Source organism: Scyliorhinus torazame, chromosome 11, assembly GCF_047496885.1.
Source record: "Scyliorhinus torazame isolate Kashiwa2021f chromosome 11, sScyTor2.1, whole genome shotgun sequence".
Classification (NCBI taxonomy): domain Eukaryota; kingdom Metazoa; phylum Chordata; class Chondrichthyes; order Carcharhiniformes; family Scyliorhinidae; genus Scyliorhinus; species Scyliorhinus torazame.
The window spans coordinates 175,554,947-175,676,842 of record NC_092717.1 but is presented as its reverse complement, the minus strand read 5'-3'; the positions used below and the strand labels follow the sequence as shown (position 1 = coordinate 175,676,842).

At 51.1% G+C, this 121,896-nt stretch overlaps 2 long non-coding RNA genes across 2 annotated transcripts; both read right to left on the bottom strand.

The window, feature by feature from the left end:
* Positions 1 to 1,655: 1,655 nt before the first annotated feature.
* Positions 1,656 to 49,122, bottom strand: LOC140386029 (uncharacterized). The gene is made up of 3 exons (XR_011933542.1): positions 49,055 to 49,122; positions 17,674 to 17,789; positions 1,656 to 1,748 (listed from the first exon to the last, which is right to left on the bottom strand). It is a non-coding gene; the product is annotated as an uncharacterized lncRNA (long non-coding RNA).
* A 23,957-nt stretch (positions 49,123 to 73,079) lies between these two features.
* On the bottom strand, positions 73,080 to 115,002 carry LOC140386028 (uncharacterized). Its single transcript, XR_011933541.1, has 3 exons — positions 114,844 to 115,002; positions 79,613 to 79,783; positions 73,080 to 73,862 (listed from the first exon to the last, which is right to left on the bottom strand). It is a non-coding gene; the product is annotated as an uncharacterized lncRNA (long non-coding RNA).
* Between the last annotated feature and the right edge of the window lie 6,894 nt (positions 115,003 to 121,896).

The following is a 121,896-nucleotide window of genomic DNA, read 5'->3' as shown; positions in this document are numbered from 1 at the left end:
ACCGCCGCACCCCGTGACCGCCCCCTTCCCAGGAGGATCGGTTCCCCTCCCCTCAGGCCCGACCAAGAATAAAGCCCAAGCTGAAACCGTAAGGCTCCCGGAGACGACAACACCGGTACAAGCACCACCACCACCACCGGGGCCGAGGCGATCGACACGGACGACCAGACCGCCCGACCGACTCGTGGCGTCGATCTAAATCAATATATGGACTTTTCACAAGAACATTTTGCTTTTCTCCCGATACCTTCTGTAAATAGTGAAACAGGACAAAATTGTACAATACTGTATTGCCATGTGAATGTTTTCCTCCCAGGACCAGCCCTGTAAACCCTTACCACCATACGAAGCATCACCCTGCCGGGTTCATTTTTGACAAGGGGTGAATGTGGTAGTATGTATTAGGGGTCATGTGGGACTGGAAGCCCTAATGTCATTGGCTGACAGATCCCGGGTCCTGGTTGGCCGTTGACCTCTAGCTCCGCCCTGAAGGCGGAGTATAAGAAGCCGGAGTCCTCCCCCGCAGGCCATTCTACTATCGAGCTGCGGGGGAACAGACACACTTAATAAAGCCTCATCGACTTCACTCTATTCGTCTCACGGAGTCTTTGTGCGCTACACTTGGGTAGGGTGCTCTTTCCAAGAGCCGGTGCAGACTTGATGGGCCGAATGGCCTCCTTCTGCACTGTAAATTCTATGATTCTATGATTCTCTCCTATGGAGCAGCAAGTAGTCCTTCAACATTCAACCAGTTCTGCCAAATGGTCGTCTCTGTAGCCTTGCTACCGGTCTCAGTGCCCACCCCTAACATGGTAAGGCCCCATTTCCCAAGGCTTGTGACAGGATCATAACATTACGCTTAAAAACTTACATTGGCACCATCAGAATTTCCACCCTCCCACGACAAGGAAACCCCTCAGCACATTTATTTTAGAAATCATGCACCAGGCTTTCCACAACAATTTATATGATGGAACCGCAAAGCTGGCATTCCCGCAGCAGCAAAACTGAACCTAAGTATTGCGGGCCAGACTATGAAGTAAGCACGTCATCGCAACAGCTATTAGGAAAGTATCACTCTTTCCAAACTGGTGGAGGTTATACCGAATACGCTAAAATCATTTAAATATCTGCTGAAGTTCTGTTGGGCACTTTTCAAGGAAACACATGCACACATCCGGCCTAAGACAAATTTAAAGTTCATTTTCTAAGAAGACACCACATTAACCACATTCAACGTGTAATTTTCAAAACTTTGTTTTCAGCAGAAACAGAAAGAAAAATGGGTTTGTTCTTGTGTGGTAGTTTTATTTTGGAATGAAACTGGGAGTCAGTGATAAATAACTCCTTTCCAATTTTAAATGCTCACTTTCCAAATGATTGGTGCGTATAATGCAGATGCCATGTTGGCTGATTAATGGGGGATTTATATTTATACTTGTGCCCATTAAGAATGAGACTGAAATACCCCAAACTTAATTTCATTGAAAAAGAAAGTTCCAGCAACAAGAGATGGAATTATCATCCTCTGAGCTGGAATGGATTTGAACCCAGAGCAGAGTCAGTAAATTACATCAAAATGTGCATCACACCCAGACCTCAACCATTCAAACATTCTCCTTTTTGACTTCTTGACATTCAAACCTCTTACACTCGCAACTTGTCCAAAATTGTGCACTGCGCATCCTGTTCCACAGTAACTCCCACTTGCCTCTTGAAGGCGAGGTTTTACTTTCAATAGAGCTGAGCTGATGGCAAACCATTAAAGAAAACAGCAGTCAGAAAAATCTGGCTAGAGTCTGTAAATTATTCAACAGTGCAGAACGGAGCTGACCATTATTTATCCTCATTCAGAGTACGTTTATTCACATTTTTCAAAAGGGCCATTTTAAAAATAACCGGAAGCAGAATCTTTAGTTGATTTCTCAGAATGCTGAAGTTATTTACAACCCCACTAATACCAACCCAATAGAAAACTGCTCACTGAGGTTGATCTATTGTATTTGATCTATTGGGCTCAGTAACGAGGCAAATTTCCTTACTGAGCCTTCAGGCTGTTCCGAAATTACATTTGCTTCATTGCCAACTTGCTGGTGGTAATATTGCAGCATTACTGATTTCGCCACAATGATAATTCATAAAAATGGGAAGGAGAAAAATGACTCAACTCTTTTAATGAATGGTTAGAGATCGACTGCCAAACTTGTTATTCTGCAAAAAAAAACTGTTAAGGACTTTGAACCTGTCTGTCGATAAGTTTACCAACTGTAAATATGCTGGTTCAAAACTTGATACAAATCATATTGTTAATTTCCTGCCTGAGAAATAGGAAACTTTTCTTTCCTGAACACTAAAAAGAAAGAAAATGGAAAATATAGACAATTACATTAAAAACATAACTGTGGGTTCTACTTGGGCCTGATTCTAAAGAAGCTGTCATTCAACACCACTTTCCTGCCTGTTTGGGCATATCTTAATTCAGGGTTTTCAGGGGCAGCACAATGGTGCAGTGGTTAGCACTGCTGCCTCATGGCATCAAGAACCCAAGTTCGATCCCGGCCCCTGGTCACTGTCCGTGTGGAATTTGCACATTTTCTCCGTGTCTGCGTGGGTCTCACCCCCACAACCCAAAAAGATGTTACAGGGTAGGTGAATTGGCCACGCTAAGTTGCCCCTTAATTTAAAAAAAATTGAGTACTTACTCTAAAATTTTTTTTTTAAATTCAGGGTTTTCAAAGTGCGGGTTGCGACTCGTGGTGGGTCACGGGAAGGAGTCGGGAGGGTTGCAGAGCGATCGGTCATGGTATTCATGCAGTGGTTCCGATTGGGGAAAATGCACCCAACGGCCGCTACTGGCATTTGTGTTTTTTAAATAAATTTAGAGTACCCAATTTTTTTTTTCCAATTAAGGGGCAATTTAACATGGCCAATCCATCTAACCTGCATATCTTTGGGTTGTGGTGAAACCCACACAGACACAGGGAAAGTGTGCAAACTCCACCTGGACAGTGACCCGGGGCCGGGATCGAACCCAGGTCCTCAGTGCAGTAGGCAGCAGTGCTAATCACTGCGCCACCATGCCACCCCCCACCCCCCCCGCCAACCGGCATTTAAATTGAGAATGGTGGCTGCTACCGGCTTTTCATTGAGAACAAAATGAGGCTATGTGCAGTCTTCCGGCCATAGGCGGCAGCAGTGAGCAGGTCATGTGCCCTGCACATACATGTGATGTCAAGCGTCCTGCAAGTATGTGCTTTTGATGCCAAATCATAAAGGAGAACTTCTTCCATTTTCCAGCTGTTAGCAAGAAAGGCAAGAGGACTGTGCAGATGGATCATTTTGTTACAAGGAAGAGACAGCCAGAGAAACAAATAGGAAGTGCGCTGGCCAGGGTCTCACATCTGAATCTGCTGGAGAGAGCTGCTCAGGAGAATCCACAGTGGGACAGAGCAGTGCTAGAGTTAGCTCTGTACAGAGCTCCAGAGCCTCTAGTGAACAGCCTACAAAGAAGAAACTTAACTCTGTAACAAAGCAATATGAAGCTGATTTCTTGAGGTATGATTTTGTTAATTGTGCCAATGCAAATAAGGATAAAAAGCCCATGTGTGTCATATCCAGGGAAGCACTGGAAAATGAGAGGAGAAGTTTCAGATTTTAAAAGAGAAGTGGTGGGTAAAAAATTATTTTGAGGTTAAGACTCCAGAGTCAGTTATTAACTTACAGCTGACTCCAAATGAAAAGACTAAGCTGCTGTACCTGACCTGTGATAGCACATTAAAAACACATCAAAAGTCTATGAGGCTGTCAGCATTCTGGAGTAGCATCTCCCAGGAGTATCCAGCGCTGAGTAAAACAAGCATTTTGTTGCTATTGCCCTTCAGATGACTTATGGTGGGTTGGATTTAAAAAATAAATAAATTTAGAGTAACCAATTAATTTATCCAACTGAGGGGCAATTTAGCATGGCCAATCCACCTAGCCTGCACATCTTTTTGGGTTGTGGGGGCGAAACCCACGCAAACACAGGGAGAATGTGCAAACTCCACACGGACAGTGAGCTAGGGCCGGGATTGAACCTGGGACCTCGGCGCCATGAGGCAACAGGGCTAAACCACTGCGCCACCGTGCTGCCCATGGATTTTCCATTCTCGCAAGGATGAAGACGGCACAAAGAAACTGGCTGAGATCTGCAGCTGATATGCGCATTTCCCTCTCCTCCTGTGAACCTGATTGGAGTGAAATCACTGAGGAACAAGCAGGCTCCTCTTTCGCATTAAAGGTAAGTGAACATGACGTGTGTCACGAAAAGTTGACGACGTGGATCCCAAAAGTTGACTGGTTGACAAAAGTGGGTGCCGGGAAAAAAAGTTTGAAAAACACTGTCTTGATTAATACACTGTAGGCCGCATGATGACGCAGTGGTTAGCCCTGCTGCCTACGGTGCTGAGGACCCAGGTTCGATCCCGGCCCTGGGTCACTGTTCGTGGGGAGTTTGTACATTCTCCCCGTGTCTGTGTGGGTTTCACCCCCACAAACCAAAGGTGTGCAGGTTAGGTGAATTAGCCATGCTAAATTGCCCATTAACTGGGAAAAATAATTGGGTACTCTTAATATTAAAATAAATTTTTTTTTGATTAGTACACTGGTGTCTCCTGCAAACGCAAGATGGCTGTCTGGACTGGACTGCGCCTGCGCAGAAATCTACTGACGTCATTCCATTGTGCCAAGATTGCCAGTATCTTTTTAAAACAAATTAAAGTACCCAATTCTTTTTCTCCCAAATTAAGGGACATTTAGTGTGGCCAATCCACCTACCCTACACATGGTTGGGTTGTGGGGATGATACCCACACGTACATTGGTGGAGAATCTACAAACTCCACATGGACAGTGAGCCGGGGCCGGAATCGAACCTGAGTCCTTGGCACTGTGAGGCAGCAGTGCTAACCACTGCACCACCGTGCCGCACCAGATTGCCAATATTAGTCCATGCATGCGCAGGCCTCCGCAGAGATCTGCGCATATGCAATCAAGGCCAGGTCAGAGAGATTGCGCATGCACAGATTTTGAAATACTGCGGTTCCCAGGAGTTTGTCAATTGACGTGGGAAATCCATAGCGATTGCTGGGCAGTATTTGTGGGGGCCCCCATCTGATCCTCCTCACCTCCACCCTTCCCTCCTCTCCCTGGGTAAACACTCTCAGGGAATACTCTGTGATGCACTATCAATTACGGCGAGACGAGAGTGGAGTGTAATCAAGGCTTTATTAAGCAGAGATGTGTAGCCTCCTGCAGCTGCTGCCGAAATGGCTGCAGCTCGGTGAGCACACACATTTATACTCCGCCTACTGGACGGAGCCAGCAAGCAGGGATCTATCCCCATACCTGTAGTACAGTAGCCTTACCGTATTACCTCTCATGTATGTATTATACAAACAATGGTGACTACCACATTCACCCCCTGTTAAAAAAGAGTCCAGCGGGGGTGGTGGAAAAACTATTTACATGGTATGTGAGCATTTTTAAAGTGTACAGTTTGGTGAAAGTTCACAAATTTAGCCGGTCGGGTGCCTTGATACTCCGTTGTGAGCGCCGCAGTCCCGATGGTGATGCAGGCGCTGGCCTGTGACTCCGGGAGCATGTAGTCCTCATCTTCATCCCCGGGTGGAACCAATGGGAGGACGGATCATCCTGGAGCGGGGGCTGTGGTGAGGTTCGCTGTGGGGAGGATGGGTGGCGCCAGGGCAATTGGAGGGGGGGGTGGGGAACCAGCTGGTGCCAGGTCCCTGAGGGAGACTGTGTCTTGGCGGCCGTCGGGGTATCCTACGTAGGAGTACTGTGGGTTCACGTGCAGCAGCTGTACCCTTTCTTTTTAAAAAAAATATATTTTATTGAAATTGTTTTCCAAACAACAATCTTTCCCTCTTACAAAGCAAACGAAACAATAACAAAACAGAATTTTTTAACAATTTTAACAAAACCCCATTGTCTATTGACCTAAACTAAACCCCCCCCCCTCCCCCCCCCCCCCGGGTTGCTGCTGCTGGTCATCTGTCTTCCCTCTAACGTTCCCCACGGTAGTCGAGAAATGGCTGCCACCGCCTGGTGAACCCTTGAGCCGATCCTCTCAGGGCAAACTTTATCTGCTCCAGTTTAATGAACCCCGCCATATCATTTACCCAGGCCTCCAGTCCGGTGGGTTTCGCCTCCTTCCACATGAGTGGGATCCTGCGCCGGGGCTACTAGGGACGCAAAGGCCACGACATCGGCCTCTTTCGCCTCCTGCACTCCCGGCTCTTCCGCAACTCCAAATAGAGCTAACCCCCAGCCTGGTTTGACCCGGGCCTTCACCACCTGCGAAATCACTCCCGTCACTCCCTTCCAATACCCTTCCTGTGCCGGGCACGCCCAAAACATATGTGCGTGGTTTGCCGGGCTCCCGCCACACCTCCCACATTTGTCCTCCACTCCAAAGAACCTGCTCAATCTTGCCCCCGTTATGTGTGCTCTATGTTGTCATGATATTCAAACACACACATCATGATGGACACACCAACAGGCAAATCAGAGCACACAACACCACAACCAATCACACACAAGAACACCAACCACATAAAAAGCACGAGCACGACACCTGGTGGTCAGTAGGTCTGGGGACAAAGACACGGAGAAGAGCTGTTACAAAATCACAAACAGGGAATCCCCACGTGCAGAGTGTCAAGACAAAACTGTACATAGTAAGTTTAAATAAAATAGCGTTGTACCATATACAACCGTGTTGGCTCATCTGTGTGTCAGACCACCCAACACCACATGGTACAGGAGTGGATCGATACCTGCCAACTAACCTGCCATTCTGGACATGGACCGCACCGACAAACCGCAGCCGTTGCAAGTCGCGGGGAACCTAGGTACCAATTGGAAGCTCTTCAGGCAGCGATTTGACCTGTACATCCGAGCCACCGAAAAACAGAGTGCCTCGGATGAAACGAAGATTGCAATGCTCCTCTTCTACGCAGGTCAGCACGCCCTCGACGTCTTCAACTCACTGGTGTTCGAAGAAGGCGAAAACCAATCCAAATATGACACGGTCATCCTCAAACTGGACCAGCACTTTAAAGTTGAAGTAAATGAAAGTTTTGAAAGATACCTCTTTCAGCAACGCCTGCAAGGTAAGGAGGAGCTTTTTCAACCCTTTTTGACGCACCTCCGGATTCTAGCGCAGTCCTGCGGTTACGGCACCACCACAGAGTCCATGATCAGGGACCAGATTGTTTTTGGCGTTGCCTCTAGTGGCCTACGCCAGCAGCTTCTCAAAATAAAAAGCCTCACCTTAGCATCTGCTGTGGAAGCCTGTGTCCTCCACGAAAATGCTACCTGCCGTTTTGCCCGATTTCAGGCGTCCGAGTTGGCACGGAGGGGGTCCCCAGCCGTCGAATCAGCAAGCCAGGCCGCCCACGACGTCGAACGCATCCAGGCCGTCGATTACTTCCCGACCCACGGCCCGGACGACAGCGGCCGCTTCCCGCGCTTTTCGCGGTCTCCCGCGCTGGTGCGCGCCAAAAATAACGGCCACATCGAGGGACGCACTGCGCAGGCGCGCCCACCGCAAGATCACACTGCGCATGCGCAGTGGCGCAACGAACGCCGTGACGTCATGACGTGCGGCAATTGTGGAGCTCTACATTTAAAAGGGCAATGTCCTGCAAAAAACCGACAGTGCCTCAGATGTGGCAAGATGGGCCACTACGCTGCCCACTGTCGTTCGGCTCAACCCATGGATCCGGCACATCCCCGACAATCTCGCAGACAAGTCAGGACCGTCCAGCCCACGCATCAAGACTTCCAGTTAAGTGATGCAGATGACCAGGATGCCTTCCGCGTTTCCGTCATCGATGTCAACAAGGTCAATGCCATCAATCCAGCCGATGAGTGGTGTGCCACCCTGACGGTCAACCCGAACTCGTCACAAGCCCATTAGACTGGACTTATAATACCGTTCATACGTCTAACAAGTTGCACAATTTTACATGATAACCTGTTGTTGTTTATCGTTCCAGATATCGTCTGACTGGACAACTGTTCAAGTTTTTTTTCTCTCGTTCGCATTCATGTTATGTTATGGTACAACTTGGTTCATGTGACGCACCCGACATCGCCCCATGTAAATAGTTCCGTCATATGCACATGCTGTACACGACACACACACACTCTTAGATGCACTCACGACACGATCATATTTATTACCACGTAGGCACATATCTTTGTAAAAAGGGGGGATGTCATGATATTCAAACACACACATCATGATGGACACACCAACAGGCAAATCAGAGCACACAACACCACAACCAATCACACACAAGAACACCAACCACATAAAAAGCACGAGCACGACACCTGGTGGTCAGTAGGTCTGGGACAAAGACACGGAGAAGAGCTGTTACAAAATCACAAACAGGGAATCCCCACGTGCAGAGTGTCAAGACAAAACTGTACATAGTAAGTTTAAATAAAATAGCGTTGTACCATATACAACCGTGTTGGCTCATCTGTGTGTCAGAACACCCAACACCACATATGTAGCACCTTAAATTGCATCAGGCTAAGCCTGGCGCATGAGAAGAGGAATTTACCCTGCTTAGGGCATCAGCCCACATACCCTCCTCTATCTCCTCCCCTAATTCTTCTTCCCACTTTCCTTTTAGTTCGCCCACCGACTCCTCCCCCTCTGCCCTCATCTCTCTATAAATCTCTGACACCTTGCCCTCTCCGACCCACACCCCTGAAAGCACCCTGTCCTGTATCCCCTGTGTCGGGAGCAACGGAAATTCCCTCACCTGTTGTCTAGTAAACGCCCTCACCTGCATATATCGTAAGAAATTTCCCCGGGGCAACTTATACTTTTCCTCCAATGTTCCCAAGCTTGCAAAAGTCCCATCTATAAATAAATCTCCCACCTTCCTAATTCCCAACTGGTACTAGCTCTGAAATCCTCCATCCATTCTTCCTGGGGCGAACCTATGGTTGTTCCTGATAGGGGACCCCACCAGGGCTCCCCGCACCCCTCTCTGTCGCCTCCACTGTCCCCAGATATTCAGTGTTGCCGCCACCACCGGGTTCGTGGTAAACCTTTTAGGTGAGAACGGTCCCTTTACAGGACTTTATCTCCAGTCTTTTCCACGCCGCTCCCTCACCCTCCATCATCCATCTACGTATCATTGCCACATTGGCGGCCCAATAGTAATCACCCAAGTTCGGTAGTGCCAGTCCTCCTCTGTCCCTACTACGCTGAAGGAACCCCCTCCTTACTCTCGGAACTTTCCCTGCCCACACGAAGCTCGTGATGCTCCTGTCTATTTTATTAAAAAAGGTCCTGGTGATTAGTATAGGGAGACATTGAAATACAAATAAGAACCTCGGGAGGACCATCATCTTAATTGCTTGCACCCTGCCCGCCAGCGATAGAGGCTGCATGTCCCACCTCTTGAAGTCCTCCTCCATTTGTTCTACCAGCCGAGACAGATTAAGTCTGTGCAAGGTTCCCCAGCTCCTAGCGATCTGAATCCCCAGGTATCGGAAGTTTCTTTCCACTTTCCTTAGCGGTAAGCCTTCTATCTCTCTACTCTGGTCCCCTGGATGTATCACAAATAATTCACTCTTCCCCATGTTTAGCCTATACCCCGAGAATTCCCCGAACCCTCTCAAAATTCGCATAACCTCTATCATCCCCCCCCGCTGGGTCCGACACGTATAACAATAGGTCATCTGCGTATAACGAGACTCGGTGTTCTTCTCCCCCTCTAATCACCCCTCTCCATTTCCTGGAGTCTCTCAACGCCATGGCCAGAGGTTCAATTGCCAACGCGAACAACAATGGAGACAGCGGGCATCCCTGTCTTGTTCCCCTATATAATCGGAAATACTCCGATCTATGTCGACCTGTAACTACGCTTGCCGTTGGAGCCCCATAAAGAAGTCTAACCCAGCTAATAAACCCGTTACCAAACCCAAACCTCCTTAACACCTCCCATAAATTCTCCCACTCCACCCTATCAAATGCCTTCTCTGCGTCCATTGCCGCCACTATCTCTGCCTCCCCCTCCACTGGGGGCATCATTATCACCCCTAATAGTCGTCGCACGTTAACATTCAGTTGTCTCCCTTTTACGAACCCTGTCTGGTCTTCGTGCACCACCCCCGGGACACAGTCCTCTATCCTCGCTGCCAGTACCTTTGCCAGCAATTTGGCGTCCACGTTCAATAGTGAAATAGGTCTATAGGACCCGCACTGCAACGGATCTCTGTCCCTCTTCAAAATTAGCAATATTGTCGCCTCCGACATCGTCGGGGGTAGAGTCCCCCCTTCCCTGGCCTCATTGAACGTCCTCGCCATCAACGGGGCCAACAAGTCCACATATTTTCTGTAATATTCCACCGGGAACCCGTCTGGCCCCGGGGCCTTCCCTGCTTGCATGCTTCCCAGTCCCTTAATAACCTCGTCCACCTCAATCGGCGCCCCCAGGCCTGCCACCTCCTGCTCCTCCACTTTCGGGAACCTCAATTGGTCCAGGAACTGCCGCATCCCCTCCTCTCCCTCTGGGGGTTGAGACCTATACAGTTCCTCATAGAAGGTCTTGAACACCTCATTTATCTTTCCTGCCCTTCGCACCGTGTCTCCCCTTTCGTCTCTAATTCCTCCTATCTCCCTCGCTGCTGCCCTCTTTCGCAATTGATGCGCCAACAGGCGACTAGCCTTTTCCCCATATTCATACCTCCTCCCCTGTGCCTTCCTCCACAGTACCTCCGCCTTTCTGGTGGTCAGAAGGTCAAACTCCGTCTGGAGTCGTCTCCTCTCCCTGTACAATTCCTCCTCCGGGGTCTCTGCAAATTCCCTGTCCACCCTTAAAATCTCCCCCAGTAATCTTTTCCTTTCCTTGGCCTCTGTTTTCCTTTTGTGGGCCCCAATAGAGATCAGCTCTCCTCTGACCACCGCTTTTAATGCTTCCCAGACCACTCCCACAGGGACCTCGCCGTCGTCATTGACCTCCAGGTATCTCGCAATACACCCCCTCACTCTTGCACACACTCCCTCATCCGCCATCAGTCCCACATCTGATCGCCAGAGTGTTCTCTGCTCCCTGTCCTCTCCTACTTCCAGGTCCACCCAATGAGGGGCATGATCCGAAACCGCTATGGCTGAGTACTCGGCTTCTTCCACCCTAGAGATCAACGACCTTCCCAAAACAAAAAATCTATCCGGGAGTACACTTTATGGACATGGGAGAAGAAGGAAAACTCCCTAGCCCTAGGTCTAAGAAATCGCCATGGATCCACTCCCCCCATTTGGTCCATAAACCCCTTAAGTACCTTGGCCGCTGCCGGCCTTCTTCCGGTCCTTGAGCTGGATCTATCTAGCCCCGGGTCCAGCACCATATTAAAGTCCCCTCCTAAAATCAAGTTTCCTGCCTCCAGGTCCGGTATACGCCCCAGCATCCGTCTCATGAATCCCGCATCGTCCCAATTTGGGGCATACACATTAACCAACACGACCTCCATTCCCTCCAGTCTACCACTCACCATTACATATCTACCTCCGCTATCTGCTACGATGTTCTTTGCTTCAAATGCTACCCGTTTCCCCACCAAAATGGCCACCCCTCTGTTATTTGCGTCCAGTCCTGAGTGGAACACCTGTCCCACCCATCCTTTCCTTAGCCTAACTTGGTCCGCCACCTTTAGGTGCGTCTCTTGGAGCATAACCACGTCTGCCCTTAGTCCTTTCAAATGCGCGAGCACGCGGGCCCTTTTTATCGGTCCGTTCAGGCCTCTCACGTTCCACCCCGTGTGGGGGAACACCCATCCGCCTTGCGCCTGTCTTCCCGCCTTATTCTTTCTGGCGCGGGAACATCCCTTTACCTGACCCGCCTCTTATGGCACAGCTCCCTTTCCCCTCCCCCTCTCCTTCCCCGTTCTCCGACTATGTCCCGTCTTTCCCCCCTCACCGGCGCCCACATTTCCCCAATGTCTCCCCCCTTCCCTGTTTACTTCTCAATTAACTTCCACCGTAACATTAACAAAAACAATAACAATAACATTTCCTGCAGCATCAGTCCCTCAGTTCCGGTCCAATTTCTCTTCTTTGATGAAGGACCATGCTTCCTCCGCCGTCTCGAAATAATAATGTCTCTCCTGATACGTGACCCATAGTCTTGCCGGCTGCAGCATCCCAAACTTCACCTTCCTTTTATGCAACACCTCTTTGGCTCGGTTGAAGCTCGCCCTCCTTCTCGCCACCTCCGCACTCCAATCCTGGTATATCCGTACCACAGCATTCTCCCATCTGCTACTCTGCACCTTTTTAGCCCATCTCAGGACCTCTTCTCTGACCTTAAGGCGGTAAAATCGCACGATTATCGACCCCGCTTTTGGTCTTCTCGCCGGAATCCAATTTGCCCACTCCACCTCCATGTGGCCCGCAGGGGCCTCAGCACCCATCAGTGAGCTCAGCATCTTACTTGCATACTCTCCACAGTCCACTCCTTCCACACCCTCAGGGAGACCTAGTATCCGAAGGTTCTTCCTTCGCGCTCCGTTTTTTAGGGCCTCGATCCTTTCAGTACACTTTTTATGAAGTGCCTCATGCGTCTGAGTCTTAACCGCCAGGCCCAGGATCTCGTCCTCAATATCTGTCACCTTCTGCTCCACCACGCGGAGCTCAGTCTCCTGGGTCTTTAATGTCTCCTTGAGCCCCTCAATTGCCTGTAGCATCGGGGTCAGCACCTCCCTCTTCAGCAGCTCCACGCACCGTCTCACGATTTCATCCTGCTCAGGCCCCCATGTCGCCTGCGCTTTCTCCGCTGACATCTTGTACTTCTCTCTTTCTGACCATTTGGTCGACGATTCCTCGCGCTGCAGCCACCGCCGCCGGTTTTTTCCTCCTTCGTTTGGGGGGGACTCCCTTCTCACACACCCCACACCGGGTTGCGTCGTCAAAAAATTCCCCGTTGGGGCTCTTAAAAGAGCCCGAAGGTCCGTCGGAGCTGGAGCCGCCGAAGCGTGCGGCGAGCTAGGCATCACCGCAACCGGAAGTCGCAGCTGTACCCTTTCAACCAACGGGTCCGCCTTGTGGAGCCATACGTGCTTGCGGAGGAGGACGGGTCCTGGAGCTGCCAGCCATGTTGGGCGAAGCCCCGGAGGTGGACTTCATAGGGAAGGCAAGGAGACGTTCATGGGGGGTTTCATTGGTCGCAGTGCAAAGTAGCGATCGGATGGACTGGAGGGCGTCGTGGAGGACTTCCTGCCAGCAGGAGACCGGGGGACTTTTAGACCATAGGGCCAGCAGGACGGCCTTCCAGACCGTCCTGTTCTCCCTCTCCACCTGCCCGTTTCCCCGGGGGTTGTAGCTGGTCGTCCTGCTCGAGGCAATGCCCTTGCTAAGCAGGAACTGACGTAGCTCATCACTCATAAAGGAGGATCCCCGGTCGCTGTGGACGTAAGCGGGGAAAGCGAACAGGGTGATGATGCCATTGTGGGCTTTGATGATGGTGGCAGACGTCATATCAGGGCATGGGATGGCGAAGGGGAATCTGGAGTATTCATCGACCACGTTCAGGAAGTTCATGTTTCGGTCGGGGGGGGGGGGGAGGCCCTTTGAAGTCCATGCTGAGGCGTTCAAAGGAGGCCTTCACCAGGTGCGCTCGGTCTGGCCGGTAGAAGTGCGGTTTGCACTCCGCGCAGACCTGGCAGTCTTTGGTGACCGCCCTGACTTCCGCAATGGAGTAGGGTAGGTTGCGGGCCTTTATGAAGTGAAAGAACCGGGTGACCCCTGGGTGACAGAGACCATCGTGTAGGGCCCGGAGTCGCTTGTGCGCTGGCACATGTACCTCGGGATAGGGCATCGGGGGGGCTCGTTGAGCTTCCGGGGCGATACAAAATCTCGTAATTGTAGGTGGAGAGCTCAATCCTCCACCTCAAGATTTTATCGTTTTTGATCTTGCCCCGCTGTGTGTTATTAAACATGAAGGCAACCAACCGTTGGTCAGTGAGGAGAGTGAATCTCCCGCCGGCCAGGTAATGCCTCAAATGCCGCACAGCTTCTACAATTGCTTGGGCCTCCTTTTCGACGGAGGAGTGCCGAATTTCGGAGGCATGGAGGGTGCGGGAAAAGAATGCCACGGGTCTGCCTGCCTGGTTGAGGGTGGCGGCCAGAGCGACGTCTGATGCACGCTCTCGACTTGAAAAGGGAGGGTCTCGTCAACCGCGTGCATCCCGGCCTTGGCGATGTCGGCCTTGATACGGTTGAAGGCCTGGTGGGCCTCAGCCGTCAGGGGGAAAACTGTGGAGTGGATGAGTGGGCGGGCCTTGTCTGCATAGTTAAGGACCCACTGGGCATAGTATGAGAAGAACCCCAGGCATCGTTTGAGGGCCTTGGGGCAATGGGGGAGGGGTAGTTCCATGAGGGGGTGCATGCGGTCGGGATCGAGCCCTAGGACTCCATATTGCACAATATAGCCGAGGAAGGCTAAGCGGTTGGTGCTGAACACGCACTTCTCCTTGTTATACGTGAGGTTCAGGAGTTTGGCGGTGTGGAGAAATTTGAAAAGGTTAGTGCGTGGTCCTGCTGGTCGTGGCCGCAGATGGTGACGTTATCGAGGTACGGGAAGGTGGCCTGCAGCCCGTACCGGTCAACCATTCAGTCCATCTCCCGTTGGAAGATCGAGACCCCATTAGTGACGCCGAAGGGAACCCTAAGGAAGTGGTGAGCACACACATTTACACTCTGCCTACTGGGTGGAACCAGCAGGCAGGGATCTGCCCCTGTACCTGTAGTACAGGAGCCTTACCGTATTACCTCATATATGCATTATACAAACAGTGGTGACTACCACAATCTGTCAATGCTTGCTTATGGACTGGCTATTGTGATCAAGCATGTGCCGCCATATGCTTTCTCCAGGCTTTATGGATGGCAGACAGAGTACAGTTTTCCCAGTGAAACCTAATGATTTATTACCACTCCTTGACCTACAGGCAACTCTGCGATTATTTCTTGCAAAAATGCACTTTTCTTAAGCTAACTAGCTATATGAATTCCAGTTACAAGCCGCTGTGATTCATTCCGGTATGCTAGTATCCATGACTGAGAGGGAGCAGAGACTTGCCTTAAATCGGTGTCTTTTCTTTATGTGTGTTATAATTTAAATAATCTGCAATGGATGAATACAAATGACTACAATTACACATTTCTTTCCGAGTGCCCATTAAAAGGACACCGCCAGCCAGGTGTGATGATTTCAGCAGCGCCATCTTTGGTCCTGGTCGCTCCTGACTTGGGCGCTCGAACTGTACATGCTCAAAGCATGCACAGTCTTGACAGGAAACGCAACGGTTTAGTTCCATATCCCAAAACGCCCACTCCCCAACAAATGTTTGTGACAGTTTTGACATTCCACCTTGAATTACTAACCACACTTCCATCAACCTTCAGCAGTTAGGGACTTTTTGATCCCCCATATCTATTGCCTCCAAACTATGAAGCATTCATTCATGATATTGGCAATAGTTTCTTTCTTTATTTGACACAATTTCTGTTCTGGTTTCACTCATTACGATTTTCTATTTCAGTCACACACAGAAGCAAGAAATTACATAGTGAGTTTCCCAGAATAGTTTAGTTAGCCTGAAGTTTTAATGAATTTAATGGCACGGTCGCATACTGAGCACTGTTGCTTCACAGCGCCATGGCCATGGGTTCAATTCCTGCTTGGGTCACTGTCTGTGTGGAGTCTGCACATTCTCCCTGTGTCTGTGTGGGTTTCCACCGGGTGCACCGTTTTTTCCCCACAAGTCCCGAAAGACGTGCTGTTAGGTGAATTGGGCACTCTGAATTCTCCCTCTGTGTACCCGACCATCAAGGCGTCAGAATGTGACGACTAGGGGATTTTCACAGTAACTTCATTGCAGTGTTAATGTAAACCTACTTGTGACAATAAAGATTATTATTAATTAATCCTGCAGTTGAGACAACAAATGATGGCGGAATAAATTCTCTCGGAATCTTGGTCCCAGATTATTAAAGCAAAACGCACTTTTTGAAATGATCAACTTACCAGCACTTTAGAGTCACAGCCATATTACTTACAGCTTTAAGCTGAGTATTCCAGTGTGCATATTAATCATGTTTTGACTATAGATGGTACATGATACCAGGTATTCATTAAGGCTGACATCAGTATAATTTATAATTGGTTACTCATAAATATATACAGCATGCTGGTATATTTTCCAACCAAAAGAAAACAATCTCATATAAACCAAACTGAAGCACTAAGATAATTTGGGCTGTGCACTGGCCATTGTACATTACAGCCATGGTGACCAGGAGGTCCCAGGTTTAATCCATTGTTAACTCTTGGCTGGGATAGCACCAGGAACACTGAAATTATTCTCAACCAGGAAGCTGTCCATTCCTTTTTTATTTCTTTTTTGTTTAAATTTAGAGTGCCCAATTTTTTGTTCCCAATTAAGGGGCAATTTAGCGTGGCCAATTCACCTATCCTGCACATCTTTGGGTTGTGGGGGTGAAACCACGCAGACATGGGGAGAACGTGCAAACTCCGCATGGACAGTGACCCAGGGCCGGGATTCGAACCCGGGTCCTCAGCGCCGGCATCCCAGTGCTAACCACCGCGCCGCATGCCGCCCTGAAGCTGTCCATTCCTGATCACTAACTATTAACCCCTACTAAAATATGTGAATTTGCATGTTGTATGAGGATTCGAGTGGGGATGGCTGTGCCAACCTCTTAAGGTACAATGTTCATGCATTCAATTAATTGCTTTGCATTCAATGAAAAGCATAATTGATCAGGCCAATCCAATCCCATCAGTTTCTCAATGGGTGTGTTGGGTTAAAATTACTCATAACTTATTCATTGTTGGGGTGGCTCCAAAGTCCACAGTACAGTAATACACCTCTTTGTGGGCAGCATGGTAGCACAGTGGTTAACACAGTTTCTTCACAGCCCCAGAGTCCCAGGTTCAATTCCCGGCTTGGGTCCCTGTGTGTGCGTGGGTTTCCTCCGGGTGCTCCGGTTTCCTCCCACAGTCCAAAGATGTGCAGGTAAGGTGAATTGGCCATGATAAATTGCCCTTCATGTCCAAAAAGGTTAGGTGTGGTTACTGGGTTACGGGGATAGGGTGGAGGCGTGGCCTTAAGTGGGGTGCTCTTTCCCAGGGCCGGTGCAGACTCGATGGGCCGAATGGCCTCCTTCTGCACTGTAAATTCTATGAAATGATGCAAAGTGATGTCCATGTAAATCTGTGATAGGCTGCCATTCTTTACCCTGTACACAAGTAGACAAATCTAACCTGCCAATTACTGCCCCATCAGTCTGCTCTCAATCATCAGTAAAGTGATGGAAGGGGGTCCTCAACAGCGCTATCAAGTGGCACCTTCTGAGCAATAACCTACTCACTGATGCTCAGTTTGGGTGCCATCAGAGTCACTCAGCTCCGACATGGACAAAGGAGCTGAATGCCAGAGGTGAGGTGAGAGTGACATCAAGGCAGCATTTGATCAAATACGGCATCAAGGAGTCCTCATAAAACTGGAGTCAATGGGAATCGGGGAGGGGGAGAGGGGGGGAACTCTCCGCTGGTTGGAGTCATACCTGGCACAAAGGAAGATGTTTGTGGTTGTTGGAGGTCGGTCATCTCAGTACCAGGATATTACTGCAGGAGTTCCTCAGAGTAGTGTCCTCGGCCCAACCATCTTCAGCTGCTTCATCTATTTAAAAAAAAAAATTGAAGTGCTCAGTTCTTTTTTGTTCCAATTTAGCATCCACCTACCCTGCACATCTTTGTGGGGGTGAGACCCACGCAGACAAACGGAGAATGTGCAAACTCCACACAGACAGTGACCTGGGTCCAGGATCGAACCCAGGTCCTCGGCACCATGAGGCAGCAGCGCTAACCACTGCGCCACCATGCTGCCCCAGCTGCTTCATCAATGGTCTTCTTCCCAACATAAGGTCAGAAGTGGTGATGGTCGCTGATAGCTGCACAATGTTCAGCTCCATTTGTGACTCCTCATGAAGCAATCTAGGTGCAGATGCAGCAAGACCTGGACAATATCTAGCCTTGGGCTGACAAGTGGCAAGCAACATTCACACCACACAAGTGCCAGGCAATGACTATCTCCAATAAGAGAGAATCAAACCATTGCCCCTTGACATACAACGGCATTACCGTCACCCCACTATCAACACCCTGGGGGTTACAATTGACCAGAAACTGAACTGGACTAGCCATATAAATACTATGGCTACAAGAGCATGTCAGAGGCGAGTAACTCATATCCTGACTCCCAAGAGCCTTTCTGCCACCTACATGGCATAAGGCAGGGGTATGATGGCATACTCCCCACTGACCTGGATGACTGCAGCTCCAAACCCAAGAAGCTCAAAGCTCAACACTATTCAGGACAAAGCAGCCAATTTTGATTGGCAACCCTTCCACAAACATTCAAACCCTCTACCACCGACGCACAGTAGGAGCTGTGAAGCACTGTTTACAAGATGCACTGCAGGTTCCTTAGGTAGCACCTTCCAAACCCACAGCCACTACCATCTAGAAACATAAGGGCAGCACCTGGAAGATCCCCTCCAAGTCACATCCTGACTTGGAAATATATCGCTGTTCCTTCACTGCTGCTGGGTCAAAATCCTGGAACTCCCTGTCTAATAGCACAGTGGTTGTACCTACACTACATGTACTGGTTCACCTTCTCAAACATCTCCCCAGGGGCAATTAGGGATGAGCACCAAATGCTGACCTAACCAGTGAAGTCCACACCCCGTAAAAATGAATGAAGTGAATTAAATTAATAAATAACAACAGGTCAAGTATACAAGGGCTTGGATCAGAAGGGTGGCCGTCACCAGAAGTCCCCAAGGCCGCCTCCTCAACCTTGTCCCTCGCCTGAGGTGTGGGTGATCCTCAGGTTAAATCACCACCAGTCAGCTCTCCTCCTCAAAGAGGAAAGCAGCCAATGGTCATCTGGGACTATGGCGACTTTACTTTACCTATCATTACACTGCTGAACGGGCACAGTGGCGGACAACATTGTGCAGTGCCCTGTTGAGTAGCTCTGTGTTACAAAGCACGGACCCAATGGATTGATTTGTATTAGATTTTGCAACATTGTGTATAGTTACATTTCACTGGATGCCATGACGGATTGAATAGTACCACAGCATTGCCAGAGGCCCGCTCCGCCATTCCCCACCCCCGACCGGCCGAAGTTCCGACGGTATAGATCTAATGTGGTCCTGCCGGTCGGGAAACTAGCGTGGCGACAGCGGACTCAGTCCGTGGCCGCTCTGGTTGGGGGCGGGCCGATCGGAGGGCAGGGGGGTCCTTATACGCAGCCGGGAAATGTTTGGGCGGGCGGTCCGGGTTGGTCGCGCGGCCGATCGGGGGGCTTATTTTAAGGGTCCAGCTCCGCGGTCCGAGTCCACCGTGGAGAACAGCGCGGCTGCTGTAGGCCGCTGCCGTGCACATGCGTGGCCTCCGACCCGGAAGTGCGGGGACCCGTATCTGCAGCAAAAGCTGCTAGATTTACGCCGGGTCCCTGCTAGGCCCTGCAGGGCTAGGAATAAGTGGCCCGTTCACCCCAGTTTTTCTGGTGTGAAAGTCCACAGTTTTGATGCCGGTGTGTGGGCATTATCCCAATAATGGTTAATCCAGCCCCCTACACCTGGAACCATCCAACGCTCCGATTAAATTCAGACTTTGGATGGTTCTGATTCCATGAGCAGAATAGTTACCTAAGAAATGTTAGAAGGATTAAAAGCACTCCTAAAACCTGTGTAACTATACGCCTGACCCTTTGAATCCCCATTTTCTAAGTACCCGCCCAACAATTCTAACCAGGCCTGGGTCAGAGGTCTGGATGACAAATGTGCAGCTCCAGTCTAAGGTAAGCGAAAAGGAATGGAATGACAATCTGACGGTGATTGCCACTCCATGGAAGTTCGGGCCCATTATCTATAATGCCACTTCACAAAATGCACTATTATTTTGTTTTGTTGTGTTAGAAGCCAGAGAAGCCATACAATGCAGAAGGAGGCCATTTGGCCCATCGGGCCTTCACCGACCCTCTGAAAGAGCACCCTACCTAGGCTCACTCCCCTACTTTATCCCTGTAACCCCACTTAACCTGCACATCTTTGGACACTAAAGGGCAATTATTTCACGGCCAATCCAGCTAACCTGCACATCTTTGGACTGTGGGAGGAAGCTGGAGCACCCGGAAGAAACCCACCCAGACATGGGGAGAAAGTGCAAACTCCACACAGACAGTCATCCAAGGCCGGAATTGAACCCGAATTCCTGGAACTTTGAGGCGGCAGTGTGTGGTAAACTGTTACTGTACTGCATGTATTGTGGTAAACCACTGCCTGATGGCTCTGCCTCTCCTTGGGCTCAGTATAAAGGTGGCTGACCTCCGGCCCTCCCCAGTTCAGGATCAGTGGCCAGGAGGCTTTCTATTTAGCTTATTAAAGCCGCAGTTTCATTCACGACTCGTCTTGTGTTAATTGATGGCACATCAATTTAATAAGCTAAACTTTTAAGATGAATTCATCACTCAAGCCTGATTGCCTGGACCCACAAGCAGCCGATGCCACTGCGACATTCGAGTACTGGCTAAGCTGCTTCGAAGCTTACCTCGGATCCTCCACCGACCTCCAAAAGCTTCAAATACTCAATGCACGGGTGAGCCCACAAGTTTTCCTTCTTATCAGAGATGCCCCCTCGTATACGGAGGTGATAATGCTGCTGAAGGGACAGCACGTAAAGGCAGTAAACGAGATGTACGCCAGGCACCACCTTGCCATTATGCGACAACGCCCCGGAGAATCACAAGCCGAATTCCTGCGTGCCTTGTGCAGTTTTGTTCACTACTCGTCTTGTGTTAATTGATGGCACATCACAGTGCTAACCACTATGGCACTGTGCCACTACATCAAACTTTTGGAATGTTATTCCAGCTTGTGCTGCAACATGGGCTGTTATACTTTGTATAGTCCTACGTTGCTGACTGTAGTGCCACGTCTTTGAAGATTGTCACGGTTTATTTAAGGTACTATCATTTCAGATTTCCAGTATCGTCAGCATTTTGCTTTTGTACTGGTGATTGTATCCCACTAACATTTCCATTCCCGGCTGTGCTGCAGCACTGCGCCAGTTCATTCACCCAGATGTCTGGCCCTGCCGTGGCGGTTTTTCTCATGACGGATGCGGTGATCCATTTAAACCCCATTGACTTTGGCGCAACCAACTGGATGGGCTGGAAAATTCCACTCTTAGTGGCAGTACTGGAATGGGGGGTGAGTTATGGCAGGCTTTTTAACGTTATAAATTATTTTATATTAACACCTACAAGTGTAACAAGTACTGCGTGACTTGTAATATCACAAATTCCAATATGACATATCAGCATTTCCATTCATTTTTACCTGGTTTCCTTCCATCAAACTCCTGGGTTACGGAAGCTCCTTTGCCAGATTTTCTCACTCTCTTTTACCTCAAATGGTCTCCAGCAAACATTTACACCTCCTTTGGATCCACCTTTTGTTTATAATCGTATGTCATCATCATCTGCTTTTGTCTGACGTCAACGCCACTTTGTCATTTCATTACTTCTGCCCATTTTTGTCCTGTATTTGCTTGAAAACAATTCATTTTAAACATCTTCAAGTTCTGATGTCAAGGGCCAGCAATGTTTCTCTGTCTCCAAATGCTCTCTGACCTGCTGTTTGTTTTCAGCATTTTCCGATTTAAAAAATTTTAGAATCCAACATCCCCAATATTTTGCTTTAGCTTTATTGACTGGTAGCGGCTGCACGGTGGCACAGTGGTTAGCACTGCTGCCTCACAGCGGTGAGGACCCAGGGTCGAATCCCAGCCCTGGGTCACTATCCGTGTGGAGTTTGCACATTCTCCCTGTGTCTGCATGCGTTTCGCCCGCAGAACCCAAAGATGTGCAGGGTAGGTGGATTGGCGACGCTAAATTGCCCCTTAATTGGAAAAAAATAATGCGTACTCTAAATTTATTTAGAAAAAAGCTTTGTTGACTGATTCTTTTTTTTTAGAAATTTAGTGTACCCAATTCATTTTTTTTCATGACTCATCGATCGACAGTTCCAACGCGCCACAGCAAAAAACCGCACTGACCTCCTCTGAAGACAAACACGGGACACAACCGACAGAGTACCCTTCGTCGTCCAGTACTTCCCCGGAGCAGAGAAACTACGACATCTTCTTCGCAGCCTTCAGCACGACATAGATGAAGATGAATATCTTGCCAAGGTCATCCCCACACCCCCATTACTTGCCTTCAAACAACCGCGCAACCTCAAACAAACCATTGTTTGCAGCAAACTACCCAGCCTTCAGAACAGTGACCACGACACCACACACCCTGCCATGGCAATCTCTGCAAGACGTGCCAGATCATCGACATGGGTACCACCATTACACGTGAGAACACCACCCACCAGGTACGTGGTACATACTCATGCGACTCGGCCAACGTTGTCTACCTCATACGCTGCAGGAAAGGATGCCCGAAGCGTGGTACATTGGCGAGACCATGCAGACGCTGCGACAACGAATGAACGGACATCGTGCGACAATCACCAGGCAGGAATGTTCCCTTCCAGTCAGGGAACACTTCAGCAGTCAAGGGTCTTCAGCCTCTGATCTTCTGGTAAGCTTTCGCCAAGGCGGCCTTCAGGCCATGCGACAACGCAGAATCGCCGAGCAGAAATTTATAGCCAAGTTCTGCACACATTAGTACGGCCCCAACCAGGACCTTGGATTCATGTCGCATTACACTCACCCCCCACCATGTGGCCTGGGCTTGTGAAATCCTACCAACTGTCCTGGCTTGAAACAATTCACACCTCTTTAACCTGGGATTACTCCTCTCCCCAGTCGCTCCATCTGGGCCTGTAAAGACTTAATTACCTGCAAAGACTTGCATTCCAAGTATCGTCTTGCATCTTTGACTTTGTCTATATATATGTTTCTGGAACCCACCTCTTCATTCACCTGAGGAAGGAGCTGTGCTCCGAAAGCTAGTGATTTGAAACAAATCTGTTGGACTTTAACCTGGTGTTGTAAGACTTCTTACTGTGCTCAGCCCAGTCCAACGCCGGCATCTCCACATCAATGTTTTACAAGGACAAGAAAGTTTCCAATTCAAGATGTTGGGTGTGATTCAACGACCCTGCTGTGCCTGGCGTGGATCCGGGCGCAATGGGTGAATTGCGCACGAGCCCCAAATCATGCTCCAAGTCGGCCGCAAAACCTCGTATAAGTCACCAGGCCTGCCCTGCCGGCACGATCTGGATCTCGACCACGCTGGGCGAGATCCAGACCAGCATTTTTAAATGAGTCATTAAATATCTGGATGCCAGGGACTCACCAGCCACACCTGGGGGACCTCGCCAGAGTGTCGCTCAATACTGGTCCACACAAACGTGGGAAACTGGTAATGGCACCAGGGGAGGCATGTCTCAGGCCATTGGAGGCCTCTGGGTGGTCCGAGACAGGCCAGGTTGGCACCCTCGCTGTCCCCCTGGCTCCTGGACACCTTGGCACTGACAGCCTGGCATTGCCATGTGGGTACCCTGGCAGTACTACCCAGGCACCATCAGGGTACCCAAATAGCATTGCCAGGGTTCCAGGCTGGCAATGCCAGAGTGCCCAGCTGCCAGGTTGGCTGTGCCAGGGGCCTGGCTCATGTGGGGGGGTTGCCAGGTAGAGGTGGGTTGAAGAAGGGTTCCTGGACGCCTTCCCAAGGTTGGGGTGTGAGGGGGGGACAAAAGGTGAGGGAATGGGGTCTGGAAGTGTGGGGGGGAGGAAGATCGGACTTCCGGACACAATGGCACTCTGATCTGCGAGGAGCCTGTCCTGCTGGCGAGCTGCAGTTTGCCACCAGGAAATCCCTCTAAGTGTGACCTTGGCAGAGAGAAACTCCCCGAGGCCAAAAAAAGCAGTAAAATGCCGTTGGACAGCGGGATGTTTCTCCGCGCTGCAGCTGCCGATAAACACCCAGCTTAACGAGCCGATCAGCAGACTTTAACTGGAGTCCTCTGAATCACAGTCATTATGCTTGAACACTATAGAATTATATATATGGAAAAAAACACTGAAAATACTTAACAAGTCTAGCAGCTTCTTTGGAGAGAGACATAGTTAACATTTCAGGTAGAAGATTATTGAATCCTCTATTGTGTTCAACACATTACACCTTGTAAAATGTCCAACAGAATACCATACCTTCCAATGTAAATGTATGTTTAAAGTGGTATTATGAGCAATGTTCATTTTATATTCTTCTAGGACTCCAAGAGGAGGAGGTGTAAGAAGCAAATAGACAGCATTCCGATAGTTGCAAGCACCAGAGAAGTCAGGAAGAGGAGAAGGCCATTGAGCATGTACCAACTTTCAATAAGATCATTGCTGATTGACAATCTAACTCCACATTCCTGCTTTATCCCCATATCCCTCTATCAATCTCTGACTTAAAATTAACAACTGACCTAGTCTCTATTGCAGTTTGCTGAAGAGTTGCAAAACTTTATCACTCTTTGTATGTAAAAGTGTTTCCTAAATTCACTCTTTATAATATCATGGGATGGTTACAGGGGCAACACATCAAACTTCAATGAATCAAAGAGATGTTGCTTCTTTATTGTGGAATTGGTGGGAACCTGAGCTATGTAAGGAACACCCAAGGTGCCTGCCTACTGAAGTGGTTGGAAAGTCAAAAGTATCCTGTCAGGGGAAGGATGTTGGGTTCCGTCACTGATGCAAGTTAGACATCATGTGCAGAATTTAGTGCCCACTCCAGGATGAGTTTGATGGTGGGTGGAGCAATTTACCAGGCAGGAGAGTGGCAGATGGGGGCTCATCACCTTCCTGCTGCTGTCCCATTTAAATTCATGGTGAGAAGGCTGTCCACCCTGCTGCCAATTGAGGCTGTAAGTGGACTATTGCTGCCATGGTATGTTTGTTTATGCCCACCCAGTTTGGGGTGTGGGGCAGGGAGGGGGCTGGAGGTGTCCTTTGCTTTCAGGCACAGTGTCAGATTGAGGGATGTGGCATCAGGAAGGGTGGGGGGGGGGGGGGAGTGACCCACTGAGAACCATATCCTGCCCTCGCTGCTGACCATCTCTCCGCAACCATAGCACCCACCCTGAAACCTGCTCTTCTGCTATCATCCACTGTGCCTGGGTCCATCCCTAACCACCCCTCTCCCAGGATCTTTGATCAAAGGGGAAGGATTCCCATTTGAGTGCCTGATTGGCATTTAATGTGGCGGGTCTCCTAAAAAGAGGTGAATTGGTTCGCTCACTGGCTGTCTAGCTGGCCCGTGAGAACTCCATCGCCTCCATTAAATATTGCCCAATATCACAAATTCAGGTTTCCTGTGATGCTTCTCTGGAAACGCTGCACAGAGATAATCTCAAAACAGCACACAAAGACTACCCTTTGAAAACAGAGATACAAGGCAGATGCAATGCACCGCTAAGAGAAGCTGTCAATAAAACCACAGATATCTTGCAGCCTTCTTCTCTGCCAAGAAAGTAACATTGCCATTTTAATATCATCATTCTAATGGAATTCAGTGTACATAAAGAAAACGTCACTTCAGTGAAGAGATTGGAAAAGCTCTGATTGTTCTCTTTAGAGTTGAATGGGTTAAGGAGGGATTTAACAGAAATATTTTAAAATATGAATGGTTTTGATAGAATAAATAATGAGACACTGTTTCTATTGGCAGGATGGTCCGTGACCAGAAGACATGGATTTAGTGTAATTGGCATCAGAACCTGAGGGAGTTGAGGAGACATTTTTACCACATGGTGGGCTGAATTCTCCCGTGCCTCCGCCGGCGAGCTCTGTGGAGGACAGAGTGGGACAAAGCTAAAGTAAAGAGGTGAAGTTAATTCAGGGAGAGAGCAGTTCTAAAGAGACTAGATGAGACAATGGAAAGATCAAAGGGAAAGAATGTTTTTTTTAATAAACATTTTATTGAGGTATTTCTTTGGCATTATAACAGTAACAAAAGCAACAATATACATAACAAGGAAAATATAAACATAGTGCAAATTCCACCTCCCTCTCCCACAGATCTTGCCATTACTGACCACCCTAACCTACGCTAATCTAACCCTCTCCCTCACCCCCTTTCTGCTGACGATTAGTTCTCTGCGAGGAAGTCGACGAATGGTTGCCACCTCAGGCCAAACCCCAACAGAGACCCCCCTGTCATGATATGCACTCATGCACATAATGAGGTACAGACAGGCAGTGGCAGACACCCAGTACAGCAAATCAACACACAGGACAGAACACAACCAATCACCAGGCAGAACGCTGGAAGGCAGTCTGGCACTATAAAAAACACGAGGCATCAACACTCTGCCTCTTTCCACTGGTGACAACTGTAGTGACAGTCAGGGTGTATATATCAGCACCTTCTACACGTGGCTCAGAGCTAGTCTGGTCTAGTTAGTTATAGTAAGCAGGTTTAGATTAGTAGAGTGTCAAACTCACAGCGAACTGTGTGCACTGCTCAGCAAGTTCAATAAAGCATATTGAACTTACATCAAAGTTTGGTGTCTACTTTCAAGTACAACTGCATCCAGTTGCAGTCCGTGTTACCCCAGGGTGATTAACACGACACCTCTCATGGCGAACTTAATTTTCTCCAGGCAGAGGAAGCTAGTCATGCCTGAAAGCCAGGTCTCCGATTTCGGGGGCTTTGGGTCCCTCCATGCCAGCAATATGCGCCTCCGGGCTACCAGGGAAGCAATTCCAGAACGTCCGCCTCCTTCTCCTCCTGGATTCCCGGGTCCTGCAATCCCCCAAAAATCGCCACCACTGGACTCATTGCCACCCTCATATTTAATACTGTTGACATGGCGTCAGCAAACACCTGCCAAAATCCCCTCAGCTTTGGGCATGCCCAGAACATTTGGGACATGGTTCGCTGGCCCCCTCCCGCACACTTCGCACACCTGCCTCCACCCCAAAGAATCTGGTGGAAAGAATGTTTTTCAGGAGGTACTGAAACCAAGGGGGGTAGCTGTTTTAGATCTCAACTTACAGCAGGAATGGGTGGTCAAACTCTCAGCAAACAGTGTGACCGGAGCCAGATCTGAAAAGCTGTTAACCTCAGAGGGCACTCCAATGGAGAATTAAAGATTTCTATGTGGTAAAAGAAAGAAGTCTCACAACACCAGGTTAAAGTCCAACAGGTTTGTTTGAAATCACAAGCTATCGGAGCGCTGCCACATGTAAGGTAAAAGTTACTGAATTTTGGACTTCCGGGTGCGGCTATGCAGAGCTAGGTCGCATATTCGGTAGCTCCCGCTTGGAACGGACTTTTGGGCTCTTTTACAGGCATTTGTTTGACATTTCCCGGTGTGGGAAGAAGACGGCAACATTCCCCTGACAGGGTCCCTCAGAAATGTTATGTCGTTTGGTTACCAGACCCGGCAGAAACAGTAAAAGATTTGGCTTGAGCTGCAGGAATAGACAAAAGCCTCTTCCAGCATGCAGGCAGGTGAAGGGCAAGCTTAAAGCTGCAATCTGACTTGAGGGCCTCTATCGAAGGTGAATTCTAGCAGCAGAGGGGACAACTGTGAAAAGATCTACCAAGGCCATTGAAGAAGCGGGGACGAGGCTTCCGGTGGCGGCCATGGAGGAGTAGGTCGCGCATTCGGCAGCTCCCGTCTGGAACCGACTCTCAGACCTTTTTCAGGAGTTTCCATAGACTTTTTGGGGCAGACTGGTGAAGCGAACACTGCCAAAAGGATTCCCTCTCGAGACTTCCGGTTGCGGCTATGTGGAGCTAAGTCGCACAATTGGCGGCTCCCGCAAAAACGGACTTTTGGGCTCTTTTCAGGGCCCCCAAGGGCACTTCTTCGACGTTTCCCGATGTGGGAAGGAGTTAATAATAGCTCCCCGTCAGTATATGGCTTTAACTAGGAGCGGGGCGACAAAAAAGGTAGTGGTGGACCAGAAGAAGGGAGGGAAGAAGGACAAAATGGCGGCGGGCGGAGACCAGGCAGCGTGGAGGCAGTGGGCGGAGGAGCAACAGGAGGGTATCCAGCGCTGCCTCAGAGAGATTAAAACGGACCTGCTGGAGCCGATGAAGGCTTCTATTGATAAGCTGCTGGAGACACAGACGGCCCAGGGGGTGGCGATCCGAGAGGCTCGACAAAAGATCTCTGACAATGAGGACGAGATCTTAGGCCTGGCGGTAAAGGTGGAGGCGCACGAGGTGCTCCACAAGAAATGGCAGGAGTGGTTCGAGGAGATGGAGAATCGGTCGAGGCGGAAGAATCTGCGGATTCTGGGCCTCCCGGAGGGGCTGGAGGGGCCGGACGTGGGGGCCTATGTGGTCACCATGTTGAACTCGCTGATGGGAGCGGGGTCCTTCCAGGGCCCCTGGAGCTGGAAGGGGCCCATAGAGTGTTGGCGAGGAGGCCCAAGGCTAACGAGCCTCCGCGGGTGGTGCTGGTGTGGTTCCATCGGTTCGTCGATCAGGCGTGTGTGCTCAGGTGGGCCAAGAAGGAGAGGAGCAGCAGGTGGGAGAACGTGGAGGTTCGGATATATCAGGACTGGAGTGCGGAGGTGGCGAAGAGGAGGGCCGGCTACAATCGAGCGAAGGCAGTGCTGCACAGGAAGGGGGTGAAGTTTGGCATGTTGCAGCCGGCGTGACTGTGGGTTACCTACAAGGACCGGCACCATTATTTTGAGTCTCCAGAGGAGGCGTGGGCCTTTGTTCAGGCCGAGAAGCTGGACACAGACTGAGGATTGGGATGGGCGATTGGGGACAGCGGTGGATATGTTATGCCTATTTTTGGTTCGCGGGGGGGGGCGGGGATGCGGGCCTTTGCATTGTTTTGGGTTTCTTTTTCTCTGTGTTTTTCTCTTTCGGGTTGGGAGGGTGGATGGTGCGGGTTGGGCACTGTTTTGGTTGGTGGCGGGGCCTGGTAGGTGGAGAGCGCGGGCTTTTTTCCCGCGGCGAAGACTGGGGGGCGGGGCCAGGGCGGGGAAGCGAGGATTGTTTCCTGCGCTTAGAACGGAGGGTGGAGGGGGAGAGCCTGTGGATGGGGAGCGGGAGAGGAGGGTGTGCCACACAATGGGAGGAATCGAAGGGGAGGCGGGAGTGGCCGGGGTCAGCAGGAGTCAGCTGACTTGCGGAAGTGCAATGGGGGGAGTAAACCAGTTAGGATGGGTCCTAACCGGTGGGGGGGGGGGGGGGGGGGGTATGGGGGGAAATCGAGTTGCTGCTGCTAAGGTCAAGGTGGAGCTGGAGCGAGTGGGGGGGGGTCGAGACGGGGGTATGCCGCGATGGGGAACGGGCTGGGTGTGGGGTGCGGGTGCGTGGCTGGCTGAGGACGGGTCATGGCTAGTCGGCGGGGGAGGGGGGCGGGTAGCCCCCTGATCCGGCTCATAACCTGGAATGTAAGGGGACTGAATGGGCCGGTTAAGCGGGCCCGCGTGTTCGCGCACCTGAAGGGGCTCAAGGCGGATGTGGTTATGCTCCAGGAGACACACCTGAAGGTGGCAGACCAGGTAAGACTGAGGAAAGGGTGGGTAGGTCAGGTGTTTCACTCGGGGCTAGATGCCAAAAATCGAGGGGTGGCGATCTTGGAGGGAAAGAAGATGTCATTCGAGGCGTCGAGCATTGTGGCAGATAATGGTGGTAGGTACATAATGGTAAGTGGTAAGTTGCAGGGAGAAAGGGTGGTACTGGTCAATGTGTATGCTCCGAACTGGGACGATGCGGGTTTTATGCGGCGTATGTTGGGTTGGATCCCAGACTTGGAAGTGGGGGGCCTGATAATGGGGGGAGACTTTAACACGGTGTTGGATCCGGCACTGGATCGCTCCAGGTCTAGGACGGGTAGGAAGCCGGCGGCGGCTAGAGTGTTGAGGGGATTTACGGACCAAATGGGAGGGGTGGACCCTTGGAGGTTTGCAAGGCCGGGGGCGAGGGAATTTTCATTCTTCTCACATGTCCATAAGGCTTATTCTCGAATCGACTTTTTCATTTTGAGTAGGGCGCTGATAGAGAGAGTAGAGGATACCGAGTATTCGGCAATAGCCATTTCGGACCACGCCCCGCATTGGGTGGACTTGGACATGGGGGAGGAGAGGGACCAGCGCCCGCTGTGGCGCTTGGAGGTCGGGCTGTTGGCGGACGGGGAGGTGAGCGAGCGGGTCCGAGGAAGTAGAGAGGTACTTGGAGACCAACGACAACGGGGAGGTCCGGGTGGTGATGGTATGGGAGGCACTGAAGGTGGTGGTGAGGGGAGAGCTGATCTCCATTAGGGCCCACAAGGAGCGGAGGGAGCGGGGGGAGAGGGAGAGGCTGGTGGGGGAGATGGTGAGAGTAGACAGGAGGTATGCGGAAGAGCCTGAGGAAGGATTATTGAGGAAGAGGTGCAGCCTCCAGGCCGAATTCGACCTGGTGACCACCAGGAAGGCGGAGGTGCAGTGGAGGAAGGCCCAGGGGGCGGTCTACGAGTATGGGGAAAAGGCAAGCCGGATGCTGGCGCATCAGCTTCGGAAGCGGGACGCAGCTAGGGAGATCGGGGGAGTTAAGGACAGGGGAGGGAGCGTGGTGCGGAGTGGGGTTGGCATCAATGGGGTCTTCAGGGACTTCTACGAGGAATTGTACCGATCCGAGCCCCCACGGGAGGAGGGAGGGATGGGCCGTTTCCTGGACCAATTGAGGTTTCCAAAGGTGGAAGAGGGACTGGTGGCGGGACTGGGGGCCCCGATTGGGTTGGAGGAGCTGATCAAAGGGATAGGAAGCATGCAGGCGGGGAAGGCACCGGGCCGGACGGTTTCCCGGTCGAGTTCTATAAAAAATATGTGGACCTGTTGGGACGCTGTTAGTTAGGACCTTTAATGAGGCAAGGGAGGGGGGGCTTTACCCCCGACGATGTCCCGGGCACTGATCTCCTTGATCCTGAAGCGGGACAAGGATCCCCTGCAATGTGGGTCTTACAGACTGATTACCTTGCTAAATCTAGATGCCAAGGTGCTGGCGAAGGTCTTAGCCACGAGGATTGAGGATTGTGTGCCGCAGATCATCCATGAAGACCAGACGGGGTTTGTGAAGGGGAGACAGTTGAACGCGAATGTGCGGAGGCTTTTGAACGTTATCATGATGCCGGCGAGGGGGGGGGAGGCGGAGATAGTGGTGGCGATGGACGCTGAGAAAGCCTTCGATAGGGTAGAGTGGGGGTACCTGTGGGAGGTGCTGAAGAGGTTCGGGTTTGGGGAGGGGTTTGTCAGGTGGGTTAGGCTGTTGTATGAGGTCCCGATGGCGAGTGTGGCCACAAATAGGAGGCGGTCCGAGTACTTTCGGTTGCACCGAGGGACGAGACAGGGGTGTCCCCTGTCCCCCCTGCTCTCCGCACTGGCGATTGAACCCATGGCTATGGCACTGAGAGAGTCGAGGAACTGGAGGGGGTTGGTGTGGGGTGGGGAGGAGCATAGGGTGTCGCTTTATGCGGATGACCTGCTGCTGTATGTGGCGGACCCGGTGGGAGGAATGCCAGAGGTAATGAGGATCCTTAGGGAATTCGGGGACTTTTCGGGGTACAAGCTCAATATGGGGTAGAGTGAGCTGTTCATAGTTCAGCTAGGGGACCAGGAGAGGGGGATTGGCGAGCTCCCACTAAAAAGGGCAGAGAGGAGCTTCAGATATTTGGGGGTCCAGGTGGCCAGGAGCTGGGGGGCCCTGCATAGGCTTAACTTTACAAGGCTGGTGGAGCAAATGGAGGAGGAGTTCAAGAGGTGGGACGCGTTGCCGCTGTCCCTGGCGGGTAGGGTGCAGTCAATCAAAATGACGGTGCTCCCAAGGTTTTTGTTCCTGTTCCAGTGCCTCCCCGTGTTTATCCCGAAGGCTTTTTTCAGGCGGGTTAACAGGAGTATAATGGGGTTTGTGTGGGCGCGAGGGACTCCGAGAGTGAGAAGGGTGTTCCTGGAGCGGAGTAGAGATAGTGGGGGGCTGGCGCTGCCCAACCTCTGTGGGTACTACTGGGCCGCCAATGCGACGATGGTGCGCAAGTGGTTGATGGAGGGGGAGGGAGCTGCATGGAAGAGGCTGGAGATGGCGTCCTGTATGGGTACGAATCTGGGGGCGCTGGCAACGGCGCTGCTGCCGCTCCCTCCAAGGAGGTATACCACGAGCCTGGTGGTGGTGGCGGCCCTCAGAATTTGGGGGCAGTGGAGGCGGCATAGGGGGGAAGTTGGAGCCTCGGCGTGGACCCCATTACAGGGGAACCACCGACTCGCCCCAGGAAGAACAGGTGGAGGGTTTTCGGGGTGGCACAGGGCAGGGATATGAAAGTTGGGGGACCTGTTTGTGGACGGGAAGTTGGCGAGCTTAGGTGACCTGGAGGAGAAGTACAGGCTCCCCCCGGGGAACACCTTCAGGTACTTACAGGTAAGGGCGTTTGCCAGACGACAGGTGGTGGAATTCCCGCGGCTACTGCCACACACAGTACAGGACAGGGTGCTCTTGGGGAGGGTGGGTGGGAGTGGGGAAGATCTCGGAAACTTACCAGGTGATGCAGGAGGAGGAGGAGGCCTCGGTGGTCGAGTTGAAAGGTAAGTGGGAGGAGGAGTTGGGAGAGGAGATCGAAGAGGGGACGTGGGCAGATGCCCTAGGGAGGGTGAACTCTTCCTCATCGTGTGCGAGGCTCAGCCTCATACAGTTTAAGGTGCTGCACAGGGCACACATGACCGGGACAAGGATGTGTGCTCAGGGAGCCCAGCAAATCACACCCATATGTTCTGGGCATGCCCAGCGCTGGAGGAATTTTGGAAGGGCGTAGCGAGGACGGTGTCGAGGGTGGTAGGATCCAGGGTCAAGGCGGGCTGGGGGCTCGCAATATTTGGGGTGGCAGAGGAGCCGGGAGTGCAGGAGGCGAAAGAGGCCGGTATTCTGGCCTTTGCGTCCCTGGTAGCCCGGCGAAGGATTCTCCTTGAGTGGAAAGATACGAGGCCCCCAAGCGTGGAATCCTGGATCAGCGATATGGCGGGGTTTATTAAATTGGAGAGGGTGAAATTCGCCTTGAGAGGGTCGGTACAAGGGTTCTTTAGGCGGTGGCAACCGTTCTTAGACTTTCTGGCAGAACGATAGACATTGGTCAATGGCAGCAGTAGCTCGGGGTGGGGGGGGGGGTTATTTTTGTTTATGTTATTTACACTGGAGGGTCTGAGGGGGTGTATACACCTGTTGTGTTAAGTCGGGGTGTTAATGTTAATTTATTATTTATGTACGGGGGGAGGGGTTTGGGGGGTTGCTTTTTTAGATTGTGTTTTGTACTTAACCCTGTTGGGTTCTTTTTCTTTCTCATTTTGTTATTGATATTTTATGAAAACCTTTACTAAAAATTTTTTTTTTTAAATAGTTACTGAATTTTAAAATCTGTAAGGTATTGCTCAGCAGATGGGGAAGGTTAGCTGTAAGGTAGTTAAATTGAGATGGTTTGAAATTGTTTTAATGTATAATAATAATCACTTATTGTCACAAGTAGGCTACAATGAAGTTACTGTGAAAAGCCCCTAGTTGCCACATTCCAGTGCCTGTTCAGGGAGGCCAGTACAGGAATTGAACCCATGCTGCTGGCCTTGTTTTGCATTACAAGCCACCTGCTTAGCCCACTCTGCTAAAGCAGGCCCTATTGTATTGGTACTTTGTGAAGCCAGTGTCGAACGTAAGTGTGATTCCATTTTATTTTATTGTTTTTCTATTTCTTTTTTAAAAAAATATATTTTATTAAAGTTTTCAAACACAGTTTTTTCCCTCACAATTCAAAGAAATAAAAATAAAAGTAACATGATAACTGCAATATAACATTTTGTAACTAACATAGTAAACTAACCCAAATAACACAAAGTAATACTCCCCCCCGCCCCTCTCCCCCTCCAAAAAACCCAAACAATTTACCTCCCCCTTCCCCCCCCCCCCCCCCCCCCCCCCCCCCCCCCCCCCCACCCCCCCCCCCCCCCCCCCCCCCCGGGTTGCTGCTGCTGGTCATCTATCTTCCCTCTAACGTTCCGCTAGGTAGTCGAGGAACGGTTGCCACCGTCTGGTGAACCCTTGAGCCGATCCTCTCAGCGCAAAACTTCATCTGCTCCAGTTTTATGAACCCCGCCATATCGTTTATCCAGGCCTCCAGCCCGGGGGGTTTCGCTTCCTTCCACATGAGTAAAATCCTACGCCGGGCTACTAGGGACGCAAAGGCCACGACATCGGCCTCTTTCGCCTCCTGCACTCCCGGCTCATCCGCAACTCCAAATAAAGCTAACCCCCAGCCTGGCTTGACCCGGAGCTTCACCACCTTCGAGATCACTCCCGTCACTCCCTTCCAATACCCCTCCAGTGCCGGGCACAACCAAAACATATGTGTGTGGTTCGCCGGGCTTCCCCTGCACCTCCCACACTTGTCCTCCACTCCGAAGAATCTGCTGAACCTTGCTCCCGTTATGTGTGCTCTGTGCAGCACCTAAAATTGGATCAGGCTCAGCCTGGCACACGAGGAAGAGGAATTTACCCTGCTTAGGGCATCAGCCCACAAACCCTCCTCAATCTCCTCCCCGAGCTCTTCTTCCCATTTTCTCTTCAGTTCGTCCACCAGCTCCTCCCCCTCTTCTCTCATCTCCCGGTATATCTCGGACACTTTGCCCTCCCCGACCCACACCCCCGAAACCACCCTGTCCTGGATCCCTTGTGTCGGGAGCAGCGGAAATTCCCTCACCAGTTGTTTCGTGAACGCTCTCACCTGCATATATCTAAAGAAATTTCCCCGGGGCAGCTTATACTTTTCCTCAAGCGCTCCCAAGCTCGCAAACGTCCCATCTATAAATAAATCTCCCACTCTCCTGATTCCTACCCGGTGCCAGCTCTGGAATCCTCCGTCCAGCCTCCCTGGGGCAAAACTATGTTTGTTCCTGATCGGGGACCACACCGAGGCTCCCAGCACACCCCTCTGTCGCCTCCATTGCCCCCAGATACTTAATGTTGCCGCCACCACTGGGTTTGTGGTAAATTTTTTTGGTGAGAGCGGTAGTGGCGCCGTCACCAGCGCTTTTAAACTCGTCCCTTTACAGGACTTCATCTCCAATCTTTTCCACGCCGCTCCCTCTCCCTCTATCATCCATTTATGAATCATCGCCACATTGGCGGCCCAGTAGTAGTCGCCCAAATTCGGCAACGCCAGTCCCCCTCTGTCTCTACTACGTTGTAGGAACCCCCTCCTTACCCTCGGGACCTTCCCTGCCCACACGAAGCTCATGATGCTCCTATCTATTTTTTTAAAAAAGGCCTTAGTGATCAGTATAGGGAGACATTGGAACACAAATAGGAACCTCGGGAGGACCATCATCTTAATTGCCTGCACTCTGCCCGCCAGTGACAGCGGCTGCATGTCCCACCTTTTGAAATCCTCTTCCATTTGTTCCACCAGTCGTGTCAGATTAAGTCTGTGTAAGGTTCCCCAGCTCCTGGCTATCTGAATCCCCAGGTATCGGAAGTTTCTTTCCACTCTCCTTAGCAGTAGGCCATCTATCCCTCTACTCTGGTCCCCAGGGTGTATCACAAAAAGCTCACTCTTTCCCATGTTAAGCCTATATCCCGAGAAACCTCCAAACTCCCTCAATATCTGCATGACCTCTGTCATCCCCCCCACTGGGTCCGTCACATACAGCAGTAGGTCATCCGCGTAGAGTGACACTCGGTGTTCCTCTCCCCCTCTAATCACCCCTCTATGGCCAGTGGTTCAATTGCCAACGCGAACAGTAATAGGGACAACGGGCATCCCTGTCTTGTTCCCCTGTATAGTCGAAAATACTCCGACCTTTGCCGACCTGTGACCACACTTGCCGTTGGGGCCCCATAGAGGAGTTTAACCCAGCTGACAAACCCGTCCCCGAACCCGAACCTCCTCAGCACCTCCCATAGATACTCCCACTCCACCCTATCAAATGCCTTCTCTGCATCCATTGCCGCCACTATCTCTGCCTCCCCCTCAACTGGGGGCATCATTATCACCCCTTATAGCCGTCGCACGTTGACATTTAGTTGTCTCCCCTTTACGAACCCTGTCTGGTCTTCGTGCACCACCCCCGGGACACAATCCTCTATCCTCGTTGCCAGCACCTTTGCTAGCAACTTGGCATCCACATTTAGCAGTGAGATAGGCCTATAGGACCCGCACTGCAGCGGATCTTTATCCCGCTTCAAGATTAGCGATATCGTCGCCTCCGACATTGTCGGGGGTAGGGTCCCCCCTTCTCAGGCCTCGTTAAAGGTCCTTAGCAGTGGGGCCAACAAGTCCACATATTTTCTATAAAATTCCACCGGGAACCCATCTGGTCCCAGGGCCTTCCCTGCCTGCATGTTCCCCAGCCCCTTGGTAACCTCGTCCACCCCAATCGGCGCCCCCAGGTCTTCCACGTCCTGCTCCTCCACCCTCGGGAACCTTAATTGGTCCAAAAACTGCCGCATCTCCTCTTTTCCCTCCGGGGGTTGGGACCTATAAAGTCTCTCGTGAAAGGTCTTAAACACCTCATTTATCTTCCCTGCTCTCTGCACCGTAGCTCCCTTTTCATCCCTAATTCCCCCTATCTCCCTCGCCGCTGTCCTCTTTCGCAGCTGATGGGCCAACAGGCGACTCGCCTTTTCCCCATATTCATACCTCATCCCCTGTGCCTTCCTCCACTGTGCCTCCGCCCTCCTTGTGGTCAACAGGTCGAACTCCGTCTGGAGTCGTCGCCTCTCCCTGTTTAGTCCTTCCTCCGGGGCCTCCGCGTATTCTTTATCTACCCTCAAAATCTCCCCCAGTAGTCTTTCCCTTTCCTTGGCCTCTATTTTCCCCTTGTGGGCCCTGATGGAGATAGCTCTCCTCTGACCACCGCCTTTAGTGCTTCCCATACTACTCCCACTCGGACCTCCCCATCGTCATTGGCCTCCAGGAATCTTTCGATACATCCCCGCACCCTTCCGCAGACTCCCTCATCCGCCAGTAATCCCACATCCAGTCGCCAGAGTGAACGCTGCTCACTCTCCTCTCCTAGTTCCAGGTCCACCCAGTGTGGGGCATGATCTGAAACAGCTATGGCTGAGTACTCAGTTCCTTCCACCCTCGAGATCAGTGACCTTCCCAAAACAAAGAAATCTATCCGGGAATACACCTTGTGAACATGGGAGAAGAAGGAGAACTCTCTGGCCTTCGGCCTAACAAATCGCCACGGATCCACTCCCCCCATTTGGTCCATAAACCCCCTAAGCACCTTGGCCGCTGCCGGCCTTCTTCCGGTCCTGGATCTAGATCTATCTAACCCTGGGTCCAACACGGTGTTGAAGTCCCCCCCCCATTATCAGGTTTCCTACCTCCAGGTCCGGGATACGTCCCAGCATCCGCTTCATAAATCCCACGTCATCCCAATTCGGGGCATATACGTTAACCAACACGACCTCCATTCCCTCCAGTCTGCCACTCACCATCACATATCTGCCTCCGCTGTCTGCTACAATGTTCCTAGCTTCGAATGACCCCTATTTCCCCACCAGTATGGCCACCCCTCTATTCTTTGCATCCAGCCCTGAGTGGAACACCTGTCCCACCCATCCTTTCCTTAACCTAACTTGGTCCGCCACCTTCAGGTGCGTCTCCTGAAGCATGGCCACGTCTGCCCTCAGTCCTTTCAAGTGCGCGAACACTCGGGCCCTTTTAATCGGCCCATTTAGGCCTCTCACGTTCCACGTGATCAGCCGAACTGGGGGGCTGCCTGCCCCCCTCCCCTGTCGACTAGCCATCACCCTCTCTAGGCCAGTCCCACGTCCCGATTCCGCGCACCCACCCGTTCCCCAGGCGGCGCATTCCCGCCCCGACCACCCTTTCTTTTACCAGTTCCTCTTCGATCTCTGCAGCAGCAACCCAGTTATCCTCCCCCCCCCCCCCCCCCCCCCCCCCCCGCTTCCGAAAGTCAGCTGACTTCAACTGACCCCGGCTTCTCCCGCTCTCTCCTTGACCCCCCCGTGTGGGGAACTCCCATCTACCTTGCACCTATCTTCCCGCCATCATCTTTCTGGCGCGGGAACAAGAACAGTAAGCCCCGTGTTCTCTATAGCTGTCCCGCCCCTTGTGGCGCAGCTCCCTCTGCCGCCACACTCCCATTCCCCATCCCCCGCCTATGTCTCTTCTTCCCCCCCACCGGCGCCCACATTTCTTAGTGTCCCCTCCCCCCCAATCTACTCCCATCTACTACTTCGTACCTTTTTGGCCCATCTCAGAACCACCTCTCTGTCATTGAAGCGATGAAATCGCACGATCGTCGCCCTAGGTGGTTCTCCTGCCTTTGGTCTCCTCGCAGGGACCCGATGAGCCCCTTCCACTTCCAAGGGGCCCGAGGGGGCCTCAGCTCCCATTAGCGAGCGTAGCATCGTGCTCACGTAAGCCCCGCCGTCCGCTCCTTCCACTCCCTCGGGGAGACCCAGGATCCGAAGATTCTTTCTCCGTGATCTGTTTTCTAGGACTTCAATCCTTTCAATGCACTTTTTGTGGAGCGCCTCGTGCGTCTGCGTTTTGACCGCCAGGCCCAGGATCTCGTCTTCGTTGTCCGTCACCTTCTGCTCCACCACGCGGAGCTCCATCTCCTGGGTCTTTTGTGCCTCCTTAAGCCCCTCAATTGCTTGTAGCATCGGGGCCAGCACCTCCTTCTTAAGCAGCTCCACACACCGTCTCAAAAATTCGTATTGGTCCGGTCCCCATGTCGCCTGGGCTCCCTCCACCGCCATCTTGCTCCTTTTTCCTTCTGCCCCTGTCCTCGAGGATTCTTCGCGATCTGGCCGCCGCCGCCGATATTTTTCTTTTTCGTTGGGGGGGGGACTCCCTGTTGTCTCACCCCACACCGGGTTTCGTCCCGAAAAAATTCCCCATTGGGGCTCTTAAAAGAGCCCGAAGGTCCGTTCGAGCTGGAGCCGCCGAAACGTGCGGCTTAGCTGGGCATCGCCGCAACCGGAAACATCCGTTTTTCTATTTCTTAATAAACACCCAGTTTACTATAAAACCATCACACGTAGTTGGGGGCATAATTTCTGGATTGCAAAGCCTCTCCTCATACTATACAAATTGCAAATACAAACACGTGCGCCTTGTTTCAAGGTTCCCTTCTGTGATTTGGACAGCTTGACATTTAGAATCATAGAATTTACAGTGCAGAAGGAGGCCATTCGGCCCATCGAGTCTGCACTGGCCCTTGGAAAGAGCACCCTAATTAAGCCCACACCTCCACCCTATCCCCGTAACCCAGTAACCCCACCTAACCTTTTTGGACACTAAGGGCACTTTATCATGGCCAATCCACCTAAACTGCACATATTTGGACTGTGGGAGGAAACCGGAGCATCCAGAGGAAACCCACGCAAACACGGGGAGAACGTGCAGACTCCGCACAGACAGTGACCCAAGCTGGGAATCGAACCTGGGACCCTGGAGCTGTGAGGCAAGTTCTCACCATCAGCCATGCCCTTAACAGAAGGAAATTTAATAATTTTCAAAAGGTAGTTAGACATACACTTGAAAAGGAAAACTTGCAGAGGTATGGGGGAAGAACAGGAAGCAGAACAAATTGAAATGCTCTTTTAAAGGCCAATTGCCCACCTACTGTGTGGGAAAATGTTATGATTCTTTGAGTGCGCTTCATTTGTACCAACACTAGAGGTCAGTGGAGAGCTTCAGATGCAAAATCAAAATACTGTAGCTGCTGGAAATCTGGATAAAACAGATTTTCTGGGGCATTTATGGGATATGAGCATTGCTGCCATAGCTGGCATCTGTTAATTTCCTTTGAGAAGACGGTGGTGAGCCACTTTCTTGAATCATTGTAGTCTGGTAAGAAGTCTTACAACACCAGGTTAAAGTCCAACATGTTTGTTTCAAACACTAGCTTTCGGAGCGCTGCTCCTTCCTCAGGTGAATGAAGAGGTATGTTCCAGAAACGTATATATAGACAAATTCAAAGATGTAAGACAATGCTTTGAATGCGAGCATTTGCAGGTAATTAAGACTTTACAGATCCAGAGATAGGGGTAACCCCAGGTTAAAGAGGTGTGAATTGTCTCAAGCCAGGACAATTGGTACAACTCTATTTTATTTTATCTTCTATATACAGTTCGTTCTGTATATAAGCTTCTGCTCGGCGATTTTGCGTTGTCGTGGGTCCTGAAGGCCGCCTTGGAGAACGCTTACCCCGACTGGAAGGGAACATTCCTGCCTGGCGATTGTCACGCGATGTCTGTTCAGCAGCAACCAAGCCTCCCCGGTACACAGTAAAACTCGGCAACACCACCAGCAGCAACCAGCAGTAGAAGAGAAACTCCACATCATTGTGGTCTGGGTGTAGCGCTTCCACAGTGCTGTTAGAGAGGGAGTTCCAGCAGGTTATTCACTGCAATGAAGAATGGACACTGATATATTTCCAAGTAAGAATGGTGTGTGATTGGACACAAACTTGCAAGTGGTGGTCTTCCCATGGGTCTGCTGACTTTATCCTTCTAGCTGGTTGGGGCACGGTGGCACGGTGGTTAATAATAATAATAATAATAATCGCTTATTGTCACAAGTCGGCTTCAATGAAGTTACTGTGAAAAGCCCGTAGTCGCCACATTCTGGCACCTGTTCGGGGAGGCCGGTACGGGAATTGAACCCGCGTTTCTGGCCTTGTTCTGCATTACAAGTCAACTGTTTAGCCCACTGTGCTAAACCAGTCCCTAGCACTGCTGCCTCACAACTCCAGTGACCCGGGTTCAATTCTGGGCTCGGGTGACTGTCTGTGTGGAGTTTGCATTTCCTCCCCGTGTTTCTGTGGGTTTCCTCCGGGTGCTCCAGTTTCCTCCCACAGTCCAAAGACGTGCAGGTTAGGTGGATTGGCCGTGCTAAATTGCCCCTTAGTGTCCAAAAGGTTCGGTGGCGTTACTGGGTTACGGGGATACGGTGGAGGTGTGGGCTTAAGTAGGGTGCTCTTTCCAAGGGCCGGTGCAGACTTGATGGGTCGAATTGCCTCCTTCTGTACTGTTGATTCTACAAATTCTCCGTTCCTGAGACTAGGGGCGCGATTCTCCACTCCCACGCCGAAGTGGCCGCGCCGTCGTGAACACCATCTACTCACGCCAGGCCTTGTCGCCCGCGTAAAAGCGGCACCGCATAGATGACGCGGCCGGCAACGCATTACGGACGTCATCCGTGCATGCGTGGTTGCCGTCCTGTCCAAATCCGCCTCGCAAGAGGATGGGGCACCGATCGCGGGCCACCCCACATTCCAGGTGAAGCCCGGTGCAGGATCCCCCGTCGCCCCCCCACAGGCCGCCCCCCCCAGCGTTCATGCACCGCCCACGACTGCAGCGACCAGGTGTGGACGGCGCCGGGGGGAACCCGCCGTTTTGGCCTGGCCGCTCGGCCCATCCGGGGCTCAGAATAGCGGGGGTGCCGGAGAATCGCCATTTTCGGTGTCTCCGGCGATTCTCCGGCCTGCGGCCCGCAAAACTCTACCGTGCCGTTCCCGCCGCTTGGGAGAATCGCGGGAGGGCGTCGGACCGGCGTCCCCGGAAATTTCGGTGGCCCAGGCGATTCTCCCAACCGGCGTGAGAGTGGAGAATCGCACCCTAGGTCTTGACCCGGGACAGGATTCGCGGAGTTCGTTTTTTAAAAAAATATATTTATTCAAGTTTTTTAACACAATTTTTCTCCCTTATAGCACCGCCCCCCCCCCCCCCCCCCCACCGTAATAAAAAAAAATGAGAAATCGCGCAGAGCAAGATATATACATGGCAAAATGATATATTTACACAGCTTTGTACACTGGCCCTCACCCGTACGTGCCAGTTTCCCCAACCCTTCATGTTATCTCTTGCTCATCCACCCTCCCAGGTAGTCCCCCCTCTCCCCACCCCCCTCCCAGGACGTCCCCCCGCCCCATCCCCCGTCCCCAAGGTTGCTGCTGCTGACCGACCTTCATCTAACGCTCCGCGAGATAGTCTAGGAACGGTTGCCACCGCCTGTAGAACCCCTGCGCAGACCCTCTCAAGGCAAATTTAATCCTCTCCAACTTTATGAACCCAGCCATATCGTTTATCTAGGCCTCCACGCTGGGGGGCTTCGCCTCCTTCCACATTAGCAAGATCCTTCGCCGGGCTACTAGGGACGCAAAGGCCAGAATGCCGGCCTCTTTCGCCTCCTGCACTCCCAGCTCGTCCACTACTCCAAATAGTGCTAGCCCCCAGCTTGGCTTGACCCGGACTTTCACCACCTGAGATATTGCTCCCGCCACTCCTCTCCAGAACCCCTCCAGTGCCATTCGCGGAGTTCTTCAACAGCAAAACTGGTGCCACACCTGGACCGATTCAACGACCGTTAAGGGGCTAGCACTGGCGCACGTGAAACACAATCGATTCCAATGAGAAATGGTGCCGGACTCGCTATTGACACTCCCAGGCCGCCCAGGAGCGGGAGAAGTCTGGAGGGGGACTGCTGGACCTGCGGCCCCTCTCCACGGCAGAGGCGCGGCCCTGGACGTGGTCGGCGTGCCCGTGGAAAACGTGGAGATTGGCGTCGGTCGAGGAAGTGAGACACCACTGAAGCGTGGTTCACCATGACGTGTTTATCAACCCCCCCAACATCACCCTCACTCCACCCTCATCCCCACACCACCCTCACACCAGCCTCATATCACCCCCACACCAGCCCCGCACCCCCACTACCACCCCGACCCGTGGTCTAATCATGGGTCCTGTCTTACGTCATGCAGGACCTGCTGGTGATGGGGCGGGTCATTCTGGTGTCCCCTAGAATAAACATTGTTTTGTTTTAAAAGTACTTTAGATCTCTGTTGCATCACACCTGTAAAGTGGGCCCTTGTGTTCCCCATAACCAAAATCGATTAAAAATTGTGGGTCAGGTGAACTCCATGATACACTTTGGGGTTCTCTAAACCCTGGCCCATAACAGTACAGCAGGTGGAGGTAGGAACTCCCAAAGGGGCGGATGGTCAGACTGACCCCAGGGACTAGCTGCCATCCAGATGGGCTTCGGGCTTCTGGAACGGACAGTCCCATTGATTTTGTTTTTTAAATTTAGAATACCCAATTTAATTTTTTCCAGTTAAGGGGCAATTTAGCGTGGCCAATCCACCTACCCTGCACATCTTTGGGTTGCGGGGGCGAAACCCACGTAAACACGGGGATAACTCCACACGGACAGTGACCCAGAGCCGGGATCGAACCTGGGACCTCTGTGGTGTGAGGCTACAGTGCTAACCACTGTGCCACCGTGGACAGTCCCATCGATCATGGAGATGCAGTCACTGAGCCAGGGACTAATGAGGGACTAATGGCAGCATCGGTGAGCATCCAGCACCTGCAGGTGCAGGTGGAGGAGTCCAACCGAATGCAGGAGCAGGAGGTGTGCCGACCATGCATGCTACCCAGGCCAACACCACTTGGGTGGCGTCCGTGGTGGAGGCATTGGGGGTGAGGGTTTTGGCTATGAATCAGTATGTCCAAGGTCTGTGCAGGCGGAGGCCGAGGTCCAGGACAGGGTTGTCCTCCCATAGGCCGCCATGTGCCAGAGCCACCTGGACATTGCAGCGGCACTCCTGAGCTTGGCCTAGTCACAGCCGCCCATGGCTCAGAGCATCGGTGGCATTGTCCAGGCACTGGCCGACATGGCACAGAAGCAGTGGGAGGTCCAGTCCCAGAGGGAGATGACGCAGTGACTGGCTCATGTGGCACAGACCCAGAAGGTGATGGCACAGTCACAGCATGATATGACGCAGTCCCAGATGGAGGTGATCCACCTCATGTGCTCCATGGCCGCAAGCATGCAGACCCTGGTCAAGATGGCAGCGGGCCTCCAGGACTGGCAGCGCAAGGTGCTGGGGGTGCATCAAGGGATGGCTCAGCTCCCACCCCCTTCTCATGGAGTAGCAGCCCGGGGGCCATCGGGCACCCCGAGGGAGGAGGAGGTGATGGGGCCCATACCTGACGGGAGGTGCGTGGAACACCGCAGCACCTCAGGCTCTCCCCCCTCCTATCCCTGGCGCATCTGCTGGGCAGCGAGCAGAACAGGGCAGCACCACACCATCTGGGACACATTAGCCAGTCGGGCCCATCCAGGCCCAGTCACCCCAGAAGACCCCAAAGGGGACCCAGGTCACAGGCCGGAAATCACAGCAGGCCAACTCCACCCCTGATATACCCCCTGGGGATCCACCTAGACATAGCATTAGGGCCCATAAGGCCAGAAACGTAGACACCAAATTGGTACAAGTGCAGGGCACAGTTTAGTGATAGGGACTAGGGCACAAATCTGTATATGTGTTCTCACATTAAACACTTGTGCACAATGTTACAACCTGCCTCGGTGCTCTGTCAGAAGAGTGTGAGGGGTGGGCTGGTGGGGATGGGACCACAGTTCAGCCAGTGTTACCGCTCCAGTGTTGCCCCTTTGCGGCAACGTTATTATCTCTGGGTTGTTACCCGTGCCACGTGATAGCGAGACGAGGAATAGGGAGAGAGAGGAGTTGAACATGTGGCTACAGGGATGGTGCAGGAGGGAGGGTTTCAGATTTCTGGATAATTGGGGCTCATTCTGGGGTCAGTGGGACCTCTACAAACGGGATGGTCTACACCTGGACCAGAGGGGTACCAATATCCTGGGTGGGAAATTTGCTAATGCTCTTCAGGAGGGTTTAAACTAGTTCAGTAGGGGCTTGGGATCCTGAATTGTAGCTCCAGTATACAGGAGGTTGAGAGTAGTGAGGTCATGAGTAATGTTTCAAAGTTGCAGGAGTGTACCGGCAGGCAGGAAGGTGGTTTAAAGTGTGTCTTCTTCAATGCCAGGAGCATCCGGAATAAGGTGGGTGAACTTGCGGCATGGGTTTGTACCTGGGACTTCGATGTTGTGGCCATTTCAGGGACATGGATAGAGCAGGGACAGGAATGGTTGTTGCAGGTGCCGGGGTTTAGATATTTCAGTAAGCTCAGGGAAGGTGGTAAAAGAAGGAGAGGGGTGGCATTGTTAGTCAAGGACAGTATTACGGTGGCAGAAAGGACGTTTGATGAGGACTCGTCTACTGAGGTAGTATGGGCTGAGGTTAGAAACAGGAAAGGAGAGGTCACCCTGTTAGGGGTTTTCTATAGACCTCCGAAAAGTTCCAGAGATGTAGAGGAAAGGATTGCAAAGATGATTCTGGATAGGAGCAAAAGCAACAGGGTAGTTGTTATGGGGGACTTTAACTTTCCAAATATTGACTGGAAACGCTATAGTTCGAGTACTTTAGATGGGCCTGTTTTTGTCCAATGTGTGCAGGAGGGTTTCCTGACACAGTATGTAGATAGGCCAACGAGAGGCGAGGCCATATTGGATTTAGTACTGGGTAATGAACCAGGACAGGTGTTAGATTTGGATGGAGGTGAGCACTTTGGTGATAGTGACCACAATTCCATGAGGTTTACTTTAGTGATGGAAAGGGATAGGTATATACCACAGGGCAAGAGTTATATCTGGGGGAAAGGCAATTATGATGCGATGAGGCAAGACTTAGGATGCATCGGATGGAGAGGAAAACTGCAGGGGATGGGCACAATGGAAATGTGGAGCTTGTTCAAGGAACAGCTACTGCGTGTCCTTGATAAGTATGTACCTGTGAGGCAGGGAGGAAGTGGTCGAGCAACGGAACCGTGGTTTACTAAAGTAATCAAAACACTTGTCAAGAGGAAGAAAGAGGCTTATGTAAAAATGAGACATGAAGGTTCAGTTAGGGCGCTCGAGAGTTACAAGTTAGCTAGGAAGGACCTAAAGAGAGAGCTAAGGAGAGCCAGGAGGGGACATGAGAAGTCTTTGGCAGGTAGGATCAAGGATAACCCTAAAGCTTTCTATAGATATGTCAGGAATAAATTAATGACCAGGGTAAGAGTAGGGCCAGTCAAGGACAGTACTGGGACGTTGTGCTTGGAGTCCGAGGAGATAGGGGAGGTGCTAAATGAATATTTTATGTCAATATTCACACAGGAAAAAGACAATGTTGTCGAGGTCAATACTGAGATTCAGGCTACTAGACTAGAAGGGCTTGAGGTTCATAAGGAGGAGGTGTTAGCAATTCTGGAAAGTGTGAAAATAGATAAGTCCCCTGGGCCGGATGGGATTTATCCTAGGATTCTCTAGGAAGCTAGGGAGGAGATTGCTGAGCCTTTGGCTTTTATCTTTAAGTCATCTTTGTCTACAGGAATAGTGCCAGAATACTGGAGGATAGCAAATGTTGTCCCCTTGTTCAAGAAGGGGAGTAGAGACAACCCCGGTAACTATAGACCAGTGAGCCTTACTTCTGTTGTGGGCAAAATATTGGAAAGGTTTATAAGAGATAGGATGTATAATCATCTGGAAAGGAATAATTTGATTAGAGATAGTCAACACGGTTTTGTGAAGGGTAGGTCGTGCGTCACAAACCTTATTGAGTTCTTTGAGAAGGTGACCAAACAGGTGGATGAGGGTAAAGCAGTTGATGTGGTGTATATGGATTTCAGTAAAGTGTTTGATAAGGTTCCCCATGGTAGGCTACTACAGAAAATACGGAGGCATGGGATTCAGGGTGATTTAGCAGTTTGGATCAGAAATTGGCTAGCTGGAAGAAGACAAAGGGTGGTGGTTGATGGGAAATGTTCAGACTGGAGTCCAGTTACTAGTGGTGTACCACAAGGATCTGTTTTGGGGCCACTGCTGTTTGTAATTTTTATAAATGACCTCGAGGAGGGCGTAGAAGGATGGGTGAGTAAATTTGCCGATGACACTAAAGTCGGTGAGTTGTGGACAGTGCGGAAGGATGTTACAAGTTACAGAGGGACATAGATAAGCTGCAGCGCTGGGCTGAGAGGTGGCAAATGGAGTTCAATGCAGAAAAGTGTGAGGTGATTCATTTTGGAAGGAATAATAGGAAGACAGAGTACTGGGCTACTGGTAAGATTCTTGGCAGTGTGGATGAGCAGAGAGATCTCGGTGTCCATGTATATAGATCCCTGAAAGTTGCCACCCAGGTTGAGAGGGTTGTTAAGAAGGTGTACAGTGTGTTAGCTTTTATTGGTAGAGGGATTGAGTTTCGGAGCCATGAGGTCATGTTGCAGCTGTATGAAACTCTGGTGCGGCCGCATTTGGAGTATTGCGTGCAATTCTGGTCGCCGCATTATAGGAAGACTGTGGAAGCATTGGAAAGGGTGCAGAGGAGATTTACCAGAATGTTGCCTGGTATGGAGGGAAGATCTTATGCGGAAAGGCTGAGAGACTTGAGGCTGTTTTCGTTAGAGAAAAGAAGGTTAAGAGGTAACTTAATTGAGGCATACAAGATGATCAGAGGATTGGATAGGGTGGACAGTGAGAGCCTTTTTCCTTGGATGGTGATGTCTAGCACGAGGGGACATAGCTTTAAATTGAGGGGAGCTAGATATGACAGATGTCAGAGGTAGGTTCTTTACTCAGAGAGTAGTAAGGGCGTGGAATGCCCTGCCTGCAACAGTAGTGAACTCGCCAACATTAAGGGCATTCAAATGGTCATTGGATAGACATATGGGCGATAAGGGAATAGTGTAGATGGGCTTTAGAGTGGTTTCACAGGTTGGCGCAACATCGAGGGCCGAAGGGCCTGTACTGCGCTGTAATGTTCTATGTTCTATGTTGTGGAGGACACAGCAGGTCGCCACAATGCGGCGACCCTCTCAGCGTCATACTGGAGGGCCCCTCCAGAGGGGTCCAGGCACCTGAACCACATCTTCAGGATGCCGAAGCACCACAGATGCTGGAGATCTGAAAGGAAACAGGAAGTGCTGGAAACATTCAGCAGGTCTGGCAGCATCTGTGGAGAGAGAAACAGAGTTAATGGGCACGATTCAGGGAACAGAAGTTAAAGTCTGCTGAACAACACGCTCAGCGGCTGCAGCACCAAGAAACACCCCGCTATCCAGCGGTTTTGTTTGGCCTCGGTAAGTTTCTCCCCACCAAGGCCGAACTTAGAGGGATTTCCTGCTGATAAGGTTTTCATACAATTTACAGTGCAGAAGGAGGCCATTCAGCCCATCGAGTCTGCACCGGCTCTTGGAAAGAGCACCCTACTCAAAGTCAACACCTCCACCCTATCCCCATAACCCAGTAACCCCACCCAACACTAAGGGCAATTTTGGACACTAAGGGCAATTTATGAAGCCAGGCTCGCAGTGCCATGGTGCCCTGGTGCCAGGGTACCACATTGCCCAGCCCCCACGACCTGGGCATCTCCAGTGGTCTGGGAGACCTTCGCCAGATGCCGTTACGACTGATCCACGTTTGTGTGCACAAGTACTAAACAGCGCCCTGGCGGGGTCTCCCAGGTGTGGTCGGTGAATACTGGGCACTGGGTAAATCCGGTGTCCAGGTATTTAAATATTACAATCTGGATCTCGCCCAGCGAGGATAAGATCCAGATCGCGTTGGGTGGAGCGAGTCGGGTGACTCGCGATCACTCCAGCGCCGGGTGCAGAGCCCAATTTGGGTCTCGTGTGAGATGCACCTGGCAGCCCGGATACGGGCTGGGCGCAATGGTGTCACTGAATCGCGCCCAACATTTCAAATTCAGTATGATGCTCCTTCAAAACCTGTTGTTTGAGGTTTACCAGGCCATCAGCATCTTGCCGACTGCAGATCAAACCCCTCTTCTGCTCGGAGCGGAGGATGCTTCTATCAGGAGGCACCTCCCAGCAGTTGCTAGGATTGGGGGTGGGGGTGATGGGGGGGTGTTTGTCCAAGCAGGGTGGGATTTGTGGGGAGGAAAACCAGCCTCCACAGCCTTTGCACTTTCCTTGCAGGGGTTCCCCCTCCATCAGCAATGATCTTATCCTTTTTATTATTTTTGACCTACCTTCTGTAGGCCTTAGGGCCCCTTCCTTCCTCAGTTGTGGCACAAAATCCTGGTGGTACTTCTGAAGTAGACCTTCCTCCTGTGGGAGGGGGGAAAATCGAATCTCCAGTCAGTGCGTTAAATGGCTGTGGGTCTGACTACGTCAGTGGGGATGCGTACCCCATCAGCTTTTTCAGTAGCTAGGCAGGAAACCCCACCATCCAAAAAACCCTATCCTATGACCCTACTCCTGCTCCTAGTTCTTATGTTCTTATGGACAGGTTGTTTCCACTGGTGGGTGAAAGCAGAACTAGGGGGCATAGCCTCAAAATAAGGGGAAATAGATTTAGGACTGAGCTTAGGAGGAACCTCTTCACCCAAAGGGTTGTGAATCTATGGAATTCCTTGCCTAGTGAAGCAGTTGAGGCTCCTTCATTAAATGTTTTTAAGATAAAGATAGATAGTTTTTTGAAGAATAAAGGGATTAAGGGTTATGGTGTTCGGGCCGGAAAGTGGAGCTGAGTCCACAAAAGATCAGCCATGATCTCATTGAATGGTGGAGCAGGCTCGAGGGGCCAGATGGCCTACTCCTGCTCCTAGTTCTTATGTTCTTATGACAGCAGGAACATCATTGATGAAGAAGCTAAGGATGATTGAGCCTCAGACAATGGCCTGAGGAACTCCTGCAGCGATGTCTTGGGGCTGACGTGATTGGCCTCCAACAACAACTATCTTCCTTCGTGCTAGGTATTACTCCAGCCAGTGAAGAGTTTTCTCCTGATTTCCATTGACTGCCTGGGTTCCTAGATGCCGCACTTGGTCAAATGCTACCTTGATACCAAAGGCAGCCACTCTCACCTCACTGCTGGATTTGAGCTCTTCTGTCCATCTTTGGTCAAAAGCTGAGGTCGGAATCAACTGATTGAGGTTCAACCCAAATGGAGCATCAGTGATCAAGCTATTGTTGAGTAATTGCTGCTTGATAGTGTCAACAATACCTTCAGATGATTCACAATGGAGTGATGAGACAACAATTGGCCAGGGTGGATCTGTTTTATTTTTAGACCAGGCAGGCATACCTGAGTAATTTACCACTTTGCTGGTTAACTCCCTATTGTTGGAAACACTCAACAGGTTAAATCTTTTTTTTGGGGGGGGGGAGTGGGATTTGTATCCAGGAGCACTTAATTTTAGGGCATAAAATAGAGAACGAAAGGACAAATACCTACGATGTTGGATCTCCGCTCCTGCAATGTTGCCTCAGGATTTCCGAGGAGATAAACTACCTAGCATAAGTGCAGGTTAAGTTCAGCCATGCAAATTAGGAGAGGAATTCTCAGCATCCCTGGCTCACATCCAGTGAAAGACTAAAAAAGGTTCATGAGCTGGTCACACTTATTGCTGGAGGTCAGGGTAGACGAGCGAGGAAAGAGAATTTTGAAGTGTGGTCTCAGTAGTGTTATGGGCCAGGGTTTAGAGAACCCCAAAGAGTATCATGGAGTTCACCTGACCCACAACTTTTAATAGATTGTGGTATGGGGAGCACACGGCCCACTCTACAGGTGTGGTACAGCAGAAATGGAAAAGTATTTTTTAAAAGCAAAACAATGTTTATTCTATGAACTCAAGTTAACCTTTTTAAAACATACAGTGAACATCAATTCAAATACAACCCCCAAAGAATACAACACTAAGTAAACCTTAATAACTTCCCAAACAACATCCAGAAGACAAAAGAAACACCTTTTAACAGAAGCACATTAGGTTTACATTCACTACTGAGAACATTTATAATTCTGAATTCACCAAATGATCAAGAGATAGTCTTTTCATGGCAGAGAGATCAACAGTACGGCTGCTCTGTCTGGCTTCAGCTCCAACACTGAAAACGAAACCAAATACACACCCTGCAGCAAACAGCCTAAACCGAAAGTAAAAAGCTGACAGACAGCCCAGCTCCACCCACACTCTGACATCACTGATAAACACCCATTTCTTAAAGGTACGTTTCTTAAACACCCATTTCTTAAAGGTACTCTCACAGGACAGTAGAGAAGATAAACCGGAGGTTATTCTGCATTCCTGGAACAGTTAGACGTTTCAGCAGATAAGTAAAGGATCTGGATGTGCTTTATGCGGCTCAGCTATGCTGATTTGATTTGATTTATTGTCACATGTACCGAAGTACAGTGAAAAGTATTTTTCCATGGCTGAGGAACCTAGGTGTAAAAAAATTTTGGGGGGTGGAGTGGGATTTGTATCCCAACAATGGTGCCGCATTAGCTGCCGATAAGTTCACCAGGGAGGTACCAGCCTGTCATTAGCTGAATAGTTTTCCTCTCTTTTCTTCAAACAGCAGACTTGTTGGAAAGTGAAACAACTCTCGAGGCTTGCGATCCGATTTGTCTATTTTCCATGTGGAGTCTTGACTTCTATCGTTCCTCGATTTGTCCCATATTCCAGCCTAGAATACTTGAGGACTGGATGCTTGGGGCCACTTTAGCTCAGTTGGATAGACAGCTGGTTCATGATGCAGAGCAAAGCGAGCAGCGTGAGCTCAATCCCCGTACCGGCTGAGGTTATTCATGAAGGTTCCACCTTCTCAACCTTGCCCCTTGCCTGAGGTGTGGTGATCCTCAGGTTAAACCACCACCAATCAGCTCTCCCCCTCTAATGGGGAAAGCAGCCGATGGTCATCTGGGACTATGGCGACTTTACCTTTACAGTAAACAGATTAAAGAAGTGGCAATCTGTACATGCCCTCTGCTTGCTAATCAGGCTCGTCCACCAGTTTTAGTGCTGCTCATTCTCAGCTATTAGTTTTTCGCTGTGAGTTCATGGATCCGGTCTGCACTGAGTAATCTAAAATGGCGAGAGTAGGGACGACACGTGGCACAGTGGTTAGTCATGCAGCCGATGACGCTGAAGACCTGGGTTCGAATCCCAGCCCCGGGTCACTGTCAGTGTGGGGTTTGCACATTCTCCCCATGTCTACGTGGGTTTCACCCCCACAACCCAAAGATGTGCAGGTTAGGTGGATTTTTACCCAATTATCTTTTTCCAATTAAGGGGCAATTTAGCGAGGCCAATCCACCTACCCTGCACAATTTTGGGTTGTGGGGGTGAAACCCACGCAAACACGGGGAGAATGTGCAGACTCCACACGGACAGTGACCCAGGGGCTGGGATTCGAACCCAGGTCTTCAGCGTCATAGGCTGCATGGCTAACCACTGTGTCATGTGTCGTACCCGGGATTCAAACCCGGGACCTAAGTGCCGTAGGCAGCAATGCTAACCACTGCGCCACTGTGCTGCCCTCAGGTTAGGTGGATTGGCGACACTAAATTGCCCCTTAATTGGAAAAAAATAATAATTGGGTACTCTAAATTTAAAAAAATAATAAAAGGGAGAGTTAAACTGCAGGCACCTCATTGAGAAACTGGGGATGGGCCCTTCCAACCCTTCCCTCCAAAGGGACCTTCATTCTCACAGGCAGAATTGAGATGTTCAGCAAAGTGACTCCCCAAATTCACCTTTTGCTCTCCCCGATAGAACACAGAACATACAGTGCAGAAGGAGGCCATTCGGCCCATCGAGTCTGCACCGACCCACTTAAGCCCTCAGTTCCACACTATCCCTGTAACCCAATAACCCCTCCTAACCTTTTTTGGTCACTAAGGGCACTTTTATCATGGCTAATCCACCTAACCTGCACGTCTTTGGACTGTGGGAGGAAACCGGAGCACCCGGAGGAAACCCACGCAGACACGGGGAGAACGTGCAGACTCCGCACAGACAGTGACCCAGGAGGGAATCGAACGTGGGACCCTGGCGCTGTGAAGCCACAGTCCAAAGATATGCAGGTTAGCTGAATTGGGCATTCTGAATTCTCCCCCAGTATACCCGAACTGGCGCTGGAGCGTGGCGACTAGGGGATTTTCACAGTAACTTCATTGTAGTGTAGTAAGCCTACTTGTGACATTAATAAAGATTGTTAAAGCGATTTGAGGAATCACTGTGAGCAGATTGGAGGAGACCACATTGAGTGAGTATTACTTTTTAAAATTTAGAGTACCTGATGCACGATCAATGACCACTAAAGCGAGGTTGCAGTACAACTGAAGGCTTTAATAAGCTAGATGTTTCCCCCAGCAGCTCAGGGACAGAATGAAGGCTGCTGGGGCGGCATGGGCTCTTATACCCCGTCTAGCAGGGAGGAGCTACCATACACCTTGACCAATAGGAAACATACAATATCTACCAATGGTGTTCCAGCATTACCAGGTACCGTACTACCTCTACACAGACTACCACATTCACCCCCAGTTAAAAAAGAGTCCGGCGGGGGTGGTGGCCTGATATTACAACATGGTAACGTGGTAGAAATTATAGTTATGGAGGTACCGTAATACCTCCGTACAGCGTTTTGTAACTATTTACAATTCTATTTACTATTTACAATTTATGATTCATAATTAACTATACACTTTAAAATGAAGCAATCAGTCGTTCTCTGTGATCGTCGAAGCTTCGGTGGTGACTCTGGTGGAGGTTCGGGAGTCTGTGACTCCGGCAGCGTGACCTCGATCTCTGTGGCAGCTTCCACACCCCTAGACGGCGCTGGTGGGGAAAACGGTTGACCTGGGAAGGAAGCGCCTGCGGGGTGCGTCGGTGGGTGGGGGGGCCTAGACGGGGCCGGAGGAGGGACCGATCCTCCTGTAAGGTGCACTGGTGGGAGGGAGGGTGGGACTGGTGGCTGTGGTGAGTGTGGGGCTCCGGCGGGCGCCAGGTCTCGTAGGGAGACCGTATATTGTCGGCCATCGGGGTACGCCACGTAGGCGTACTGGGGGTTAGCGTGGAGAAGATGGACCCTCTCGACCAACGGGTCCGACTTGTGCGCCCGCATATCTTTTCGGAGCAGGATGGGTCCGGGAGCTGCCATCCAGGTCGGGAGCGAAGTCCCAGAGGAGGACTTCCTGGGGAAGACAAGGAGACGTTCGTGAGGTGTTTGGTTGGTTGTGGTACAAAGCAGTGACCGGATGGAGTGGAGGGCATCCGGGAGGACTTCCTGCTAGCGGGAGACTGGGAGATTCCTGGACCGTAGTGCCAGTAGGACGGTCTTCCGGACCGTTCCGTTCTCCCTCTCTACCTGTCCGTTACACCGGGGGTTGTAACTGGTCGCCCTGCTTGAGGCGATGCCCTTGCTGAGAAGGAATTGACGCAGTTCGTCGCTCATAAAGGAGGACCTCCTACCACTATGTGTGTAAGTGGGGAACCCAAACAGTGCAAAGATGCTATGGAGGTCCTTGATGACGGTGGTTGCGGTCATGTCGGGGCAGGGGATGGCGAATGGGAACCGGGAGTACTCGTCAATCACGTTCAGGAAGTACGTGCTGCGGTCGGTGGAGGGGAGGGGGCCTTTGAAGTCCATGCTGAGGCGTTCAAAGGGACGGGAAGCCTTTATCAGGTGCGCTTTTGCTGGCCAGTGATGTGTTGGGTGTTCTGGATCACATACAGGTCACCAACACTTGATGTAGTGCAACACTATTTTATTGAATTATTAACTGTTTAAACATACTCAGACTGTGGGTCAATACGATACTAGCTTTAACCAAAGACCTTTGCCTTGTCCTAACCAGTCGATGCACTCAGCACATGGTGAATGTCTGTGTTGCAGGCTGTGAGCTCTATCCTCCTAGCTGGCTGCTACTCGAATGAGCGGGAACTCTGATGCCCCTTGTCTTGATAGTGCGTGTGCTCTCACTGGTGATTGGCTGCGGTGTTGTGTATGTTGATTGGTCCCACTGTGTGTCCATCGGTGTGTGTCTGCACCATGATTTACTGGCGTATATTATGACATCCCCCCTTATATAAAAAAATGTACCTGCGTGACAATAAATAGTGTATGGTGAATGTTCCTGACTACATGTGTGCGAAATATTTACAAAACCATGTACATAAAACTAAGCTATTTACATGGGAAGGTGCCTGGTGCAGAAAAACAGTGTGTCACAAGAATAACGAGATGAACACTATAAACAAACCACTTGAACGATTAAACGGAAGAACAGAACAGATCAGAAAGTCCATAAGTCCACAAAATTCACAAATTAAGTCTCTGAGGTGGGTGACGAATTCTGGTTGACCGCCTCAAGGGTGCGTCAGGAGCCGCCCGCTGAGGAGCGGGCTGGACTGCGACAGAGTAAGGAGGATGCAGAGTGACCGGAATCTCTGCATAGTCCAGGTCAGGGGCAACAGGAGGGCGTGGCAATGGTGGAGGATCACGTAGCATTCAAAACTTTCATTCACCTCTACGCTGCAGTGAGTGTCAAACTTGAGGAGGACCATCTTGAACTTCGTCTTATCTTCGTCACCTGCAAAGGTGAGAGAGTTGAAAATGTGGATGGCATGGTCCCCGACCGTGGAGAGGAGAAGAGCAATCTTTCAGGTGTCCGAGGCGCCCTCCCTGTCTGTGGCTTTGAGGAAGAGCTGGAAGCGCTGTTTGAAAATCTTCCAGTTGGCCCCGAGGTTGCCGGCGATGCGGAGCGGCAGCGGCGGGCTGATGTTGTCCATGTTGCAGGATGACGGAATACTGGCGGAAGGCAGATCACTTGCAGGTAGGTCTAAGAAGTGCTAGTATCCCACCCCTTCTGGTATCATGATGTGTTGGGTGTTCTGGATCACATACAGGTCACTAACACTTGAAATAGTGCAACACTATTTTATTGAATCATTAACTGTTTAAACATACTCAGACTGTGGGTCAATACGATACTAGCTTTAACTAAAGACCTTTGCCTTGTCCTAACCAGTCGATGCACTCAGCACAGGGTAAATGTCTGTGTTGCAGGCTGTGAGCTCTGTCCTCCTAGCTGGCTGCTACTCGAATGAGCAGGAATTTTGATGCCCCCTGTCTTTATAGTGCGTGTGCTCTCACTGGTGATTGGCTGCGGTGTTGTGTGTGTTGATTGGTCCCACTGTGTGTGCATCAGTGTGTGTCTGCACCATGATATACTGGTGTATATTATGACAGCCGGTAGAAGTGCGGTTTGCACTCCGCGCAGATTTGGCAGTCCCTGGTGGCTGTCCTGACCTCCTCGATGGAGTAGGGCAGGTTGCGGGTCTTGATAAAGGGAAAAAGCGAGTGACCCCTGTCATGATATCCACATCAGCATATCATGGTGCAATCACACACACACACTGATGGACAGGCAGTTGGACCAACCAGCACACACATAACATCGCAGCCAATCACCAGCGAGAGCACACGCACTATAAAACAGGGAACACCACAGTTCCTGCTCATTCTACCAGGAGATAGCTCAGAGCACAGAGCTCACAGCGCGCCACTCAGACATAGACCATGTGCTGAGTGCCTCACTAAGGTAGTGATAGGGCTGGGTCCACAGGTTAGCTGGTGAAGCACGTACCCAAGCCAGCAGTTAGTTGTAACTGTTGTTAAGACAATAAAACAGAGTTGTACCATCTACAGCCGTGTTGGATCATTTGTGCAGCAGAACACCCAACACGACATGATACCAGTAGTGGAAGCTAACCAGCGACTGTGAGACCTACCTGCACCCTTTCAGAAATCCGCCATCCCGCTCCATCGAAACCATCAGCCCGCCGCAGCCGCTCCGAATCGCTGGAAACCTTGGCGTCAACTGGAAGCTGTTTAAACAGCGCTTCCAGCTCTTCCTAGAAGCCACAGACAGGGAGAATGCATCGGACACCAGGAAGATCGCCCTCCTCCTCTCCACGGCGGGTCAACACGCCATCCACACCTATAACTCCCTGGCATTCGCGGAAGGCGAGGGCAAAAGAAAATATAAGACGGTGCTTCTCAAGTTCGACGAATACTTCAGCGTGGAAGTCAATGAGAGCTTCGAGAGGTACCTCTTCCAGCAGCGCCTGCAGGGTAAGGATGAGCCTTTCCAATCTTACTTGACACACCTCCGTATCCTCGCAGTCCTGCGGCTATGAGGCCACCTCCGACTCCATGATACGGGATCAGTTAGTTTTTGGAGTCATCTCGGACACCCTACGCCAGCAGCTCCTTAAAATAAAGCGCCTCACCCTAGCGACTGCCATCGAGACCTGCCTCCTCCATGAGAACGCGACCAGCCGGTACTCCCAAATCCAGGCGGTCAAAACGGCACGGCACGGGTCCTACGAGGCGGAGCGGGTCCAGTCGATCGAGTTCCTCCCGGTCCGCGGCCCGGACGAGGGCGGCCATTTCGCGCGCTTTCCGAGGCCTCCCGCGCTTGTACGTGCCAAAAGAGGGGAGAGTTGACGCAGAGGGACGTGATGCGCAGGCGCGCTCTATGCAGGACCGCAACGCGCATGCGCGGTGGCGCAAAGAATGCCATGACGTCACGATGTGCGGCAACTGTGGCTCCACCCACATAAAGCGGCAATGTCCGGCCAAAGCGCGACAATGCTCCGCTGTGGCAGGATGGGCCACTATGCTGCCTGCTATCGAGCAGCTCAACCTGTCAACTCCGAACAATTCCATCAGCCTCGTAGGGACGTGCGGGCGATTCAGCCCCCTTACACTGAGTCATATCCAGACAGTATGCAGACCAGCGATACCGAAGACAGGGAGCCCTTCCGCATTGCGGTAATCCACAAGAACCGGATGTCCCCAAGTCGGAACCACCAGCCGCTGCCAGTGTACAGCATTGATCCGGGCGATGAGTGGTGTGCCACCCTAATGGTCAACCCGAATTCGTCGCCCACCTGAGAGACTTGACTTATGAGCCTGTTAGCACATTGGACTCACTGAATTGTTTCACAGTACTGCTAACGAGTTTCTTTCTTGTCATTCCAGAAGTTCTCTCTCGTTGTTTGCTGATTGCATTTGTTCTGTTAGTGGTACAACCTCGTTGTTCTGTTGCACCTGACACCTTCCTCTGTATATAGTTCAGCCTCATGTACATGTTGTAAATATTGCACACACATACTCAGATGCACTCAGTACACATTTCTATTTATTATCATGTAGGCACATACCTTTGTGAAAGGGGGGATGTCATGATATCCACAACAGCAATATCATGGTGCAATCACACACACACTGATGGACAGGCAGTTGGACCAACCAACACACACACAACATCGCAGCCAATCACCAGTGAGAGCACACGCACTATAAAACAGGGAACACCACAGTTCCCGCTCATTCTACCAGGAGATAGCTCAGAGCACAGAGCTCACAGCGTGCCACTCAGACATACACCATGTGCTGAGTGCCTCACTAAGATAGTGATAGGGCTGGGTCCACAAGTTAGCTGGTGAAGCACGTACCCAAGCCAGCAGTTAGTTGTAACTGTTGTTAAGACAATAAAACAGAGTTGTACCATCTACAGCCGTGTTGGATCATTTGTGCAGCAGAACACCCAACACGACAACACCCGGGTGGCAGAGGTCCTCGTGGAGGGCTCGGAGGCGGTCCACTTGTGCGTTGGCACATGTGCCGCGCGGGGCAGGGCATCAGGAGGCTTGTTTAGCTTCCCAGGACGATACAAGATCTCGTAGTTGTAGGTGGAGAGTTCGATTCTCCACCGCAAGATCTTATCGTTTTTTTAACTTGCCCCGCTGTGCATTATTGAACATGAAAGCAACCGCCCGTTGGTCAGTGAGGAGAATGAATCTCCTGCCGGCCAGGTAATGCCTCCAATGTCGCACAGCTTCTACTATAGCCTGGGCCTCCTTTTCGACTGAGGAGTGGCGGATTACGGAAGCATGGAAGGTACGTGAGAAGAAGGCCACGGGTCTGCCCGCTTGGTTGAGGGTGACCGCCAGAGCTACGTCAGACGCATCGCTCTCGACCTGGAAGGGGAGGGACTCATCGATGGCGTGCACCGTGGCCTTTGCAATGTCTGCTTTGATGCGGCTGAAGGCCTGGCGGGCCTCTATCGACAGGTGAAAAGCTGTGGATTGGATCAGGGGACGGGCCTTGTCCGCATAGTTGGGGACCCATTGGGCATAGTAAGAGAAAAACCCTAGGCAGCGCTTCAGGGCCTTGGAGCAGTGAGGGAGGGGGAACTCCATAAGGGGGCACATGCGTTCAGGGTCGGGGCCTATAACTCCATTTTGCACTACGTAGCCGAGGATGGCTAGGCGGTCGGTGCTGAACACGCATTTATCCTTGTTGTATGTAAGGTTAAGGATCTTTGCGGTCTGGAGGAATTTTCAGAGGTTGGTGTTGTGGTCCTGCTGGTCGTGGCCGCAGATGGTGACATTATCGAGATACAGGAATGTTGCCCGTAAACCGTACCGATCAACTATTCGGTCCACCTCGCGCTGGAAGGCCGAGACCTCGTTGGTGACACCGAAGGGAATCCTTAAGAAGTGATAGAGCCGCTCGTTTGCCTTGAAGGCAGTGTATTTGCGGTCACCAGTGCAGATCGGGAGCTGGTGGGAGGCGGACTTAAGATCCACCGTGGAGAAGGCCTTGTAATGTGTGATCCTGTTTACCAGGTCGGATATGCGGGGGAGAGAGTACGCGTCCAGTTGCGTAAACCTGTTGATGGTCTGACTGTAGTCGATGACCATCCTATGCTTCTCCCCGGTCTTTATCACCACTACTTGAGCTCTCCAGGGGCTGTTACTGGCTGCAATGACTCCTTCCCTCAGTAGCCTTTGGACCTCTGATCGAATAAAGATCCGATCCTGGGCACTATACCGTCTGCTCCTGGTGGCGACGGGTTTGCAATCCGGGTTGAGGTTCGCAAACAGGGAAGGCGGATCGACCTTGAGGGTCGCGAGGCCGCAGAGAGTATAGGGCCGCCGAATTTGAAAGTTAGACTTTGGAGATTACACTGGAAGTCTAAACCTAGGAGTGTGGCCGCGCGGAGGTGGGGAAGGACATAGAGCGGGTAATTTTTAAACTCCCTTCCCTGGACTGTGAGGTTTGCTACACAAAACCCCTTTATCTCTACTGAGTGGGAACCGGAGGCCAGGGAGATTTTTTGATTAACTTGGTGGACGAGGAGAGAACAGCGCCTTACCATGTCGGGGTGTATGAAGCTCTCCGTGCTCCCAGAGTCAATTAAGCAGGACGTCTCGTGCCCGTTGATTAGTACTGTTGTTGTAGCAGTTGAGAGTGTTTGAGGCCGGGACTGATCCAGGGTCACCGAGGCTAATCTCAGCAGTTGAGTGTTCTCTTCGGGCGGTGTGCGGTCAGCCGAGCTGGGGTCCTGGGAGTCCATCCAAGATGGCGGCTCCCATTGGTCGCACATGGCTGGGGGTGCACAAAATGGCGGCGCCGTCCATCGAACGTGGCGTCCGCGGGACAAGATGGCGGCGCCCGAGGGCCGCACGTGACCTTGGAGTAGGAAGATGGCGGCACCCGCTGGCCGTACGGGGACAATGGATCGGTTTGTGGTGGCGGTCCGCATTCGCCGCCGGAGACCACGGCGACCGAACGGGCCTGGCATACCACCACAAAGTGGCCCTTTTTACCGCATCCCTTGCAGGTGGATGCGCGGGCCAGGCAGCGCTGCCGGGGGTGCTTGGCCTGCCCGCAAAAGTAGCAGCAGGGCCCCCCGGGGTTGCCAGGCCGTCTTGCAGCACAAGCTTGTGGGGGGATGGGGGATGCCTCGGGGGCAGCTGCGGCGGGGTTCCACGCTGCCGAGGGGGCTGCCGTGCGGTCAGGAACGTAAGCGCGGGCATTTATGGAGGCCACATCCAGGGAACCTATAAGGGCCTGTGCCTCCTTGAGGCCTAGGGTGTCTTTTTTCAGCAATCGCTGGCGGATTTGGGAGGACAACATACCTGCCACGAAAGCATCCCAGATCAAGAGTTCTGTGTGGTCGCTCGCCGAAACTTGTGGGCAGCTGCAGTTTCTCCCCAACACCAGGAGCGCATGGTAGAATTCTTCCAGCGATTTCCCAGGGATATGTCGCCTCGTTGCTCGCAGATGTCGGGCGTAGACCTGGTTTACCGAACGAATATAATGTCCTTTTAGCAGCTCTGTTGCTGCATCGAAGTCTTCCGCGTCCTCGATGAGGGTGTAAATATCCGTGCTCACTCTAGAGTGCAGGACTTGCATTTTCTGTTCTCCCGTGGGTGTGTTTTCGACCGTTCCGAGATATCCTTTAAAATACGCCAGCCAGTGCTTGAAGATTGCCGCTGAGTTCGCCGCGTGGGGGCTGAGTTGCAGACACTCTGGCTTGATTCGTAGCTCCATCCTTTTAAATCTAGCTTATTAAATTGATGCACGATCAATGACCACTAAAGCGAGGTTGTAGTCCAACTGAAGGCTTTAATAAGCCAGATGTTTCCCCCAGCAGCTCAGGTACAGAATGAAGGCTGCTGGGGCGGCACGGGCTCGTATACCCTGTCTTGCAGGGTGGAGCTACCATACCGCTTGACCAATAGGAAACATACAATATCTACCAATGGTGTTCCAGTATTACCAGGTGCCGTAATACCTCTACACAGACGTCCACAGGACCCAATTATTTTTGTTTCCAATTAAGGGGCAATTTAGCGTGGCCAATCCACCTAACCTGCACATCTTCGGGTTGTGGGGATGAAACCACGCAGACACAGGGAGAATGTGGAAACTCCACACAAACAATGACCCGGGGCTGGGATTTGAACCCGGGTCCTCAGCGCCATAGGCAGCAATGCTAACCACTCTGCCACATGCTGCCAAGTGAGTATTGTTGAGGGGATCACAGTCAGGACACAAACCAAAGAAAAGGCACAGACTGAATTGTGTTGGCTAATTTGCATACAGTAGAAAGTTCCTTGTTTGCTCACCTTGTGACATGTTTACCATCTTTTAAAAAATGTTGCCGAGCACAGGGCTTCACCAGCTGTAAATTCCCCACCCACTGTGTCTGGGGGTGGGGAGGTGATGTAGGTCATCGACCTTGTCCTCAGTTTCTATATGATCAGAGGATCAGAGACGGGCAGGCAGCAAAGACCAGAAGAACTGGTTCTGCTAATCCGGGGACATATATCTGGGCTAGATGCTGTCAGGCTGCCGTTTTTGGACATCGGCCAGACAGGTGGTCTTGCTGTTCCAGACCTGTCTTGCTTCCAGGCACTAGGCTTTGTCAGGAGATGGGACTGTGTTGAGGGAGTGTCGACTTATGCATCCCTAACATAGAAATGCAGGTAGATTCCTATCATTGCAGGTGGAGCGTGGATAGGAGACAGGAATATCGGCCTGACAAGCTTTTAAAATGTCTTACATTACCTTATGCACATTCACAAGTTTACAAGGTAAATATGGATTATCTTTTAAAAAAATACCCAATTCATTTTTTCCAATTAAGGGGCAATTTAGTGTGGCCAATCCACCTACCCTGCTCATCTTTGGATTGTGGGGGTGAAACCCACGCAAACACGGGAGAATGTGCAAACTCCACACAGACAGTGACCCAGAGCCAGGATCGAACCTGGGACCTCGGCGCCATGAGACAGCAGTGTTAACCATTGCACCACCGTGCTGCCCTCGCAAATATGGATTATCAAGAACATTCCGACCACTTTAACTTATCTTTGCACTAAGATCCTGCAGTATCTCTTGCCCTCTCATAATATCCATTAGATTCTTAAAATATTCTAGCTTTCTTCACCTCCTGGGCGCAATTCACCCATCGTGAGTGCCGACACATGAGTGAAAACCGGAGTGTTTCACCCCGGCGTCGGAGCCCACTCCCAGCCCCCTATTCTCCCGCCCCCAGGGGGCTAGGAGCGCAGTCGCGTCATTTACGCGCGCCGGGACTTGGCGCCGCGTAAAAGCGGCGGCGCGTAAATGACGCGGCCGGCGCCGCACATGCGCGGTTGCCATCCTCCCCGAAGCTGCCCTGCAAGAAGACGTCGGATGGATCTTGCGGGGCGGCGGAGGAAAGGATGTCCTCCTTCAGAGAGGCAGGCCTGCCGATCGGTCGGCACCAATCGCGGGCCAGACCCCATCTGAGGCCCCCCCCCCCCCCCCAGTGCAGGAACCCCCCGGCGCGGGCGGGAACCGTCGTATTGGGCAGGCCGCTCGGCCCATCAGGGCCGGAGAATCGCCGCTCGCCCGTTGCAAACGGCAAGTGGCGATCCTCCCAGCAGCCAGCCGTGATTCTCGCCGCGCTGCTTTGGGGGGGGTGGGAGAATCGCGTGCGGGCGTCGGGGCAGCGTGGCGGGACACGCACGGCGCCCCAGTGATTCTTCCCCCCCGGCCTGGGGGGGGGGGGGGGGAGGAGAATTCCGCACCCTATATTTGACCCAGAAGTTCCATTTTATTTGTTGGCTTCTGTGTGCTTGAAGAAAATGTTCTGATGTCAGTCCGAATTGCATTTTGCTAATTTGACCTGCTCTTACCTTTTCCAACTAACAGGGCTGGTTTGGTGATTTTTGAAATGACCTTTATTTTTTTTTAAAATATATTTTATTCAAATTTTTCGGCCAAACAAAACAGTACAAAGGTTTTTCCCTTTTTACAACAATAAAACAATATAAATAACAGTGACCGTTTTTAACAAATAAATAAATAATATATAAACTAAATGGCAACTGCCATAACAAAAATAATAGCTCTCCCAAATAATAAAATCAAGCAATCCAATATACATAACCAAGTACAAATATCTATACAAAAACACCCCTGAAGACCCACCCGAGCCCCCCCCCCCCTGGGTTGCTGCTGTTACCTTCCCATTTCTTTTATCGTTCTGCGAGGTAGTTAATGAACGGTCGTCACCGCCTGGTGAACCCTTGAGCTGAACCCCTTAGTGCAAACTTTATCCGTTCTAGTTTTATAAACCCTGCCATGTCGTTTATCCAGGTCTCCACGCCCAGGGGTTTGGCTTCCTTCCACATAAGCAATATCCTTCGCCGGCCTACTAGAGACGCAAAGGCCAAAACATCAGCCTCTCTCGCCTCCTGCACTCCCGGCTCTTCTGCGACCCCAAATATAGCCAACCCCCAGCCTGGCTCGACCCGGACCCCCACCACCTTCGAAAGCACATTCGCCAACGCCACCCAGAACCCCTGCAATGCCGGGCATGACCAAAACATGTGGGTGTGGTTTGCTGGGCTCCTCGAGCATCTCCCACACCTATCCTCTATTCCGAAAAATTTACTGAGTCTTGCTCTGGTCATATGCGCCCTATGCAAAACCTTGAATTGTATCAGGCTAAGCCTGGCGCACGAGGACGAAGAGTTTACCCTACGTAGGGCATCTGCCCACAACCCCTCTTTGATCTCTTCCCCCAGTTCTTCTTCCCATTTTCCCTTCAGCTCATCCACCATGATCTCCCCCTCGTCTCTCAATTCCCTGTATATATCCAACACCCTACCATCCCCCACCCATGTCCCCGAAATCACTCTATCCTGAATCTCCTGCGTCGGGAGCTGCGGGAATTCCCTCCCCTGTTGCCTCGCAAAAGCCCTCAGTTGCATGTACCGAAATGCATTCCCTTGGGGCAACCCATATTTTTCCGTCAGCGCTCCCAGGCTCGCAAACGTCCCGTCTAAGAACAGATCCCTCAGTTGCACAATCCCAGCTCTCTACCATGCTCTAAATCCCCCATCTATTCTCCCCGGGACAAACATATGATTATTTCTTATCGGGGACCGCACCGAGGCTCCCCTCATTCCCCTATGCCGTCTCCACTGCCCCCAAATTTTCAGTGTTGCCACCACCACTGGACTTGTGGTGTATTTCTTCGGGGAGAACGGCAACGGCGCCGTCGCCAGTGCTTGTAGGCTGGTTCCTTTACAGGACGCCATCTCCAATCTCTTCCACGCCGCTCCCTCCCCTTCTCCCATCCACTTACACACCATTGAGATATTGGCGGCCCAATAGTACTCACTTAAGCTCGGTAGTGCCAGTCCCCCCCTATCCCTGCTACGCTGCAAAAACCCCCTCCTCATTCTCGGGGTCTTCCCAGCCCACACAAAACTCATGACACTTTTCTCGATTTTCTTGAAAAAGGCCTTCGTGACCATCACCGGGAGGCACTGAAACACAAAAAGGAATCTCGGGAGGACTACCATTTTGACCGCCTGCACCCTACCCACCAGTGACAGGGGCACCATGTCCCATCTCTTAAAATCCTCCTCCATCTGTTCCACCAATCTTGTTAAATTAAGCAGGTGTAAGGTTCCCCAACTCCTGGCTATCTGAATCCCTAAGTACCGGAAATCTCTTGTTACCTTCCTCAGCGGTAAATCATCTATTCCCCTACTCTGCTCCCCCGGATGCACCACGAACAACTCACTCGTCCCCATATTCAATTTGTACCCCGAGAATTCCCCAAACTCCCTGAGTGTCTGCATTATCTCAGGCATCCCCTCCACTGGGTCCGTAACATACAGCAATAAATCATCTGCAGACAATGATACCCGGTGTTCTTCTCCTCCCCTGAGTACTCCCCTCCACTTCCTGGAGCCCCTCAATGCTATGGCCAGGGGCTCAATTGCCAATGCAAACAGAACGGAGACAGGGGGCACCCCTGCCTCATCCCTCTATAAAGACGGAAGTAGTCAGACCTCTGCCTGTTCGTGACCACACTTGCCACCGGGACCCTATGTAGCAGCTGTACCCATCCAATAAACCCTTCTCCAAAACCAAATCTCCTCAACACTTCCCACAGGTAGTCCCACTCCACTCTGTCGAATGCTTTCTCGGCGTCCATCGCCACCACTATCTCCGCCTCCCCCTCTGGTGGGGGCATCATCATCACCCCTAGCAGCCTCCGTATGTTCGTGTTCAGCTGTCTCCCCTTAACGAACCCAGTTTGATCCTCGTGGACTACCCCTGGGACACAATCCTCTATCCTCATCGCCATCACCTTGGCCAGGAGCTTAGCATCTACGTTCAAAAGGGATATGGGCCTGTAGGACCCACACCGCAGCGGGTCTTTTGCCTTCTTCAAAAGTAACGATATCGTCGCCTCCGACAGAGTCGGGGGCAGCTTCCCCCTTTCCCTGGCCTCATTAAAGGTTCTCGTCAAAAGCGGGGCCAGTAGGTCCATATATTTCCTATAAAATTCCACCGGGAACCCATCCGGTCCCGAGGCCTTCCCCGCCTGCATGCTCCCAATCCCCTTTATCACCTCCTCCACCTCAATCTGTGCTCCCAGTCCCGCCCTCTCCTGCTCCTCCACCTTCGGGAATTCCAGCTGATCCAGGAAATGCATCATTCCCTCCTTCCCTTCCGGGGGCTGAGCCTTATACAACCTCTCATAGAATGCCTTGAACACCCCGTTCACTCTCTCCGCTCCCCGTTCCATCTCTCCCTCCTCATCTCTCACCCCACCTATCTCCCTCTTCGCTCCCCTCTTCCTCAATTGTTGGGCCAGTAGCCGGCTCGCCTTCTCTCCATACTCATACTGTACACCCTGTGCCCTCCTCCACTGTGCCTCTGCCTTACCCGTGGTCAGCAGGTCAAATTTCACATGTAACCTTTGTCTTTCCCTGTACAGTCCCTCCTCCGGTGCCTCTGCATATTGCCTGTCCACCCTCAGAAATTCTCTCAACAATCGCTCCCTTTCTTTACTCTCATGCTTCCCTTTATGTGCCCTTATGGATATCAGTTCCCCTCTGACCACCGCCTTCAATGCCTCCCAGACCACTCCCACCTGAACCTCTCCGTTGTCATTAAGCTCCAAGTACCTTTCGATGCACCCCCTCACCCTTAAACATACCCCCTCATCCGCCAATAAGCCCATATCCATTCTCCAGAGTGGGTGCTGTTCTTTTTCCTCTCCTACCACCTGATCTACCCAATGTGGAGCGTGGTCCGAGATGGCTATGGCCGTATACTCCGTCCCTGTCACCTTCGGGATCAGTGCCCTTCCCAGGACAAAAAAGTCTATCCGTGAATATACCTTGTGAACATGGGAGAAAAATGAGAACTCCTTACTCCTAGGCCTAATAAATCTCCAGGGGTCTACTCCTCCCATCTGCTCCATGAAGTCCTTAAGCACCCTGGCCGCTGCCGACCTCCTCCCGGTCCTGGACCTCGACCGGTCCAGCCCTGGATCAAGCACCGTATTGAAGTCTCCCCCCATTACCAACTTTCCCGCCTCCAGGTCCGGGATACTCCCCAACATACGCCTCATGAGGTTTGCATCATCCCAGTTCGGGGCGTATACGTTCACCAGAACCCCCGCCTCCCCTTGCAATCTGCCATCACGTTCCACGTGATCAGCCGGGTTGGGGGGCTCTTTACCCCCCCCCCACTTGTCGACTAGCCATCCCTTTTTTTAACCCAGCTCCTTACCCGGTTCCCACGTACCCGTATATCCCACCGACGGTGCCCTCCCGTCTCGACCACCCCGCCCCATAACAGCTCCCCCTTCCCCTTAGCAGCAGCAACCCAGTTAACTCCCTCCCCCCCCCCGCTAGACCCCCCTCAAGCGTAATTACACCCCCCATGTTGCTCCCAGAAGTCAGCGAACTCTGGCTGACCTCGGCTTCCCCGTTTGCCCTCGGCCCCTCACTGTGCGAGGCCCCCTCCTTCCTGCGTCCCTGTTCCCGCCATAATTACCATAGCGCAGGAGCAACTCCCGCGTTTCCCACTCGGCCCCGCCCCTAATGGCGCAGTTCCCTTCTCCTTCCTCACCCCCCCCCCCCCAACGAGGGGAAGAGAGAAAAGTTATAGAATTGAAAAATTAACAAATTGAAAAATCATCCCCCCCTTCCCTTCCCCTTCCTCGCCCCACATAATCACCCCACCACTTTATCCCAGAAGCTCTTTCTCTCGCCAGACTATTCCAGCTTCTCGTCCACAATGAATGTCCACGCCTCTTCTGCCGTCTCAAAGTAGTGGTGCTTCCCTTGGTGTGTGACCCACAATCTCGCCGGTTGCAACATTCCAAATTTATCCTTCTTTTTGTGAAGCACCGCCTTAGCCCGATTGAAACTTGCCCTCCTTCTCGCCACCTCCGCACTCCAAACCTGGTATATGCGGATCACCGCGTTTTCCCACCTACAGCTCCGAGTTTTCTTTGCCCATCTTTGAAACTTGCCCTCCTTCTCGCCACCTCCGCACTCCAAACCTGGTATATGCGGATCACCGCGTTTTCCCACCTACAGCTCCGAGTTTTCTTTGCCCATCTTAGGACCATCTCTCTGTCATTGTAGCGGTGGAACCTCACCACTGTGGCTCGAGGTATTTCTCCAGCCTTTGGTCTTCGCGCCAGAACTCGATAAGCTCCCTCCACCTCCAAAGGGCCAGTCAGGGCCTCCGATCCCATTAGCGAGTGAAGCATCGTGCTCACATATGCCCCGACGTCCGCCCCCTCTGCGCCTTCGGGAAGACCCAGGACTCTTCAATTCTTCCTCCTCGAATTATTCTCCAGGTCTTCCAACCTCTCCACACACCTTTTGTGCTGTGCCTCGTGCGTCTCTGTCTTCACCACCAGGCCCTGTATTTCATCTTCATTTTCAGCAGCCTTTGCCTTCACGACCCGAAGCTCCAGCTCCTGGGTCCTCTGCGCCTCCTTTAGCCCTTCAATCGCCTGTAGCATCGGGGCCAACACCTCCTTCTTCAGCTCTTCCACACAGCGCCGCAGGAACTCTTGTTTGTCCGGGCCCCATACCAAACGGCCACCTTCCGACGCCATCTTGCTTCGAGCTTCCCTTCCTTGCCGCTGCTCCAAAGGATCCACTGCAATCCGGCCGCTATCCTCTCCTTTTTCCATATATATCCGGGGGGGATTCCCTTCTATTTCACCGCACAGCTAGCGGGTCAGGGATTGATTCATCCACCACTGTTGGCCGGCAACTTTCAAGGTCTGGGAACCATTTTAATTTATTTTTTAGAAATTAATTTTTCCAATTCAGGGACAATTTAGCGTGGCCAATCCACCTACGCTGCACGTCTTTGGGTTTTGTGGGGGTGAGATCCATGCAGACATGAGGAGAATGTGCAAACTCCACACGGACAGTGACCCAGAGCCGTGATCGAACCTGGGACTTCGGCGCCGTGAGGCAGCAGTGCTAACCACTGTGCCACCATGGTGCCCTGTCTCACAGACCAGTTAAGCAGCCTAACATGGTCATACTCACAGAATCATATCTTACAGACAATGTCCCAGACATCACTGTCACCATTCCTGGTATATCCTGTATCACCGGCAGGACAGACCCAGCAGAGATGGCAGCACAGTGGTATACAGTCGGGAGGGAGTTACCCTGGGAGTCCTCAACATTGACTCTGGGCCCCATGGCTTCACGTTAAACATGGGCAAGATAACCTCCTCCTGATTATCACGTACCGGCCACGATCAGCTGATGAATCAGTACTCCTCCATGTTGAACACCATTTTGGTGGCAAGGGCACAGAATATGCTCTGGGTGGGGGACTTCAATGTCTCAGTGGTTCAGAGCAAGTAATAGAAAAAGCTAAGTGATTTCACAACAAATGCATCAGATCCAAGCTCTGCAGTCCTGCCACATCCTAGCTGTGAATGCTGGTGGACAGTTAAACAATTCACTGGAGGAGGAGACTCCACAAATATCCCCATCCTCAATGATGGAGAGCCCTGCACAAATGAGTAAAAGACAAAGCTGAGGCATTCGCAATAATCTGCAGCCAGAAGTGCCGAGTGGATGATCCATCTCGGTCTCCTCCGGAGGTCTTCAGCATCACAGATGTCAGTCTTCAGCCAATACAATTCACCTCACATGATATCAAGAAGTGGTTGAAGGCTGAGTATGGCATCAAGGAGCCCTAGCTAAATTGGAGTCAATGGGAAGCTGGGGTAAAACTCTCCGCTGATTGGAGTCATACCTGGCACAAAGGAAGATGGTTGTGGTGGTTGGATCAATCATCTCAGCTCCAGGACATCACTGCAGGAGTTCCTCAGGGTAGTGCCCCAGGCTTAACCATCTTCAGCTACTTCACTAATGACCTCCCTTCCATCATAAGGTCAGAAATGGGGATGTTTGCAGATGACTGCACAATGTTTAGCACCATTCGTAACTCCTCAGATAATCATAGTTTATCATAGAATACAGTGCAGAAGGAGGCCATTCGGCCCATCGGGTCTGCACCGGCTCTTGGAAAGAGCACGCCCCTTAAGCCCATGCCTCCACCCTATCCTCTTAACCCCACCTAACCTTTTGTTTTGGACACTAAGGGCAATTTATCATGGCCAATCCACTTAATCTGCACATCTTTGGACTGTGGAGAACCCGAATGAGCAGGTTCTTCGCAGAGGTGGAGGACAAATTGAGTGGTGCCAGAGGGGCCGACCAACAACACCCAGATGTTATGGGCCTGTCCCAAACTTGCTGGGTTTTGGACAGCCTTCTCCAAGGCAATGTCTAAGGTTATGGGGGCTGAGGGTGAAGCCATGCTCAATTGTGGCAATCTTTGGGGTATTGGAGCAGCCAGCGCTACACATGGGGAAGAGGGCCAATGCTCTTGCTTTCGCTTCCCTAATCGCATGCCGGAGACTCCTGCTCGGCTGGCGATTGGCAGCACCACCCTCGGCTGCAGACTGGCTCGCTGACCTTTCGGAATTTCTCCACCTGGAGAAGATTAAGTACGCCATCCGAGGGTCGGAGGAAGGCTTCCTAGACGCATGGGGGCAGTTCGTCAGCCTGTTCCAAAACCTGCTCGAGGCCAGCAACGAGGAGTAAGATAGGAAAACGGGAGAGATAGGAAGAAAAAGAGGAAGGTCAAGGGGAAAACAAAGATAGAGGGGGAACCAAAGAAATGCACAACATGGGGGGAGGGAGGGGGGAGGAGAAAAAAAAGGAAAGGCTGGAAAATCACAAAAAGGGACCAACGTGGGAGGAGGGGAGGCAACCTCCCGTCCCTGATTACAAGGCAAACCCAGCCAAAATCGACGGGAGGGGGAAGAAAAGAGAGGGGTGGAGGGAAAGGGGGAGGACACACGGGGGGAGGGGGGGCAGCGAGGGGTGGGGGGGGGGGGGGCGGAAGGGACCACAGGCCGAGCCAGAGGGCGGCAAAATGTACAGAAAGTAAATTAAGGGAAGGACAGGATAAACCTTTCTGTTTAATACAATAAATTGGGGGCGGCACGTGGCACAGTGATTAGCACTGCTGCCTAATGGCGCTGAGGAACCTGGTTCGAATCCCGACCCTGGGTCACTGTCTCTGGAGTTTGCACATTCTCCCCATGTCTGCATGGGATTCACCTCCACAACCCAAAGATGTGCAGGGTGGGTGGATTGGCCACGCTAAATTGCCCCTTAATTGGAAAAAAAATAATTGGGTAGTCTAATTAAAAAAAAAAATATTTTTTTTAAATTTAGAGTGCCCAATTCATTTGTTCCAATTAAGGGACAATTTTGCGTGGCCAATCCACCTACCCTGCACATTTTTTTTGGGTTGTGGAGCGAAACCCACACAAATACAGGGAGAATGTGCAAACTCCACACGGACAGTGACCCAGAGCTGGGATCGAACCTGGGACCTCGGCGCCGTGAGGCAACAGGGCTAACCAACTGCGCCACCGTGCTGCCCTGTCTAATTAAAAAATAAAATAAATAATACAATAAATTAACGTGGCAAAAAATGTATATAACTGTTGATAAATGTGGGAAATGCCAATAAAATAATTTAAAAAAAAAATCTTTGGGCTGTGGGGAGAAACCGGAGAACCCAGAGGAAACTCACACAAACACAGGGAGAATGTGTAGACTCCACATAGACCGTGACCCAAGCTGGGAATCGAACCTGGGACCTGGAGCTGTGAAGCAACTGTGCTAACCACTGTGCTACCGTGCTGCCCATGAATAATTAAGCAGTCCATGTCCAAATGCAGCAATACCTGGACAATATCCAGGCTTGGGCTGACAAGTGGCAAGTTACATTTGTGCCACACAAGTGCCAGACAATGACCATCTCCTACAAGAGAAAATCTAACCACCGTCCCTTGACATTCAATGGCATTACCATCGCTGAATCCCCCACAGTCAACATCCTGGGAGTTACCATTGATCAGGAACTGAACTGGATTAGCCATATTAATATTGTGGCTACCAGGGCAGGTTAAAGGCTACGGATCCTATGGCGAGTAACTCACCTCCTGACCCCCCCAAAGCCTGTCCACCATCTGCAAGGCACAAGTGAGGAGTGTAATGGAATACTCTGCACTTGCCTGGCTGAGTGCAGCTCCAACAACACTCAAGAGGCTCGACACCATCCAGGAAAAAGCCGCACTCTTGATTGCTCCCCGTTCCACAAACATTCAAACCCTCCACCACCGACGAACTGTGGCAGCCGCGTGTACTATCTACAAATGCACTGCAAATGCACCAAAGTTCCTCAGAAAGCACCTTCCAAACCCATGACCACTACCATCTAGAAGGACAAGAGCAGCAGATACCTGGGAACCCCACTACCTGGAGGTTCCCCTCCAAGTCACCCTGACTTGGAAATATATCGACGTTCTTTCACTATCACTGGGGCAACATCCTGGAACTCCCTCCCTAACAGCACAGTGGGTGTACCGACACCTGAAGGCTGCAGCAGTTCAAAAAGACAACTCACCATTACATTTTGAAGGGCAACTAGGGATGGGCAATAAATGCTGGCCTAACCAGTGACGCCCACATCACGTAAATTAATTTTAAAAAATCATGTACTCAAATGGCTACTCTCTTCAGGGATCTCACACATCTATTGGGGGGTACACAGATCAATATTCATTCTCTCATTGGGACTTCCACATCACCACCATCCCATCTATCATGTTGCTCACACTCCATTCTCTGGCCGTCCCAGCGAGGATACACCATAGACAGGGGACATGCATCTTACCTAACATCTGCATACCATCACCTCTGATCAATTCCTTTTCTTTCATCTTCATACAGGCCAAGCTGACACACAAATGACCCAAAAGACCGCAGACCGGGGGAGGGCCGGCAAAGATCATTGCCCTCACTGAATTTGAGGAGGCTGCAACTGAGCTGCCTGTGGTGGACCAGCATCACGCCTGTTGGGGAGGGGAGATTGTCCCCCCCAGCAATGTAGAACGGATCACAGCTCCATCATTTAATAAAATCCTGACAATCACACCAGTCTTATGTAACTCCTGTTCATTGACTGAAATTTTATTTCTCTATTTTCTAGGCACCAACAGATCAAAGCCCACAAGGTAGACGAGTACAAGTCCAAGCCGCTATATCATGTCCAAAGAGAAAGCTCTGGAAGAACCATCACAGCATTCACCCACACCCTCCATCAGCGCAGCGACACACCTCAGTGGGGCATAGTTCTAGATTAGGCTCGGGCCCACTTTCTGGAGAACACGTCACTGATACATCGCAGCATCAGTTGGAGGCAGGGACAGCGCAGGTTTCCGGCTTGGAGGGCTGCGGGAGACAAGCCAGCCAAGCTCAGTCTGAGTCAGATGATGAGGCTCTGGGAGTCGCCGCTGACATAATGCTGGAGATACGATTAGCAACAGAACATCAGGCAGTGGTTCGAGACTCACTGAGCAGACTAGAGCGAACGATGGAAGAATCAATTATGTTCAGTCTGACGTCATGGCTCTGACAAGCAAGGTCCTCAAGGCCACCAGGAGAAGGTTGGAGACAACCATGGAGACTTGGTGCAGCAGGTCTTGCGTATTTGCGCTTGGCCACACATGCTGGTGGGCACTATCAAGACATAGGTGACATGGGAACAAGGCATCTTGACCTCTTTCCAGGTGCACCATCTTCTCCAGGAGTCAGGCTGGGGCCCTTGGGCACTGACGGGGAGGATGAACATCAGCTGGTCATTCGGGAACCTGCTCTCAGGAAAGTCCAAGGATGTGCAGCCAGTCACATTCCCTTCTGCCTGTGACCTCATGCACTCCAGCTGCTCAGGCCGTCGAGGACGCTTCTGCCCCTGAATAAAGACAAGAATGGTTTAAAAAAAAAAATTTAGAGTACCCAATTCATTTTATTTTTCAATTAAGGGGCAATTTAGCATGGCCAATCCACCTACCCTGCACGTCTTTGGGTTGTGGGGGCGAAACCCACGCAAACACGAGGAGAATGTGCAAACTCCACACGGACAGTGACCCAGAGCTGGGATCGAACCTGGGACCTCGGCGCCATGAGGCATCAGGGCTAACTCACTGCGCCACCGTGCTGCCCGAAGACAAGAATAGTTAACGCTCTGAATATGAAACCTCTGGGAAATGTAAGGCTCCACGACGTTTCCTGTCCTACTTGCACCCATTGAGGTGGCCAAGATGGCATATCAGAAATCTGACACAGGAGCCCTATGTGGAGTGATAAGGTGTCAATGAGATGACTGACCCAAACTAGCCCTGTGCTTCAATCTCTGATGTGGCATAGTAATGACCAATCAGTTGCTCATGGTCAATGATGTGGCTGTGCCCATTCCTCAGCACATTCTCAGCTCCATCCACTGAGGATCTGCTGGAAACCCGTCCGCTGAAACCAGAATGCACCTTCTTTCATTCACCTGTTGTCAGGAAACCTCTCAAAACATTCTTCGCAATCGCATTCCTTCCACTGTGTGACTGCAAAGAATCATAGAATTTACTGTGCTGAAGGAGGCCATTCAGCCATCGGGGCTGCACTGGCCATGGAAAGAGCACCCCACTTTTCTTTTTTGCAATTTAGAGTACCCAATTATTTTCTTTTCCAATTAAGGGGCAATTTAGCGTGCCCATTCCACCTAGCCAGCACGTCTTTGGGTTGTGGGGGTGAAACCCACGCAGACACGGGGAGAAGGTGCAAACTCCACACGGACAGTGTGATTTGAACCTGGGTCCACAGTGCCGTAGTCCCAGTGCTAACCACTGCACCACCGTGCTGCCGAAGAGCACCCCACTTCAGCCCACATCTCCACCCCATCCTGCAACCAACTTGACCTTTTTGGACACGAAGGGCAATTTAGCATGGCCATTCCACCTAACCTGCACATCTTTGGACTGTGGGAGGAAACTGGAACACCCGGAGGAAACCCACGCACACACGGGGAGGATGTGCAGACTCCGCACAGACAGTGACCCAAGCCGGGAATCGAACCTGGGACCGTGGAGCTGTGAAGCAACTGTGCGAATCACTGTGCTACTGAGCTGCCCTATGTGGAGCGTTAACGGGTTAGTGAGATGACTGATCCTGTGACCAGCTAGCTCTTTGTTTCAATCTCTGATGTGGCATAGCAATGACCAATCAGTTGTTCATGGTCAATGAGTGGAGGTTCTTTGGTCGTAGGGCAAGTCACCCTTCTGAGAGAGCTGGTTCATGACCAATGCTGACTGAGGCGTGAGACTGTATCCTGGTACTTCCTATTAATTAATAATTCCATGTAACAAAGATTTCTGGATTTCGACAAGCTCATTCCACAATGTTTTCAGTTTCGGTCTCAGCCAGCCTGCCTCTTTTCAGGCAATCCAAAAGTACATTTAAGGATGGGCTACCTTTTATTGTAATTCCTCCTTTTACAGATAACACTGTGTATGCATGTTTAATTACATTTTAATCTGTTTAACCTGACACTTTGACATTTTCCATTCCCCTTTCTTTTGTTGCTCCAGAGCTGACCTTAAAAAGAAACAATGGTCTAAGATCCGGTAGAGTTAGTTCCCCCTCCCCTTTCCTTGTTCATTCACTTTGGAATCCTTGTCCTTTCTCTTTCACCTGTGTATATTGTACTATTCCATGTGTTGCAGCATGCATGGTCATTGTTCATGTACTTTTAACTCTTTAACCATCTTAAAACTGTCACTTTAATCATTTCAAATAATAACAATATGAGGTGTTCTCATTTCTCAAACTATTGATTATATTTTTTTCTTTACCCCACTTGCAAAAACGTATTTCAGAGGAAGGATAACCTTAAATACTTGTTTGCTGTGGAATTGCACATATCATCGAATTATAGAATTTACAGTGCCAGTGCCATTCGGCCCATTGAGTCTGCACCGACCCCTGGAAAGAGCACCCCACCCAAGCCCACACCTCCACCCTATCCCCACACTTCCACCCTATCCCCGTAACCCCACCTTACCCAATATCAATGCTTCTAAAATACTGATGATATTTTCTTTAGCTAGAAGTATGTCAACAATTTGCAGAATGTCGACTTTAATCTACTTTTGCCATGAGAATAGAACTGCATAGAAATTGCAACACTAGAACATTGTTTGATTCCAGCCTTGGGTGACTGTGTGGAGTTTGCACATTCTCCCCATGTCCGTGTGGATTTCCTCCGGGTGCTCCGGTTTCGTCCACACACCAAAGATGCGAGCGTTAGGAGGATTGGTCATGCTAAATTGCCCTTTAGTGTCTAGAGGTTAGGTGGAGTTGCAGAGTTACGGAGATAGTACAGGGGGTGGGCCTGGATTGAGGTAGGGTCCTAATGCCAAGTATCATACACACCCCTATCTGCATCAATGGTGCCAAGGTGGAGATGGTTAACAGTTTCAAATTCCTAGGTGTGCACATCACCAACAATCTGTCCTGGTGCACCCATGTCAATGCTATGACCAAGAAAGCACAACAGCGCCTATACTTCCTCAGGAAACTAAGGAAATTCAGCATGTCCACATTGACTCTGACCAACTTTTACAGATGCACCATAGAAAGCATCCTATCTGGCTGCATCACAGCCTGGTATGGCAACTGCTCGGCCTAAGACTGTAAGAGACTACAGAGTCGTGAACACCCAGTCCATATGCGAACCCCCCTCCCATCCATTGACTCTGTCTACACCTCCCGCTGCTTTGGAAAAGCAGGCAGAATAATCAAAGATCCCTCCCACCCGGGTTATTCTCTCTTCCAACTTCTTCCATTGGGCAGGAGATACAAAAGTCTGAGAGTACGCACTAACAGGTTCAAAAACAGCTTCTTCCCCGCTGTTACCAGACTCCTGAATGACCCTCTTATGGACTGAACTGATCTCTCCACACATCTTTTCTACTGAGTAGTACTGCATCCCATATGTTTCACACGATGACTGTGTCTATGTATGTACATTGTGTTTTTCTCATGTATGGAACGATCTGTTTGGACTGTACACAGAACAATACTTTTCACTGTACCTCGGTACACGTGACAGTACATCAAATCAAATCAAAATGCCACGTGTCCACTTTGTTCTCATGCTTCTTTATCCTTCTTTCCCTCAACCAACTACCTGACCTATTCTTAAATGTTTTTTTAAAAATGTTTTTATTCTCCATTTTCACATTTTCCTTAAAAATTTACACCCCACCCACAAACAGTAAACGGTAACAAATACAAAATCAATCCCCTTAACAATACCAACGATCCCATCCTCCCACCACCCCAAACAACGGCCCACCTGTCAATATATGCAACCAATAAAACAAACCCTCCCACGGTGGCAACAAAAAAACTAAGGAGAAAAAGAAAAAGGAGTCCGGGACCGCCCATGGTCACCATTGACCTATAGAGTCCACTCCCCCATCAATTTGTCAGTTCTGACCCAGTCCTTCTGCCTTCGCAAACTCCTCCGCTGCTTCCGCCGTTCCAAAATAAAAGTCCCTGAGCTTGTAAGTCATCCTCAGCTTCGCTGGATATACAATGCCGCACTGCACCTTGCGAATGTACAGTGCTCTCTTCACCCGGTTGAAGGCAGCCCGCCTCCTCGCCAGCTCCACCGTAAAGTCCTGGTATACACATATACCAGCTCCAGCCCACTGCACCACCCGCTTCTGCTTGGCCCAGCTCAGGACCTTCTCCTTCACCCTGTACCTACGGAAGCACAGAGTCACTGCCCTTGGCGGCTCACTCGCCTTTGGTACAGGCCTCCACGACCGATGAGCCCGATCCAGTTCATATCGGCAGGGATCCTCCCCCTCCCCCAATAGTTTTACTAGCATCGCGGCCTTCACTGTGCCTTCACTCTGCCGACGCTGTGCCTCCTCCCTGCTTTTGCCGCCTCTGTGGACGCTGGGACCGGGCTTAAAGCCCCGAAAATGACATTCCCGAACGGGAGCCCTCCATTGTGCGGCCGCCTCCTGCCCGCCGTCACCGGAAGCCAACTGTCCCTATTCTTAAATGTTGACATAGATGCTGTTTTAGTCACTATTGGATGCCAGCCACATCTCAGTGGCAGCATCATGATTTTGCACTGTCAGTGCAGCTGTTGTTTGGATGAATCTAGGCCCTGCCTCAAGTGAACATATAAGAAGATCTGACTGCATTATTTTTGGAGAAGAACGGCTGGGAGTTCTAAACCGCATCAATATCTGTCCCTCACCCAGGGTGGCACGGTGACGCAGTGGTTAGCACTGCTGCCTCACAGCCCTGAAGACCCGGGTTCAATCCCGGCTCCGGGTCACTGTCCGTGTACATTCTCCTCGTGTCTGCCTGGATTTCAGCCCCACAGCCCAAAGATGTGCAGGGGAGGTGAATTGGCCACGCTAAATTGCCCCTTAATTGGAAAAAAAAACAATTGGGTACTCCCTCAACCAACAGCACTATAACAGATTATAACATTGCTGTTTGTGAGACTTCGCTTGTCCAGATTGTTGCAATACATTACAATTGCAATTCCACTTCAAAAATAAGCACATCCTTTTAAAAAAAAATTTAGAGAACCCAATTCTTTTCGTTATAATTAAGGGGCAATTTAGCATTGCCAATCCTCCTATCCTGCACATCTTTGGGTTATGGGGGTGAGACCCACAATTGCTACACAAAATAATTCTGGATTCTCCGATTTTCAGGCTGTGTCCTGAAGCAGGCGTGGGAACAGTGGCCTTTTACGACCGAAAAGTCAGCGCAAAACGGCCACCGATTCTCTGTCTGGTGGAGGGCTAGCAGGCAGGCAGTGTAGAACACCCGGCTCGAGCTGCCGATAGGGCTGGAGAATTGCCGGGTCCATGGCTACGCATGTGCACGCCGGCGGCCTGCAGCGGCCGCGCCGTGCAACATGGCAGCGACTGCACGTGGACCCAGCCTGCCAAATTTTGCCCCCCTTTGGCCAGTCTCGCCACCCACAGACCACCCCCCCACCAGTGCCCCCAGCCGATGCCAAAGTGCGCCTTGCCCGCGGATCGGCTCTCCCCCAACTGTGGCGGTGCTGGACTGAGTCTGCAGCCCCCATGCCGGGTTCCTGACAAATAATAGCATGAGAGACCCATGCCGCCGGGAACTTGGCCGGTCGGGGGTGAAGCATCCGGGGGAGGGCCTCAGATAACGTCCTGAGGCCGTCCATACGGCGTGCGGCGTACTCCTACCGTACGCCGCTTTGGAGGGGGCAGAGCATCACGAAAGCGGCACTGCTCCCGATGTCGTCGCAAATGGGGATTCACCGGCCGATTGCCAAACGCGACTTCGGCGTCGGAGATCGGAGAATCCAGCTCAGCATCTCTCGCCATGCAAATTTATGCATGGCGAGGAATATGAGGGAATCCCGATATCGGGCCACCATTTTGAGCGGCCACCCGATAGTGAAGTCCTGCAGCCGGCCACACCCCTGCCCCCCCCTGCCCCCCCCCCCCCCCCCCGCACCACAAATCAACCCCCACAGGCACCCCCTAAATAAAGGACTTCCCTCCCACAGACTCTTCCAGAAAAGAGACCCCTGTCTGGAAGCTAGAAAGCAGTCCAGACAGTGGCAGTGAAACAAATTACAATTGTAACACTCACCTGGAAGCACCGCATGTCTATTCCTGGAAAGAGAACAGCTGTGACCTGTGTTTAAACCCCTCAGATACTGTAGCTCCAAGCCATTTATTCATTTCTTGTGGTGGGCTGTGATTGATAGTTTCCACAAAACAGCTGTTAGCCTCGCTTCATTCATCTTCTTCACTCTAAGTGCTGTAACCACAATGTTTACAAACATCAACCACATCAGAGAGAGTTAAGTGCATTCCAATCAAGCTCATTCACGTTTGAGTAATTTTGAAGTGCTGAACAGGAAATTAACAGCACTTTGATGTGGTACATATCAACAACTGTGTGATGCTCACCAGATTGTGCCCCAGAAGCCTGTCTGCTAATGTTTTTAAAATAAATTTGGAGTACACAATTATTATTTTTTCCAATGAAGGGGCAATTTAGTGTGGCCAATCCACCTAACCTGCGCATCTTTGGGTTGTGGGGGTGAAACCCACACAGACACGGAGAGAATGTGCAAACTCCACATGGACAGTGACTCAGGGCTGGGATTCGAACGGGGTTCCGCAGCATCATAGGCAGCAGTGCTAACCACTCTGCCATGTGCCGCCCGTCTGTCTGCTAATGTTGCCCCCCAAGGTGTATGTCTCTGGTGGAAGGTACGGGTGACAGCTGTTACGCATCATCGGTTGTCTCCTCCGAGGTGGTCTCTTGGTGGCGAGGGGGAGGGCATGACTCTGGATGGCCCGTCCTCATCAGATGGTGATCCCATGAGACAATGGACATATGGTCAATGAAAGGGAAAGGTTAGTTTTGTGGGACATCAGCAACTTACTTCAGGATGAAGGGACAGTGGATTTTACTTCTCTGGTGCAGGCCAACTTTGCTGTCAGTGACTGCTCTCCTCGGGCGATCTCCAGGGTCCGTTCCTCGTCGCATGTGAGGACTCGGATCTCTGGGAGTCTCCCCTCATCTTCGCCCTTTCCCTCTTATTATGGGCTATCTTCTTCTGCGTGGACAAAGTGATGACATTGTGAGCTGCACACTTGATGGGTCAGGAGAGTCAACAGCAGGACACCATACCTAGACATGAAGGGGTTGTGCTGGTGAGTGCCGGGGTTCAGAGGAACAAGCTAGAAAATCGGAAGTGGGGAGGGTGCGAGGTGTCAGCCAGTCAATTGTGTGTTGGGGGGGGGGGGTGGGGGGTGGAGGAGGAAGGGGGTTTGGCAATTTGAGAGATTGTATGCAAAACTGATGTCAGGAGAGAGTTGGTAACTCACCCTTACAGCTCATTGTAGGTTGTTTGTCTTTTTCCGACATTGGATGGCGGTCCTCCTGATCATACTGCTCGCACTCACTGAAGCTGCCAGCTGCCACTACCTCCCGAGCAGCATTGCTAACCTTGCTGCTGGTTCTCCGACCCCCCTCAGGGGAACAGAGTGCCTGCCTCTCATCAATGGCATCAAGAAACCTGGTCAGGTTGGCATCGCCAAAGCGAGGAGCAAATCTGTGCGCTGCCTTCCTTGTGTGTTGACTGGGAGTGGGGGATGAGTCAGTGTTTAAAAGCAGCTCCTTAGCATGGCTGCCTCACGGCGCAGAGGACCTGGGTTCGATCCAGGCCCCGGGTCATTGTGCGTGTGAAGTTTGCACATTTTCCCCAGGTCTGTGTGAGCCTCACCCCATAACCTAAAGATGTGCAGGGTAGGTCGATTGGCCATAGTAAATTGCCTCTTAATTGGAAAAAAAGTATTGAGCACATTAACTTTGAAAAAAAGCAGCTCGCTTTTAGCGGCAAGCAGCTGAGACGCGAGTCGGGTGAAACAGAACGTGTGGGAGCCAGGAATTGCGAGATTCACATGGGGGCTCATTTTTGGCACTAAATTCTGTTGAATACAGGCCGCGATCTTGCCAATGCAGCCGTTGAGAAACACTTCGCCAAACATGCCCAAAAGTGGACTAACTTTTGTCCACTGAATCGCTCCCCATTGTTTAACCCCTGTTTTAGCAGATTTCAGAGTTGTCTCCACAGAGTCAGATCCAATTTGGCATTAAATGTGAAGAGCAGCACGGTGGCGCAGTGGTTAGCACTGCTGCCTCACGGCGCCGAGTTCCCAGGTTCGATCCCGGCTCTGGGTCTCTGTCCATGTTTAGTTTCCACATTCTCCCTGTATTTGCGTGGGTTTCGTCCCCACAACCCAAAAGATGTGTAGGGTAGGTGGATTGGCCACGCTAAATTGCCCCTTAATTGGAAAAAATGAATTGGGCACTCTAAATTAAAAAAATAAAATGTGTTTCTGATGCAATATTTGGACGCAGGTGTTTGACCCCTTAACTTGGTCCCCTTTTGTGCAACTTCACCTCCAATGTGCCTGTTAAAGTAATCACATTGAGGGGAAAGAAAAAAGGTTGAACGAGTAAAAGAAAGCCATAAATAAAGGAACAGAAAATACTGGATTCAAATGAACAACTTTAAACCCGGTATTATTTATTGAAAAATTGTTTACCATATGTGTTCGCATATATTCTGCAGATTTCTTCCTGTCTTTCTGATTATTGCAGACCATTACTTCAGGACATTTCATTAGGACATTAAACTTTCAGACGGCTTTCAACAAGGTCTTACATAAGAGAGTAGTGTGTAAAAATAAAGCTCATGGGATTGGGGGTAGTGTATTGAGATGGATAGAAAACTGGTTGGCAGACAGGGAACAAAGAGTAGGAATAAACAGCTATTTTTCCAAGTGGCAGACAGTGACTAGTGGTATATTGCAGGGATCAGTGCTAGGACCCCATCTATTCTCAATGGCTAGAATTCTCTGGTTGCTGCAATTCCCGGTGGCATGGCGTGGTTACAATGGGAAATCCCATTGACAAAAAACGGGAAGATAGAATCCCACCACCTGCGAACAGCACGCGGCCGAGAAATACACAGCTGGGGGACCAGAGAATCCAATCCAATGTATATTAATGATTTAGATGAGGGAACTAAATGTAATATCTCCAAATTTACAGATGACAGAAAGCTGGGTGGAAGGGTGAGCTGTGAGGAGGTTGCAGAGATCCTTCAGTGTGATTTGGACAAGTTGAGTGAGTGAGCAGATGAGATATAATGTGGATAAATGTGAGGTTATTCACTTTGGTAACAAAAACAGGAAGGCAGACTATTATCTGAATGGATATAGATTGAGAGAGGGGGATGTGCAACGAGACCTGGGTGTCCTTGTACACCAGTCACTGAAGGTAAGCATGCAGGTACAGCAGGCGGGGAAGAAAGGAAATGGTATGCTGGCCCTCATAGCGAGAGGATTTGAGTACAAGAGCAGGGATGTCGTCTTGCAATTATACAGGCCCTTGGTGAGGCCACATCTGGAATATTGTGTGCAGTTTTGGTCTCCTTACCTGAGGAAGGATGTTCTTGCTATGGAGGGAATGCAACAAAGGTTTACCAGACTGAACCCTGGGATGGCAGGACTGACATGAGGAGAGATTGAGCCAGTTCAGATTCTAGTGTGTCGTTTAGGATTATATTCATGAGGGGCAACATGGTAGCGCAGTGGTTAGCACTGCTGCCTCACGGCGCCGATGTCCCAGGTTCGATCCCGGCTTTGGGTCACTGTCCGTGTGGAGTTTACACATTCTCCCCGTGTTTGCATGGGTTTCGTCCCCACAGCCCAAAAGATGTGCAGGATAGGTGGAATGGCCACGCTAAATTGCCCCTTAATTGGAAGAAAAAATGAATTGGGTACTCTTAAATTTATTTTAAAAAGGATTATATTCACTAGTATTTTGAAGAATAAGGGGGCATCTCATAGAAACCTTTAACATTCTAACAGGAATAAATGGAGTGGATGCAGGAAGGATGTTTCCGATGGTGGTGGAGTCCAGAACCAGGGGTCACAATCTGAGGATGCAAAGTATACCATTTAGGGCTGAATGAGGAGAACCTTCATCACCCAGAGAGTGGCGGTCTATGGAATTCACAACCACAAAAAATAGTTGAGGCCAAAACATTGTGGGCGGGATTCTCCGTCGGCCGACACAGAAATCGGGAAATGCGATTGGGCGGAGAATCGGTTCCGATGCCGAAATTGCAGTATTCTCCGGGGCCTCCACGATTCTCCACCTCCAAGGGGCTGAATTCCCAACGGAGCGGTTCACTTGTGCTTTTAATAATCGTGAAACTGGCGTCGTGGCTGATGAGGGAGGGAACCATATCCACGTGGGTCTCACCCCCACAACCCAAAGATGTGCAGGGTAGGTGAATTGGCCATGCTAAAATTGGCCCTTAACAGTAAAAAAAAGAGTTGGGTTTAAAAAAGTGGCTGATAGGGAGAGAGAGAAGGTAGGACACAGAGAGGCACAACTGTGGGCTGTCGGGCTAGACACTGGCTGGACTGGCTAGGGTGGGTGTGGGGGTGTGTGGCCACGGTTACCCCCAACGGGACTGAGGCGGTGTCCAGGCAGGGACCACCGTTACTGTGGCCTGCAAGGCAGCCATCTTCCAGCGCACCCCACTGGCTATCTACCTTAGCCTTGGTTCTGCAGAGTGACACCGGCCATATGGGCGCACCCTCCCATGCACCCCAGCCTCCGCCATACCCCCCACATAACCGCCACCCACCGGCGGGACATCAGGTGGTCCACCCAGGGCAATGCCCACTGTTGCCCCTCAGGGGGCGGCGGATGGGGGCCACAGAGCATACAGCTGGCAAGGGCCGCACCAGCCGATGGTACCCCTGGCAGCAGGAATGGGTGCCATGGCCAGAGTCCCCACGGTGCGGGGATGAAGGGGATATGAGGGGGCAGGGCCCGCAGTGCCAACCGGGGCCACTGTGTAGCCCAGTGGACCTGGTTGGGCACAGGGGTACGCATCATGCTACCATGTCGGCCTTTCACCCCCTGCAGACAAGGATATTGGAATACAACCAGCAATGGTGGCCTTCCTGCTAGTCGCCGCAGCCCTGGGGGACATCCTGAGGCTGTACGAGCTAGCGCCATTCGAAGAGGAGGAAGCTGCAGCAGCGGAGGGTACAGGAGCGGAGCATGCCCCAGAGGAACAGGAGGCAGTTGCCGAGGATGGAGAGCTGGCCGCCCAACAACCGGAGGAGGAGGAGGTGCCGCTTGAGGCCTCGTGTGTACCGGCACCGCCTGTCATTTGAGGACCTGCTGGACTGGGCATCGCTTTGAAGACTCCGGCTGAGCAGGGAGACAGTGCGATATATTTGCCAGATCATGGCACACTATGCTCTGCGGGGAATTGGGGAGCCCACCCACTCCCGGTTACCGTCAAGGTGACGATCGCCCTGAACGACTACGCAATGGGGGGGGGGGGGGTTGGGTCCTGGGTGACGGGTTATCCGCTGCGGTCGTGGCTGATAATGCCTATCCGGAGGACACAGACCGACGTAGAGACCAGCGATCAGGGACCTGATCGAGCGGTGCTTCAGCATCCTGAACACACGGTTTAGGTGCTGGACCGCTCTGGAGGGCCCCTCCAGTATGATGTTGAGAGGGCCGGCAGCATCGTGGCGGCCTGCTGTGTCCTCCACAACATTGCACAGCAGAGGGGTGACGTGATGGAGGAGGAGGATGATGGCCAGGTATCCTCTGACAAGGAGGATGCAGGGGAGGGCGAGGATGGGTAGGACATTGCGCCAGGCTGGCATGGGAGGCCGTACGAGTTGTGTGAGCCCGGGTCAATGCGCACGGGATGCTCTGATCGCCTTCAGGTTCACCGACTAGGGGGGGCCAGGCTGGTCAGGGGCACGGACACCGCACCCCATATTCACCCCCCTGCCTCCGGCCATTCCCCTGCCTGCAACCCCCTCCGTGACACATACCTGCCGCACGACAGGGTGTGGGCCCTGGGTTGGCAGTAACACTGGATCTGGTCCATGGGATGGAGGATAATGACAACCAGCTCTGCGATGAGCTCTGGTGCTCCACATCGTATGACAACGGCTGACGGCTGACTCCTACCCACGGCAGCACTTCCTACCATCCACCTGGGTGATCCCTGTGTGCGAGCTGGCCATTCCATCGCACGGTCCCATTAGATCCCTGGGGTGACGGTGCTGGGGATGGTTGGGGGGTGGGGGAGAGAGTCCAGGCCACCCACAACGTCCACCCATTCCCCCCCCATCCCCCGCCCCCTCTCTGGGGGCCAGACCAGCCCATCCCTCACACCCATCTGACAAAGCGCCGAGGCAGGTTGTAACAGTGTTAACAGGTGTTTAAAGTACACAAATATTTACAGATTTGTGCACTAGCCCCAAGAAGTAAACTGTGCCCAGCACCCATGCCAACCTAACCAGTGTCTAACTTTCTAGCCGTACAAGCCCGGATGCTACGTCTTGGTGGTTCCCCAGATGGTACAGCAGGAGTGGAGGTGGCCTGCTGTGATTCCTGCCCTGCGACCTGGATCCCTGTTGGCGGCTGTCCTCTGGGGCTGCTGCTCGGGTGTCCCAGGTTGCGTGGTGCTGCCCTGTTCTGCCTGCTGCCCACCAGGTGCACCAGGGACAGGATTGGGGGGGGGAGCCTGAGGTATTTTGGTGTTCCGGCGCCTCCCCTGTGGGAGTCACCGGCACGGGCCGATCACCTCCTCCTCCCTAGCTAGTGCCCGATGGCCCCCGGGCTGCTCCATGGAATGGAGGGGGGGGGGGGGGGCAGAGCTAACCCCTGAGGCTCTCCCACCACCTGCTGCTGATGGCGAGTGTTCTCCTGAATATTATGAATTTGAGGTACTTTGCCTTGCACTGGGGTACGAGGCAGGGGTGTCCCATGTCCCCCCCTGTTGTTTGCACTGGATATGGAGCCTTTGGCCATCGTGCTAAGGAACTTGGGGTTGTGGAAGGGGATAGTGGGGGCGAGGTGGAGCATAGTATATCCTTATATGCTGACAATCTGCTACTGTACATCTCAGAGCCGAGCACGTCAGTGGGGAACATAATGGGGCTGCTCCAAAGATTGGGGTCGTTCTTGAGGTAAAATTGATCCTTGGGAAGAACGAGTAGTTTATGGTTTCCAAGCCGGAAGTGGGGGCGGGGTTGGGATGCTGTCATTTTGTATGGCGGCAACTCATATTGGGGGTGCAGGTGGCATGGAATTGGGGTGGGCACCGAAGGCTTTTTACTAGTTTGATGAAGGCGGATTTGGCAAGGTGAGACAATCTCCCTCTATCGCTGGCGGCCGGCTGCAGGCAGTTAAAAGGAATGTGTTACCATGATTTTTGTTCTTATTTCAGTGCCTGCCGGTCTTTCTACCAAAATCTTTCTTCAAGAAGGTGGACAAATTGGTCATCTTGTTTATTTGGGCGGGGGGGGGGGGGGGGGGAAAGGTGGTCAGGGTCAGGAGGATGCTCTTGCTGAGAGGGTAACAGGTGGGGGATAGGCCTCCCAAATTTACTGGACTATTTAAAAAAAAAAAAATTTAGAGTACCCAATTCAGTTTTTCCAATTAAGGGGCAATTTAGCATGGCCAATCCACCTATCCTGCACATCTTTGTGTTGTGGGGGTGAGACCCACGCTGACATGGGGACAATGTGCAAATTCCACATGGACAGTGACCCAGAGCCGGGACCTGGGACCTCGGTGCCGTGAGGCCACAGTGCTAACCCCTGCACCACCGTGCTGCCCTAATTTACTGTACTATTACTGGCCAGCGAATGCGGAAAAGGTGCGGTGCTGGGCTGGGGGGGAAAGAGTCCCATTGGGTTAAGATGGAGGAAGGCTCGTGTAGGAGATCGGGGCTGAGGGCGCTGGCAACGGCGCTGCTCCCGATGCTTCCGGGCAAGTATTCGGTGGGTCCGGGGGTGGCCACTTTGAAGTTCTGGAGGCAGTTTAGGCAGCACTTTAAGCTGGGGGCCGGATCAGGGGAGCTACCGATTAGAGGGAATCATGGGTTCGAGCTGGGGAGGCTGGATGCAAGGTTTTTGAGATGGGAGGAGAGGGGGATGAAGGAAATGAAAGATCTGGGACGAGATTCTCCGACCCCCCGCCGGGTGGGAGAATCGCCGGGGGCTGGCATGAATCCCGCCCCCGCCGGTTGCCGAATCCTCCGGCACCGGATATTCAGCGGGGGCGGGAATCGCGCCGGTTGGCGCCCCCCCCCGCGCGATTCTCCGGCCCGGATGGGCCGAAGTCCCGCTGCTAAAATGCCTGTCCCACCGGCGTAGATTAAACCACCTACCTTACCGGTGGGACAAGGTGGCGCAGGCGGGCTCCAGGGTCCTGGGGGGGGGGGGGCGCGGGGCGATCTGGCCCCCGGGGGGTGCCCCCACGATGGCCTGGCCCGCGATTGGGGCCTACCGATCCGCGGGCGGGCCTGTGCTGTGGGGGCACTCTTTTCCTTCTGCCTTCGCCACGGTCTCCACCATGGCGGAGGCGGAAGAGACTCCCTCCAATGCGCATGCGCGGGAATGCCGTCAGCGGCCGCTAACGCTCCCGCGCATGTGCCGCCCGGAGATGTCATTTCCGCGCCAGCTGGCAGGGCACCAAAGGCCTTTTCCGCCAGCTGGCGGGGCGGAAATTAGTCCGGCGCGGGCCTAGCCCCTTAAGGTTGGGGCTCGTCCCCCCAAGATGCAGAGCATTCCGCACCTTTGGGGCGGCGCGATGCCCGACTGATTTGCGCCATTTTGGGCGCCAGTCGGCGGACATCGCGCCGATACCGGAGAATTTCGCCCCTGTTTCTTGGGTGATGATTTGCGAGCTTGGGGGAGCTGGAAGTGAAGTACGGATTGGCGCAGGGGGATGGGTTTAGCTACCCGCAGTTTCGAGATTTTGCAAAGAAGGTTTTCCCTTCCCGATAACACTGCCTCCTTGCTGTTGGGTTGGAGAAGGGGTCGTACCTGCGATTTATGGGAGGATTCTGGAGGAGGATGGGTATCCATGGAGGGGTTTAAGGTGAAATGGGAGGACGATCTGGGGCGGGGCGATTGAAGGGGGTCTGTGGTGTGAGGTGCTGCAAAGGGTGAATGCTTCAACCTTGTGCGTGAGGTAGGGGCTGATATAATTGAAGGTCATGTTTAGGATGCACCTTACAAAATCGAGGATGAGTCGGCTGTCTGATGGGGTGGAGGATGTTTGTGAGCGATGTAGGTGGGACCCCGCAAACCATGTGCATATGTTTTGGTCCTTCCCAAAGCTGGAAAGGTATTGGAGGAAGGTATTTTGCATATTGATTGGGAGCCTTGTCCCCGAGAAGCCATTTTCGGGGTGTTGGGCCAGCCTGAGTTGCAGGCGGGTGCGGGGGCAGACATTTTATCCTTCACCTCGCTGATCGCTCGTAGGCGGGTCTGTTAGGGTGAAGGTCAGCTACTCTGCCCTGTGCCTGGGCATGGAGGGGGGACCTGCTGGGGTTTTTGACCCTGGAGAAGGTGAAGTTTGAGTTGAGGGGGGTAAAGGAGGGGTTCTACAATTCTTGGAGTTTGTTCATCATGCACTTTTAGGAGTTGGTTGCCATTCAATGCGAAGGAGGGGGGGAGGGGGAGGGAGGAGGAGCATGTTTGTTGTTTGTTTTTCGTTTTTGATTTACGAGTCAATGTTGTAGGTTGTTTTGTTGTTGTTTCCTTTCTTTTGTATGCTGATAATGATGCAAACATGGTGAATAAAAATATTTTTAAAAACCACTTAGTCTCAGAGAATCCTGCCTTGAATGTTTTCAAGAAGGAGTTAAATTTAACTCTTGGGGCTAAAGGGATCTGGTTATGGGGGGGGGGGGAGAGTGGGAGCAGGTTACTGAGTTGGATGATCAGCCATGATCATAATGAATGGCGGAACAGTCTTGGAGGCCGAATCGCCTACTTCTGCTCGTATTTTCTATGTTTCTATGTTTAACTCGGATAAGTTAAAGATGTAAAAAAGAATGATAATATTCTTTATTAGCACCGCTGCCTCACAGCGCCGAGGATCCGAGTTTGATCCATCCCCGGGTCACTGTCCACAGGAAGTTTGCACATTCTTCCCATGTCTGCGTGGATCTCATTCCCAACAACCCAAAGATTGCCCCCTTAATTGGAAAAATTAAAAACATTCTTTATTTTAGTAAATGTACAGCAGAGCTCAGCAACATGCAGACACAGAAAATGAGCTTGCAGGTGCAGCTGATAATAAGGAAAGCAAATGGAATGTTGGCACTTATAGCAAAAGGAATTGAGTATAAAGATAAAGCAGTGTTGTTGCAACTATACAAGTTATTGGTAAGGCCGCACCAGGAGTATTGTGCACAGTTTTTTTGTGAGGGCCACAAAGAATCTATTGAAGAATAGAAAGAAATAACATTTATTTACAATAACATACATATATATATTATATATATATATATATATACATACATACAACAACAGCAGCTTGCTGCTCACTCCTTTCTAGGTGGTTGCAAACTGGCCAGCTTTATTTATGCAGGGAATCTGTTAATGATTTCTCCGCTCCCTCATTGGGGAAGCTCATACTCCCAAAGAATTGTGGGATTGCCATTAGCCCCCAGCCAGTGGTAAGCAGTCAGGTTATAACATCCCTCCCCCCCAGAGACCAAGGAATCCACCGAAGACCCTGGCGAAGGAGGGCGTCGGACTCGTTTTGCCACAGGCCGGACACCATTTGCACTGGATCGGGCGGCGTGTAATGAGACGGAAACCGGCGCTTCCGTGATGAACGGCATAACGGTTGTACATCCACTTCACAAGGGCCTGAGGACTGCCTCTCTGAGGCATCCTGTGTCTCCACCTCGGAGTCGGAATCCGCTGCCTCCGTCAGTTCGGCGTCTCTATCTCCACGTGGTTCTGCAACGACCTGCGCAGGCTTTGAGTGCGGCACCAGAGGAAGATTGTGAGGAATACTCTTCACTGTGTCTGGTCTCTGTGGCTGTAGAAATGAGCTCCGGGGGCAAGGAATCTTTGGAAGAGATGGTCTTCTGGACCGAACGTGGTCTACATGGTTGCGCTGGAGACGACCCTGGGCTTGCACCTGGTAAGAGATAGGGCCCATTCGGCGAAAGATTACGCCAGGGACCCACTGGGCACCACCAGCAAAATTTCGAACGAACACTGGGTCACCGGGCGCAAACTGCTGAATCGGCCGATGCCGAGAAAAACAATGCCCCAGCTGTTCTTGAGTGCGGCATACTTTTGCGCCAATGTCCGGGAAAACCATGCGAAGGCGGGTGCGAAGTCTCCGGGCCATTAGGAGTTCCGCGGGAGCTACCCCAGTGACCGCATGTGGGGTGGTCCTATATGAAAACAAAAAACGAGCCAGTCTCGTATCCATAGACCCGGAAGACCGCTTCTTTAGGCCTTGTTTGAATGTCTGCACTGCGCGCTCCGCCAACCCATTGGAAGCCGGGTGATATGGAGCGGTGCGGATATGGCGTATGCCGTTCATCTTCATGAACCTCGCAAACTCCTCACTTGTGAACGGAGTGCCGTTGTCCGTGACCAGCACCTCGGGGAGGCCATGCGTACTGAAAGGCAAATGCATCTTCTCAATTGTTGCGCAGGACGTTGTGCCTACCATCTTATGCACCTCTAACCATTTAGACTGGGCATCGATTAATAGAAGGAACATGAATCCTTGAAAAGGGCCGGCGAAATCCACTTGCAGCCCTGGCCATTCCCAGTGATGTAGGGGCGTGGCCGGCGGAAGCTTCTGATGCTCCTGGCAAATGGAGCAGTTTTGGGCCATCTTCTCAATGTAGGTGTCGAGGCCTGGCCACCAGACATAACTCCGGGCCAACATTTTCATTTTGGTCACACCCGGATGCCCATTGTGCAAGTCCCTTAGTATAGCTCCTGTCCTTTTTCCGGGACAATCACAAACGTCCCCCACAAGCGGATACCGTCTTCCACGCTACATTTTGACAGCTTGGAGGAAAATGCCCGCATCTCACCTGGGAGCTGTCTGTGCTGCCCACCATACAGGACTATGTGCCAAACCTTTGACAGGACTGGCTCCGTCTGGGTCCACTCACGGATCTGTGATGCCGTGACAGGCAAGTAGTCCATAAAATCTAGGGATTTGCAACCACCTCACCGGTCGTGGGGGTCGACATGGGGCTGGTTGATAAAGGCAATCGGCTCAGTGCGTCGCCCATTCACTATCTGGGTTCCTGGTTTGTGCTCCAGAGAATACTCGTAGGCAGTGAGTAACAAAGCCCAGCGCTGGATCCGTGCGGAAGCAATGGGCGGTATTGGCTTATCCTCTCAGAAAAGTCCCAGCAGAGGCTTATGGTCAGTCACGATAGTAAAGTGGCGACCATACACGTACTGGTGGAAGCCTTTCACTGCAAAGACCACCGCCAGGCCCTCCTTCTCGATCTGCGCGTATTTCTTTTCCGCTGCAGTCAATGTGCGGGAGGCGAAAGCTATCGGCCGCTCGGCCCCCTTCTCCATCTTGTGGGACAGGACGGCCCCAGTATCACACGGGGTTGCATCACACGTGATGAGCAAAGGCTTGCCAGGATCTAAGTGGGTTAGTAACCCAGACGACGACAATTGTTGCTTTACCCGCCGGAAAGCGGTTTCTTGCGGCTGACCCCAAACCCAGGTGTGATTTTTCTTTAGCAGAAGGTGCAAAGGGGCCAGCGTAGTTGCCAGATTGGGGAGGAACTTCCCGTAATAGTTTACGAGGCCAAGAAAAGAACGAAGGTGCAAAGTGTCAGTCAGGGCGGGGCCTGTTGAATTGCGCGCACCTTCTCTGCGACGGGGTGCAAACCTTCGCGGTCCACCCGATAACCCAGGTAGACTACTTCCTTCGCCTGAAAGACGCACTTTTGTGCGACGTAAACGGACTCCAGCCTCTGAAAAGCGTCTAAGGACAGCTTCCAAATTTTCCAAATGTTCCTGCTCCGACATCCCTGTAATCAAAACATCGTCTGAGTAGACAGCGACCCGTGGTAAACCTCTCAATATGTCCTCCATGACGCGTTGAAAAATAGCGCAGGCAGAGGATACCCCAAAGGGCAACCGTGTATATTCATACAGGCCCAGGCGTGTATTAATAGTTACATCTGGCCGGGAGGCAGGGTCCAGCTCCAACTGTAGGTAGGCGTGACTCATATCTAATTTTGTGAACGAGAGTCCGCCTGCAAGCTTCATGTAGAGATTCTCTATGCGAGGCATTGGATATCGATCGAACTGGGAAGCCGTATTCACTGTAAGTTTATAGCCGCCGCACAAGTGAACTGTGGCATCTGGCTTCATTACAGGTACAATTGGTGCTGCCCAGTCAGCGAAGCGGATGGGCCTGATAATACCCAAGGACTCCAAACGAGTGACTCCACTTCTACCTTCTCGAGCATGGCGTAAGGCACTGGGCGTGCCCAGAAGTTGTGCGGCGTGGCTCCTGGTTAGACTTGGATATGGGCTACTGCCCCTTTTATTTTCCCCGAACTGGGCTGGAATACATCTGGGTACCGTCCTCGTACCTCAGTCAACCCTCCAGAACCTGTTTGGAGGATGTGCTGCCACTGCAGCCGCAAATGGCGCAACCAGTCCCGGCCCAACAGGCTGGGCCCGTGGCCGCGCACCACAATAAGTGGAAAACGCCCCTCCTGGCGTCTATAAACAACAGGGATCATCGTAGTTCCTGCAATGTCCAATGGTTCCCCCGTGTAGGTGGCCAACCTGGCCTGTGCGTCGGTTAATGTAAGGGTCTGTATACCCTGCTTGATGCGGTCGAATGTCCTCTAGGCGATCACGGAGACCGCTGCGCCAGTGTCCAACTCCATCTCAAGCGGGTGACCATTGACCCGTACTGTAACCTTGATGGGGGCCACACGGGGAGCTGCCACACAATGCAGCTGCAGGCAGTCGTCCTCCGTCTCCACGTCCTCGGGAGTAGTCGCCGCACGTTCACCCAAATGGAAGGTACGGCCCCTGGGCTGGCCCCAGTTTCTGTCGGAACGACGGCGCCTCTGGCGCCCCCCCAGGACCGGAGTCCGCGACAGCGCTGGTGCCCACAAGTCCGACACGGACATGACTCCTCATCCATTGGTTCTGGAGAAGGCTCCCTTCGGGGAGGAACATCCGACGGCCTCTGGCATCGATCCGGACGTCGCCTCGTCCAAGGTACCGCAGGGGTGTGGGGAGACGCTTTTGGATGGAAGGGGTTGTGCCCCAAGGCATGCACCTCCATTCCCTGTAGCTCCTGCACTCCCTGTTCTGCGCTCTCTCAGGACAATACTATTTGAATGGTCTGTTGAAAAGTCAATGTTGGCTCAGCTAACAACTTTCTCTGGGCGGCCACATTGTTAATACTGCAAACCAAACGTTTGCGTAACATTTCTGACAAGGTCTCACCATAGTCACAGTACTCCGCAATCCTGCGTAGCCTGTGTAGCCACCTAAATTGGCCAACTCCCGATTTAAAATGGCGAACAGCAAAGGCTGAAGGGAAATTCAGCCAGCACAGGCAGAAACCAGCAGGTGCCGGTTTGCTGTGTATTTAACTCTGCAAAAGCCCAGACAGCATCGATACCAGCGACCATCAGCATAATAATGTAGCAGTCATCTACATACTAATCAGCAATCCCCGGGAACAATAGCAACATTTGGGACACACAAAACTAAGCCAGACTCCCCGGCGCCAGCAGGAGCCAACACAAAAGAGGTTAACGGACACCTCAAGACCGCCCATCGATCAGGGAACCACTCCAGTATTGGAGAAATCGAACCAAGCGGTTGGAACAAAGTCCAATCACCTAGAACCAGGTACAGGGTCCACCCCGAAAGGCGGGAAGCCCCGGGACTATAACGTTAAGCCCCAAGTTCAACTCGCTCTCTTCTTCCTGCCTGGGTCATCCAGCAACGCGAACCAACATTGACCGTGACCGGTGCAGTGACCGCCGAAAGAAGTAAGTCTCAAGTCAAAGCTCGCTACGAGATAGGTGCTCCTAGCTACCAATCCGTACCAACTTCGAATCCCGCAGACTCAGAACCCGAACGAAAGGCCATTTGTTCCCATGACCAAATGGGCCAATCAGGAATAAAAGAATGACTAGGGTAAGAGTAGGGCCAGTCAAGGACAGTAGTGGGAAGTTGTGCTTGGAGTCCGAGGAAATAGGAGAGGTGCTAAATTAATATTTTTCGTCAGATATTCACACAGGAAAAAGGCAATGTTGTCGAGGAGAATACTGAGATTCAGGCTACTAGACTAGAAGGGCTTGAGGTTCATAAGGAGGAGGTGTTAGCAATTCTGGAAAGTATGAAAATAGATAAGTCCCCTGGGCTGGATGGGATTTATCCTAGGATTCTCTGGGAAGCTAGGGAGGAGATTGCTGAGCCTTTGGCCTTGATCTTTAAGTTATCTTTGTTTACAGGAATAGTGCCAGAAGACTGGAGGATAGCAAATGTTGTCCCCTTGTTCAAGAAGGGGAGTAGAGACAACCCCGGTAACTATAGACCAGTGAGCCTTACGTCTGTTGTGGGAAAAATCTTGAAAAGGTTTATAAGAGATAGGATGTATAATCACCTGGAAAGGAATAATTTGATTAGAGATAGTCAACACGGTTTTGTGAAGGGTAGGTCGTGCCTCACAAACCTTATAGAGTTCTTTGAGAAGGTGACCAAACAGGTGGATGAGGGTAACGCAGTTGATGTGGTGTATATGGATTTCAGTGAAGCGTTTGATAAGGTTCCCCATGGTAGTCTACTGCAGAAAATACGGAGGCATGGGATTCAGGGTGATTTAGCAGTTTGGATCAGAAATTGGCTAGCTGGAAGAAGACAAAGGGTGGTGGTTGATGGGAAATGTTCAGACTGGAGTCCAGTTACTAGTGGTGTACCATAAGGATCTGTTTTGGGGCCACTGCTGTTTGTCATTTTTATAAATGACCTGGAGGAGGGCGTAGAAGGATGGGTGAGTAAATTTGCAGATGACACTAAAGTCGGTGGAGTTGTGGACAGTGCGGAAGGATGTTACAAGTTACAGAGGGACATAGATAAGCTGCAGCACTGGGCTGAGAGGTGGCAAATGGAGTTTAATGCAGAAAAGTGTGAGGTGATTCATTTTGGAAGGAATAACAGGAAGACTGAGTACTGGGCTAATGGTAAGATTCTTGGCAGTGTGGATGAGCAGAGAGATCTCGGTGTCAATGTACATAGATCCCTGAAAGTTGCCACCCAGGTTGAGAGGTTGTTAAGAAGGCGTACGGTGTGTTAGCTTTTATTGGTAGAGGGATTGAGTTTAGGAGCCATGAGGTCATGTTGCAGCTGTACAAAACTCTGGTGCGGCCGCATTTGGAGTATTGCGTGCAATTCTGGTCGCCGCGTTATAGGAAGGATGTGGAAGCATTGGAAAGGGTGCAGAGGAGATCTCGGAATGTTGCCTGGTATGGAGGGAAGATCTTATGAGGAAAGGCTGAGGTACTTGAGGCTGTTTTCGTTTGAGAGAAGAAGGTTAAGAGGTGACTTAATTGAGGCATACAAGATGATCAGAGGATTAGATAGGGTGGACAGTGAGAGCCTTTTTCCTCGGATGGTGATGTCTAGCACGAGGGGACATACCTTTAAATTGAGGGGAGATAGATATAGGACAGATGACAGAGGTAGGTTCTTTACTCAGAGAGTAGTAAGAGCGTGGAATGCCCTGCCTGCAACAGTAGTGGACTCGCCAACATTAAGGACATTCAAATGGTCATTGGATAGACATATGGACAATAAGGGAATAGTGTAGATGGGCTTTAGAGTGGTTTCACAGGTCGGTGCAACATCGAGGGCCGAAGGGCCTGTGCTGCGTTGTAATGTTCTATGTTCTATGTTCTATGACCTGGTGGGCCAGTCCGAAGTTAAGTATAGGCCTGCTAGTTGTAGAAGTAGCTTAGACGTAGAATTTGTGCATGAGTAGCGATTACTGTGTATAATAAATGTGCTTTGATTTGAATCTTACTAATCGGTGTATTGAGTTATTGATCATTACTTGGACTTGAACCTCGTGGCGGTATCATAAAGATACCTGGCGACTCGAGAGCAAAGGTAATAAAACAGAGCAATTGAACCAACCGGAAAGTTAGCAACATTATTTGGCGACTCCGCCGGGACCCGATCTAGAAGTGGCATAACCACTCCAGCAGAACCCAGAATTTGAATTAGAGATCCAATTGGGAACAGAAAACCACAAGCGTTCAAGCAGTTCTGATCAATACTCATAATTCGGAAGTGTGTGTATGCATGTGTAACTAACAGGGCAATAAGGTAAAATTGATAGATTTCTGTTGCGATAAAACTGTTGGGAGTATGTACTTCGGAAAGTAGCGAAAGCCGTACCCGTATTTACAGCACCACCTTAATACCCCTGTCCCAAATTTGAAGAGCAGAATCCGGATAGGAAAGATGGCAATGCAGGCAATGCAACGCCTCATGAACCCCGAGGAACTTGCGGTCGCAGCGACCAGCAGCAGTAGAGTGGGACAATGTCCCATTTGGGAAGAGGAGATCAGGAAATATCTCAAAGGGAAGGGATGGCCCCTTTGGAGCAAATTCTGTAGCAATGAGGAAACAGGTCCCGGGAGTATAGGACATACTTGGTGGGAGAACCCGAGCTAGATCCACAAGAAGAGCTTGGGAAAAGCTCGCAAGCCAATGGCAATCGTGTCCTGCTTGGCACAAATGCGAGGCACAGAGGAGGTCGTTAGGACGCTCCGGAAAGAGGTAGAAGGCATACATCGAATGAGTAAGGTCGATGTAAGCGAGGTAGAAAGAGAGAACTTAGAGTTAAGGAGGAAGTTGGCAGCAAAAGACGGCGAGGTGGAGGATGCCAAGAGAGCACACCAGTCTTGTCTGGCGCACTTAAGCAGTTTCCAGTTCCAGTATGAAAAGGCCTATCAGGACACGCAACGTGCAGTCCTGGTACGTGAAGAAACCGAGAAGCAGGTAGAAGCATTGCAGAGGCAGTGTAGTGACCTGAAGGCAGCGTTAAGAGCACTCCATGCTGCCACCACAGAGCAAAGACAAAGCTCACTAGACCACGCAAAGTGCCGGAAGCAGATTGCAGAGCTGCAATCGCTGCTTTCAGTCTAAAAAGGATTCCAGGAAACCTTTGGAGCAAAATTAGATAAGGAAGACAGCCCTGATTGGGAAGAATTAAATGAAACAGCGCAGAGATATGTTCAGAGAACATGTGCGCAGGGAAAGCCACAGAAGAGGAAAGCGCCCCAACCCCCCACACAGCAGATGGTTCAGGCTCCAATGAACCCAGTAACCACCCGCCGCACAGCCATATCGGACGACGAGGAATTTCTATACTCCACCCCCTTAACAGTGACCCAAATACCGGACGCGTTATTGTGTTAGCACCCGTTCAGATCAGACGGACCTGACCGGAACGGACTGACGGTGTTCGGGCTCCCCCAGTTGGGTCTGCGACATCCTTTGGGATAGGTCCGGACGACCGGTAGTTGCAGCAAGAATTCGGGGACAGCCCATCGAGTTTCTCTGGGACACAGGAGGGTCCCGCACCACAATAAATTCCTCCACCATGTTCCAAAAGGAAACCTGGCTCACTACAGCCACTATCACCGTCAGCGGCTTTACAGGCCACTCACAGCAGGGACACATCACAGCCCCTGTACCCATTCAAATTGGCCACATCACCACCAAGCACCCCATAGTTTTAGTTGACCTGCCCCACACAGCAGAACATATTCTGGGAATAGACTTCATGAATTCCCACAACCTGTCCTTTGATCCAGTCAACCAATGTGTCTGGAAAATGGCAAAGTCTGCGAGAGCCCCCGCAACGCTCACAATAGGGGAATACGCCAACATAATTAGCGCAGTAGGCGAAATTTGGTTCAACCCGACCACACTTAGTATGGACAAGCAGGTTAGGGCAGTTTTACAAAAGAACAGGACAGCATTTGCGACCCACAAGCACGACTGTGGATGGATGACTGGTTCAGTACAAATCACAGGTCCTGACCCAAGACCACAAACACAATATGGATTTCCCCAAGAGGCAGAGGGAGAAATCTCAAAAGTAATCTAAAGCTTATTAGAGCAGGGCGTACTTGGATCAGTAGCCTCCACTAATAATGCCCCGATTTAGCCAGTGAGAAAGCCCGATGGATCATGGCGACTGACTATCGATTACCGGGAACTCAACAAAATCACCCCCGCAGCAGCCCCCAAGGTAGCAACAAGTCCCGAGACCATGCTCAAGCAGGGACTCAATTCCCGATTCTTTATGGTTTTGGACGTCAGTAATGGATTCTGGTCCATTCCATTTGCAAAGGCGTGCCAGTACAAATTTGCCTTCACCTTTACAAATCAGCAGTACACGTGGACATGCCTTCCACAAGGATTCCACAACTCTCCCTCCATTTTCCACCGACAGCTGGCAAATGGTTTAGCCACATTTTCTCGCCCCGAATGTCTGGTCCAGTACGTAGACGACCTATTACTGCAGACATACACCAAGGAAGAGCACATTGAGCTTCTGTCCGAACTCCTGGAACTCTTACATTCAATTGGTTGTAAAGTCAACCCCAAAAAGGCCCAGATTTTGGAAGATAAGGTGATATATTTGGGTACAATTAGCACGCACGGTAAACGCGAGATCGAGCATAAAAGGATTGACTCGATTGCTAAATTGCCCCTTCCCCAGAACGTTTCAGCCCTCCGGTCGTTTTCAGGACTGGTTGGCTACTGCCGAAACCACATTGACAGTTTCGCCAGCAAGGCAGCACCCCTCTGAGACCTCCTAAAGAAAGGAGCCCCTGGGAATGGCTTCCGCAGCTTACGGATGCTGTGGACTCTTTAAAACAGGCACTCATAGCAGCCCCCATACTACAAGTTGCAGACCCGTTTTCCCCTTACGCTATAGAGGTAGCGACCACAGACCGCACCCTTTCAGCTGTGCTCCTCCAGGAACGGCATGAACAGTTAGTAGCTTAAGCCTCCAGAATTTTAGGTGCTGTGGAGCAGGGATTTTCAGCCTGTGAGAGGCACCTGCTCGCAGTATTTTGGGCAGTTCAGTATTTTTCGTACATTACCGGACTGAACCCCATCACAATCCTCACAGAACACCCCCCCACCCAACTTTTACTGGACGGACGACTCAAGGACGGTACAGTCAGTCAAATAAGAGCAGCCAGATGGACCCTTCTCTTGCAGGGACGGGACATCACTGTGAAACGGACAACGACCCACACTTTTTTAGCCGACAACCTACAGTACCCCGGATCCCCCCATGAATGTGAAATCATCTCTCCACACCACAACACAGGCCCCTTTATTGCTAAAACACCCCCCAGAAAGATAGGTAGTTCAACCCAGAGCCCCCAGCACACAGACACGTGCGAGCCCATAAAGATATATGTGGATGGTTCTTCCACAGTATTGGAAGTTAAGCGCATAACAGGATGCGGTATTTATGTCGAGGACACGCAGGGACGCTCCCTAGAAGAAATAGCAATAAAACTTCCAGGACACTTAGGCACGCAGGCGGCAGAACATGCGGCCATCGCGTATATAGTGGAACACCCAGATTCCTTCCCCAGCCCAGCAGACATATACTCGGACAGCCTCTATGTCTGCAACAGCCTCACAGAATTCCTGCCCCTTTGGAAAGCAAGAGGATTTGTTTTCGCAGACGGAAAACCCCTCCCCTCGGCCCCATTACTCCGTCACATTTTAGAGAAAGCACAGAACAGGACTTTTGGTATAGTCAAAGTTCGAAGTCACCATCGTTCCTCCCTTCCTGGAAATGTAAAAGCCGACGCACTGGCTAAGGCAGGTTCCAGGCATGGATATTTTTGGACACCCCCCCAAAGCGCAGCAGTGAATGCAGTTCAGGTCTCGCAAACTAATATCAAGGATTTAGTGCAGGCCCAGAAGCAGGACAGCAATCTCAGGGAGATTTTAAAAGGAAACTATCCAGCACCCTACGAGAGGTTTAAAAATTGAGGTACCCTCAATAATGATGCTTAGAGATTAAACTGTAAAGAAGGCTTTATTAGGCTAATAACTATGCTACAGATTTGGACGAGAGCTGACTGTTATACGGACCATGAGGCAGGCCTTTATGTATGGCTCCCAGATGGGCGGAGCCAGAGGCGGAGTCCCCAGGGTTCCAAGCCTGGTCTTAAAGGGGACATCACCTTACATGATGATAAGGCAGTAACCGTTCATCACATTCACCCCCTGTTTAAAAAGGAGTCCGGCGGGGGTGAAGTGCCATCATAGGTCCATCCGTCTCGGCGGCCGGATCGTCCTCCTCGATCTCCTCAGTTCGGGCAGTGGTGCGGCGGGCACGGACGTCCCGGTTGAGGGCACATCCGGGAGCACAGCGGTCGGAGCTTCGGTCCGGGTCGGGGCAGAGGAACTAGGCAGGGCCGGGGGTAGCGGAGCCGGCACCGGCGGGGTGTGTAAAGGGGGGGCGCACGGTAGGAGCTCACCAACGGGTGGTAGGGCTGGAAGGGGGTGTGTTGTAGGGGGCGACGGGTCCTGCAGGGGAGCGGCGCGGGAAGGGGCGTCTGTGGTGGAGGATCCAGCGGGCGCCAGATCCCGGAGGGAAACCGTATCTTGCCTGCCGTCGGAGTACTCCACGTAGGCGTAACTGGGGTTGGCGTGGAGCAGTCGGACCTTTTCAACTAGGGGGTCCGTTTTATGGCTCCTCGCGTGCCTCCGGAGAAGAATAGGTCCCGGAGCCGTCAGCAAAGGTGGAAGCGAGACCCCGGAGGTAGACTTCCTGGGGAAGAGAAACAATCGCTCATGAGGGGTCTCATTTGTGGCCGTGCAGAGGAGTGACCTAATGGAGTGTAGGGCATCGGGTAGGACCTCCTGCCAGCGGGTGGTTGGGAGATTTCTCGACCGCAGGGCCAGAAGGACAGCCTTCCACACGGTCGCGTTCTCCCTCTCCACCTGCCCGTTTCCCCGTGGGTTATAGCTGATCGTTCTGCTCGAGGCGATGCCTTTGCTGAGCAGATACTGACGCAGTTCATCGCTCATGAACGATGTACCCAGGTCGCTGTGGATATAAGCAGGGAAACCGAACAGGGTGTAGATGCTGTGCAGTGCCTTAATCACCGTGGCTGAGGTCATGTCGGTGCAGGGAATGGCGAATGGGAAACGGGAGAACTCATCGATCACGGTGAGGAAATAGGCATAACGGTTGGTGGACGGGAGGGGCCCCTCGAAGTCCACACTCAGTCGCTCAAAGGGGCCCGAGGCCTTCACGAGCCGAACCTTGTCTGGCCGATAGAAGTATGGTTTGCACTCCGCACAGACCTGGCAGGCCCTGACCATGGCCTTGACCTCCTTGGTTGAGTAAGGTAGGTTGCGGGACTTGATGAAATGGACGAGCCGGGTAACCCCCGGGTGGCAGAGGTCATTGTGGATGGCTTGCAGGCGGTCCTCCTGCGCGTTGGCGCATGTGCCGCGGGACAGGGCATCTGGGGGCACGTTGAGCTCCCCTGGACGATACTTGATATCGTACGAGTAGGTGGAGAGTTCGATCCTCCACCTCAAAATTTTATCGTTTTTTATTTTGCCCCGTTGCGTGTTATCGAACATAGAGGCGACCGACCGTTGGTCGGTGACGAGGGTAAACCTCCTACTGGCGAGGTAGTGTCTCCAGCACCGCACAGCCTCCACAATGGCTTGTGCCTCCTTTTCGACTGCAGAGTGTCGAATCTCGGAGGCGGTGAGAGTTCGGGAGAAGAACGCTACTGGTCTGCCTCCTTGATTGAGGGTAGCAGCCAGGGCGATGTCTGATGCATCGCTCTCTACCTGGAAAGGGATGGTTTCGTCCACCGCATGCATGGCGGCCTTGATGATGTCGGCCTTGATGCGGTTGAAGGCCAATTGAGCCTCAGCCGAGAGGGGAAAAGTGGTGGTCTTTAGGAGTGGGCGGGCTTTGTCCGCATACTTGGGGACCCACTGGGCGTAATAGGAGAAAAGCCCCAAGCACCGTTTGAGGGCCTTGAGGCTGCAGGGGAGAGGGAGTTCCTTAAGGGGGCGCATGCGGTCGGGGTTGGGACCTAGGGCCCCGTCTTCCACGACATAGCCGAGGATGGCCAGCCGGGTGGTGTGGAAAACGCATTTGCCCTCGTTATAGGTCAGGTTAAGGGCTCGGGCGGTCTGGAGGAACTTTTTGAGGTTAGCGTCATGGTCCTGCTGATCATGGCCGCAGATGGTGACATTGTCCAAGTACGGGTATGTAACCCGCAAACCGTACTGGTCCACCATTTGGTCCATCGCTCTTTGAAAGACGGAGATCCCATTTGTGACACCAAAGGGGACCCTGAGGAAGTGGAAGAGCCGGCCGGCTGCTTCGAAGGCAGTATAGAGGCGGTCTTTTGGTCGGATGGGGAGCTGGTGGTAGGCAGATTTGAGGTCGACCGTGGAAAAGACTCGGTATTGGGCGATCCGATTTACCATTTCCGCGATGCGAGGAAGGGGGTACGCATCAAGCTGCGTGAATCGGTTTATGGTCTGGCTATAATCCACGACCATCCGTTTCTTCTCCCCGGACCGGACTACCACCACTTGCGCTCTCCAAGGGCTGTTGCTAGCCTCGATGACCCCCTCTCCCAGTAAACGCTGGACCTCTGACTTGATAAAAGCCATATCTTGGGCACTGTAGCGCCGGCTCCTGGTGGCGACCGACTTACAGTCGGGAGTGAGGTTAGCGAATAGCGAGGGGGGTGCGACTTTCAGTGTCGCAAGGCAGCACACCGTGAGGGGAGGCAAGGGTCCGCCGAACTTCAGTGTCAGGCTTCGGTGGCTGCACTGGAAATCCAGTCCGAGCAGCAGGGGGGCACAGAGGTGAGGGAGGATATAAAATTTGAAACGGGTGTATTTGGCACCCTGGATCGAGAGATCCGCAATACAGCACCCCGTAATTTGTACCGAGTGGGACCCAGATGCGAGGGCTATGGTTTGGGATGTGGGATGGGTGCGTAGGGAGCAGCGCCTTACCGTTTCAGGGTGGATAAAGCTCTCCGTGCTCCCGGAGTCGAAGAGGCATGCAGTGTTGTGCCCGTTGACCTGGACCTGCATCATGGAGTTCTGCAGGTGTTTTGGCCGAGTTTGATCGAGGGTGGTCGCACCCAGTCGCGGGTAGTCGGTGTCGTAAAATGGCCGCTGCCGTTGGTCGCACATGTCGGGTCGAGAAGATGGCCGCCGACCAGATGGCCGCTCCCATGATTCGCGTGAGGCTGATGACGCGTCAGAAGAGGACGTGTCAGGTCGGTGCGCAGCAGCATTGCGAGGCCTGCGGGCCTGAGAGCCTGATTTTCGGGCCGGCTGTTCTTTGGTTTTCTGGCCCCTGGGTCTGGCCAGGCAGACCCTCGCAAAGTGCCCTTTCTTCCCGCAGTCGCTGCAGATCGCGGAGCGGGCTGGGCAGCGTGGGCGTGGGTGCTGGCCCTGCCCGCAGAAGTAGCAAGGTGTGCCCCCATGGTGAGCGGGTCGCCGCGTGGCGCAGGCCTGTAATACGGGCGAGTCTGAGGAAGTCCGGGGGGGGGGCTGGCAGAGTCCGCGGGGTACGTACCCAAGTTATGTCGGGCCACCTCCAGCGAGGAGGCGAGCGTTAGCGTCTCCTGGAGGTCTTTTGCCCCATTTTCGAGCAGTCGCTGCCGGATGTAGGTCGAGCGGATGCCGGACACGAAAGAATCTCTGATGTGCAGGTTCATATGGACTTCCCCTGTCACATCCTGATGGTCACAGTCCCTGGGCAGCGCGGTGAGTTTCTCAACAAACTCGTCAAGCGATTCCCCCGAGCGCTGCCGGCAGGCAGAGAGCAGATGCCGGGCGTGCAGCTCATTGACGGGTTTGACAAACCGCTTGCGGAGCAACTCAATCGCTTCCTCATAAATCGTCGCCTTTTCGAGCGTGGCGGAGATTCTGTGACTCACCCGGGCGTGGAGTAGACGCAGCTTGCGTGGCCCCAGGATGGGAGTCTCTGCGGAATCCAGGTAGGCCTCGAAGCACCGCAGCCAGTATTAAAAAAATTCCTTTGCCTCTGGCGTTCGTGCTTCCAGATTGAGCTTCTCTGGTTTTAGGCCTGCGTCCATCCTGAATCTAGTTTAGCCTAATAAATTGAGGTACCCTCAATAATGATGCTTAGAGATTAAACTGTAAAGAAGGCTTTATTAGGCTAATAACTATGCTACAGATTTGGACGAGAGCTGACTGCTATACAGACCATGAGGCAGGCCTTTATGTATGGCTCTCAGATGGGCGGAGCCAGAGGCGGAGTCCCCAGGGTTCCAAGCCTGGTCTTAAAGGGGACATCACCTTACATGATGATAAGGCAGTAACCGTTCATCACAAAAATGCTCTGACCACACATGACGGTGTGGTGTTAAAAGACACCCTTTATGTGGTTCCTGAACAGGACAGGAATTAACTGATGTGTTTGTTCCATGACGGTCATGGACATCAGGGAATCGATCTCACTACAGCCCACCTCAGGCAGCTTTGTTGGTGGCCGAATTTAAAGGACGTTGTAAATCACTACATCGAGAATTGTCTTATCTGTGCCCAGAATAGTCCGGACAGATAGGCCAAAAAGGCTGAGCTTAGCCACACCCGACCCGTTAACGGCCCCTGGACTAACCTCCAGATTGATTTTATAGGACCATTGCCCCCTTGCAGGAATGGTTATAAATATGTACTCGTGGTGATAGACACGTTTACAAAATGGGTGGAAGCATTCCCATCCAGAACTAACACGGCAAAGACCACAGCCAAGATTTTAACCCATCACATCTTTACGAGATGGGGACTCCCCCGCAGCATTGAATCCGACCAAGGTTCCCATTTTACGGGACGTGTCATGAAGAACGTCCTCACGATATTTGGCATTACCCAAAAATTTCACATAGCATACCACCCACAGTCGAGTGGTATCGTGGAGCGCATGAATCGGACCCTAAAATCCACCCTCAGAAAAATGGTACAGCAAAACAACACCACTTGGGACTCAGTTCTCCCTTTTGCACTGATGTTTTTGCGCAATACAGTTTCAACTTCCACAGGGTACACCCCACACACCCTCATGACCGGACGCACCATGAAAGGCACAGAATTTTGTACAAGCTCAATATGGGGAAGAACGAGCTGTTCGTAGTTCAGCTAGGGGACCAGTAGAGGGGGATTGGCGAGCTCCCACTAAAACGGGTGGAGAGGAGATTCAGATATTTGGGGGTCCAGGTGGCCAGGAGCTGGGGGGCCCTGCATAGGCTTAACTTTACAAGGCTGGTGGAGCAAATGGAGGAGGAGTTCAAGAGGTGGGCCGCGCTGCCGCTGTCCCTGGCGGGTAGGGTGCAGTCAATCAAAATGATGGTGCTCCCAAGGTTTTTGTTCTTGTTCCAGTGCCTCCCCGTGTTTATCCCAAAGGCTTTTTTCAGGTGGGTTAACGGGAGTATAATGGGGTTTGTGTGGGCGCGAGGGACTCTGAGGGTGAGAAGGGTGTTCCTGGAGCGGAGTAGAGATAGGGGGGGCTGGCGCTGCCCAACCTCTGTGGGTATTACTGGGCCGCCAATGCGACAATGGTGCACAAGTGGGTGATGGAGGGGGAGGGGGCTGCATGGAAGAGGCTGGAGACGGCGTCCTGTGTGGGTACGAGTCTGGGGGCGCTGGCAACGGCGCCGCAGCCGCTCCCTCCAAGGAGGTATACCATGAGCCCAGTGGTGGTGGCGGCCCTCAAAATTTGGGGGCAGTGGAGGCGGCATAGTGGGGAAGTTAGGGCCTCGGCGTGGACCCCATTACGGGGGAACCACTGGTTCGCCCCAGGAAGAACAGGTGGAGGGTTTTCGGGGTGGCACAGGGCAGGGATACGAAAGTTGGGGGACCTGTTTGTGGACGGGAAGTTCGCGAGCTTGGGTGAGCTGGAGGAGAAGTACGGGCTCCCCCCGGGGAACACCTTCAGGTACTTACAGGTAAGGGCGTTTGCCAGACGGCAGGTGGTGGAATTCCCACGGCTACTGCCACACACAGTACAGGACAGGGTGCTCTCAGGGGGGTGGGTGGGAGTGGAGAAGATCTCGGAAACTTACCAGGTGGTGCAGGAGGAGGAGGAGGCCTCGGTGGTGGAGTTGAAAGGTAAGTGGGAGGAGGAGTTGGGAGAGGAGATCGAAGAGGGGACGTGGGCAGATGCCCTAGGGAGGGTGAACTCTTCCTCTTCGTGCGCGAGGCTCAGCATCATACAGTTTAAGGTGCTGCACAGGGCACACATGACCGGGACAAGGATGAGCAGGTTCTTTGGGGGTGAGGACAGGTGTGTTAGGTGCTCAGGGAGCCCAGCAAATCACACCCATATGTTCTGGGCATGCCCTGCGCTAGAGGAATTTTGGAAGGGCGTAGCGAGGACGGTGTCGAGGGTGGTAGGATCCAGGGTCAAACCGGGCTGGGGTCTCGCAATATTTGGGGTGGCAGAGGAGCCGGGAGTGCAGGAGGTGAAAGAGGCCGGTATTCTGGCCTTTGCGTCCCTGGTAGCCCGGCGAAGGATTCTCCTTCAGTGGAAAGATACGAGGCCCCCAAGCGTGGAATCCTGGATCAGCGATATGGCAGGGTTCATTAAATTGGAGAGGGTGAAATTCACCTTGAGAGGGACGGTACAAGGGTTCTTTAGGTGGTGGCAACAGTTCTTAGACTTTCTGGCAGAACGCTAGACATTGGTCAATGGCAGCAACAGCTCGGGGGGTGGGGGTGGGTTTACTTTATTTTTGTTTATGTTATTTACACTGGAAGGGTCTGAGGGGGTGTATACACCTGTTGTCTTAAGTCGTGGTATTAATGTTAATTTATTATTTAGGTACGGGGGGGAGGGGTTTGGGGGGTTGCTTTTTTAGATTGTGTTTTGTACTTAACCCTGTTGGGTTCTTTTTTCTTTCTCATTTTGTTATTGATATTTTAATAAAAATTATTTTAAAAAAAAGAAAGGCACAGAATTTTTATTAGGTTTAGACTTGACCAGCCCCGAAGTGACGGCCCTCACACACGGGAACACGGTCAAACAATTAGTGGAGAATGTTAAAACGGCTCAGCTAGCAGCCGCAGTGAAATTGGGCACAAGAAAGAAACAGAGCAAGGCCTGTTTCGACAAGACAGTGCATGTGACTGAGTTCAGTGTAGGACAGCAAGTCATGCTCTCCGTATACAACCCCAGCACATTCCTGTCACCAAAGTACTCGGGTCCGTACTCCATTGCGGACAAAGTAAGCCCGTAAGTCTACAAAATAAAGTATCCCAACGGAAAGACTGCGTGGTTCCATATCAACCAGTTGAAGGTTTATGGAACACAGTCTAACCACGCACACCACACCCCGCCCACAGCCAACGTAACCCTACCGTCCCTCAACACGTCCAGCCCAGCCACGGACTCAACCTCGAGTCCACCCCCGAAATATACACTCCGCCCCGGAACGCCCACAGACTGCAGCAGCAGAGACAGCGACTGTGACTCGGACAATAGCCACAGCACACCACCCTACTATCCCCATGCAACAGGACCCACACCCAGCGAATCTGACCACGATTCGAGTGATCCCTTCATGATCACTTTCCTAAACAAACCCCACCACCGACCACCGACCCACAATGACGACCCCGATTCCGTCCCCACACTAGACACCACCAATTGGCACAGAGACAGTTTTTACAGACTCGTCCGGAATGACGAGAGCGATCCGAAATCATACCAAGCAGTCCTATCAACCCTGATACATTCAAGAGTTTGGCATCCGGGAGAAGATGACGACCTTGAGTCTGACTCCCAAAACGAGAACCCCTTTGCGACCCTGTTCGCAACTGATAAATGAGGTGTCCAGATAATGTTTAAAAAGGAACCGCTTGGGAGAAAACGGTTTCCTTTCTGATGGAACCTGCAGCATGTTTTATGTTGTTTGTAGTGTTTGTTAAATGTTGTATGTCAGACCGGAATTTTTTTTTCCACGGCCCCACGCCTTTTCAGCAGAAACCACTGAGGACTTGCCCACAGAGACTTGTAATGTCCCAGACGCCAGTTCAGAGGAACTCGTCTGACGACGACAGACGCCCGTTCATAACTGCCCTTCTGGTTCAAAGGTAGAACCAATACGGCAACCCCCCACGATGACTACATTTCTTGCCCGTTCTTGTCGGTTGCTCAGGCAGTGGAGAAACGGCTTGGGACCCGCCCTGCCTGGGAACCCCCCCTCTGGTCAGCTACGCTCGGGTAGGGGACACACGGCATTGGTCGCCGTCCTACCCGGGGACTCCATCCAACTCTTACCCATCGCGGCCCATACGCACCTCATTTTGGACAGTTTTACTTCAAAAAGTTTTGTTTTGTTTCAGGTAACCCTTAGGTTGCCAACCATATGCTATTTACATCCTCAAACATTTGGATGGTAAATCGCACAGTCTGCGAGACGGCTCGCACTGGTTCATTATTTGTAAGTGTGTCTTGTCCTGAAATTCGGTTTTTGAAAAAAAAAAATGAGGGAGTCACACATAGTGACCAATTATAAAGGGAGTAATTGGCACTAAAGGACAGACAGGCTATCATACGAGATGTTAAACCAAGATAGTAACAGACACTATGCTTGTTTCCACAGAACTCCAGAAGCTCCAGGACAGGAGACGAGAAGGGAAGAGAAGAGAAGTGAAAGAAGAAGAACCATGAGGACATCCTCCGCATGGCTGATCGTTATCATGGACATTTGGTTGCGCGCGAATGTGACCCCCATGACCTCAACCCCCCAGCCGTTAATGATTCACTTCCCCACAGTACCCAAAGCCCAGTCACCAGCGACACCACACCATCTTGGTGTGACAGGTTTATAACCTGGTACTCCCTGTCCTACTTGATAGAATCCCTATTGGTATTGGCGATACTCTGCTGCATCGTGCAGACTATCCATCTGAGAAAATGGAGAAGGAGAGCCTACCACGCTCGCACCCCGGTATATAGGATCAGGTCCCCTATTTTCAGATAGGACCAGACCCCCGACCCCCGCGATCTATAATAAAGAGCATTCGTTTGCGTTTTTGTTGTAAATAAAGAAATGTTCATGAGCAATTGTACGATCCTGAGCTTGACTGCCAAGCCAGGAAAAATGTGTATAAACTGCTATGATTTTGTTTGTATGGTTGAGGAAGTTAGAGTGATGACATTTTTAAGTGAGTGTAGTGTATTAAGGATAGTTAGAGGTTCCCATTTTCTTGTTTTGTAATGCATGTCTCTGTTTGACATAGCGCCCCTTAGAATTGTCAGTTGAACATTTTTTGCATAGTTATGGTCAGTGTAGAGGCCATGAAAGAAGTGCTCACCGGGTCAGGGAATGAAGACAATGCAGTTATGTGATCCTTCACGCTTCGCGTTAGGATCACAAGGAGGGTGTGTAGCCACCTAAGTTGGCCAACTCCCGATTTAAAATGGCGAACGGCAAAGGCTGAAGGGAAATTCAGCCAACACAGGCAGAAACCAGCAGGTGCAGATTTGCTGTGTATTTAACTCTGCAAAAGCCCAGACAGCATCGATACCAGCGACCATCAGCATAATAATGTAGCAGCCATCTACATACTATTGAGCAATCCCCAGGAACAATAGCAACATTTGGGACACACAAAACTAAGCCAGACTCCCCGGTGCCAGCAGGAGCCAACACAAAAGAGGTTAACGAACACCTCAAGAACGCCCATCGATCAGGGAACCGCTCCAGTATTGGAGAAATCGAACCAAGCGATTGGAACAAAGTCCAATCACCTAGAACCAGGTACAGGGTCCGCCCCGAAAGGCGGGAAGCCCCTGGGGACTATAAAGTTAAACCCCCAAGTTCAACTCGCTCTCTTCTTCCTGCCTGGGTCATCCAGCAACGCGAACCAACCTTGACCGTGACCGGTGCAGTGACCGCCGAAAGAAGTAAGTCTCAAGTCAACGCTCGCTACGAGATAGGCGCTCCTAGCTACCAATCCGTACCAACTTCGAATCCCGCAGACTCAGAACCCGAACGAAAGGCCATTTGTTCCCCTGACCTAGTGGGCCAGTTTCAAGTTAAGTATAGGCCTGTTAGTTGTAGAAGTAGCTTAGACATAGAATTTGTGCATGAGTAGCGATTACTGTGTATAATAAATGTGCTTTGATTTGAATCTTACTAATCGGTGTATTGAGTTATTGATCATTACTTGGACTTGAACCTCGTGGCGGTATCATAAAGATACCTGGCTACTCGAGAGCAAAGGTAATAAAACAGAGCAATTGAACCAACCGGAAAGTTAGCAACACCTGGATAGAAACTCTGCAAAGGATTCTCCTGGGGTCCTCTCAGTGGTATTAAACTGGTAACGCTGGACTATCGTGGACGGGGTTGGGTTAAAATGTTGCCCCACTAAGTTCATAAGTTCATCACACCTTGGTGTCTGGCGCAGAACACAAAACATATGGGTGCCGCAGGCAGTGAGCAAAATGACCACCTGGTGCTCGTTTTTGGTGATGTTGTTTGCCCGGAAATAGTAATTGTGCGTACTGGTTCCAACTTTCCAGCACAGCATCAAAAACATCCAAACGTCCGTACAGAGGCACGGTGTAACAGAAAAACAACCTCCAACCTGTATCCACCAAATATACAGGGAGGTGGCTTCAGCAGCATAGACACCTATCCACTTTAACCCTCGTCACCAGTTTTATGAGGGCCACGAAGAATCCAGCACGAGTTGAAGGATAGAAAGAAATAACATTTATTTACAATAACATATATATACAACAGCAGCAGCAACTCCCTTGCTGCTCACTCTTCTTCAGGTGGTTCCAAACTGGCCAGTTTCATTTATGCAGGGAATCTGCTAATGATTTCTCCGACCCCCTCATTGGTGAAGCTCATACCCCCAAAGGATTGTGGGATTGCCATTAGTCCCCATTAGTCCCCAGCCAGTGGTAAGCAGGCAGGTTATAACAGTTTTGTTCCCCTTATTTGAGGAAAGATGTAGTGGCATTGGAGGCAGTTCAGAGGAGGTTCACTAGATTGATTCCAGAGATGAGGGGTTTGTCGTATGAGGAGAGATTGAACAGTTTAGTCCTGTACTCCCTCGAGTTTAGAAGAATGAGAGGAGATCTAATTGAGGTATACTAGATGCTAAAAGGTATATATAAAATAGACGTGGAGCTGATGTTTCCTCTTGTGGGACATTCTAAAACGAGAGGTCATAATCTTAGAATAAGAGGGAGCAAAATTAAAACAGATTTGAGGAGAAACTACTTCTCCCGTAGGGTTGTTAATCTGTGGAATTCGCTGCCCCCAGAGTGCGGTGGATGCAGGACCGTGAGTAAACTTAAGGAGGAATTAGACAGATATTTAATTGGTAATGGGTTGGAGGTTATGGGGAAAGGGCAGGACGGTGGAGTTGAGGCCAGGATGGGATCAGCCATGATCACATTGAGGGTGTTAGGCCCGGGAGGTTAAATTGACATGGCCAGCATGGTAGCACAAGTGGATAGCACTGTGGCTTCACAGCGCCAGGGTTCCAGGTTCGATTCCCCGCTGGGACACTGTCTGTGTGGAGTCTGCACGTTCTCCCCGTGTCTGCGTGGGTTTCCTCCGGGTGCTCCGATTTCCTCCCACAGTCCACAGGCGTGCAGTTTTGGTGGATTCGCCATGCTAAATTGCCCTTAGTGTCCAAAAAGGTTAGGTGGGGTTATTGGGTTACGGGGATAGGGAGGAAGTGAGGACTTAAGTGGGTCGGTGCAGACTCGATGGGCCGAATGGCCTCCTTCTACACTGTATGTTCTATGACTACTCCCACTCCTAGGTCATGTGTTCTAGGGATGCGATGCTCTGGCTGAATTCACAATCCAGCTCTTGGTCTGTAATATTGTAGGTAACAGAGGAACATATCAGCCATGATGGAATGGCGGAGCAGACCCGATGGGCCAAATGGCCTAATTCTGCTCCTAGATCTTATGGTCTTATGAACATCATGGCAATGGTGGAAAGGTGTTGTAGGGTATTGGTAGGAGCCGTACCGCTGGACCAGAAGTTCCTGGTTCGGGTCCAATATTAGGTTAGCTACGGAAAGAGCATTTATAACACGGCTTAATGGACTGGTAATCAGCTCCGAAATCCTTCCACCACTTTCCCCACTATTTCCCCTAAGGGAAAAACAGTTTGGGTGTGAAGATATGCTGAAAATTGGCAATGATAGTAACGGAGAGGACCACCCACTCTACCTGTATGTCTGAGGGGGATGTGTTTGGTTATGGGCTTGGTGCAGATATTTAAGAAGAAATGGGAAGATAATGAACTATCACTACTCCTAAAACAATATTTAGGCTGTTTTTTTAAAGAAAGAACAAAATAACTATGCAGTAAGGAAAGACACTACCTTTCTCACCCTGTATTAATTGCTATGCTTGCAGAAAAGTCTGTAGTTTTATGACCTGCACTGTTTACTGTTTCTATTCTCAGCTCTGAGGACGTTGGACTCAAAACATTAACTCTGGGCAGGATTCTCCGTTTCAGAGACTAAGTGTAGGATTCTGTTTTGAAGACTGTTCTCCTGCCGGAGCTGAATTATGCAAATCGGGACCCGATTCCAAATCCTAAACAACGCAAATTTTTGCATGGCAAGGATTGCGAGGGATTCCCGAGAAAAATCCCACTCTCGGGCAGCCATTTTGAACGGGCGGTCGATTGCGAAGTCCTGCGGCTGGGCCTCCCTCCGCCCCGCAGCACAATTCAGCAACACCCCCACCTCAGGATTTTCTTTTTTTTTAAATTAAGGGGCAATTTAGCGTGGCCAATCCATCTATCCTGCACATCTTTTGAGTTGTGGGGGCAAAACCCACGCAAACACAGGGAGAATGTGCAAACTCCACACGGACAGTGACCCAGAGCCGGGATCGAAACTGGGACCTTGGTGCCGTGAGGCAGCAATGCTAACCACTTTGCCAGTGCTGCCCAAACCTCAGGATTTTCTGGGTCATCCCTGCCCCTGCCCCTCCAGCACAGGGGGGGTGACCTGACCTCCCCACTTCCCCCAAGACCTAGTGGTACTATGGGGGGATGGGGGGAACCCTCCGATGGGAATTGGAGGGAACTCCCAAAAGTTACCCCCTTGGCCCACAGCAAAGTCCACCGCGGCAGGTACATGCTTGTCAAGACCTGCACTAATTCTCACCCACGTGATTCCCAGTCTTGATGACCCACTGTCATCCTCCCTCTGGCACGAGGTGCGAACCTTGATCCCGCCAGCAGGGGACTGGAGCATCGGAAACAGATCGGCAGCAGTTTTATTTCTGACGTTGGATTCTCCGCTGCATTGGGAACTCCGCTACTGGAGGCGATTGGTAGAGAATCCAGCCCTATGTTGTCCCAATGGAGCTGAATTGCTCCTGGTTTCCGCCGGTGCTGGGAGTTGGGGCCAGAAGTGATTCACTGTCCTTTGCCATCTAAATATATGCTTGGCGGGGATCGCAAGGCATTCCGTCGTGAATCCTGCTGGCGGCCCGCCATTTTGAGTGAGTGGCTTGACAGTGGGGTCTGGCAGCTGCCTCCCCTCCCTTATGAAATGAAAATCACTTATTGTCACAAGTAGGCTTCAAATCAAGTTACTGTGAAAAGCCCCTAGTCGCCACATTCCAGCGCCTGTTCGGGGAGGCTGGTACGGGAATTGAACCGTGCTGCTGGCCTGCCTTGGGCTGCTTTAAAAGCCAGCGATTTAGCCCTGTGCTAAACCAGCCCCTTATTGATGTAGTCAAAGTAAGAATATTGCTCTTTTATTTTATTCTTAACTCCAGCCTTAGTTCCCACGATACTATGCAAGCACTAGTTACTAATAACAAAACCACCCCTCACTACACCTCCTTTTTCTGATACTCACATTTTCCATTGTCCACTCCTTACTTTAAAAAAAATAAATTTAGAGTACCCAATTATTTTTTTTCCAATTAAGGGGCAATTTAGCGTGGCCAATCCACCTGTCCTGCACATCTTTGGGTTGTGGGGGTGAGAATGTGAAATCTCCACACGGACAGTGACCTCAAACCAGGGTCCTCAGAGCCGTGAGGCAGCAGTGCTAACCACTGCGCCACCATGCCGCCATCCACTCCTTATTTTACTGATTAATCACTTTCAGACAAATAGCCCGCTGAACAGCCTCCACCCTCCATTTTCAAACCGTTCAAAGCAAATGACAAAAAAATATTTTTAATGCCTGATAATCTTTCCCCACGATTGCACCCAGCAGTGTACTGGAGATTGATCTTCAATTCTTGGAGACTTCAGGTTAATCCTGGGAGTTTGACAACCCAAACTAATCTTAAACATTCACGGGTAGCTCAGGATGACTCACCCTCTGTTTGTTTTCCACAATTCATGGGAGCACACGACAACTCCTTCTTGAGGTCACAAATACTGCCTGAAACACTCCTGTTTTAGGAATCACGGTTGGTAACCACATCCACCTGGATATGAAGAAGATCATTCAGCCCAACATGCCACCTTGGATGGGTGTCACCTCAAGGCCTATCACAGATTTTTCCTTTTGGTTCTTTCCTCCCCTACAACTCCACCCACCGTCCCCCCCAACCCCTGCCCTTCCCCCGCCCCACCCTTCTCCATCCACATACTTATTTTAAAACCTGTTCATCTCTAACGTTTTCCAATTTTGATGAAAGGTCATCAACCTTTAACATTAACTCTGCTTCTCTCCAATGCTGCTGAGTATTTCCTGCACTTTCAACGCCCACAGGATTTTGCTGTTATTCTGTGGCTTCTCATGAACATTACTAAGGAGCAGCCTGAATAAACGTTTCCCAAATATACTACAATAGACTTGAAGCTCTCATTTCACAAGGGCTTTGAAGTACTCCTGTCAGAGAAATAGAATAACAAGGCGAGGAGCTCCAGTGTGAGCAAGTTCTGTCTTGTTACTCGTCAGATAATTCCTATTCATAGTGCAGGCTGGATAGACCAGTTCTGCAGACTCTTGTTTAAAGTGGGAGAGCAGGTTAAATGACTCACACAGGTTGCTTTCAAAGGGTTAGTTATGATTCTAATTGGGTCAAAACTTGATCGCCGACTTACACTCACTGTAAATTATATTCAAAAGGAGACTATGCATTGCAATAAGGAATAAATCCTGCTGTTGTTTCATAACTCTATAATAACTACAGAAAAATGCTCCCTGATGTTAACACTGTCACTTCACAGTGCCAGAGTCCCGGGTTCGATTCCTGGCGTTCTCCCCATGTGTGTGCGGGTTTCCTCCGGGTCCTCCCACAAGTCCCGAAAGACGCGCTGTTAGGTGAATTGGACGTTGTGAATTCTCCCTCTGTGTGTCCGAACAGGCGCCGGAATGTGGCGACTAGGGGCTTTACCCAGTAATTTCATTGCAGTGTTAATGTAAACCTACTTGTGACAATAAAGATTATTATTATTATCTTTATTATTATCACAATTAGATTTACGTTAACGCTTCAATGAAGTTACTGTCCCCTAGGTGCCACACTCCGGCGCCTGTTCAGGAAATGGCCACCCTACCCCCGTTTCTCCTGTTGTTTGTACCCAGAGAAGGTAAAAGCAGTTTAAATGCTCAGGCTGTAATAAAAACAAAATACTGCAGATGCTGGGTATCTGAAAGGAAAACAGAAAATGCTGGAAATACTCAGCAGGCTTGGCAGCGTCTGTGGAGAGAGAATCAGAGTCAACATTTCGAGTCTGTAAATTCTCAGGCAAGCGACCACTCGGAAGCGATGTCTGTAGCAAAAATTCAGTGTTATTCAGGTGTTATACACTCCTCCTACTCCGCAAAGGTCTCCCACACTTGGTCCTCACCTGGGTCGGGGTATTTATATCCCAGCAGTCCTTTGAACAGAGGGGTTAGCCCTGCCCCCTCATCTGGGTAGTTCATATTCAGGTGAGGCGATGGACTCTGATGATGCAGATATCTCTGCCTCCTGTCGGGTTATAACAGAGTCCTTACGACTTAGAATTTTAGAATCCCTACAGTGCCGAAGGAAACCATTTGACCCATCGAGTCTGCACCGACCTCCCAAAAGAACACTCGACCCTGGCCCACGCCCCAGTTCACCCCACCCTATAACCTAACCTCTTCAGAACTGACTTACGACCTTCAAATGCTGAACTTTTTGTTCATTGTGGGTTAATGACATGAACCTGAATAAGGGGGCAAGTTGATCATCCTTATAGTTATATCCAGTTTGAATGTTGCATGACTATTTCTTCCTGATTTTATGTGTTCAAATATATTGATGATTGCAACCTATGTTATATAACGATTCATCAGTTACAATTCCACTAGATTGTGAAGTGACATTATATTTTAATAATGGGCTTTCAGCTCGCTGAATGGCTCAGTGGGAAATGCAGTACAGAAACATACCAGGAATGTCCCTGGCACTTCAAGTTGAGGGCAGGTTGGAGGGTAATGCCAATAAGAGGGGATCAGGGGTTTGAGCCAGGGATGATGGATGCGAGGTTCCGGGGATGGGAGGAGAACGGGATGAAAGAGATGAAGGATCTGTTTTTGGAGGGGCGGTTGGAGGAGTTGAGGGTGAAGTATGGGCTCCAGCGTGAGGAGGACTTCAGGTATATGCAGGTGTGAAATTTCGCAAGAAAAGTCTTCCTGAACTTTCTGGTGGCACTGTCCTCCATGTTGTTGGAGGAGGTGATGTCAGTGGCGGGCTGAAGAGTCGGGTCATTTCGGCGATCTATGGTCCGATCATGGAGGAGGACAAGGAGACTATGGAAGGGATTAAGGCCAAGTGACAGCAAGAGCTGGGGATGAGGCTGGAAGAAGAATTTTTTATTCTTTAATTTAGAGTACCCAATTCATTTTTTCCAATTAAGGGGCAATTTAGCGTGTCTAATCCACCTACCCTGCACGTCTTTGGGTTATGGGGCCGAAACCCACGCAAACACGGGGAGAATGTGCAAACTCCACACGGACAGTGACCCAGAAACGGGATTGAACCTGGGGCCTCGGTGCCGTGAGACTGCAGTGATAACCACTGCGCCACTGTGCTGCCCTAGAATCTTGTATATTTCACTGAGTTCACCTCCCATTCTTCTAATCTCCAGACAGTATAGATCCAATTTATTCAGCTTCTCATCATAGGACAGCCCCCTCATCCCAGATAACAAGCAGTTTAGTTATTGGCTTGTCCTTTGAGGCTGTTGGTTAAAGTTTTGGTGTTCTTTGGCTAGTTTCCAACTTATAAATGTTAATTTTGACTGCTAGATTCATTGGTGCCTAAAGCCAGTAATGCCATTTTTGTCTGCTTACACGCCAGTTGTACTGCCACCTTGAGCAATCAGACAGGACACCTTTAGGACTGGAGGATGGAAGGGAGAAGCAAGGAAGATTGATGAGTGGAAGAGCAGGACTCTGTGTAGAAATCCTTACCCACAGTGAGTCTTCAGGGAGTTTATCTCTGACCACAACATCACTGAGGAGCAATATCTGTGGCACCTATGCTTCACTGAGCCATGTCTGATGCTGCAGCTACAACTCAAGCTGTGCACCAGGGCATGGACCACTGCCTCTGGTAATCAAGGTCACCATGGCCTTTAATTTCTATATGGCAGGCTCTTTCTGGATGGCAGCCAGTTACATCAGTGACATCTCACGGCTTTCACTCCGCCACTGTATCAGGGAGATCACCGAGGCTTTCTGTGCTAGGAGCATTATCTACATTTCATGTCCATGTCCAAATGCAGCAAGACCTGGAAAATAACCAGGCTTGTGCTGACAAGTAGCAAGTTACATTTGTGCCACACAAGTGCCAGGTAATAACCATCTCCTACAAGAGAGGATTGCCCCATGACATTCAATGGCATCATCACCACTGAATCCCCCACAATCAACATCCTGGGAGTTACCATTTAAAAATTAGTGTGGCCAATACACCTACCCTGTACATCTTTGGGTTGTGGAGATGAGTCCCACGCTGACATGCGTAGAATGTGCAAACTCCACACGGACAGTGACCCGGGGCCGGGATCAAACCCCGGTCCTCGGCGCAGTGATGCAGCAGCGCTAACCACTGCGCCACCGTGCCGCCCTACATCCGGGGAGTTACAATGGACCACAAACTGAATTGGACTAGCTGCATTAATGCTGTGGCTACCTGAGCAGGTCATAGGCTAGGAATTCTGTGGTGAGTAGCTCACCTCCTGACCCTCCAAAGCCTGTACAAGTCAGGAGTGTAATGGAATACTCTCCACTTGCCTGGATGAGTGCAGCTCCAACAACACTCAAGAAGCTCAAAACCATCCAGGACAAAGCAGTCCGCTTGACTGTTCCTCCTTCCACAAACATTCAAACCCTGCACCGCTGACAAACTGTGACAGCCGTGTGTACCATCTACAAGATGCCCTGCAATAACTCACCAAGGTCCCTTAGGCAGCACGTTCCAAACCCATGACCATTATCATCTGGAAGGACAAGAGCAGAAGATACCTGGGAAGCCCACCACCTGGAGGTTCCCCTCCAAGTCACCTGCCAACCCGACTTGGAAATATATTGCCGTTCCTTCACTGTTGCTGGGTCAAAATCCTGGGGAACTCCCTCCCTAACAGCACTGTGCATGTATCTACACCTCAGGGACTGCAGAGGTTCAAGAAAGCAGCTCACCACCACCTTCTGAAGGGCAACTAGGGATGGGCAATAAATGCTGGCCTAGACAGTGACGTCCACATCCTCTAAATTAATTTTCAAAAACATTACTTTTCCAGTGGCCAGAGTGAAGCAGGTTTTGCTCACATGACAGGCTTCCTCAGAGTGTAAGGTGCCATTGACTGATACATTCCAGAAAGCTAGATGGTGAAGGGTGGAACTGGAACCAATCTTTCTCTGCTTCTATAACCATTTATTACAAACTGACACCTCTGAATCCCAGCCACAATTTCAGTCTGTTCCTATTTATAGGGGCACATGTTGCCCACCACCTACATAAAATTGAATGTAACTGATACTTCATTATAACATTGACTACCTCCAAATTGTCTTGGATGCTTGCCATTACCAGCCTAGCATCTTTATTAATCAAAAAGGATACCACTCCCTCATAGTGCAGTAGATGTTTGACCATAGGCAGTGCAATGTGTATATGCCCAGCCTTTATCACCTCATCCAGTCTTCTCTGTTGCCTTTGTTCTAACAAGAGCATCGTTATAGGCTGGATACTGGCTGACATGGCCATCCAATTTCACTTGTCAAAAACTCAGACACAGGTGCAGAGCACATTTTCAAACACAACTCAAATATCTGTCATGAACATTATTGAGCAGAAAATCATCATACTCAAGAAGCATACCAGGGCTTTGAGGTATAGCCTGAGTGGGTATGCAGATCTGAGGCTGGTAACGTGGCCCCTTTAAGGGGCGATTCTTCACAGGCTATGTGACCTGCCCGGAGCCAATGGGGACTGAGCACGCAAACCACAGCCTATTGGGTACGAGGGCATGGACCTGAATAGTAGGGTATCATCAGAGTAAGCTTGCTAGTCGATGGAACTAGACCTGTGTTGGCGTTGTGCTGTTCTGTATATAAAGTTCATCTTTTGTTAACGAAAACACCGTTGTGATTTACTGCTGCCTTGTCACTTTGCCTCGCAACGCAAAACGGCTGTAAGTCTGCTGATACTTGTTGCTCGCAATTCCTGCACTATTTGGGAACCTCTGGACACTTTGCATATGGGGAACCATGTTTGTTGGAAAAGTCTCCAACAGTTTGAGCTTGAATTTAGGGTTTTCTAGCCTGAGGGACAGCTGAAATCACTGGAGAATCAGGGAGGCTGAGAATTTCCTGGATTATATGTTCGTGGAGGTGGTCATCCCACAGGTATAAACAGTTCAGGATAATAATTGGGTGGCCTCTGGGAAAGTAGAAAGAGGCAGGAAGTAGAGGAGTCTTCATGATGTGTGCCACTCTCAAGCCAGTACCCAGCATTGGAAGCTACTGGGAGTGGCGACTCCTTGAAGGAACGCAGTCCAGACCATGACATCAATAGGGCAATATGGCTGCAGAGGTGGGAACAGCAAAACCTAGAAATGCAATCATTAGGGCGGCATGTGGCGCAATGGTTAGCACTGGGACTGCGGGGCTGAGGACCCGGGTTCGAAACACGGCCCTGGGTCACTGTCCATGTAGAGTTTGCACATTCTCCCCATGTCTGCGTGGGTTTGACCCCCACAACCCAAAGATGTGCTAGTTAGGTGGATTGGCCATGCTAAATTGCCCCTTAATTGGAAAAGAAAAATAATTGGCTACTCTAAATGAAAAAAAAAGAAATGCAATCGTTATAGGAGATTCAATGGTAGGGGAACAGACATTTCTGTAACCACCATTATTCAGACATTGTCCATGTTGCGTCAATGTTCTCCCAGTTCTGAAGAACAATCATATTGGACTTGAAACATGAACTCAGTTTCGGTCTCACGCTGTTGCATATCATAGAATCATAGAATTTACAATGCAAAAGGAGGCCATTCGGCCCATCGAGTCTGCACCAGCCCTTGGAAAGAGCACAACACCCAAGCTCCACCCCATCCCTGTAACCCAACCTAACCTTTTTTGGACACTAAGGGCAATTTAGTATCGCCAATCCACCAACCTGCACATCTTTGGACTGTGGGAGAAAACCGGAGCACCCAGAGGAAACCTACGCAGACACAGGGAGAACGTGCAGACTCCGCAACAGGCAGTGACCCAAGCCGAGAATCGAACTTGGAACCCTGGAGCTGTGAAGCAACTGTGCTAACCACTGTGCTACCGTGCTGCCCTTTCCAGCGCTTTGCTTTTATTTAAGATTTTCAGCATTCACAGTATTTAAAAAAAATTTTTTTTAGAGTACCCAATTCATTTTTTCCAATTAAGGGACAATTTAGCGTGGCCAATCCACCTACCCTGCACATATTTGTGTTGTGGGGGCGAAACCCACGCAAACACGGGGAGAATGTGCACACTCCACACGGACAGTGACCCAGAGCCGGGATGGAACCTGGGTCCTCGGCGCTGTGAGGCCGCAGTGCTAACCACTGTGCCACTGTGCTGCCCTTGCATTCACAGTATTTTTGTTTAATTTAGTGAAGGAGGTATTGCTAGATCTAATGAAGGGACTGAGATGGGCCAGGTGAACCAAATGTCTATGTAGAAACATTTGAATATGAATGATCTTGGTATCATAATGTCTAAATTAGTAATGGAGCAGAATAAGAAACAATGTGAAAAGGTGAAAAGGAACCAAATATTGACAGGAAAATCTGTAACAGAACAATGTGTAATCTTTAAGAAGGAGATAATTAAGGTACAGGCTAGGTATATTCTTACAAAGGTGATAGGTACGGGAACCAAAGCTGGGTCTTCATGATTGTCAGTGGA